At 40.5% G+C, this 139288-nt stretch overlaps 1 protein-coding gene across 2 annotated transcripts; it reads left to right on the top strand.

The window, feature by feature from the left end:
- Positions 1-15601: 15601 nt before the first annotated feature.
- On the top strand, positions 15602-121004 carry Wwc3 (WWC family member 3). Of its 2 annotated transcripts, none has more exons than XM_036174244.1 (23): positions 15602-16249; positions 57025-57134; positions 60755-60958; positions 71825-71901; positions 73593-73672; positions 85098-85227; positions 86091-86240; positions 88579-88652; positions 96525-96767; positions 101797-101886; positions 102586-103148; positions 108342-108459; positions 109438-109512; positions 110390-110476; positions 111421-111613; positions 111976-112143; positions 112494-112645; positions 114040-114205; positions 115245-115409; positions 117046-117138; positions 118523-118750; positions 119387-119514; positions 120855-121004. In XM_036174244.1, exons 1-23 carry the CDS (start codon positions 15963-15965, stop codon positions 120919-120921), a joined length of 3648 nt encoding a protein of 1215 aa, XP_036030137.1. In that variant the 5' UTR covers positions 15602-15962; the 3' UTR covers positions 120922-121004. The 2 variants fall into 2 exon arrangements, with proteins under 2 accessions (XP_036030137.1, XP_036030136.1); XM_036174243.1 differs by having other exon boundaries at positions 15603-16249; positions 108339-108459.
- Positions 121005-139288: the final 18284 nt, after the last annotated feature.

The following is a 139288-nucleotide window of genomic DNA, read 5'->3' on the forward strand; positions in this document are numbered from 1 at the left end:
CATGGATATAGCATGAATTACAGCTACACCCAATGAAACAAAGGAATTTCACAAACATAAAGTTGGTAAAAAAAATAATAATGAAGAAGAAGAAGCTAAATGCATATAAGTACAAGTAATATGCATCCTGTGGGTATAAGAACAGACAGACACTGAGTGTGGTAACACATACCTGTGATCTCAGTATTAGGGGAATTGAGGCAGGAAGATGTGGAGAGTTTGAAATCACCTTGGGCTACAGAATGAAATCTTGTTTCATTCCTCAATACCCACCAGGTATCAATGTCCTGTGCTGGCACTACATAGATAATCATTGGGGGAGCAGAGTAATGTGTAGAAAAAGTTATGGATAATTCCTAAAGTACACATGCTCATTCAAGAAGAGAGAAATAGACTCTACCTCAATAAAAGGAACCAAAAGGCATTTATGGCCTTCTTTAATTCACCTACTTTCTCTATAGTGACTGGGGAGTTAGCTGGAATCCCCAGGATGAAAGAACATCAGGGGACTGTGGCAGATTCTCTGCATCCCTATCTACAGCATGGAAGACTTCCACTGGACTGCTACATAGCTTGCTTATGTTCTCATCACAAACACGCATAATCCAATGATTTTGGGAGGCAATTTACTGAGGTAACTGATCTGTAGATTGTCAGCTTTTCATTTAAAACCAATGGACAGGGTTTGGAGAGATGGTTCTGCTGTTAAGAGCACTGGCTGCTCTTCCAGAGGACACAGGTTCCATTCTTAGCACCTACAGGGTGGCTCAAAACCATCTGCAAATCTAGACCCAAGGCTGACATTCTCTTGGCCTTCTCAGGCACAAGACATGCAAGTGATACATACATACATACATACATACATACATACATACATACATACATACATACGTGTATATATATATACAAAACACCTATACCCACAAAATAATAAATAAAATAAAAAAATCAAAACAAATAAATACTACCCCTTACTCTGTTGAACCTGAAACTCAAACAGCATGTCACTGGAACAGCAATGATGGTTACCTGCATTTGTCTAGATTGATATTTCTTAAACTGCAATGTGCACAGGAATCACTTGAGGATTTTGCTGAAAAGTAGATTCTGATTTGGAAGGACTGGAGTTTGAGCTGAGACACTCTGTTTCTAATGTTGCTGTTAATGGTGCTTCTTTGTAGACCACAGAGGGAAAGTGTCTCACACAGTTGTTGGGCACAATAGAACCACAATGGTATTCAGTGTTCTCTAAAATTCCAAGGCCCATACTGACTACAGAGAAAAGCTATTGGGATCCTCCATCACCACTTCCTAGGTAAATTGTCATAAAGTTAAGCTGGTCATGTATTCAGAGCATAATTTAATTGGTTAATAATAAAGACACCTTTCTTCGCTTAAGGTTCAACTTCCCCCACATATATACATGCATGCGCACATATACACATATACACCAGTTTGTAAGAGAGAGAGAACGTGACAAAGAAAGAAAATTGGATTCAGATTGTGCAAAAACAGAAACACAAGTACCTTGGGAGGAATGCAACTTGCCTCATACTAGATCTTATCAGCTCTAAGGAGGCTCTGGAGAGCTGAGTAAGATCCTACATTGGGGTGGAATTATCTAGCAAAGATATATTTGTGAAATTTTTAGGTAAACACATTAATTTGGATATTGCACAGTCCTTCAAAAGCATTTATTGTATCCCTAAAGAGTATTATGTGTTTCTGTGTATAAAAAGATTTGTTCAGTTTTACAAATTTAGTAATTTATTAAATTACAATTTCAATATGATATTTTTTCCTTAACATTATAAATTCAACCTGGAATTGAAATCAATCTCTCTCTCTCTCCCCCCTGCCTCCCTCGATCTTCATTTCCATTCTCCCCCTCTTCCTCTTCTTCCCTTTCTCTCTTTTCACATGTAGCCCAGGCTGCCCTCTAGCTTAATAAGTGGCTGAGGATGACCATGCCATGAACTGCTGCTAATCCTCTTGACACTGTCTCCAGAGTGCGGGGATCACAGGTATGTGTGCCCACGCATGACTTATCTATCAGGTGTTGGACATTGAATGTAGGGTTTTATGTATTCCAGGAAAGCATATGATCAAGTGAACTACATTCTCAAGCACTCAGTTCCCTTCTTAATCACTTTGGTTATCTCCATTAACAAATACATTCCCAAGTACATATATAACTCATTGAAATCTAATCAGATTTACACAGTGAATCTTTTTAATAAGATTTATCTATCTATTTCATGCATATGAGTAGTCTGTCTTCATGTACATCAGAAGAGGGAACCACACCCCATTACAGATGGTTGTGAGCCACCATGTGGGTGCTAGGAGTTGAAGTCAGGACCTCTGGAAAAGCAGCCAGTGCTCTTAACCACTGAGCCATCTCTCCAGCCTTACACAATGAGTCTTAAATTCTCTTAAAATGTTTAAACACTGTACAAAATTTCATTTTCTTCTAAATCACTAGTTTAATTAATTCATTCATTCGTATTGTTTTTAGAGACAGAATATCTCACTCTGTAGCTCAGGCTGGACTGGCACTCTGTAGCTCAGGCTGGCCTGGCACTGCTAGTCCAAGCTGGCTTCAAATTCACAATGATCCTTCCTTATCAGCTTCCAAAGGCTGGAAATACAAGTGTGAGTCACCATGTCTAGCTCTAAAATTACTAGTTAAGATCACTCAGTTATTTATGTCATTGTGATTTTCAAAATGCAAATATTCTTTTCAATTTTATAAATACATTGAATATCTCATACATTTGGCCCTCTGCATCCACATGTATTCAATTAACTATATTTAAAAACTGCATCTGTGCTGAATATATACTGACTTTGTTTTTGGTCACTGTGCTCCAAATAATGTAGTCCAACAACTCCTTATATAGCATTTATATTGTAGTAGATGTTATATTTCATCTAGAGATTAAAGTATATGAAATGATTTTTTGTAGACTGACTACATCCTTTTATTAAAAGGACTTGAGCATCCTCAGAGTTTGCTGCCATTTGGGATCCCAGAACTAATATCCTATGGATTTAGGGGAAAATTGTATGCACAAATGTCTTCCACATCCCAAATATATGTCCTACAGTTTTGACTCCTTTAATGGACACTGTATATTTTCCAAAGTCATTCTGGAGCTGAAAGATACACTTTTTTTGCACATGGCAGTTAACATTCTAGTAACTGAGACTGCATACACATTCAAGATTTAGGCTTGACTGTGACTAGATTCTTGTCAGTGCCCCTAATGGAATTCTTAACCCATTAATAATTGCAATGTCCATGACTCTATAACTCATGAAAGGTCATCTCAAGACCCCTGACCTTAAGTTTTAAATTATACACATTATTGATTCTCCCAGGCACATGTGGGCATTTGTAAGGCCCCCAGCATTGATCACCTGATTGGGTTCTGCATTCTTTTGGTTCTCAAGATACGTATTTTCCCTCTAGCTGTAAAGACCTTTGCACTTAAAGGAATCCTATGATAGATAAGTGTCCCTTCTATCTGCCCCTAAAGACCTTTGGAATCCATGGAATCTTTCTAAAGCTTTGATCAGATTTGAGTTGGGGGTGCAGGATTGCTTCATAGGCCATGGTGTTTGTTTTCTTCCCTGGAGGAACAGTATGCCTGGTGTCTCTGGCTTTGTGATGTTAGCAGAAACATATATTATTCTGGATTTTTTCAAGTAATAGTTTCAGCTGTCTTGCGTGGCTTTTTCTGAGCTGTGGTAACTGATTTTGAGGTAATTTTGAACAGATGTGATGTAAATGATTAACAAGTTCATACTTTATTCACCCAGAAAATATATCTTGATTTCCTGCTCCTTGTAGTTACATAGTGAAGGTAACACCTGCTCTTTGCTTTCTATTGCTACATATCCAGGCCTTCTCAATCTTGGTGCTGTTGACATTTGGAGTAGCTAAGGATTTACTTTCTAAAGTTACTATGAGGGTTAGCAGCTTCCAGTTGTGGCTTCTCTCTACCAGTGTTCCAGTAATGTTGCTTGCCTGTTCCAAGTTTCCTAAAATTGCCCAGTGTCTCTTATAGGCAAAATCACTGTTATAGTCTAGTTGAGGATAGTAAATATCAACAAATAAACAAAATATAAACAGAAAATTTGATAGGGGTTACCAAGGGAAATTTTATGGATGGTCAGTGATAGTCAACAGATATTAGCATCTTAGTCCATGTTTGCTGCTATAATGACAAATAATAAACTCAGAAGCTTACAAAACACACATGGATTTCTCACAGTTCCAGAAGCTGAAGTCTTAGATCACATGCAAAGGCCATGATTGTGGATCTGGTAAGGGCTCTTTCCCAGGTTGCAAACTTCCAACTTCTGATTGTATCCTTACATGATATAAAGGGAATCAACTAGTTCTCTGGTCTCTTATTGTAAGGGCAGCTCTAATCCCATTCATGAAGGCCTTGCTCCCATGACTTAGTTACTCCAAAAATTCGCACCTCCTGGCAGTATCACATTGGAGTTAAGTAATTCAGTGAGTGACTTCTGGGGAATATAAATAATACAGCTTATGACACTGATTAAGTAAAAGTGTCTTCAAGAAAATAGTATTCAAGTTCCGATCTAGCTCAGAATTGGCAAATATTTTCCACAAAGAATTGTCAGATAATCACTATTTTCAACATTAGGGTCCATAATTTCAATATTGCAACTTCTGAACTCTGCCACTGTATCCTGGAATCAAACTCAAACAATACACAAAATAATAGACATGGCCATATTCCAATAAAGCTTTATTTATAAAATAAGAAATTTGGTCTGTGGGCCATCTTGATCTATTCTAAAGGTTTAGTAGAAGTCATCCAGAGAAAAAGACATGAGATCCCTTGTGTTTATTGTCTTATAGACTCCAGAGCAATTTTTATATTTCTTATTGAATAGTCAGCTAAAATATACTTATTGTACATTCCCCTTTCTCTGGAAGTTGACAATCAGATCCAGGAACTCATTTGGGCTTTACATTTTGGCAATACCAAACAATATGTGACTACTATGTTCTTCCATAAAAATGTATCATGTCTTCTATTTTTTCTTTTCTTTTTTTCCTTTTTTTTTTGTTTTTCAACACAGGGTTTCTCTGTAGCTTTGGAGCCTGTCCTGGACTAGCTCTGTAGCCCGGGCTGGCCTCGAACTCACAGAGATCCACCTGCCTCTGCCTCCCGAATGCTGGGAATTCAGGCGTGCGCCACCACCGCCTGGCTTCTATTTCTTCTTGTAATATTAGCAGCATTGATGTTTGAAGTTGGGGTATGGTCAATGTGTGGAAGTTATAGCCTTTTATTCTAATTCTGTCACTCCTTTAGGATTTCTGGAATGTGTCCACAGAAAAACACTTTCCTCTTCTCCAGGTTGGATAGCCAGAGGTCCACAGTAAATCTGAACTTTGAGCAGCATGTGACAAGAGCATATGGCTTGCCTCTGTTCTCCACAGACTGTTGACTGATATAGCTTATGGAATGCTTTGTGGAGTCATGCATGCCATAGCTGGGGTACCTGGCTTTGGAATGATTTCTAGATATAATCATGGTGGGTTTCTGTTTCTTAGGATTTCCTGGCAATCTCTACTAAAGTAGCAGCAGGGACCTGGGGACAAATTTCTAGGTACATTCCTTTCCTAGGGCTATCATAATAAAGTCACACACTGGGCAATTTCAAATAGCAGGAATTTTTTTTCCTGTAGCTCTGGAGGCTAGAATTTTGCAGTCAAGGTTTGAGAAGGGCGGCATTTACTCTAAAGACACTTGAAAGAATATGTTCTGTGTCATTCTCTTAGCTTCTGGGCGCTTTCCTAAATAAATAAATAAACAAACAAACAAACAAATAAATAAATAAATAAAAACTGGTGTCCTTTTGCTTATGGCTGAATTATTCCAATTTATACTTCCATTTCTCATTAATCCTGGGGTGACCACCTCATCTCTCCTTTCTATAAATTTACTAGTCATATTGGGGTGAAGAGGGCTGGCCCACCCTACAGTATTATGCCTTCATCTTAATTGATTATATCTCAAAGATCTGATTTCCAAATAAAGCCACACCCTCAGGAACCAGTGAATGGGACCTAAATACATCTTTTTCATTAGCATATATTAATTATATATAATTGGTTTTTATTATGATATTTATGTCATTTTCATGTATGTATATAATGTATTTTATCACATTTACATTACTCCCCCATTACCCAGTCTTTTCTCTCTCTCATACGCACAGTCAATACATCATTTCTTAAGTGAAGGGATACAGTTCCAACTCTAGGGAACCCAGGAAATCAAAACCCTGGTAGTGCTTTCAGTCACTGGGGAGGTTAGTGGGTTGGTAGAGGAGGTCTGAGGGGAAAGGGATTTTATTTGCTGTAATAGGGTTGGTTTCTTCAAAGAATCTCCTCCACTATTACTGAAAATTGCTCTCTCTGTAATTTTGAAAGGACACAAAAATCAGATCTCAAAGGGACTGTTTCATGGACTGTTACCTGTGTGGTAATTCTGAATCCTGTGTCCTGAAACAGTGCTTATTTGGTTTTATTTTTGACATGGGGCATTGCTATATAGCTGGATGAAACTTGAACTCATGGTCCTCCTGTCTTCCTGAATGCTGGGGATACAGGTGTGGATGACTGTACCTGACCAGTGCTTATTGTAATGTTCTACTATTTCTATCATGAATTTTTTTTTCAGATTTTTTTGAACAAGGTGTTAAATGTGTTTTCATTTTACATTTCAAAATGGAAACCACAAATTACATAGCAGATCCTGGGTAGGGAGGGACATCAGGTCAGGGAGATACATGTGGGGGAAGGCACAAACCAAGCTTTGCTTATAGTCTGGTTGGCCAGCAGCTGACTTTTTTAATCCATTTCTACTTCCTGCCTGGGAAGCCAGACTGAATTTCACAGCGACATAACGTAAAGCTGAGTCACAAACAGATCCAGGCTCTTAAACCTGCTCATCAAGCTGAGCAAGTGTGAAAGTGGCTTGTGATTACACTTCGCTTAATGGCTGCTGTAGGGCCTGGCACCTCTTAAATGGTAAACAAACCCTTATTGATTATGGGGTGAAGTGAGGAAAACACTACCCAGATGGCTCTTTGAGTCAATATTGTAGTATAAATGTTATCAAGAATTGCGTGCATTTGTAAGTCTCTCAACTTTTGCAGATTGAGATCATTGATCATCATGGTGGCTTGTTGCTGTGAGCACTGCGAAATGTGTAGCAGTGTCTCTGGATTTCACCTCCTAGATGCCAATAGTACCTCCAAAATGGCTGTGACAAGTAAACTTGTCTTCATACATCACCTTGAGGGACCCAGTACCCCTTCTTCTTTGAGTGTCACTGTCATATAATTATCATCTTGAGCTATTGCTTCAGAATCCCACAGGTCCACAGACTCTTCCATTCATATTATAAAAGAAACTCATTTGTAACTCCACTGTTATGGATTGAAAAAGCAAAATGTTTGCTTTTTTCTGTGTGGGAGAAATTCCCCTTCTTGTATCTGTAGGCAGAAACCTTGGAGCTGTGCAGCTTGGCTCAGAGTGCAGAGGTCTGCAGTTTTTCCAGATACTCAGGGGACAAGTTCGGTAATCCTAAACAGAAAGGAATCCATCGAGGAGGAAGCTTCTTGTACAAGGCCGGCTCAGGGCAGCTTCATCTTTCTAAAATGATGGTTTGCCTGAAATAAATTTTAAATCAGCCTGCTAGCATTTGGTTAACCAGAACTCATGGGCTAAAAAGGAAAAGAAATAAAAATATAGTACTGAAAAGGGAGAGCTGGAGAGGAATGAAGTTAGTCCACCCGCCCCCTCCACTGCTACATTCCTGATGGTTTGACACAGGGTCTCTCTCTGTAGCCCAGGTTAGTTTCATAGCTCTCAGTTCTCTTGCCTCAGTTTCCTATATGTTGGCTTTTATATGTGTCATCACACTGAGCTCCAATTTTTCTTAAATTTTGGAGAGAAATTGGTCTAAGTTTTGTTTTTTTTTTTTAAATCTGTCTATCCTCATGGAAAGCCACAGAATAGCAAAAAGGGCCAACTTCATGCCATCTACTTTTCAATCCCTGAGTCTAGGGAGAAGGTTCCTCAGGAATCTTTGCCGTTCCCCTTCCTTCTCACCCCAGAAATTAAGGCAAGAATGAACAAAAGTAGCTTCTAATTGTTATCTCAGTGTAGGCTGGAGGGTTTGTTTCATTTAGATATATGAGAAGCACTCATAATTAATTATTTAAATCTAGCATCTACAGAATGTCAAACAATAAACCATTTCTCCTGCAGTACCAGTCCAGCACAATTTCCCTTGTTCTACTGGCACTATGTGTAGAATTACCTGAGTCATAACTTCCTAGAATACTGTCTTGTTTACAAAAGGTAGGAAAGATTTCTCTAGCGGTACTCTATTTCTTTTTCTTATTTTAGATGTGATGATTGCAACCTTCACGGACCTCAAATATTGCATTGCATTGATCCTATTTTGTACCTTCCCTTTAAAAATAAAATTTATTCTTTAGAGAAAAGAGTTGAGAGAGAAGGCAGAATCTAACTGAATAAAAGAAAAATCTCTGTCCATGTTTGGTTTACTCTGTAACAACCATTTTCAAGATAACATTTTCTGCATGTTATAAACCACTGGATTTCAGCAACTTTGAAAAGGGAACTTCCCAGAGGGCTTTTGGGTAGGAGAACAAAAGTATTTGTATGTCCTTTACCCAGAGCGTGAACGGATTTTTCTGATCTGTTTTTCCGTATAAAATCTTGGTGGGAGGATGGATCCCTACAATGCTCATACTTTTGTTGCTGGCATGGCCATTGGTTTTAATGTGGAGGAAATAAAGAATGCATAATTGTGCATTCAGTTAAGACTAAAGACTCCTTTACACAGCAGTATTGTGTATGTTCGTGTGCATGTGGTTTTTAGTTCAACATGGAAAGTCCCACTTGACTTCAAGAAAGGCAGGCCTTATTTTCCCTACACCTCCCTTATTTTGTGGGAAAGCTGCAAAATTAAGAGTTTTTGCACCCCTGTAATAGTTCTTTTTCTTTCTAACTCCATTTACAGGATTGTAGCACCAATCAGCAGATGTCTAGCACAAACGTGAAACAAAAGGAGTAATTAAGTAACAGAGGGATCTTGGTCATCCCAGTGATGGCTTCTTCCTCTATGGCTCAGCTCCTTTTAGAAACACAAATACAATAGTCCTACTTCACTTATTTAAGGCAGTGTTCTAGAGATGGTAATAGATGGGTTTGTGAATGAAACTATTAAGAGTTTCCCATTAGTCTTCCTTGGCATGCCACACTCTCCTTTCTCCTCTGTTATGAGGACAATGAATTATGTGCATATTTACTAAAATTTTAGACAAGGGCAAACTCTCTGAGACTGTCCTATGTCAGGCTCCCTTGAAGCAGTGGTCAAGAGGGGTTCTCATGTGAGTGACCGATCAAAGGCAGATTTACACAGATATGGTAGGTAAAATAGGGTGAAGGAGGCCATGGCAAAGTGTGGTTTTGGAAAAGTTTAGCCCAAGCCCCTAGGTATGGTACTGGAGTTGGTTCTACCAAGGCAAGGTGGATTGGCTGCTATTCTATGTAATCAGTTCCCAGTGGGGAGGCATAAAACCTCTCAAATTGCCTCTATAGCTCAGCTTCTTAAATATATGTGGGGTCATGAAAAAATTGGCAAGAATAAAAGGTTTCTGAATGTGCAATGACCAAAAAATTATTCAAAATCAAACAGATATTAGCTGGATGTGATGGGCACATGCCTGTCACCCTAGCACGTATGAGGATTAAGTAAAAGGATAAAAAGTTGAAGGCCAACCTCAGCTACATAGTAAGATCCTGGCCAGCTTGGGCTATATGACTCTCTGTCTCAAAACAACAAAATCAAATATATAATGAATCTGAGGTGTTTCTGCCAGCAATTGCCCTGGTTATATCATGCGACTTCACAGCAGCCTTGGTTCTCAACATACATCGTGCATCCTTTGTATTGCATGGTCACACTATGCAACACCAACAGACACTGTCTGAAACACTTGGACTCAGATTCAAGATTACTGAATGCTGTTGTAGCTGGAAGGTTTCTCCGGTCCTGCTCAGCCCTGAGGTCCCGCAGCTGCTAATAAAATAATCACTTGGAGGCTTAATATTAAATACCAATTGTATGGCCTACGGCAGGGTTCTTGCTAGCTATCTCTTGTAACTTAACCCATTTCTATTAGTCTACAAGTTGCCACATGTCTATGGCATTACCGGTCTGCTGGCATCTTGCTGCTCCATTGATGTCAACTGGTGTCTGCCCTGCCTCTTTCTTCTCTCTCTGTCTTGGATTTCCTGCCTGCCTTTAAGCTGCCTTGCCATAGGCCAAAACAGCCTTATTTATCAACCAATCAGAGCAACACATATTTACAGCATACAGAAAAACATCCCACAGCATGCGATGACTTGCAATGTTTTTACTGTACACAGTTTTTCCTGCTCTTATAGAAACATCATGTTTAGTTATAGAAAACAAAGACTTAGTATTTCCTTACCATTATTCTTCAGCATGAAAGCATACAGTTAGTATCTCCTTGGTTATATTGTTCTGCAATGTTTGGGTTTCAAAAAATGCTATTTGTGTTGATGTGTTGATACCATGGGGGAATAGGAGGAGACCTAAAGAGGGAGATAGGAGGACATAGGTGTTTTAAAGAGGGAAAGGGGAGGGCTGGAGAGATGGCTCAGAGGTTAAGAGCACTGGCTGCTCTTCCAGAGGTCCTGAGTTCAATTCCCAGCAACCACATGGTGCCTCACAACCACCTGTAATGAGATCTAGTGCCCTCTTCTGGCCTGCAGTCATACATGCTGTATACATAATAAATAAATAAAGCTTTAAAAAAAAGAAAAAAAAAGAGGGAAAGGGGAAAATGGAAGAGGGATTTAAGTGGGAAAGCAGAGGAGGGTAATACAGAGAGAGATGGAGGAACGAGAGATAAAGAACACTAAGGGTGTTATGAAAAAGCCATAAGGAGACATTGTTTTATAAGATTACTTAAAACACAAATATAACATATGTGTGCATATATATGTATAGTGGGATATTGTGCCACATGGGGTGATAATGCTCTTCCCAGGAGTCATAGGTTATGTAATAAGTACCCCAATGTGCCAGGCAAGGGAAATTTACATTTGAGTTTTTGGTCAAAGGGGTCCAAGAGATGCCCCAGAAGAATATAGTCTACTGCCTCTACCCTTGGTTGCCTCCCAGAACTTGAAGGTAAGGCCCTATTACTGATGACATGGCACACTTGAAGCACAGGACTTGGAGGAATTAAGATGGATATGACCTGAAAGTCTCCCCAGTGAGGAGTAGCTCTCATTGGAAGGAAGCCTCTGTGCAAGCTGCAAAGAGAAAAAAATAATCCATAGCTCTACCTAGGTGTAGATGCAAGCCTTCAAACCACAACAAGAATCAGTCTGAAAAAGGTATCCTCAACGGTGAAATAGTTACACTTATATCTTAGGGATAACCAACTAGCTGTCTAAAGGCCCTCTCAATGCCAGGAACTCATGCCTGGTATTATAAACCTAGCCAGTTGCTCATGGCTGGAGAGGTCATATACCCTATTGGAGAAACTATGACTACCATTTTCCTAAATCAATTTAGCTTCTAACTGTATTCTAAACAATTTTCTTTATACCCACACGTAAGTGTGGCTCTCACTCCTCATCAAAGAAGCTTCTTTTTGCAGCACACAGATACAACTAGAGAGATCCATAACTGGTCAAATGCAGCTCCTAAGTGACCATGCCCAGCCCCATTTGGTAAACCTACAACACGACCTCTACCTCTAAACCTCAGAGAACACTATGGGAAGGAGGCAGAAACATTGTAAAAAGTCAGAGGACCGGGGCATCTGTTGTGAGATAATATCATCTCGATATGACAGGTATGCTGCACCTGTGAAATCTCAACAATATGGTTGCCTAAACAAAGCCTGCATAATGACAGCAGTTGACTTACCAGTGGGGATGGGGGAAATTTCACAAAGTCCTACCCCTGGATGAAGAACTACAGGTAGTCAATGGCTTCTAAGAGACACATCAGTTTTTCTCAGGGACAAGACTCATGAGAGGTTATTCAATTCCAAGTAGTCAGTCCTAAAAAATTGTACATACAAGCAACACTAAATGGGCTCAGTAGTGTGTGTGTGTGTGTGTGTGTGTGTGTGTGTGTGTGTGTAAAACAATAATAATTAAGATAGAAGAGGTCAGGAATCTGAGAGTGAGTGAAGGAGAAGGGAGGAGTTAGAGGGGGAAGGATGTGAAAATGATATAAATACAATATACTCATTTATGAAGTTCCCCCAAAATAACTTTTCTGTTGTTTTTTACAAGACCGTGTTTCTCTATGTAACAGCCCTGGCTGTCCTGGAACCTTCTCTGTAGACCAGGCTGGCCTCGAACTCACAGAGATCCGCCTGCCTCTGCCTCCACAGTGCTGGGATTAAAGGTGTGAAGCACCACTGCCCAACTCCAACATTTTTTTACTTAAAAATCATTGAGTGAATTTTGGCTTGTGATAGGACAGATGTTCCATCAATTTCTAAAATGGCTATAAATATACTTCTACCACTTTTCAGTCTTCTAACATTCACAATTATAAAATCAAAATACTGACCAACTCTAAAAAACATTCACGATGCTTTATGGCCTACAGATTCAAACATTTAGCCAATAATTAATTTTTTTTGTAAAATAAACAAAGCAACCCACCTCATAGTGTACAAATTTGCTTTCATCTTTCATAAATTTGTAAAATTGTATGTCTATCAAAGTATTGTCTCATGGTTTATCAGCAGTAAATGTTTGATTTATTTACCTACTTTATATATTTACACCCTGGGTTATAAAAAAATTTCTCATGTGAAGAAGGGTCACAAGTAGAAAAAGTTTAAGGAGCCCTGCTCAGGAGAAGGAGTCAGTCTCAGAATGGCATTCTACAGAGCACCTTGTGCTTTGTAGCATGTGCTAAACAGTCAACGAGGATTTGATGACAGCAGTTTATGGACCAAATGGCAAGAACTCGAAACTCAGTAATCAAAAGGGCCATGCCTCAGTTTCCCCATCTAATGTAGCTCCCCTTCAGTTCCCACAAAAGCTTCCCTGAGGCTTCAAGTTGAGCCTGGAATCTAGGCTTCGTTAGTAGACAAATCATCATCATATTATAATTTTCTATTTCTTCCTTTGATCCCCAAGAGGTGAGGTTGAAGCACAGATCCTAAGCTGTATAGTGTGTCATCTCCCCCACCACAATTCTCAACCCCTAACCCCATGGAACATCTGCCCATGTGCGTTGTCAGCAGGGCAGGCAGAGAGTCTCTCACCACAGGGAAGGCAAATCAGTACTGGCCTTTTTGAGTTTCTGAGTGAATGCAGCCTAATCCTCACTTTTTATCTGCTCTTTTCTTCCTTCACCTGGCCTTCTCTGCCCTTTCTACTTTTCTCCAGGCTGATTTCACTCCCACATTCATTAGTATCCAGATATGTTGGATTCTGAAAAGACAACGTGCCTGGGAGGGTGGGAATGCAGCTTGTCAGAACAGCCAGACTTGTTGGGTTTAGATAAGCTGCCTGCAGAACGGGCAGGAAGAGAGAGAGAAAGAAGACAGCGGGATTCCACTGGTAATGAATGGCAGCAACCAGAAGCAAAAAAGTCAGGGTGGGGACACCCAACATATGGGGCATTCTGTGTAACACATGAGGCATCACAAAGTAGATGTCTCCATGTCTGCACAGAGTCCTTCTCCACAACTTAAATCCTTGAATTTCAAGTTTTACATAAAATTTAGTGGGGTTGGGGATTTAGCTCAGTGGTAGAGCGCTTGAAACGCAAGGCCCTGGGTTCGATCCTCAGCTTCCAAAAAAAAAATTAGTAATATTTGTCTACAATCTACCTGTTCCGCACTTCTAGGTTTCTTACGTCAAATGCTATGTCGATAGTTGTTTTGTTTCATTTTTTAGGGATAATTGCAAGAAAAGAATTCTGTATATGCTCAGTACAAATGTAACCACAGCAGGCTTGACTACACAGTGCACGCCAGCAACAGAGGGAAAAAAAAAACCAAATTTTTGTCTGCTTGGTTGGGCAAATTCACGAATTGGGGCTAGTGGGTGTGGAGGGTAGCCTGTATTTGCTTTTATGACCCTTCTCCCTTTTCCTTGGACACCCAATAATCATTCATTGGTCACTAAAATGATACGACTAGTGAAATTTCTAACACGGTTTTCTGGTAGAGCATACTTGAGGAGTAAAGAAATTTCGGTGTTCTACGGGTAGAAGGAAAAGAAAGATCTTTTTTGTACACCTTTGTTGGCAGTCTCTGTATCTTTCACATTCTTTTTAGACACAATTTTTCCTTTTATGTAAGCCCCATTTTACAAGAAAATCAGAAGGTAATTTAAAAAAAAAAAGAAAAAAAAATAAGCCCAAGGAATGAAAACTACTGTGAACATTTGTGAGTTGGGGGACGCGGGGAACAAATTTTCCTCAAGCGACTTCAACCTTGCATTGGATTTCAGCAGATGGTTAAGAGACGTAGTCATAAATGATTTAACATTATTGTGCTTAAAAAATGTGACATGTTCCTGTTTTTCGTGCTCTATGGGACTAGTGGATTATGGCCCTGGATCTATAGCTGGGAAATTTAGAGATAGACCCAGATTTCACTTTGGGGTCTCTTGTTTCTCCGCTGTGAGATGTGAGCAGAACAGAATTACCAATTAGGTTTCAAAAGTGACCTGGCTTCCTAGCCAGCACTAGCTTTCTAGGGTTTCCGCTCAAACTATGGGATCATGGAGCTGGGTTAAGAGCCCAGAGAAGATTCTGGAGTCCAGCATAAGGACCCTAGGTAGATCTCCTGAAGATCTCCTTGCTGGGCAGTGAGCTTGCCACCAACCTAGATGTCCTCTTATAAGTTGTGTCCCTTACTTCAACTGAGGAGACTGTTGGTGTTCCTCTGCCTGCTCACGCGGCTTTGCCTACTTTGTGGCTTGAGTTTGAGTAGTCAACAGACCAAAGGCTCAGCCTCCACCCCCAGGTGCGCAGAGGGGAGGACCCCAGGCGTCTAGGGTCTGAGGGCGGGTGAAGTGCGGTGACTGCCCTCTCCAGGAGTCAGTCCTGAGCAGGCTGCGTCCGGGTGCAGTTCGGTCCTCCAGGCCCTCCTTTCTCTCAGAGGTGGCCCGGGGGCGGATTGACGTGGCGGCGCCTGTCCAGGGCCGGGTGCGGATTCCCGAGGCCGGGGGAGGTGGTGTGAAGAGGGAGGGGAAGAAGGAGGAGCGCGTGGAACCTAAGAAGGCAGGCAGAGGAGGAGCCGCCTGAGGGGACGAAGGGCGGGCCGAGTTGCTGAGAACAGAGGTGGAGCTCGAGAGGGAAATGGAGGAGGAGCCGCGAGGGGAAGGGGGAGAAGGGAGAGGCGGAGTAAGGGGCGGGGGGGGGGGAAGCCGAGGCCGGGGGCAGAGGTGGAGCCTGGAAGGGAGATTGATAGAAGAGCAGCAAGGAGGGGCGGGGCGATCCTGGAAGGGGTGGGGCGTGGGAACGCCCCGCCCTTTCGACCCGGCTGTGTGGAGCGAAGATGGCCGGACTGGCCCCTGGAGTGGAGGAGCGGCCAATATCGGTGGCCGCGGCTTCGGTTTTGGGACTGTGACTCCGCGCGTGGCAGCGACCTGGGCCATCGCAGGGGAAGGGGCAGCGCAGCTAGCGGCTCACGAAGCTTGTTGGGTGCCGGTGCGAGGGCGCCCAGCAGAGGATGCGCCGGGTGCGGCGGGCGGCTCCCCGCAGCCGCCCCCGCGCCCCGGGCGCCCGGCCTTAGTGCTGGCGGAGGAGGCGGCGCGCGCGGGGCGGCCGGGCGGCGGCGGGCCCCGAGCCGTCATGCCTTGGTTGAGCGGCGGCCGGCGGCGACGGCGGGGACAGTCGCGGGAGGCCCAGCGAGAGCCACCGCCTCCTGCTCAACCCCAGCGGGAGCCGCCACCGCCAGCTCCCCCCGTCGTGGTCCCCGCACCCTCGGCGGTGCCCTCGGTACCGCCGCAGCCGCGGGCCCGTGAGAGCTCTGAGCTGCCGCTGCCCGCAGGCTGGGAGGAGGCGCGCGACTACGACGGCCGCGTCTTCTACATCGACCATAACACGCGCCAGACGTCGTGGATTGATCCCCGCGACCGGTAAGTGGGCCAACCCCGGGGCCGCGGAACTGGGTGAAGGTGCCACCACAGAGGATGTGCTGGCGATATGTCCAGCCTAATGTGGAACAGCCAGAAACGTTCTGGGTGCCCCTGTCCCTGGGTCCCCTGGATCAGGATAGGTGCTGAGATGGGGATTCGAGTGCCTCTATTCCCAGGACTGCCTCAGTCCTGGCTATGGTTGTAGCGATTCCAACCTTTGGGCCCAGAGACAGGATGGAGTACGGGAGGCCTCTAGGTCTGGGAGAAGTTCCTGTATCCGTGGTGTTGAGATGGGATTTGAGCTTCTCCAGCCACACATCCCTTCTCTCAGTACTCTGGCCGAGGATGAAGGTGACCGCTCTGGAGTCTCCAGAACGAGAAGCTCCTATCTCCTCCCAGCCCCTTGTCGCGGTGTGGACACAATCGATTCCCTCATGTCACCCGCTGTCTAGGGCATTGGAGCTGGGCCCCTGGAATTTCCTCTCTGGAGTCTGACGGATGGCCCTCTTTTCCTTTTTCTGCTGTGTGGCCTCACCCATCCATACCCCCGGCCTTTGGCGGCCCACCACCCCGGCTTTGGCGGAACAGGGATTCCCAACTCCTGGCAGATGTAAGATGCGCTGTCACCTTAGATCACAAACCTGTGCGCCAGTTTTGAGAATGAGGGAATGAGTGCCCTGCCTGGAGGGCTCAGCCTGGTTTTCATCCAAAGCCTGGTGCCAGACAGGCATTAAAAGTATTCCCAACCCTTCTGGAGTTAGGAGAGGCTGTTGCTAAACTTTTTTGGTGCTCTAGTGCCTTTAAAATCAAGTGAGTTAAAATTCTGTTTGAAATAGCCTTGTGTACTGTGGCCAGAATGGGATATGATTAGTCCCATATGCTTTTGGAATAAGTGAAAAACAAGAGTTGAATTTAAGTTTCCTTTTTGTGCATGATATGCACAGGGCACCAAGTTGTCCAGTTCATGTAAATAAATCTGATCAAGTAAAAACAGATTCTTCCAAAAGCACTACCAGATTTCATTTAATTAATGTCATGTAATAACGTTTCTCCTGCATCCATTGGGTCAGCTGCTTTTGGAGGAGTGTGTGTGTGTGTGTGTGTGTGTGTGTGTGTGTGTGTGTGTAAATGGGAATTCTGTTGAAACCAAGTGTTTCCACTAGTTATCTGATATCTTGTCCTCTCTGGAGCAAGTTCTCTCCACCCTGGCCTGAATGCCAAAAAGGAAATACTGTAGGCTTCCTAGTGATTTCAAGACTTGAAAAGGCCGGTGTGGTGACATTGTGCCTGCTTCCTCCCACCTACACAGGAAAGGCAGCCTGCATGGCACTGTCATTTGAAAATAAACTTTTGAGGAGGGAAACTGCTAGCTTTTTTGAAGATTTCTATGGGTTTAGATAGAGCAAAGCAAATCTAAACAATAGTGGTTCCTGAACATTCCCTCTAACCTTTGCAGACCTCTGGATACAGAAACCTACATAAGTCCAATTTCAGTTTTGTGGGTTCAAAAATGCTTATTTTGAAAATCGGATGACATATAATTTTAACCAAATGTGAGAACCACATCTGTTTAATCAAACCTTGGATGATTCTGAAATTGGTAGAACTGCTTGAAATGTGGTGATCTTTTGTGTTGTATTTCTGTTAAAATCCTAAACAACTGGAAAATGAACCAATTAAATAGTGTTTAAAGCAGAGCATGGTAGCACATGTCTGTAATCCCTTGGGAGGCTGAGGCAGGGGGATCAAGAGTTCAAGGCAAGTCTGGGGTGCATAGGAGGACTTGGTCTAAAAAAAAAGGTGTTTTGCTTAGAAAAAGCTAAACCCTACTTTATAAGGATATTATAACAATTGTGGCTGTTCTGCAAAAGAGATTTATAACAAAAACACTAAGTGTAAATATTTTATTTTAACGGTATAGCCAGCAACATAGATGCATAGGACCTACAGGAATCATCCTGTAGGATCTTCATCTCTGTAGAATTCTCTCTCCATAAATCTGTTTTGCTCCTGAATAACATTTTTTACCCTTTTTAAGACATTACTTAGGTTACAGGTTTTTAAAGTCCCCTTTCTAAGTGCTAAGTGCTGATTGAATGAACAAAAGTGGATATTTTACATTTTTTGTAAAGTAAAAACATGTGTGTACTTTTCTGAGACATTGTTTTTTTAGTGAGTGAAAATTCAGCTGGGGACAGCTTGAACTTCAGCTCCCATAATACCTTGCACGAAATATGTATGGAATGTTCAGCAAGCCACAAACATTTCAGTGGAGCCTGCTGAAGGGTGTGCTAGTCATTCTTCCTCTTTGAAAACACAAGGTTGCCAATTTTTATAGGTGGCTAGGAATCCTTTAAGGTTGTAATTAACTTTTATTATATGAACAAGACTGCATATCAGAACACCATGTTTTCTCCATGTACGTCTGACAGATTATGAATCTTGTTTCATTCAAAGGATGAGAAAATGGTGTTCAAGAAACTTTCTTCATATAGCTTCCAAACAGAAATGACAGGAGAGGCAAGGGAAAAACAAGCTTTTTAAAGACAATAAAGTTGTGGAGGAATAAATGAATGTGGTAGATGAAAATTGTTGTTGACTTTGAACATTATTTCATATGTAATTATTAAAATCCTTAATAGCATGAAGTATACTCTTCTAGAATGTTAAAGTAATTCCATTTAGTGTTATGTTTAATAACATTAGATATTTCCAGTTCAAATTATTGCTGAATTATTGGACCTCTAATTTTTCTAAAGTAATGAAGAGCATGCAATTGTAAAGAAACATCTTTATTGATTTGGCTACAAATGTCCATGAAAAAGTGTCTCTATTTTATCAACAGAACTTTTTAGTTAAACTGTGAACTATCCTTGGATTTAAATTCATTTTTTTCATAGATTGGTACTGTTTATATGATTTCCATAGTCAGCTTAATGTATCCATAAATGTGAAATCATTTTGCTGTTTCTATCACTTGAAGTTCACTTGAATAAATCATGTGTGACTTACATATATTCTGCATATATTATCTTAGTGTACACTAACCACCTAATAGAAAGTTCTTCCTTCTTTCTTTTCTTTTTTTTTCTTTCTTTTTTTTGAGACAGGGTTTCTCTGTGTAGCTGGCTGTCCTCGAACTCACTCTGTAGACCAGGCTGGATTCAAACTCACAGATATTTGCCTGCCTCACGAATGCTGGGATCAAAGGAATGCACCACCACGACCTGGCTAGAAACTTATTTCTTATAGAAAATAATTATAAATCTTATACTTAGAAAATATAGCACAAAATTAAAAAAAAATATTTAGTGCCTTTAACAGTTGTGTGTGCATGTGCTTCCTACACAGTTCTCTTGAATTACGCTGTTCAAAGATCCAGTAGTTGAAATTAGACGTTCTATTTCTTTTGCCTAGTGGTAGTTGTATATTACTGGAAATGAAGGACAGTGGGCAAAATCACATTTGAGTGCCACAAGACAGCTTAGTGGCTAAAGGTGTCTGATGCCAAACCTGATGACCTCAGCTACCTTCCCAGGACTCATGTGGTAGAAGGAGGGAATTGATTCCCCAGAGTTGTTCACTGACCTCCACATGCACATTTTGGCACATTCCTCTCTTCAAATTAAAAATAAAGCACCGTGAAATCATATTTGAGATCAGAATTGAGTGTAAATAATGGTTGACTGCTATGATTATGTCATGGCATGAGAGCTGAGGGCCATTTGTTTACTAGATGGGATTTGACCTGTTGCCATATGTAAGAATTCTGTGGTATATTAAAAGTCCCTTGAGCAGGCCTTTTCTTTTTCTTCTTCTTTCTTTTTTTGCACAGGAAAAGGACACACAAAATTTATTATATGCCCAAGACATGGAAGTATTTGACTCTAAACTTTTGCCTTAAGGAGAAAACAGTCTTGGCTCTGGTATTTGCTAAGTTGGAGCCTTCTATAACAGAGCCAGATAACACTGCTACCTTCTTGGAACCACTATTCAGTATTAATTAATAGGAGCTTGACTATATTTACCTCACAGAGTCTATTTCTGGGTTATGTGAACTGTCTAAGTTGAGCTTTCCGATAAACAACTTAATGATTTTTCCATTTTTCATTCTTTAAGATTATAGATAGTGTTTGTATGAACCTGAGGGAGTTTCTGGCTTTAAAAGCCATCAGGGGTCAGGCCCTGGGAAGAATCTTCCTTTTGTATCCATTTAGATGTCAACTACCACTTTTCAGTCTAATATCTTTCTTTTTCTTCCTTTCTTTCTTTTTTTTCTCCAAGAAAAGTAAATGGAAAAGCCATTGATTTCCAAAAATAGCTCTTGGATGTTTAGAAGTTTCCAAGTTTCCTTCTCCTTCCTTTCACTCTGATTTGGGAAGTAGAAATAATGTGTATCACAGTCCCTGTTAGGTTCACTTCAGGAAACGGAGGGTCAAGTGACATGACAGGGTCACCTGGTAAGCCTGAGATAGGACTTTTGGCTTCTTGCCCAGGGCCTTCTGCTGATGTTGTTTGACTTTCCAATAAATTTAATCTAATGGAATAAAAGTAAAGTTAAATTCTATAGAAATCAATTGTCTCCATCTAAATCTAATAAAACAAAGAAATATTTATGAAGATTCTTAACCTCTCTTGCTGGGACTGTACATGGAGACACGGGTTTTTGGGGGTCAGGAATAGATGACAAACATAAAACAAACAAAAGTGATAAAGGTCATGGGATATGCCATAATTAATTCAGTTCCTCGGGTGAAAATAACTTCCAAGAGAAGGAGGGAGGGGTTTCTTTTTTTTTAAACTTACACTATTATTTATCTTATATATTTTTGAGAATTTCATACATATATGTAATGTATTTAGACCAGATCTATCTTGATTCTTTCCTTCTAATTCCTCCCCTATTTTCCTCACCACTTTCCCCTTCCAATTTCATCTGTTCTCTCTATTTGAAACTCACTGAGTCTACTTAATGCTGCCTGTATTTGCATGAGTATAGGATCATCATCTCCCAGGGCATGGGTGACTATTCAGGGATTTTATTCCTGGAGAAAACATACTTTCTCTATAGCCATCAATTTCCAACAGGGGTGGGACATCAAGAGCTCCCCCCCAATCCATGCAAAGATTTTGGTTGGCTTGATCCTTGTGCAGGTCTTACATAGGCAGTCACAGCTGCCGTGAGTTCAGGTGTGCAATGGCCCTGTGGCCATGTCATGTCTAGGAGTCTCTTATTCTCTGTACGTTAACCAGTTGTGGGTCTCTGTACAAATTACTGTCTACTGCAAAAGAAAGTGTCTCTGATGACACATGAGAGATCTCTTAAGCTATAGGTATATAGATAAGAACTTAGGGGAAAGTTTAATGCTATGTCAATTCAACAGAGTAATAGTAATAGGTTCTCCCCTAAGGCCTATGATCTGGTAAGCCACAAGTTTTTGGTCGAGTTAACAGTATCAGACATGAGTTCCATTTTGTGGAATGGGCTTTAAATCCAACAAGAAGGTGATTGGTTACTTCCATAATATACCAGTGGGCATACTTTGCAGGGCTTACAGTTGAAACTAGGAAACTAGTAAGGGGTCATAGAGATTTCAGAGGAAGGGGATTGAACACAGGTGGTATGAAGAGGGAAAGGAAAATATGGAGTAGGAATGATTAAATGAATTGGGGGTTGGCAGTGCAGAGTAGAGGAGGGAGTATGGGGAGGGATAACAACATGAAAGCCCTTTGGAAGCCTACTACTGTAGAAACTTCCTAAAACAAACGGAGTTACCTTATAATGGGGATTGCAGGGTGCAAGGCCTCTCCTAGATACCATAGACTATCAAACAAATAGTCTAGTGCCAGGTATGGATCACCTCTTTTTAATTATTGGCCAGTGGATTTCCATACTCCCTCCCAAAAAACACTTTTGCAGTTTGATGCTACTGCTCTTGGTTACCCTCAAGAACTTCATGATACGAACTTATTGATGAAGATACTTCCCAGAATTTTATGATAAGATCATATTAATGATGTGTTTGAGTCATAGAACCTGGAGAAATCAGCCTGGTACTGACCTCTATTTCCACGACTGGAGGGAGAAAAATATTTAACAGTCTCACCCTGCTAGGAGAGCTTTCTTGAACATGGACTGGTTTTTATCCTTGTCTATCAATGTCTTGGGGCAAGATATTAAAATGCTTATAGAACCAAGCAAGATAAAGAGGCCCATGAGAAAAATGCTGGAGATGAGGAAGTGTTGAGTGTGTTCCAAACAAGTGAGAGAATGAGTTCATATGACTGGCCCAGAGATTGTATGTATGTAAAGGGCTGAAGATTGGGGCCAGACCATTCCTAGCTGAGATCACCACAGTCTTGGGGCCAGAAAAGCTAGGAACATATTGTTCAAACTTCTCTCTTCACAGTTGAGAGCCCAGCTAAGTGGTGTGTTCTGCCCATAGTTAAAAGGCCATGGGCTCTCCTGACCCTTGACCTATTGCTTTTTCTAGCATGCAATTCAGCCATCCAGTCCACACCCATTTTAAATATCCCACCTCTGTTCATTCAGTTGTTCATTTGTTCAACAGGGTATGTTGCACAGCCTCTCTCGCTTCAGCATTTTTCCAAGGTTTGGTACTCTAGTAAGTGATATCAGAAAGGACCCTGCCTTTGTGAGGCTGATACTGTCCTTGATGCACTCATGTCTGTTTCATTAAGACTTCATCATACGGTAAGGTTTCTCTCCATTGTGATTACATGCCTTTTTTTCTCACTGCTGGAGACAGATCTCAGGGCTTTGTCAGTGTCAGGCAAGCACCCTATCATTGAGTCAAACCCCAGCCCCTGGCTCTGTAGATAATGTAGACATATCATATATCTTGTATTATGTTCAAAGCATTTGCATGTATGATTTTATCAGAAGCCAATCATGGGGCATGAAGTGTAGATGGACACATGATAAAACTGAGGCCAATGGGTGGTTGACTCAGAGACCTCCTTCTCACAGCCAATGAGGGACCATGTATTTGACCATCCCCTGAGTAGGCTAAATTTTAGGCCCTTTGTACTGTTTTGGACCCACTGGTTCTTTTATCTCGAATTCATTGTTGTTTGATGTTTATTCCCCTCTGCAATATCATGGACCCTTAAAGAAAGACAGATATATTAATGTCTTATTCCCTGTTAATAAGTTACCCTCCATGGCAAGATAGGTTTTGCAGATACAATTAAGTTAAGGATTCTGTGATAGGGAAATGGTCCTGCCTTATCTGGGTGGGTCCAGTATCACAATGGGGCTTACTAGAGAGAGCAGGAAGATGAAGATGAGAGACAGAGATGAAGATATGGCAGTGGAAGCAAAGGTTGAAGTCACGTAGCCATGAACCAAGGAATGCAGATAGCCTTTAGAAACTGAAAAGGACAAATAGAAGGATGCTTTCCTGGAGCCTGCAAAAAGGGATTTAGCCCTGTAGACACCTTGACTTTAGTACAGTGAAACTGAGGCTGAACCTATGAGATATAATACATGTGTGTTGATTGAAGCCCTTTGGTTTTTGGCAGTTTATCTCACTATCAATAGACATAACTACCATACTCCCATGTATTGTGTCCTGGGAAGAATAGAAGCACCAGGTCAGCTTGCTGTCTTTATTAACAGCCTCTCATTTGTCACATGCCAATGAAGCAGGTGCTATGCATTTTCTTGCAGCTCTGCTCTAAGATCCACCTTTCTTGTGGCTTGAGTGTGGAGTCTTATGTTGAGACTTATAAGTACTATATCCTGTCCTCTGCTGAGCTGATCAAGTAGGAATGGTGGGAAAGTTGGAAACTGGCAGCAATAGAGACTTGGAGGTTTTCTCAGATTATGATGGGCCTGCACTAGAGAGATCTGGGACACTAGGGCTAGAAGGGGCAAGGTTTATGTTGGAGAATTTGGGAGGAAAACAAGAAGTGCAGAGGATTTTGATAATGCTTTAAGGTATAGCCAGTGAAATGATCAGCGATCTCAGTCTTCTTACTACAATCTTACTACTGCCAGAGCTGAGGCACTCTGAGCCAATATGAAGGACTTTTACCTATTATTGGAAGCCTTCATTCTTACCATTTTGTATATTCAATAATATAGATAGAAGAGAGAAGCCTGTTGGGTCATTCAAATGACTGTGCAGCTCAGTCCTTAAAGGTATCCAGACCATGAAAGTGTTACTAGACCAGGGTTTCTCTGCTATGACAGTCTTTGTATTTGGGGGCAGATAGTTTTTTGTTGGGAGTTGGTAGCATAGGATGGGTATTATTTCAGGTTTCTCTTCACTAGATCTAGATGCTAATTCAGATATCAGAAATGTTTTTAGACATTATTATTTGGCTTTGTCAGGAAGGCAGTATCCCTTGGTTACAAGGCCTTGGTGACTGCATTTTAATTCAAGCAGATTGGTAGTTCCTGTGGTACTATAGGTAATCAGGTAAGACTATTGAGGACTGGTTTCTATATTTTCTTTTTCTTCTTTTGGTTATTTGAGACAGGGTTTCTCTGTGTAGCTTTGCGCCTTTCCTGGAACTCTCTTTGTAGACCAGGCTGGCCTTGAACTCACAGAGATCCGCCTGCCTCTGCCTCCCAAGTGCTGGGATTAAAGGTGTGCGCCACCACCACCCGGCTGGTTTCTATATTTTCATGAAGAACAGAAGTTAACCACGAGCATCTGAGAAGCCTTGAACCAGCACGTGAAACTTTGGGAATATATGTTAGTCTGCATTCTGAGGGTAATCTCAACTGATAAGTATTTATGGTATATACATATATACAGTGGCACAAAGGAAAATGAATGTATTTACACTTCAATTGTTTGGAGCAACCTGGGGCCGTGATGGTTCCCTGTGTTGAATGTCTGAGTGTGTGTATGTACAGATGTGTGGTATCGGCTACTTAAGATGCTCTGAGCCATGGAGTCCCCCACTTCAGTGCACAGAAAAGCAGCCAGAGCATTGTTTCTTCCTCTGTTCAGGTCTGGAAATGCAGAGCAAGCATACACATCTCAAAAGCCTGCTTATGGGTCTGTGGGATCCCCAGTGTTTTTCATCTGGAAAATGCTCTATGTCTTTAAATGGAAGGGGCTCAGGGGATGAGTGGGAAGGAGATGAGAGGAATGTTAATGCAAAGAACTAGGAGTGCAGTCAGGCTATCTGTACCACCCCCAGGTGGCTAGTTGTGCAGTGTTAGTGGGTGGGCCACTGAGACAAACAGCACATCCTGAGCAGCACCAAAGTACCAGCCTCATTCCTATCAGGTGACAGAACTCCTACCTGGAGCTTGGCCATGTAACCTCGTGGATATTTCTGTGTTTTAAAACTCTTTGTCTTAGAGTGTGGAGTTGACTCAATTTGCCTTTTGATTAATATCTATTGCTTAATTTTAAAGCTTTGGGATTAAATTCACATACAATAAGATAATCCATTTTAAAGGGGTACAACTTAGTGGCTTTGGTATATTCATGAGGCTGTCAACCATCACCACTATTTAATTCTACATGTTCATTAGCAGTCACTCCCTATCTCCCCCAAAGCCAGTCAACAACTAATCAGTTTTTCATGTGTATCATCTCATAGATGTCTTATAGGGTTGTTCCTGGATAATTCTTTGTAATACTCCTATGGATTTTTTTCAAAATAAAAAGTTAGGAGAAGGAAATTGGGGATTGAAGGAACTAAGCAAAAATCTAGTTTTTAAAAATTCTCTTTTAACTCAAACATACTTTATTCTGAATTGTCTACACAGTACCTGACATATACATGTTTTCCATAAATGCTCAAAGTAATCATGTATATGGGGACAAGTTTTACTGACTTGTAATGGTAATTTTACATTTCTATATTTCATCGAGTTTTTCTCATATGTTCTAGTGTACTCAAGGAGAATTCCTCCTTATAAAGATGTCAGTGCCTATATTTTGTTAGAATAGCCTCTCCTTTTTGGGGGGGCGTTTCGAGACAGGGTTTTTCTGTGTAGCTTTGGAGCCTATCCTGGACTAGCTCTGTAGACCAGACTGGCCTCGAACTCACAGAGATCCACCTGCCTCTACCTCCCAAGTGCTGGGATTACAGGCGTGCACCACCACTGCTGGGTATTCTCCTTTTCTTGACCTGGGATGGGATCCATCTGTAGTTATTGATAAAATTCTAGTTGTTCTCACATACTAGGTCTCAAATGGGGAGGCTCTATCCTCCACAGGATATCTGACAGTATTTGGAGACATTTTAGCTGCTACAACAGGGGGAAGACATATATTAGGTAGAGGCCAAGGAGGGTGCTAGGTATTTCTACACAAAGGACTACCTACAATGTATAAGATAGTCTTCATAACAAAAGTGATCCATCCCTAAATATTAATAGTGCCTGACAGTGAATTAAGACATTTAGCATAGAAGTCTACAATTGGTTGATACAGGATTCCATGATCCAGATCTTTCCAGTTGAGCTGAGCTAGGAGGTATAGGGCAGGAATGGTTGAAGAGCAGGTCTTCACCCCCATAAGTTGATGTGGAGTTAAATAATGTCTTTTCGGGTATAAGCAGCTGTACTGCTGCCATTGTGCTAGGAAGGAGCTGGTTATGAGTTGGGGGAACAGAAAGACTATTCCCTTGCTAAGGTGTGTGGATAGATCAATTACACCTCTGGGCTATCTACCCTCAGTACTTTTTCTTACATAAAATTATACATGTCTCCTTCCCTTTTAAGTCAGTTAAACTTGAGTATCTGTTTTTATATTATACAAATGTATATTCATTTATGTTTTCTACCCAATGTCACCTGTAGTTTTCTTCATGGCATTTTTTTAAAAAATGGTTTTTCAGTGTAAGTTTTCTTTGCAGCCCTGGCTATCCTGGAACTAGCTCTGTATACCAGGCTGGCCTCTGTCTCCCAAGTGCTGGGATTAAAGGTGCATTCCTATTAGATCCATAGGCTGTCATTAAACACATACACGGACACTTATTTCCCTTATTTTTTTTTAGATTTATTTATTTATTATGTATACAATATTCTGCCTGTATGTATATATGTATGCATATATCCCTGCAGGCCAGAAGAGGGCACCAGATCTCATTATAGATGGTTGTGAGGCACCATGTGGTTGCTGGGAATTGAACTCAGGACCTCTGGAAGAGCAGCTAGTGTTATTAACCACTGAGCCATCTCTCCAGCCCCTTCCCTTATTTTTAACCATTTTGTTTGTCTGTGATACTTATGATGAAGTACTATAATTGTAATGCTCCTGTGTGCCTGCTCGCTCGCTCGCTCTCTCTCTCTCTCTCTCTCTCTCTCTCTCTCTCTCCCTCCCTCCCTCTCTCCCTCCCTCCCTCCCCTTTTTCTTTTTCTTTTTTGATTCATGTTTGCCTTAGAAGGGAGATGATGTTTTCTAAATGTAGGGTAAAAATAACGCCCTTTAGTTTATTTGTTTTAATGTACTTCTATTTAGCAATGTTTCAGAGTTATTGAAGAGTTGTAAAATTTGGGTAGCTCCCCCATTGTTAACTTCTAATATTATCATATTATCATCATAGCTTTGTTGAAACTGAGAAGCCAATCTTGATCCAGATTGCTGATAGGAAATTCTAGACATTTGGATTTCACCAGTATTTCTACCAGTGTTTTCTTTTCTATGTTAATGACTTTTTTAGAACCAAAGAGTCTTGCTTTGAGGTGTCATGGATTTTGAAATTATGGAGCTTGGGAAATCGGATGTGAACACTCTATGTTCAGATAAAGGTGTCAGCATGTGGAAGCTTGCATATACTTTTAGGAAGATCACAGACATCAGCAAGCCAAAATGCAGCTCCTAAAATAATGGAGATTTGGTTTAGAATGGGCAGATTGCCCTAGAATATTCCTGCCACCTACCCTGTTGCTAAATGAGTGTTTATGCTCCTATATTTAACCCTCATCAGCCTAGATATATCATAAAAGATTCATTCCACAGTGAGCCACAGAAAACTTCTGATGCTTTTCCAATACCGCTTGAAATAGTGGGGTATAGTTCCAAGTACAGGATAGTTTTTACATGAAAAGGGAAATTATTGAACAAACTTCAGAAACATGATTCTTAGTGAAACAATGAGGCAAAGACAACAGATAGTATGATCTGATTACTACCATGTCCAGAAAATATAAATCTATAAAGGTCGAAAATGGATTAGTGGTGCTGGGTCTAGAAGTGAGAAGAGATGGATTGGCAAAAGGCAAGAGCTATCTCATTGGATAATGTCCTAAAATTGAAATACGTGTTGTACAACTCACTAAATTTACTAAAATCATGGAATTTTACACATGAAATAGGAAGAGTCTATTTTCTGATGGCTATAGCTAATAAAGTTTTTACAAGCAATTTTTAAGGGTAAATCACTTTAAAATTCAGATAGCTACCTTGACTTTGTAGTTGGAGAGATAAGACTATGTAGATTAGACTTGGCAACCTCTGACCAAGCAAAAGGATTTGGGGGTTTCTCAGAATGTCCATAAAATTGTCAGGGCAAGTTGCCAAGAAGCCACATGTTACTATTGCTTAGGAGCTTTGCCAACTATAAGAGGAGAACAATACTATGCAACAACCTGGTAATCATTACTTAGGCAGCTAACTTTTTCACTCAGAGCCACTGATCTTGTAGGATGACTCACTCATATTTCTATTTGTTTTAGGAAAGTTGAAGTGCTGTCTGGTTATATGACAGGATTGGTAAGAAAAGAGAATTTTGTGAATAGAGGGCCAATTTGATATTTGGACCTTTAAAATATCAGCATTCTTTTTTAATGTTTTGGAGATGAGCCTATGAATATTATATTACACACTTTTTGTATTTTTTAATTAGCATTTGAATGGGTGGCCAGAAGCAGACTGAATACTAACCTTATATTGTATCACTAACTGTGTGGACTGATTGTAGACATTGGACAGCCTTGACATACTTCTGGCTCTCCTGTATGCTGTGGGCTTTCTGATACTGTTTCCTCTTCTATATTTGCTTTCTAGGAGCTTTTGAGGATTCAGTAAGAAGGTACAGATACTTAGGTCAATGTCTACTGTAGAACAGGTACTATACTTTGTTGCTTTTAATTGTTTTTCTTTTGTTTGTGTGTATGTGAGGTGTTCTCATGGATGTGTAAGTGCACATATGTGTATATGTATATGGAAAGTCAGAGAACAACCCTGGGGTGCCATTCCTCAGATACCGTCAACCATTGTTTATATCTATCTATCTGTCTGTCTGTCTCTGTGTGTGTGTGTGTGTGTGTGTGTATGTGTGTACGTATGTATGTATGTTAGAGACTTTCACTGGTCTTATGCTCACTAAGTGAGCTAGACTGACTGACTTGTAAGCCTTAGAAATCTATCTGTCTGATTACACGTGCAAGCATCTATATCTGGCTTTTTTTCTGGATTCTATGGATTGAAGTCAGGTTTTCTTGCTTGCAAAGTAAGCCTTTAACCAACTGAGCTATCACCCCAGCCAATTGCCATATCCACTTGTACCAGAAAGAATATGTCACTACTTTAGGTATATGCTTTGTTGTGCACACAGTAGACCTTACTTTTGGGGTGACATAAAGTTTCCCAAAATTCTGTGCTGTTGGATCTTTGAAGGAAACTGTCAAGAGTGTGGGCAGAGGAGGTAGAGGTACCTGGTCCATACTCATGTCTTAGAAAATCCTTGTTCATGTTGTGTTTAATGTGCCTGGTAGGAGAAGGAAAAGATAGGTTCAACAGGGTTAGAGAGAAGCAGTGGAAAGCAATGAAGAGTTAACTTCACTGTACGCTCAGGTATTTTCCTAGCAACATGTGTCCAAAGTTGTAAAATATCTTCACCCTTAGGTTCACAAATTCCAATGAAAGTGGTGGTTCTCAGCCAGGGATAATTTTTGCCTTCCAGGGGACATTTGGCAATGGCTGAAGACATTTTTGGCTGTCACAACATGGTGGTGGGTGGGGGTAGTGTGGCCTAAGGTCATGTAGTGGGTTGGAAGCCAGTAACATTGCTCAGCATCATACTAAGCCCAAGATGGCCTTTCATGACAAACAATTAACCATCTCTGATGTTTACAATTTGAGACCAAGTGGTCCTATCTTGTCCTATGGGATTTATAGTAGAGTGATGACAAAGAACAATAGTGAATATGTTAGTATCTTCTAAGGTGAAAATTCTGTTTGAGGGAGGTTGATCAAGTGTGATACATATAGGTAGCCATTTTGTGGAGAATATCAGGAGAAGCCTATCCAGATTCAGGTAGTGGCCTTTTAGGTAATCCTCGCAGAAGGTCAGAAGGAATTCTGTCATCTGGGTAAGGAGCCTTTTCCAGAGAGAAAAAAAAAAGCCACAGAGGCTGAAGTGATGAACAATGAGCCATTTGGAAGGTGATATTTGTAGTGAAGCATCTATTGACAGGAATTCTGGATACGATTCTAAATAGGCTAGGAAGTCATTCTACTTGAAAGAGTTAACATTTCACTGGGAGTTCTCTCACTGTTGTAGGAGACTAGGGCAGTGAGGCACGAGAACTAGTTAGGAGATAGTGGTTTTCTTTAGAGTCAGGCAGTGATGGCTGAGGGAATGCTCTCAGACATAGATGTATATAGTTTTTTAAGGCTCTGGATGCTGTGCTTTGGTCATGTGTATAATTCACCCTTTTTGAGACCCTCTCTCAGATTCCCTGTCAGCTTGGGCAATAGCATATCCTGCCAAAATGGACATTCAGTCAGCACAGTTGGATCAACACAGAGGAGCTGACTTTTCTGTGTTATCCCTAGCTCTGCTTCTGGGGCTGCAAGGAACTTTGTGTGACAGAAAATGAAGGGTAGTGTATACATCATGTTATTATAATTTTACTACATTTGTAACATGTAGTACATTAAAGATACATTACAGATGGTATCGACTGAGGAGAGCAATGCGCTTTTTTAAAGCCCATGTGTTGTTAGTAATTTTGCTTAGAAAGTTATTATTATTATTATTATTATTATTATTATTATTATTATTTAAAAGGGGTGATTGCTTGCTATTGGGTACAGTGATTAAGAAATTGAAATGACAGGGCTTGAATGTCTGGTGATCACCTCCACAGAGCATGTTATATTGACACTGACTTTTCTTTAGCACTATGGTCTTGTTTTATTTGCTATACATATTACTTATTCACAAGGCATTCGAGATAAATCATTCTGTGATTGACCTGATCCAGATTAACCGAAGATTGTCATCTTGTTAATCTCAGTATTAAAAGCCAAGACACCAGAAACCAACCTTCCCTCCTCCCCAGCCCATATCATAAACCTCCAAAATGTCACCATGTACATGGCATATTGACAAAAATGTCAAGGATTACCAAGAATAGCTTCTTGCATTCATATGCAGTTACAAGAGAAGGACAGAGTAGCTTTCGAATTTCAAGTGCCACTGCAGTGGCCTCAACCAGCAACTTTTGTCTGAACAAGTTCCAATGCTCAGCTCTACCTTGGGGTTTTAGAAATATGTCATACCTTGAATTTTAAAATATGAACACATGTACTTCTTATGCTTCCAGAGTTGCTAATAGAATTATTTTTGTTGTTATTTTCTTGTTCCATTTATCATACAGTTTCCCTTTAAAACATAGATGGCTATGTTTTACATAAGCTGGTGACTGATTTTTTTCCTGAGTCATTGTCAGTGAGTGTCTCAGTTCACAAGCTTGTGCCAGCTATGTCAATATTTGATGGAATACAAAGTCTGCATTTCCTTCAGATGTACTCATTTTCTCTTGTCACTTAGAGATTCATAGTGCTTTCTTCTCATCTGTTTAGGAATGGTTACTGTCCACTCTCTTACTGTTTGCAGGGGACCTTATCCCATTTGTGCACCAGTGAAAATAACAACTTATGGTCTCATTTCAGGGACCAGCATCCCTTTCTGTCTCATGTTCAAGTTCTAAAACCATGTAGATTAACCCCAGCCAAGTGGTGGGAAGCAGAAGTTAAACTTTTTTTTTCTTCTACCTTCATGTCCCATGAGACCAGTTTGGAGAAGAATCCTTGGCAAGCCTGTAGCTTGGATCTTCAGGTCTTCCGTCAATGGTGAGATCTTTACTGATCACTTTACAGAGGCAATGAATGTGTCTCTGTGCCTTTTATGTCTTTTTAGGGCTCACTGGTGTTGAGTTGCTTTTCCCTTCCACCTCAAGTTAATGAATCATAATCCAAGCTACTAAAATAAATGGGAATCAGGAAATTTTCCATGAAGCAAACCCATGACATAACAGCACCTCAAGTGTATGAGTTACTGAAATTGGTTTTGTTGAAGTTGTTTGCTAGCAATGTTTGCCAAAGTTTTTAAGAGAGAAAGAAAAAATATCTATCTATCTATCTATCTACCTACCTATCTACCTACCTACCTACCTACCAATGTCATATAGATAGGTAGATAGATAGATGACATAGATATAAATCTAGAGAGAATGGATGTGTGTGTGTGTCTGTATGCATGTTTTCTCTACAAAATGCTGGATCCACATTAAAGTTAAATTCTTCTATTAAGTTGTTTTTTTGATGAAACTAATGTTCTTAAGTTCTTTATTCCTCTCACACCACTTGCTGTAAAAATACAGATGAAATAGAACAGAAGCATAACATTTGATTCTGTGACATGCTGTCGTCATCTGCAGAGTTCATGCTTGAAAACTCTGCAGCCAGGTTATAAAGATTTTTTTTTTTTGAGCTGAGGATCGAACCCAGGGTCTTGCACTTGTTAGGCAAGCGCTCTACCACTGAGCTAAATCCTCAATCCAAGATTTTTTTTTTTAATCTATGGTTTCAGTAAGTTTTTGGTTTTGTGTTATGCATTCATAACTGCCCTTAGATTCATGTGCCCTGTGGGCTGTTAATTGGATAAACCTGGTATTAGACCATGATTCTTTTAGTAATTAGGTTTTATATTTACTGAAATGATAGGCCAAAAGGGCCAGTTCTTCAGAAGCAAGGAAAAGAAGATGCTAGAGAAAGGTGTCATTTATAGCCCTGTCAATAAAAGGACAAATGAATGAATCTAGTGATCCCTCATAGTAACTACTCCAGTTGAAGTTGTTTAATTAAATGTTATCACATTCATGGATCTCTGATTTAACATCCAATTTCTGAAATACCTGCAAGAACTATCCACAGTGAAACCAACTGCAACACAATAGACTTGAAGCCTAATTTTATGGTGGGCCCTGCTCATATTCCCTGTGGGAATCACAAACCCAAAGTGTTGGCCCACCAGCAGTCCTGTGGGCCTTCCTATCCAGTGACATATTTAACCACTGGTGTTTGGGGAAGCTCCTAGTTGCATCCATCTTTTTTTTTTTCCTATTGAGCTGGGCATAGTTGCAGCTGAAGCTTTTTTTTAAATTTAAATATATTTATTTATTAATTTCTTTTCATTTTATATATCAACCCTAGTTCCCCCTCCCTCCCCTTCTCTGGCCTCCTCACCCCCCTCACACTCTACCCCCATCCACTCCTCAGAGTGGGTAAGGCCTCCCATGGTAGTCAACAAAGTCTGGAATACCAAGTTGAAGAAGAGCCTAGCCCCTCTCCATTGTATCAAGGCTGAACAAGGTATCCCACCACAGGGAATGGGTTCCAAAAAGTCAGTTCATGCACCTGGGATAAGCCCTGGCCCTGCTTCCAGGGACCCCACAAACAGATCAAGCCACACAACTGTCACCCACTTTCAGCGGGCCTAGTTCAGTCCCATGCAGGTTCCCGAGTTGTCAGTCCAGGTCAGTGAGCTCCAACTAGCACTGGTCAGCTGTCTCTGTGGGTTTCCCCATCATGATCTTGATCCCTTCTTCTTCTTCTTCTCCTTCTCCTCCTCCTCCTCCTCCTCCTCCTCCTCCTCCTCCTCCTCCTCCTTTTTTTTGAATGCCGAATGTCGTTTATTGGAGGGAGGAGTTCTTAAATACAGACTTACAGCACAATGGGAAAACCCCAGAGGGCAGAATTGCAGCTGAAGCTTTAACTCTCCATTTCATCCTGGTTAGTTTGCCCTTGTTTAGCACTTATAGCAAGCAAGCTGATTCTTGACAAGGGCTCTCTAGTTCATTTGTAATGCACTCTGTCTTTGTGTCAGGTTATATGAACATCCAGCATCCTTATCTGCTACTTTTAAATCCTAGCTGCAAGTATGATTAATCTGGGGGGCTTTATAATGATTATATATTTGGACACCTCCCCCTCTTTCTTCCCTTTTCTCTCTTTCCTTGAGGCTGCACATGCCTCCATTTTCCTTTCCCTTCTTCTCTCTCTTTCTTTCCTTCTCTTTCTCTCTCTCTTTAATAAAACTTTCCACGTGGAAAAAATTATATATTTGTATTTACACACACACACACACACACACACACACACACACACACACCACAGCCCCTTTCCAGATTCTGATCAATAGGTCCTAGGACACCCCTGATAATCATTACCCCTTCCCACACATAAAATTATCCAGGCTAAAAATTAAAATAAAATTTAAACAAAATTAATCACTAACATTTTAAACTGTATAATTTAGTAACATCCGGTACATGTACAGTGTTGTGCAACTATCACCTTTATCTTGTTCCAAGACATTTTCATCAGCCTCAAAGAAAACCCTGTACCTATTAAGTAGTTACTCTTCATTCCTCCTCACCTCCAGCCCTAGGCAACTACTAATCTACTTCATGTATTTGTGAATTTGTCTATTCTGCACTTCTCATGTGAATAGAACAGAGTATGTGTCCCTTACTTTACTACGTTTACTTAGCATAATGATTTCAAGATTCATCTGTGTCAATGCTTCATTTGCTTTTATAACTGAATAATATTCCATTGTATGGATAGGTCATGTTTTATTTATCTATTCATCTATTGATGGACACTGGGGGTATTTCTACGTTCTGAATACTGCTGTCATGAAAATGCATGTGTAAGTGTTTGGATAGGGAAGACTTGACCTTGGAAACTGTAAATGTTGGCACTTATAAAGGAAGAACAACCTGAAACAGTTGTAAATGTCATTATATTATTTCTTTGGAGCAAAGGTGGGAAGTGAGGATCAGGATACAAGTTTGATGTCCTGCTGACCACAAAAATATTTATATTTATGTTGAACAGCTAGTTTCCTGCCCCTAGCTTCCTTCATGCTCTGTCTGAGTCCCTCCCACAGAGTGTGTTGGGCAATGGGGATTTGTTATTTGTTTGTTCCCCGGTAGAGCCGAATTCCTTGAGGTTAACTCCTGGCACTGAAGATCTCAAATAGCCTTTCTTCAGTGAATATTTAAGCAAATGCATAGCATTTTGCAGTCTTCATGGAGCTTTTGCTAGGGTGGGGTCCTCTAGTGCTCTCATCCTTAGCCAAGGTGACATGCCTGAGGCTTATGAGCATCATTTATCCCAAACTTCCTGCACGCCTCACCTGGCAAGTGCTCTTGGTACGTGCCATCTGGCTACCCAGGCTGTTCCCCAGGAAGGCTTTCTCATCTCTATGCAGGGGTCATTGCACATTAAAGTACCCACCTGGGTTGGCTCACAACCAGTTGGCCCGATGTAATATGTTACAGGGTGGTCGGGCAGTAAGTCAGGTAGTAATAGTAAGAGTGAATGGATGGCCCTAGTCATCATGCGTCTCTCTCTCTCTCTCTCTCTCTCTCTCTCTCTCTCTATATATATATATATATATATATATATATATATATATATATATATATATATATATAATTGTTATCCATGTGTACCACTATCATCCATGTGTACCAGCTCTTCATGTTTTTTAAGATTTTCAGGTTTTGAAATGAAATCTTCTGGTTTTAACTGCTGACAACCCACTGTAGCAATGGTAGAGCATCCCCAGGGCCAACCCAGAAAGCCAGACAGAACACGTTTATAGATGGAAGTGGCATGGGTACCTCTGGAGTCATGTGATTCTAGCTTTCACCATCTAGCTAAATGTGCTCATAGGCAGAGATAAAATAGAACTCAGAAAGAATTTGTCTATAGCCCATTTGCCTCAGGTCAGGGATTACAAGAACGGGAGGCCATGCTGGATTCTGGGTGAACTCTTTTAACAATTGATTTCTTTTATTTCCCTATGCACTCCAACAGCAACAGTTACAGCTAAATTTGGGGTCTTCTCTCAGTCCCCACCCCTGGAAACAAAGGAACCAAAACGTGATCATATATCAAGTAATTTCTCGCTAACAATCTCATAAAAGTACTCCTATGTTATTACAGTGTCTTGTTAAACACCCTTTAAAAGTTATTGCACTGGGGATGTAGCTCAGTATGTAGAGTACTTGTCTAGCATGCTAGTACAGCATAAAGCCAGGTGTGGTGATAATCCCAGTACTAAGGGAATGGAGACAGGATGATCAGAATTTAAAGGACATCATCAACTTGGTGGTGTATTTGAGATCAACTATTTGAGACTGTATCTCAAAAATGAAAATCCCAGGTAGGTTTACAAAGACCTGAATTATGTTTTGATTGTTTTCTATCTGTAGCAAACATGCTCCCACATGGAGCTAGTATTCAATTAATAACATTTTGTTTTTTGTTTTGTTTTGCTTTTTTCAAGACAAGTTTTCTCTGTTTAACAGCTCTGGCTGTCTTGGAACTTGCTTTGTAGACCAGACTGGTCTTGAAATTACAGAGATCCTCCTACCTCTGCCTCCCAAGTGCTGAGATTAAAGGCATGCGCCACCACCACCTAGCAACTTTTTTTTTTTAAAGAACAGGGTCTTGAGATCATCTAGCCCCAGCCTTTGGAGTACTGGAATTACAGTTGTGGACCACCAAGCCCATATAATGAATAATATGCAATAATTTTTTGGATCATATCCTTTGCATTGGGCATTTGGCAAAGTTCTTTATTTTTTCTTGCTGTTTTAAATAGAATTTTGGTGCAGCCTTTTTACACACACACACTCCTATATTTTTTTAAGACAGATTTTCTCTATGTAGCTATGGCTGCCCTGGTACTTGCTCTATAGACCAGGCTGATCACCAACTTACAGACATTCTCTTGCCTCTGCCCAGTTGTATATTTTTAAACTTATACATATTTTAGCTATTTTTGTAGATAATACTATAGTCATTTGGGGAAACAACATTGTGATGGAGAACATTCTATGCGTTGGGGTATGTTTAGCAGCCTTCATTGTCTCCACTCATAAGATACCAAGAACACTGCCCAATTCATTCTTATAGTAACTGAAAATTGTCAAGTGTCCCTTGAGAAGAATAGTGGCCCCTGGTTGAAATCACTGTACTAGTTTGATTAGTGAAGTAAAAGGTACCAATCACTGTTTTGTTTTGTTTTTTTAAATTTTAGACTTTAACCTGTTACTCACTGCCTTTGTTACCCCCTATTTGCTCCACCTTCTCTGAGCACTGGGGTCTTTCATTGTCCTTGGCTTCCACTGCAGAATGCCTCTGGATTAGAGCTTCCAACAGCAGGTGTTTCTTTTCTCATAATCCAGAAGATCATATTCTGGCATAGTTTGTTTCTGGTATGGACTCATTTTATTTCCTTGCAGACAGTCACCTTCTTACTATGTCCTAACAAAACAAATAAAGCAAACTCTGATTTCTCTTCATCTTCTTTTGAGACACTGTCTCACTATGTAGTCCAGGCTGGCTTTAATCTCAAGATCTTATTGGTACTGCCTGACGTCTCATCATAATCTTATAGGGACACCTGCTCTACAAGATTGGCTCCTGTGCCTTTATGAAAGGATTTCATTTTTATCACCTTTTCTGAGGTCCTGTTTCCAAATACTATCATTTTCCAGATTACGCCTTTAATATGAACTTTTTTAAATATTTATTTTCTAAGATTTATTTATTATGTATGCAGCATGTTTGACTGCAGGCTAGAAAAGGGCACCACATCTCATTACAGATGGTTATGAGCCACCATGTGGTTGCTGGGAATTGAACTCAGGACCTCTGGAAGAGCAGTCAGTGCTCTTAACCACTGAGCCATCTCTCCAGCCCTAATATGAACTTTTTGTGGTGCGTAATTTAGTTAATAGTATTCTACCCTTGGCCCCTCAAAATTCATGTCCTTCTTACATAAAAAATATTTTTTTTCCATTTTAGCAGCCCCCAAAGTCTGAATTCATTCGAGCATCACCTCGAACATCTGATGCCCCAAATTTCTTCTAAATAGTATCCAAATCAGATTTGCCTGAGACTCATGTGATTCACTGTGAGGCAAAATTCCTTTCCAACTCTGAACCTGTAGAACCAGACAAGCTATATGCTTCCCAAATACACCAGTGGAACAGGCATGGCAGAGAAAGAAGCAGGAAAGGAAGGAGGTAGCAGGTCCCAGGCAAGTCTCAAACCTGGCAAGGCTAATTCCATAAAAAACCTTAAGGCTGATGTCTAGTCTTTGGCTTGATGCCCCACTTTGCATTACCCACAGGACACTGCAAAGGCCTTGATCCTAAAACCCAGAAGGAAACTATCTAGTCCCTGGGCTTATGATAGGAGGGGCTGGGAGCGTTGGGATTCTCTGAGTTGTCTTCAGGGCAATTCTTTGCTTTTCTCGAAGATAAATGTATGTTCACTTTGGAGGATCTCTACAGTTTCATCATTTAGGTTCCAAGAAGTGTGTCACCATTCATTTTGTCCTGATTTCTGTATCCCTTGGAGTTCAAACTGGCAGTGTATTCACTAATTTGATGCCATGTCTATTCATGGCTACAGCTAAGATGGCTGATTAACATTGTAGGAAAATGTCTTTAGGCAGTGATTGTCCAGCACAGCTTTGGCATTCTTTTCACATCATTTCTATTTCCATGCCCCTCCTTTGCCCCTTTCCATCTTTAGGTCCATCCATCCATTTTCCTTCTGTCCTTACAGTCCTCCATCTATCTGGGCATAGAACACTCTGGGGTTCACACTAGGTCCTGGGGGGATAAGACTGCTTCATGATAGTGGGGACATCCGAAGACACTTGTTTCTGTAAAGACTCAGAGCAGAGTAGAGAACCTTGGGATCGAGACTGCCTGGGCAGATGGTAAGGCAGCCTCTCCTTGGAAAAGGTAATATGGATACATACAAGGGTAGGATATTTTGAGATTAAGTCATTTTTGGAATTAGAGTGCTGGGCTGTTGCTTTAGAAGACACATGGGAAAAAAGGCCTCCCTCCTTGTATTCTCATTCTCTGTGATGGAAATGCTAGGTCATCTCTCAAAACCATAGAAGCATGGACCTTTGACCTTCTTTGCTTTCTGGATCTCAAGATAACTGCTTAGTTCTTTCATGTTCCCTCTCCCACCATGAGGCAGACCTTGAGCACACAAGGTTTGTGCCAACAAAGGAACTCAGCATGCAGTTCAGATAAGCATTGTTCCAGTGATACAGGTGGCCAGCCAGTTGAGCTCATTAGCAGGTTCAGTTTACCTGACAGTTCCCTTTGATGATAATGCTGAACTCTTTTTGGGCAAGCCCCAGAACCATACCCACTGAGGGAAACAGGTTGAATCTTACGTTGCACAGCCAGGCTTGGTTGGTTGTGGCCTGATGCTTGCCAGGCTGAAGGCTTGCTAGGTTGCCTGGAATTCTGCACATATTTCACTGTCGCTTTTAGAGAGGTTCAGTATGGATGCTAATGACCTTCTGGATGCCATAGGGTCTGGAAGTTTTGCCAGAGTGCCTGTGGTATATGGTAGTATATACTGGCTTGGTTCCACATTGCTGCTGAGTTGGAGGTAGTTGGTGTAATACAAAGTATTAATTACACTCAAAAGAGTGTAGCCTTTTAGCTTCTTTACAGTTCTAAAGGGGAGTTTGCTATCAGGCCTCCTCAAAGAGCTGTTCATATGTCTGAGTCAGATGTTGTTGCCCATTGTCCTGCTCTGAGGATTTAAAAGAGGACACCCCTCCCCACAACAAAATACAATTCATATGACTTGATTTTGAACAAAATGACAGTCCCTGCATCAGTGCCTTTTATTTGGAGAAGAGAATCCTTTATTCTAGAGGATGTCCAATTCCAGCCTAGTAACAACTAGGCTGCTTCATTTATTCACTGTTTTGCACACCTGTGTTTTGGGCCTCTGCTGGGAATATTGGGGTACTGTCAAACAGGTACCAGCAACAATATTCCTGCCCCTTGTGAGTTTATATCAGAGAAAAGCTCACCCTCCATGTCTTTCTGAAATACTTGGGAGGAAAGCCACCAGGGTGGGTAAAATGATGAGAAATGTTCAGAGGAAGCATAAGTGTCCCCTTCCATTAATTTTGCCACAGAATACAGTGGAGATGTTATTCACCCCATTTGTGTCAGAGACCTGGTAATTGACTTCACAGTGGCATCAAACACACTAGCCCCGTCATCACTACTCCTGTTCCAGATCTAACTCAGGCCTTTTGGTTTTCTGTCATCCTTGCCAGATGACTCCCTCCTGCCCACACCTCCCTTCTCTCTCTGCTGTCCACTTTGCCAGGTTGGGGAATGGAGCTCTTTTGTGAAGTCAGTCTGCTGAGGACATATCCTGGTTCCCAGTACCCTGTGGTTTCATGCCTCCTGCAGAGCTTGAATTCTTTGTTGTTTGTTTGTAGACAGGGTTTCTCTGTGTAGTTTTGATGCCTGTCCTGGATCTCGCTCTGCAGACCAGGCTGGCCTTGAACTCACAGAGATCCACCTGGCTCTGCCTCCCAAGTGCTGGGATTAAAGGCATGCGCCACCACCGCCTGGCTCAGTTTGTATTCTTTATCAGCACACCCTAGGCTTTCTTCAGCAACTTACCTTATAGGATAGATCCCCAGTCTACAGTAGAACTGACTTGTCAAGGCTCAAGTGTCCTCTCCTCTTCCACTCCACTTTGCAGGCGATACCTTGGTACCTACCTAGGTTAAAACTAGCCTTCTACTTAGAGCTGCTGCTTGTTTATCCTCATGGCAGTGCCCTAGGCAGTGAGCTTTGAGAATAGGCTTCTTGAAACTGGAGTTCCAAGACTAGCAGCATTGTAAGTATCCTGAGTAGGCACATTTTTCTAGGAAGATTAATGCTTGTCTCTAATTCTCAAAGAGATCCACGTCCTGAAAAGAACCACCTCTGAGAGCTTATTATGCTGTATACCCATTCTTGGCATGCAGTTCTTATGTCATAAAAATTTAACATTCCCCACTCTGTGCCTTTAAAGTTCATAGATGCACCTGGTGATATAGGCAAAGAGGCATTTATTTATTCATTTTTGTTTCTTTTGTTTCAAGACAGGGTTTCTATGTGTAACAGCCCTGGCTGTCCTAGAGCTCTCTCTATAGACCAGGCTGGCCTTGAACTCACAGAGATCTATCTGCCTCTGCTTCTGAGTGCTGGGATTAAAGATGTGTGCTACCACTGCCAGTCTCAAAGATGCATTTATAAACAGTGATATTCTCACGCCTAAACAAACAAGCTACATGACTGCTGACAATGTGCTTTTGCAGGGAAAGGTGACCAGTGCAGAAAAGGGTGAGTGATAAAATCCTTTTAACTTTTTCCTCCTAGAAGTCTGGTGCAGGTTTCAACCAACACAAATGGAAGAACTCCATCGTTACAGAATTTGAAAAGTTTACAGTGAGATCCTAGTGCCCAAGGGACTGTGACATTGCTGCCTTGGGATGTCTGGGGATAGCCAAGAACCATCCTGGGTCGCCTCCCCTGTGATGCCATTTCTAAAGAATGTTATTGTTCAGCCTCTTCCCTCTCCTTTGGCCACTGTGGTTTTCCTTTCCCATTTCGGCTGAATTCACTTCTTCCGTTGATTGTTACTATTTGTTTCTTTTTTCCCTAAATCCTTCCTTAAAACCTCCCCTTTTAAATTTTAAACACTTCTTCCGGTTTCTTATCTTCAGGAGTAAATTACGGGACACATTATTATAATATTTTATTATATTTTTAAGAGATTGGGTCAAAATCCACTGTAGCATTTGGAAGTATGAAAAATAAAATAAGCTGGCTAGTAACTTGCCTCATGCTTTCACCAAAGTAATCATCATTAGAAATCCTCTTGTATATCATGTAAGAAACTTCTCAAAAGAATAAGGCTGATAAAACAGCCACTGAAAAGCTGTGTGTGGGTACATTCTGATTATTCTAAAGTGGTCTTAGAACCCTTCAATTTTGTTTAAAACAAGGTTGGTTTAGCATGCAAGCGTTGACTGGTCTCGTCTGTATCTCTTCTTAGTTTTGTGTCCCTGAGATCAGTGTCTACACAGATGAAGTGGGTATGGAGCCCAGGGCTTCCTGTGAGCCAGACAAAGTTCTACCATCTCTCAAAATTGGTGTGATAATGAGAGAAAAGTTCTCTTGTCTGGCTAAACACAGTGCTGGCCTCAGCAGTCTGGCTGTAGAGATGGTTGCAAACCTGGCAGGGTCATAGTTGTAGGTGATTCCATGCATTGAGTGCTTTAGCATTTTTATGACTGGGCACATCTATGCATATATCTGAGTGTTCTGAATCTATTAATTCAGTCACCTTTGGATTAAACACATTTTTTAAAAATTACATCTGGAGTCAGCATATACAGATCTCCCCTATTTATGCCCAGTAAACTATATATAGTATAACAACTATTTACATAGCATTTACATTGCATTAGATATTGTAAGCCACCTAGAAATGATTTAAATTAGAAAGGGGATGTGATTAGGTTGTATACAAATACTGCATGTACCATTTTGTTGTGAGGTACTTGAGTACACAGGTATTTTGGTACCCACAGGTATCTTGAAACCAATCCCCTGTGGATACCAAGAATGACTGTATAAATACATCCTTAAAGTATTGCTTTTCAACTATTGTTGTTACTGAAAGTAAGAGGACTATTTTACATCACATACACAAATGAAATACAAGCTTACAACACACTATGCACCATACAACCCTTATGAAATGTTATATGCTCTAATATTTTTAATGAGTGTGTGTGTGTGTGTGTGTGTGTGTGTGTGTGTACACGTGTGCGCGTACATGGCGGACGTGTGAGTGCAGGTGTCCCTGGAGGCTAGAATATGGCATTAGATCTCCTGAAGATGAAGTTATAGGCAGGTGTGAGCCACCCAACTTGGATGCTGGGCTGAGCACCAAACTTGAGTCCTCTCCAAGACCAGTATGTCCTCTTAATCACTGAGCCATCTCTCCCTGGGGACCCACTCACTGTAATTAATTGTTCCTTTGTGAGTTGTGACTATGGTGTGAGAACCCTGATAGAGTGAAGATGCTGAATGAATACATTGGATCAGAAGTCATGGACTGAGATAATGTTTACAGATATTTTGGAGATATTCTGCAACTTGATTCATCAGAGAATATAAGATAGATAGAATACTTCTTTAATATTGTAACTGTAATTCTTGCTTGATGATTGTTTTGTTATATGTAATTTTACTATGTAAAAGTTAAAACCTTCCTGAAAAAAAAAGAAAAGGGGAAGTGCTGTGGATATCGCTCTGTGTAAATAAAGTTCTGATTGGCCAGTGGCCAGGCAGGAAGTATAGGCGGGACAAGAGAGAAGAGAATTCTGGGAAGTAGAAGGCTGGGGAGACACTGCCAGCCGCCGCCATGAGAAGCAACATGTAAAGACACTGGTAAGCCACAAGCCATGTGGCAAAGTATAGATAAGCAGAAATGGGTTAATTTAAGATAGAAAAAGTAGATAACAAGAAGCCTGCCACGGCCATACAGTTTGTAAACAATGTAAGTTTCTGTGTGTTTACTTGGTTGGGTCCGAGCATCTATGGGCCTGGTGGGTGAGAGAGATTTGTCCTGACTCTGGGCCAGGCAGGAAAACTCTAACTACAGTTACAAGTCAAATAGCCAGAGCATATAATAGTTTAAAGAAAAAAGAGATGACCATGAATTTAGCTTCCTCTGATGTTTCTTTTTCCCTCGAGTGTTTCATAGGAGTTGGAGTCCTGAAATTGTTTCTAACCACTGCAAATTAGTATTCAATAGGAATCTCAATGTTTGTGTGTGTTTTGTAAAAATGGCTTTTAGTGAGAGTGAAGATTTCATTACGTTCACTTTTTTTTGCATGGTTTGCTGAGTTTTATTTGATTTTTACAGCTGTGACCATTGTCACAACTGAATTTTTGAACATACATGTGCTTCTCACTATCTCCATGTTGTTTTTCTTGCCTCTGTTTCCTTTTAGGTAAAGGTATGTTTCAGTAGCCTGACGTTCCTGAGTGTCATCATTTCTTCACCTTTCCTGATGAATGAAATGCAATGCCTGGGGATCTCTCTAGGGGCCAACTTCCTTGATCTGAGGCTCAGGAAAGAGGACTCATACATGGCCTCCAGAGGGTACTAGGGGCTCCTCTGAACATTTATAGATAGGCCTGGGGATTGAGAGGACCTTCAAGATGAGGGTGTAGAACTAATTTAGAGACTAACCTGTAGGCCTTTCTCCTTCTTGTCAACTCTGTATACCTGCTCATGAGTATATTCCCTTGAGACCAGCACCAACTAAATACAACCCCAAACCTGCTGTAGATGACACCTATTGGGTGGCAGGCTGTGTTCAGTGTTGATCAAGTCAAGTCTGACTCATTTTATATATGCAATGGAGCACCTGCTAGGCATGCTCTACAATTCCACTGGGGTTGAGTCAGAGTTGGAGGAGATGCTAGTCTAGCCCTGAAGGCACCAATACTAGGGGAGATGTGACATGTAAATAGGCACATCATAGAATCGACCAAATACTGAGGCCAGCCAAAGAAAGACACCTAGGCATATGAACAGGAAGTGGGTAAGTAGGAACTGTGGTAAAGAAAAAGAATGATTCAAATTGGGAGACAGTACTGCTGGGGAAGCAGATGGACAAATGGCCAAAAGGGAGCTAAGAGTTCTCTGCTTTTCGTTTTATGATTTCTGAAACCTGGTTCTTTTATAATTCCTACTAGGGGCTTACAGAGGATATCTTCTCTTTTCTAGTCAGACGTTTTTAGGAGCCCCAGCATCAGCCAGATAGTTTTCTGCTGCCATCAGTCATAGAAAAAAAATAACTGTAGAAGTTAGGTGACACCCTAGAGCTGAGGTCTCCAGAATAGTATGTATAAGCCATCTGAACCTGAACAGTTGCTTTTGGTAAGCTCAAAGGTGGGAAGAGCTCAGAGTGTAAAACACATGCTTGCTTTTAAAGAGTTCATACAAAAAAGAATGTAAAGTACCGCAGTTAGAGCTTTTATGGTAACTACATTTTAAAATGATGGTATTTTTCAGTGTATAAAGAATAAAACATTTAAGTATAGTGGGTTAAGTAAAATATGTCTTTACAATTAGTTGAACCTACTTTTTTAAAATTAAGTGTGTGGCTTTCAGTGTGTCACAGTTATGCCCTAGGGAAATAATTTTACCAACTAGGCTGAATTTTGCCTTTATTTCACCTCAGCTTTTATATCATTACAGCTTATGCATGGAGAGGAACAAAGCGTTTTTATGTCATCTGAGGAATGTGAACTTGATGGGCTTACTGAGAAATTCTTTTCCTTGCTCCTGCTGGGTGACTGTGATTGGATTGGTCAGGCCTCCTCTGGGTGTGGTTTCCTTTGGGTGGTACACTGGCAGGTTGGTCTGAGGTCAACTTGCCTTTAAACTATGTTCCACTCATACAATATTATGCTGCTAACTCAGAATAATAATGACATTCTTCTAGGTTTTACAGGAAAAAATAACACAGAAGTAAAATAAACCTTTATGGAGTGTGTAGTAAGTTCCAGAAGCCTTGATATGGGTTTCTGTCTTTCTACTCCATCACCCCACCCTAGAAAAGAGGAAGAAACTGAGGTAGAATGAGATCAAGTCATTTATCGAGGCTCAACAACATTACTATATAGTTGTTCACCTTTAATGTTTTAAAGAGTTATCATTGCCTATGCTTGTGATCCAATAAAATATATATTGAGGAACTTTACATTCAGCCACTTGTCAGTTGATGACATGTCTCAGATCTTCTCACTTCCATCATACTAGTGCCTGCACATATTTGAGAACCAGTTGAATAAGATGGCTGTGGGAGCTGAGCCTGGGAAGTTTGGACCTTTTCCTACATGCCTCCTCTATTGATTTGTCTTAGGACAGTTTATTCTTTGCTGGAGGATAGAACATCTTGCCAAGATCTTGCCTCTAGATTGTCTTCTCTTGGTACTTCCTTTCTTGTGGACAGGACTGCATTCAGGAAGCCATATAATGTGTCTGAAGTTGGATTAGTCAGTAGAGAATCAGAACAAAAGGATACAGGAAGTCTTCACTGATATTTCACCTGGCTCTGGTAGCCTTTCTTCCCACTATGGAACACATCAACCTAAAAACAGAGATATCTAAGGAATAATTGATCCTGGACTCTGGAGTCTCACTTTTCTTAGCATCTGGGTCTTTTGATCTCAATTGCTAATTTTTTCTTGAGTCTTCTAGTAGGCTGTTTTCTGTCTTGCTCCCCACCCCCATGGTTTGGTTTTCTGAAATCAGCTGGGTTAATTGATCAAACACTCCACATTGTTTTGCTGGGGACTCCAGCTTAGATGAGTCCCGAGGAATAGCATCCCTTCATTCAAGAAATTCATGAACTAATAGAGAAGGAAGGTAATGCTTGTATTAACAGTGATCTTTCTTAGTCATCTAACTATCTAGCAAACAACTCCAGAATTTCAATTGCTTAACAAAATAGAAATTTCTTGCTCATGTTATTTCAGTATGAATGGTGAAGGGGTTTCTAAGCCTGTGATCCACAGTCATCTGTGGACCCAGGCTTCTTTCATCGTGTGGCTCACTGATCTTTTGGGCATTTGCTGCCATCTACCTACTCCTTTGCTTTTAGCCAACAGAAAAAGGAAGAGAGATGATGGCATGGGGATCCTGACAGAAGCTTATGGGACATGCCCAGAAGCAGTATACATGAATTAACCTCATATTTCTTTGATTAAAGCCCAGTCATGTAACCCTACCCAAACAAGAGAGGCTGGGAAGTATGGCTTTTCTATGGACTCAACAAACACATATCATGGTTTCTTTTCCATTATTTGAGTAACAAGTACTCAGATACTCACAGCCTTTAAATATTAGCTCAATTGATGGAGCAGTACCATTTTATTGACTGTTGAAAAAAGCACTTGGCACACTTCTTAATGGGATTTTGTGACATGAGTGATACTGCTGCTAGGCTATTAGTAACACTGACCTTCAAACTTAGGTGAGTGGGCTGTGACTAGATTGCTGCACTGGGGAAATCTGTACCCTATTGAACATGACACTGTGTGGCTTTGCAGGTAGGGGGTGCAGCAAAACATACATACCTAATGGGAAATGCTCCTGGGAGGGATGTGGTCTCAGTATGTCTGTATGTCTCACCTACTTGAAGGCTTATAGACTAGTGTCACAGCTTCTTGCATCAAAACAGTGAAATATATCTAATGATGTGCCCTTTGTTTGTCAGAAGCCATTTAGGCTTGGGGGTCTCTTGCAAATGTGCTAGTGAATTGTATGTGCAGAAGAGCATGCTGCATCCAATTATCTGTTCTCATTTGTTTTTACTGGCCATTGTCATTTATGAAAAGCTGTGCACAGCTCTTTACCCTGAGGGAAGATCTAGGAGCCATTTGCTCTTCAGATTAGTCCATGAGTTTATCCACATACTCTGACAGTTTTGTGTTAGTGACAATGAAAAGATTAGCCAATGTTTACTTTTAAAAATTCTTATTCTCAAGACTTCATCTTTTTATGCAGGATTCACAATTTTTATTTAGGAGTGATCAGTTCTAAGGATCTGTAACTAACTGGGACCCTCACATCTCATTAAGGCATTGCATGTCAGTTGCAATGGTTAGACTGAATTCTGAGTAATATTACCCTAAATTCTAGAGTTGGAACTTGATAATACATGCCAGTTCCATTTTTATACATATTCTAAATAAACATTTGAGGCTAAAACATGCATTTAAACGAGTATTACAAATGGCTTTTCAGAACTAACATGGCAGATTTGGGACATGGTACCTGCTATTTAAAACTGATAGACGGGAATGGCAATACGTCTCAGCAGGTAAGGGTATATATATGCCACCAATTCTGACAAACTAACTTTGATCTGCCAAGTCCCACATGGCGGAAGGGGAGAACTCCTATAAACTGTCCTCTGACCTCCATGCATTCCCTGTGACACATGCATGCCCACGTATACATGTGCACAAATGCAATAAATAAATGTAATAAAAATTGGCAGATGTACAAAGAATCTAAAGAAGCACTGCAGCACCGGGAGGTGGTGGCACACACCTTTAATCCCAGCACTCGGGAGGCAGAGGCAGGCGGATCTCTGTGAGTTTGAGGCCAGCCTGGGCTAGAGAGCGAACTCCAGGACAGACACCAAAAACTACACAGAGAAACCCTGTCTCGAAAAACAACAACAACAATAAAGAAGCACTGCAGCTTCATTTTGGGAGCAAGCAATGTCCCCAGGAATCTGCTGCTTGCTTCTTGCTGATGAGTGAGAACCTTGGCTCTGGAGTATAAATGTCATGCCATCAAAAGCTTGGAGAAACAACTAGAACAGCACACACACAGTTGAATTCACCACATACGTAACCACAAGTAGACTGTGTCCAAGTTCTGGTGGACTTCGAAATATATTGGGAGCCAAGCATCTTAGAAAAGGTGAAGGAAGTCATTATAATTTCTTGAGGATTGGTTTGGCACTGAAATTGAGATTAATGGTGTCCTCTCCGAAGAGCATATTAAAAACAAGCATGCATAGGAAGCATGCATAAAGATGAGTTTGTTCCAGAAGACAGGAAAGTGTAGTTCAAGGGCAAGGGATTACTCTGGTCTCTTGATAACAAAAATGTGTATAGAATCTCTATCCCCACTTCCTGCTACTGGCTTCTACTTTTCTATAATTTGATATGGTTAGTGTGGAAAGGGATAGCCCCTTGAGCCCAGCCTGGCTGGAAAGGAGGGTATAGGCTTCTAGGCTCACCCCTTCAGGCTCTGCTGTGTTCCTAGTTGCTGCCTAGTTGCTGGGCAGAGAAATGGCTGTGAAGACATCCATATCCTAATACCTGTAGCCTGTGAGTATATTGTTTTATGTGGCCAAAGGGACTTTACAAATGTGACTCAGTGAGGGATATTTTGATGGGAAGATTGTCCTGATGAGTCCCATGTCATAACAAAGTTCTTTCTAAATGGAAAAGAAAAGCAGAAAAGAGAGCTGGCCTTCCTAGCAGTGTTTCTTTTCTTTGAAAATAGGAGCAGGGGGCCATAAGCTACAGCTCCAGGAGCTGGAAAAGGCAAGGCGGCAGTCCCCTCTCCGTTGCCAGGTGTGTCCAATCTGTGGCTTTGTAGACTACATATGGCTGAAGATAGCTATGAATGCAGCCCAATGCAAAATGATAGACTTAGGACATTATGAGACTTTTATGTTTTATTTATTCAGTCTTGTAATTTGATTTCATTGTTCATGAGCTTGAACTTTGTAGATGACAATTGCAGTATCAAAAGGCTGGACATGCTCTGGAGAGTTCAAAAAGTAAAGCAGGCCTGTGTGACCATGTTAGGTGTCTTCAGACCCTGCGAATGGTCTGAGAACAATGAGCCAACCAGCTGAGGCTGAGCCCTTCTGAACTGTGAGAGAAGAAACGTGACTGTTTGAAACCACCACTTTGGGTGTAGCAAAAAGAAAGCAATCCAGTCTGAAGCAAATGCTGGTGCAATGAGATGGCTGGAAGGGGACTAAGTGCCTGCTGGTCTTCAAGCTGCCACCAAAGAGGCCACAGTCAGCTAACATGACTCCATGAGGTTCATCTGGTTATCCTCAGTGTAAATATTAAGAAACATGGGCTAGGAATATAGCTGAGTAGCTTTGCCTGGCAGGTTTTAGGCTGTAGATTCAGAGCTCATACTGGAGAAGGGGGGAGGGTTAGGAAATTGAGGCTCGGGGCAAAATGGAGTGACTCACTCAAGGTTTAATTCATGGCAGTACACAGTCCTTTTTGAGCAGGCATTTAGACAGCCCAACAGGATGTGACAGACAAAGTGAAAAGAAATCAGAGTCTGGGCTTCCACCACTCTCTCAGTTCATACTGCCCTGCTCTTTAAGAGTGGCCAGCAGAACATATTCTCTCTCACTTAGCAGAGGCCAAGAAATATGATTTTCTCAGGGGAGAATCTGCAATGGCAAGATTTCTGAGTGATAGCTCAGGACAAAGAATATGGTTCCTGGTTTTACTTTCTCCTGTAATCTTCATTTCCCACATTCTGCAAATGCTGTTCAGCTCATGCCACTGTTGGGCCTTCTTGCCTGTTCCCTCAGGGTGAAGCATGCTCAGGCCAGATGGATTTATTCTGAGCTCTGGAGTACATGTATTAAAAACATCTCCAGAGGGTGCTAAAAGACTTTACTTCTTTGGCCGGTGGGAACCTAAGGTTATGGCTAAGCCCTTTGACAGTGTGTAACAACTGTTTAATATAAGTACATGTCCATTATTTATAATAAACAGCACACCATTGGGGCAGACCTTAACAGTATTCTGTTGAAGCCAGGTGAATAAATTGTGGTCTGCTGTATAAAATGAAAGATTCCAGATCTCAGAAAATAATGTTAAGAAAGCTAAAAGACATAAAAATATCCAACTTAAAAACAGCTTATGAAATTGTATGTAGTATGATATTATTTGTGTGAAAGGTAGGAAAAATAGGGAAGGGGAACAAGGTAAAATGTTAATCTAGGGCTTCTGGATCATGTGTGATTTTGTTCTTGGTCTTTAAATTTTACTATCAGGTTTTATGTACTGAATTTAAGATAAAGGGTAGAAAAAACTTCCCAAAGCCCACTATTATTCCACCATATAGATAGACCATGTTTTATCTATTCATTAGTTGAGGTCTGTTAGTTATTTCCGTCTTTGTGCTATTAAAAATAAATACGTTTTTGCTCGGGCTGTGTTGGTGCATGCTTTTGATCCTAGGAAGACGCAGACAAACCTCTGTGAGATTGAGGCCAGCCTGGTCTACAAAGCAAGTTCCAGGACAGTCTGGGCTGTTAAACAGAGAATAAAAACAAAAAAATGAAAAATAAAAAGAAGAAAGAATTAAATGTTACAAAATTAAGTGAAAACGGTAAGAGAAATTTATATGTAGTGTGTGATCATGACTATGTCTATGAATAGACTTTAAGTCTCTTTTCTAAACTTTCTGTAGTGGAAACCAAAGTATCCCCTTGTCTGTGCATGAGAACTGTGGGTGGAGTAGGTGGGACTAGTCTAGCATCCTGTTTTGGCGGAGGTGAAAACTGAAGAGACTTGACAGGCTCTCTGTGAGTAAAGATGGAACCTTGGGAAATAGTATGCTGTCTGCTAGACTTGATCCCCTCTTCCTCTCCTTCTCAGACATACTGACTCCTAGTTGATGTCCTTTGCCTGTTCGTGGCCTTACCCAGACACCAGCAATTGCCCTGCTGGGTAGTTAAATAGGGGGCTTTTAACTTTTTTCAGTGGGAAAAAAGCTCTTCAAAGTTAAAGCCTTAACCATGCTTTTGTAAGAAGACAAAATTGAATTGCTTATTTATTTGCTCAAAGAGCATTATCTAATCTTTTTCCATAGATTAGAAAGGATTCCAAGACCAGAGCTGAGAAACTGCCCAAACCAGCTAATCTACTGGCCTTGCTGATTCCAGAATGTTCTACTTGGGGCCTGCCTGAGTGCCTCCCTTACTAGCAAGCCCACTTATCTCCATTTTAAACATTTGGATCTGCCTGACCTGGGGAGGTGGGTGGGAGTGGTGAAAAGCACGGAGCCAGCATGATTTTACTTCTGTTCAAAGGGCAGCCAGAAGTGTCAGTGTGGGGGACTCCTACCAGGGTTGGGTGAAACACAGCACAGAAACCAGCCCTAGAACAAAAATGCCCTTTCTTTTGGTTTTGCCTTTTTTGTTAGTTTGTTTAATACTTTTTTATTTTCTGAGATTATAACATAAGTACATCATTTCCCCCTTCCCTTTCCTCTCTCTGGACTCTTCATTTGTCCCTTTCCCTTTACTCTCTTTCAGATTCAGGGCCTCTTTTTTTAATTGTTGTTATTGTTTGTTTGTTTGGTGGTGGTGGTGGTGGTGGTGGTGGTGGTGTGTATGTGAGTGTATTCATTCCTAAAAATAAAAATACAACCTGTTTGGTCTATATAATGTTACCTGTATGTATGTTTTCAGGGCTGACCATTTGGTATTGTGTTCTTGGTTCATTTTTCAGGCAGGGTCTTATTATGTACCTCAGCCTGGCCTCAAATTCATGATCTTCCTGCCTCAGTCTCCCCAGTGCTGGAATTATAGGCATGTGCCACCATGCTTTACTTTGTTCTCCCCTTCATTGATTCATTCAGAATCAAGTCAGTGAGTTTTATTGGATGATGTGTTTCAAAGAAAAAATGTAGGAAATGGGTCAGGGTTGTAAGAAAATAAAATGCTCTTTTTTATACATCATTATTTTATATATTTTAAATTGTGCACTCAGCATTTGGACTAGTAAAAGTAAATATAATGAAAATTAATAACATTTTCAAAATAGAAACGGTCCCCTTAGAGATAAAGTAATCACAGTGTTAGAAATCTTATCTCCTTGGTAGTATCAAAAAACAGCTTTTGTAGTAAACAATTAAGTATAAATAAATAAAGTAAAAGACAAATAGAATTAGGCATAAATAAACTCATGGTAGTCTTCATGGCTATACTTCACTGGACAGTACTGAAACATAGGAGGGTTTTGGAGAAATGCAGACATTTGGGCCTTTTGTTTGTTGGTTTTGTTTTATGAGAAAGGGTTCATTTGGGTCTTTTTTTTTAACCTTTTATTGAATGTCTTCAGATTTGATGGTTTTAATTTTGTTCTTTGTAATTTTTGTGTCTCCTTTCCCTTGCTGATAAGCCACACTGTTTTCTCTCTGTTTCTGATTCTTCTTTTTTCTTCCCTGCTGCTATATGGTATGTAAGTATGGGGAAGATGAAAGACTTTAGGGCCTTGTAGGAGGTTGGAAGGAAGGGTCTCCAATCCAGAAGAAGTGAAAAGGATGTAAACAAGTCAACTTCTGCCTTATCTTTTTCACAAAGTCTTTGACATATTTCTAACTTTTTATTCAGGTCCATTAAATCTGTCCTTTTCTCTTTGGATTTGGCTGAGTCCGGATGTTATTTAAAGGTTTAGCCTTTCCACATACTGAGCAATTTCCACTTTCCTTTTAACTGCATAAAGTTCGTACAAGCCATCTGCTAGCATTAGCAGTTTCGGGTTTTTTTCCATCTTTATATTTTGATAAATAACACAATCACAACAGATTTTTAAATGAAATTTTAGCCAAGTTTCTATGCATCCTCTTGGCTCCTCCTTCTGGTTCACACTGCCTTGTGCTGAGAACAGTTTCTGTGCTTCTTTCTACCCACAATAGCTTGAAAACAATATAGGAAAATGTAAAAAAAAAAATTGCACATATGGTGCCAGGCACACCCGAAGATATCTGAATTCTCCAAACCGAGCTTTTCCCATAAGAAGACATGCATCTTGGGTTCATTGGGAAAAAGAAGGAATATGACTGTGAAGGGTGATATAGGGCTTAGAGTAATTTAGACTAAAAGGACTCATTTTCTGATATTGGAGATATGGATATTATCATAGCTCAGATGCAGTGAGGATAGGAAGGACTATCACAGGGGAAAACAAATGTGCCTTGGGCTGCCTGCTGGTTTCAAAGGCCGCCTTCCTTTACAAGATTTCTGTTGGGCCCTGATTGAGTGAGGAGACTAAACAGTTAACCTCATGCCTGTGGAAGATGTACAGAAATGCAGTAAATATGGCTTGGAGTCCTGTTTCATGCCCACTGGGCCCAATGAGGCAAAAACGGAAGTTGCTTCCAAGGTGGAAGGGGTTTGGGAGTTGGACAAATTCTTGCTAATGATTTATGAGGGGGGAAGCTGACCTTTCAGGGCACTAAAGGAGAGTAGCTTTAATCATACGCCTAGGAAAGACTGAGGGAAAGATGGTAGACTGAAATGAGAATGATTTTTGCAGGGGTGGGTGTTGGGAATCAGGTAGACAGAGTCTACCTGGAGCAGAAGTTGTGTTTGTATAAAGGTTGAAAAGGTTAAAAAAGTTTGAAGAGGTTAAAAAGAGCTAGATGCTTTGTATGGGTTTGTTTGGGGTAGGACTATAACAGTAGCCCAGGGTCCTGGAAGACTCAATGCTGTGTCCTTTAATTTGTTTGTGTGTACAGCTGGGGATGGAACTCAGGTTCTTTTTTTTTTTTAACTTTATTAAGAATATTTTTATTCATTTTACATACCAACCACAGATCTCTTCCCTCCCCCCTGAAACTCAGGTTCTTACACTTGTTGGACAAGCACCCTATTGCTAAGGTATCTGAGACCAGTGTTTTGCATTTTTGTACATAGCCACTGCATTTGAGGGAGAATCTGTGTCTTTATACCAAGTGAGGGTTGATAGCTGGCAAGACAAGGGATCATGATATTTGTCCAGGAAAGAAACTAATACTTTGATGTTGGTGCTGGGTGTTTTCCAATCAAATCTAAGGTCTGTTGTGGATGGTTCTCAATCTCATGCTGACAGGTCAAGAAACAAGCTTTTTAGCCAACAACAGCCAAAAGAACATCACTTTTTCAAATCCTAGAGAGTGCCCAGCGGCAATATTCTCATGATATCTGTGATCAAAGGGATTCTGAAGCTGTACAACTCATGTGTCATGATATATTTATTCCTCATGTAGTGTTATCCACAAACACCTTTTTGGCAGAAAAACATCATTTTGATATTTGTACAGTAAAGACATGATGAAGTAGCTTAGGCATCTTTGGAATGTGGTTACTGGTTTTTCTTGAGGCCAGTGGTCTGGGAAATTGTGGTGGGTGCTGTGGTTTCTAAGACCACCTTCAAGAACTTCATCACTTTTCTGTGGTTGTAAATGCCTTTCTGTTGATATTAACTGAACTCCAAGAGGTGTAACTCTTCCTTGGCTTGCATTGAGACACTTGTACTGTGTGTGATTATAACAATTCATATTTGACATAGAAAGGAAGTGGAATCAGGAAACATGCCAAAATGAAATTCATCAAAATGGCAGAAGTACCACTCAGTTTCCTCCTGGAGCAGAGTATGGAATTGTTATTAGAACAACTTGATTTTCTTTATAAAAATAGAAAGGTAGTATCATAATTTTTCCAACAATTCTGGAGTCTAAAGTAAGTGGATTAGGCTCAGCCATGGTATAAAGATGTTTCCCACTTGCATATATTGATTGAATCATATCACATATGTAAATAAACTTCAGATTTACCTGTCTTTGTGTATGGTTCTCTAGGCTTAAATATGAGTATTTACTATGCTGGGATGGATATACTCAGGACTCAATTTGCAGTAAGGTAAAATTTTTTTTGCTATGATCTGTTCCCATAGTTCATAACAACCTGCCACTGCTGGCTTAACATGGAAGTATACCATCATACTTTTCCCTGGAAGTGAATACTGTTTCAGAAGTGTGTTGTGGGATGGAGCAGGGAAATGTGAAATAGGTTGGACTCTTGCTGTGTTTCTCCTCCTCTTTAATGTACCATGTTTGGGAGGCTTTCCGCAGACTATTTATCTTTTATACATTTCCAGTTTTTTATTGATCATAGCTTCTTGAAATAATATGTTTAAAATGAAGATTAAATGCAGTTCGGAGTCAGTGTTGTTTTTCTACCATCCTAGGAGCTTTGTTGTCCAACCAGTTTTGGGAAAATCTCATGGGGATTGGCTACAGTTTTGATGTCTTCAGTTTTCTGTAGCCAGGGACTTGAACAGAAGAAGTGGGAGGACTGAGCTTGTGAAATTTAGATTGTCAGATTCCCATGCATGCCAGTCAGTGTGCATTTATAGAGACAACCAAAGAGATAGCTGCCCAGACTCAGACAATTATAGGTGTGTCCTGTTTTATACAACAGCTGCTGCCCTCAAACTGGCTTGTCAATCAACATGATCATGAAAGTGGGGGAGGGAAGAGGCTCTGATTAAAGAAATTCATGGTACACCCTTTACTTTCTCTAACTCCTAGTAAGCCCAGGGGCCCTTAATCAGATTTCCTTCAATAAGAAATGTTTGTGGGCATTGTGCTTTGGTGGTTTTTCTCTAGAAAAAGAAAAAAAGACCCTTTGAAATCTTTGATCCCTACTGTACAAGGAATGGAGGAAGTATTCAGAAGGCATATCACTACATTGTTAGGTTTCCTGGCTTTTTACTTTTGTGCAGTGGTTGATGTTTGATTCATTAATGGGCAGGGTGACAATATTTCAAATACCTTGTACATAGACCTAAAGCAGTGTTCATGTGTATTGCATGGAACTGAAAGTTGTGAGGGAGGACATTTCTCAGGGAGTGAGAAGAGAGCCTGGTTCTCTCCTATTCTGGAAGAGTTACATTCCATTGCCATGGCCTCATTAATCACACTGTGTGGAAGAAGACACTTGTCTTACTTGTTTGGTTGGTCATCGTCAATATCTGTTTTCACTGGTGTTTAAAGTGTGCTTTGCAGCGGTATGCGTTTAATGGTGTGTGAACTTACGTGATTATTGATTGTTACTTAAATAAACCTGGTAAATTAATTTTCAACCAAGTAGTTGGGGCAAAAGCTGTCATTTAGATAATACAAGTTATAATTCTGTATGAAAAAATTTAGATCAGCAAAGTTATTCAAATCTGATCTGACTTTGAAATTTGTTTTCCCGATTTTATTTTTCAGGATAACAAAGCCACTAACCTTTGCCGATTGTGTTGGGGATGAACTTCCTTTAGGATGGGAAACTGTATATGATAAACAAATTGGAATTTATTATATGGACCACATAAATAGTAAGTAGAGTGCCACATTTTCATTGTTATATGTGAGGTTTGTTTGTTTTTTGAGTTGAGGATCAAACCCAGGGCCTTGTGCTTCCTAGGCAAGCGCTCTACCACTGAGGTAAATCTCCAATCCATTTTGTTTGTTTTGTTTTCAAGTTTTCACATATAATCTCAAAAATGCTAAACCCTTGTTTTGTAAAGCAAAATGATCATGGTGCCTAATGAAATATTGAGCTTTTGTAATATGGTATACTAAGTTTTCTCTAGCTGAATTCTGAATACACAAAGCAGGCATATAGTTGTGCCTTACTTCCAGTTTTGCTATTTACAATAAGGAATAAATTCCTCAGGCATCCAGGAAACAAAAAAACTTCTCATGTTGATTGCAAAATAGAACTTAAAAGTTCCTGGAAGCTGGCATGATTGTCCTCCCCTGATAGACAATGTGTGGAGACTTTTTTTTTAATAGCTAGGCCTGGGAGAAGTGCTGGTAGTAAGTTGTGAGTAGAGACTAGGGATACTTCTCAACTTGCTATAGTAATCAGGATGGCTCCACCATAGAGAATGAACATGCTCCAAATGTGAGTAGAGCTGAGATGTAGAAACTCAAATTCAGAGGCTGTACCTCATTCAAGATCTGTTCTCTATCTAGGCTTTGGTGGTCTGCCTCTTCGTGAGCCTTCTTTGAACAGATCTCAACTAAGGTTCCATTTTGATTCTCTTTGCATTTTCATTCTAGCTTCTCTCAGTACTTTTGTCATTGTCATTTTGCCACTGGGGCCATGAAGCATGGCTTTCCCTTGGCTTGCTTTGTAGGATTCCATTTATTATGTATGGGTCTGAAGATCCATGTTGTTCTTTACCTTAGTAACTTTGAAGTTTTTTCCCATGCTGGGCTTGTGGGGCTGACTCCAAAGTTTTTAGTTGCCTAGGTCTGAAGCTTTGTGTCTTAGATCTTGGAGCAGTGGAGCTTCCCATGTGGGACACTAAGCCTGGAGCAGTGGAACTGTCCCAAAGTCTAGTCAGTGATGATTGGAAAAGGGGAATAAGTAGTGTCCTGGACCTGTTGCCCTTCTAGGCAGGGATCCAAGTGTCAGGAAGCTTTAAGTTGGATCTACCACATACTGGAAAAGCCAGAAGAGAAGCTGAGAGACAGAAGCTGAAGGTAGCCCTTCCACTGACCCTTAGCATGCCCAGCATCTCATGACTTTGTGTGTTCAGCAGAAGGTGTCCATTTAGGGTTGTCTTCCCAACTAAGGTCTCCAGGGGAATCTTTGAATACATAGTACCAACTTGCTCTCCAGGTTCCCTGGACCATGAGTCTTGGCACTGTGGCTGTAGGATTTGTCCTTCTCAGGGCCAGGTGGTAGGGATGCTTATGCTTACCAGATGGCAAAGGCAAAGGGTCTATATAGCTTTCCTGGGAGGCCTGCCCACTACTGTGGGCCCAGGACCCTTTCTTGCCAGTCTTTCTCTCATAAACTAAACAGTCTCCTCTGGTATCCCCTTGTTTGACATTGCTGTTGCTTTCCTACTCACTAACTCTGACACAACAAACATTTCTAGAGTTCCTCTATACTTCCTGTTGTGTTCTAGCTCTGGGAACACAGGAGAGTGAGACAAGTTTTCAACTCTTAAGGGTTTCATACTCTCAAGAGTGGACATGAACCTTAAGAGCAAATAGAGACAAAGGACTTTCTTCCAGCCATCATAAAAGCATGGCCCACTACATAGGAGACAGTAGGTGAGGACAACAGTTGTAGTGTCACACCGCCTCTTTCCTGAAGACCTTCAGAGAATCCAATTTTAAAACTCTTTTTTTTTTTTGGAGCTGAGGATCGAACCCAGGGTCTTTCACTTGCTAGGCAAGCGCTCTACCACTGAGCTAAATCCCCAACCCCTAAAACTCTTTAAAGTGAAAATCTGAGGAGTCAGTATTAAAATAGGAACTGAACAAGTTGATGGTGAAGTAAGGGACAAAAAGGTCATAGACTGTCAGCCTATAACGTTCCCAAGACCCTCTGGGGCACTGGAATAGTGTGAATAATGCTGTTCACCTGGCTGGTTGCAGTGGGTCTTACAGCTGAATAAACATCAGTAACATCTGGGCAGTTATTAAAAAGCCCTGCCCATGTCCCACATTAGGCCAACTGTATCTGGAACTCTGGTGCTGGGGCAAGACTCTGACTTCTTGTGTTTTTTATTTTTATTTAAAATAGAGAAGTCTTAGAGAGCTTTCTAAGAGTCTGGGGTGACAGTGGTGACTGAATAGGGTCGAATAGGTGGGGAGAGTATTTCCAAGAAGGACTTAGTTTGGAACAATTACACTCACATTCTCTCTCTCTCTCTCTCTCTCTCTCTCTCTCTCTCTTTCTCTCTCTCTCTCGATCTCTCCCTCCCTTCCTGCTACCATCCTTCTCTCTATGTGTGTGTGTATGTGTGTGTGTGTGTGTGTGTGTGTGTTTATACACGTGTGTATGTGACAGACAACATATAATTTACTTTCTAGCCCTGTGAGGAAAAATTCATAGATCATAAAGGAAACATTTTAAAGTAAATAATCCAATAGCATTTGATATATCTGTGTAGCCACCTCTATCTAGTTGCAAAACACTCTCATTTAACCCAAAGGGAAACCTACCTCCTTAAGCAGTCACCCTGCATAGCCTTTCCATCTCTGTCTTCCCCCATCAATCTACTTCTTGTCCCTTCAGTTTTGCCTATTCTGGGCATTTCATATCAATGGGCCCAAACACTGTGAGTCCTATTGGGTCTGGCTTCCTTCATTTAGCATTGTGCTTTTGAGACTCCTCCATGTTGGAAGCTCTCCATGCTATTCCAGCATATCTTCATGACTCCTAGCATGTTATGGGAGGGGGAACTCAGAATGACAGTTCTTTGAGGATAGGAGTTAAGTTGATTCCCAGTGTGACTAAGCTGGTGAAGCTAGTTGATGTTACTTATGGTAAAAAGGAAAGCCTAGGATGAAGCAATGTGTGCTATGTATTGTCTGACTTGGTCTTGCTTTGGATAGTGAAAAGCCATTGTGTGAGAATGAGTTGTGCTTTGGAGACTAGCTTAGAGTTACTTTAAGTCTGTGTAGGAGTTGAAGTCAGGAAGCAGATGAGAATCACAGGCTGGAACTCAAGAGAAAGATCGGAACTGGAGATATGTCTGGGCCTTTCCCAGGCCTGTAGAGTAAGAAGGCAGAAATGAGAAATGTCACAATTCTGACTGTCAAGAGATAAAGAGGTCAAGATAGAATGAGAAGAAGAGAGGAACAAGCTGAGTTAGGGACAGTAGTGTGTATATTATCCCACATTAAAGAGGTCTGGAAGAATAATGCTATAAATACCCCCTAGCTATATAATTCTAAGCTCATTTAAGTTCATCTTCTCCAATGTTTATTTTGTTGTATTGCCTTTCCTTTTATCTCTGTAGCATTTTCTTCATGCCTGAGCTATGGATATCATAGTAGAAGGTGGGCCACTCTTCAGAAAGGTTCATGATGTAGAACTTAACATATTGTGCATCTTGGTAATTAATTAATTGACTGGTCACATAAACACCTGTCAGTCAACTTGCAGACATCACCCTGAGCTCACTTGTGATTTCCCTTTTCATTTCAGAGCTCACCCAGATTGAAGATCCAAGAGAGCAGTGGAGGCGAGAGCAGGAACGGATGCTGAAGGAGTATTTAGTTGTAGCCCAGGAGGCTCTCAATGCCAAGAAAGAAATCTACCAGATCAAGCAACAGCGATTTGAGCTAGCTCAGGAAGAATATCAACAGCTGCACAAACTGTGTGAGGATGATGGCCGCTCATATACTAGCTGTGAGTTGACTTGTCTCCCTCAGTGAACGTGTTTCTTTAAAGCCGCTGTCTTGGCTGAGTTCTCTGAACCATGGTCAGTTTTATTTGGGCAAGATAACTTTGTAAAGTCTCAGTCACCTACTAATTAGGAAATCCATATTTATTAAGTTGTCTATGTTGTACTCAGATTCTGGAGTATGGTGACTAACAAAGATCAGGTGTGAATGGTGTAAAGTAAACACCCATACAGTTTCAGGCAGCGATGTGAAACAATTTCCTATTTCATGATTGTCAAGTTTCACTTGGAGAGTTCCACTTAGAGATGGCTGCAGTTAACACTGCTTGTCTGAAATGATCTCTTGAAAAGCCACAGAGTGACTTTGTAAGTACTGAATGGGGAGATCCAGGAGTCTGCAGATACATCAATCTCCTGTCTGTGTAAAGGCTGTTCCTGGGCTTTAGACTTCATTAGGCTGTAGACTTGTTGGGCAGAACACTGAAGGAGGAAAATTCCAGTCTAATCCAGGTCTCTCTGATCCTCAAATAAGAGGCTGTCCTCCTCTAGTCTCAAAAGGGACCTTGCTTAGTTTAGAGACTGCCAGAGGTGGGCTTTCATTTTACCAACACTTAACATGCACCTAAGTGTGGAAGGAGCCAGGTTCAGTTTCAGAAGCCAGAGCCTTTTGTAACATGATCAGTCACTATTTGAACATGCTTGAGCCTTCCGAAAAGAATTGCCTATACAGATGTACTTAGCTACCATTGTTCTGGGTGCCAGTGATCTTGGAAAGAACATATAAACTTGGTTTTGTTCTTATCAATAAAATCTAGTTGAGACATGGGGGTGGGGCACCCACTAGTGACACTGCTGTATTACCAGGTATTTGATGCTGTTAACAGAGCTTTGACCACTAAAGATAGAATCCTAGCTTTTTTCTTTGTTGTAAATCAGAATGGAATTAAGAAAAGGGCTGTATGTCTTGTGCTCTTTTTTATTGCGACTACTGCTGAAGGTGAAAAGCTTAGAAGCTATGGACATTGGGAAGGGTTTGCTTCTGAAGCAGGAATTTAAGATATTTCTATTGCTGTTTCTTGAGAGAATGGAGGAAGCTCAGGTATAATGATGTGTTGCTTCCAAGTCATCTTATCTCTTGGTCATAAGACACTGGCTCATCCTAGTTTATTTTTTAAACTTTCCAGCACAAAGTGATAGGTCAACTCAGCACAAAGCTATAGAAGCTTTCTTTTTTCCACACTTTTCTTTTAAGGCTGTGCTCTAATTTCGGTAGCAGGGCAATGCTGGCTTCATAGAGTGCATTGACAAGTATATTCCCTCTCCTCCCTGAAAGAGTTCATGAGGATTTGGTATCTATGCTGCCTTAACTGTGATATCAGTCACCAAAAAAGTCCTGGAGTATAAAGTTCTTTGTGCAAATTTCTCAATTAGATAACAGACTATTTAATTTGTGCTTCTTTTTGGGTAAGTTTTTATATTTGTGTGTTTCTAAGAGTTTATCTACGCCATCTAGTCCCAAAGTCAGCAGTGAATCTTTTCTATGAAGTATCAGCAGTGAATATGTTACACTTTGTTGACCATTCCATCTCAGAGCTATCTACTCAACCCTGTTATTATTGTGTAAAAGCAGTCAGAGACAATACGTAAATGTGTGACTCTAGCTATGTTCCAGTGAAAGTATAAATACAGGTAGACAGTTAGTTACATTCAGCCCATGGAAAGATTGTTGGATTGTGATCTGAGCTGTAATGTTTGTAGGCTTATTTATGTCTTATTATTGTCTTCTTTTTGTGTTTATGCATGTGTATGTGTGCAAGTGCACATGCACATAGGAGCCAAAGATCAATTACTAGTTGTCTTGCTCCATTGCTCTCTCCATTATTTTTTTGAGACAGGATCTCTCACTGAACCTAGGGCTCCCTGAATAGGCTAGTATACCATGTGGGTCCCAGAAACCCAATTCAAAGTCCTTGAGCATGGCAGCAAGTGCTATTACCCACTAATCCATCTTGCTACCCCTTTCCTTTTCTAGTTTTCTTAAAGATGAACTGTAGGTTAGTGATTTTAAACTTTCTTACTTTTTACATACCTTTTAAAAATATAAATTCTTCTCCTTCAAATTTTAGTGCTGGTTTTTCTTTCATTTTTGTGTACTTCAAAATAATTTCTAAATTCTTTTATGAGTTAATTTTGACCCATTGGTTCTTTAGAACTAAGTTGCTGGGACTTAAAAAGATGTTCAGTTGCTGCTGCTGATTTATTGCTGTTCTACTTTGCTATTTATTGCTACTGATCTGTTACTCCCAGAAACTATACTAGGTAAGATTTCTGTCTTTTGAGATAATTTTTATGGCCCAACATGTATGGCTATCATGATATCAGAAGATCACAGATTTAGAACCTCAAGGTCATACCAAGCTGAAGAATTGGCTTATAACTGGGTCTCAGGTCCTGTATGTAGCAATTTTTAACCATCCAGAAAGCTACTTGGCAGAAACAAGGTTAATCCAATAGGATTAGCATTTTTGTAGCTAAAGAAGAGGCAAATATTGTCAGGGTTTTATTGTTTTTGTTTGTTTTTATGATTCACGCTAATGCTGCTTTTTTTTTTTTTTTTCAGACCAGAAACCCTTATGTACTTTATCTTACATGTTTTGGTGAGGTCCTCAAGAAAGGATCTCAATTCAGAACTTAGAAGAAGGGAATAGATGGGATGGAGAGATGGCTTAGCAGTTAAGAACACTTGTTCTTGCAGAGGACCTGGGTTTGGTTCCCAGCATCCACATGATGGCTCACAGTTCCAGTTCTAGGGGATCTCCATGCCCTATTTTAACCTCTGTGAACACAAGGCACACATGATACACAGACACAAATGTGAGCAGAGCAAAGTACTTGTTCACATAAAATAAAGTCAATAAATCTAAAAACAAATTTTGTTTTAAAAAGAAAGAGAAGGAATACATGTCAGAAAAACTGGAATGAAGCAATGTGTTGCTGCCCATACCTTTGATCTCTGAAGGCGGATTTCTTCTGGTTTAAGGCCAGCCTGGTTTACTAAGTGAGTTCCAGGACAGCTAGGGCTGTTACACAGAGAAACCCTATCTCAAAAAAAAAAAAAAAAAAAGGAAAAAGAAAAACTTAAACTTTCTTGCCAGTGAACAGCAAAGTAAAACTGAGTCAAGACAAAGTATGGGCCATGACCTGGAAACTACCAGTTTAGTTAGATATGAGCATGGAGTCTCAACAGTGTATGACATTGAAAATACAAATATCCTTAGAGTACTCACTCTGGGGAGGAGTGAGTATGTGGGACAGGACACCAGTGTAGTGCTGAGCCTATGGAGCAAGGTTATTTACCACTTAAGGTCCCATGGAGCTGAGATACTGACAAGATTATATTTTATATTTCCATGGATTTTTCATTCCCTTGATGTTTGGTCAAATTATATTCCATTACACTCCTTCCTCCAGTTAGAAAGACTCAAGATACTGCCTTTGAAAGGAACTCTGTGTCTCCAGTAGAGGTAGCTGATGACTCGGTGGTGGAGTGATGTTAGGACATGTTCAACAGGTTCCATCACCTGACCTGCCAGAAGTAACCATCTACACCCAGTGTCTTCTCCAGGAGTAGGCTATCTTGGAGGCCAGAGTTAGGTCTGCCAGTTTTCAGGAAAGGGCTGAAGATGCCAGTGGAGCTTCCTGGGGCCTATCAGCTCACCAGGGAAAAAGTCAGCTATGAATGGAATCTAGGAGTTCATCCAAGTGGTTTATCAAGTGGCTGCTGTCCCTAGGGTTTCTACCAGGCCTTTTTAGTGTTCTGTTTAACCCGAGCTACTGATTACAATGAGGAAAACCCTGCTAGTCATGACTCAACTGAATTCTTTCTAGCCAAAGGATAAAGTTCAGTATAGTGATCCTGTTGGCTTAAATGCCTGTGATCTAACAGATGGTTTATATGGCCACACCAGAGGGCCTGAGACCATGTTGGGAGCTGCTTCTGGCTGGATTCATGGCACACCTGGCTCCAATCAGCTGCATGGAATATCTCTAAATGCCAGCTAGTCAATTTGCAAGGAGGTAACTAGCTCCTTGCTGTGGTTCTGGGAAATAAGAGCTGTCTATCTAGACAGCTCTTTCTTCTTTCTATTAATTACTTCCTCCATTGATAATACCCTGAAGCAAAAGGAAAACAGAATTCAATAAGCTCATATTTTGTGTATGTTAGTATGATTGCCATCGATAATCACATGCTGTGATCTTCTTTTTTCTCTGAAGAAATTGAATATAAGGCTGGGGAGATACTTTGGTCATTAAAGTGCTTGTCTTGTAAACAGAAGGACCTGAGTTCAATCTCCAGAACCCATGAAAACAAGCTAGGTATCGTGGCACATACTTGTAATCCTAGCACTGAGGGAGGTAGAGACAGGTGGATTCCCTCAGGGGTCACTGATCAGCCAGCCTAGCCTACTTGGCAGTTCCAAGCCAGTTAGAGAGCCTGTCTCAAAAAAAGGGCGGGAGGTGGTACCTAAGAAACAAAATATAAAGCTATCTTTGCTCTCCTCATGCATACACACTTGTGCTCTGGCAAACATATGAGCATGTATACACAGGCACATGCCCCCACACAGAGAGAGGAGTGGGGATGGGAGGGGGCGTGGGAGTGCAAAACAATATCAGTTGGACTAAATTATTTCTTTAAGGTTATGGACCCAGGAGATCATAGAACTTAGATTGGAACCCAGATGTATTTGTGACCTTCAATTCTCTGTACTCTTTCTTAGACAAGAAAAAGGCATCTCAAAATTGCTGGCTGCAATTTTGAAACACACTCAGACCTACTTCATTTTCAAGTTATCTGAACATAATGACTGACTATAAGTTAATAAGGTGTCTAGAAATGTACGCAAAATACATGGGACAACTACAAGTGAGAGTACTTTATATTTCTTGACTTTCGGGGTGTGTGTGAGGGGTTTCAAAACAAGATTTCTCTGTGTAGCTTTGGAGCCTGTCCTGGATCTCGCTTTATAGACCAGGGTGGCTTTGAACTCACAGAGATCCGCCTGCCTCTGCTTCTCGAGTGCTAGTATTAAAGGTGTGCAACAGCAGCAGCAGCACCACCACCACCACCACCACCAGGCCTATTTTTTTATTTTCTTGTGGCCCACATAGGATCAGTAAACCCTCTGTTAATTTTTGCACAATTACTTAATGCCTGTTGTGGATATGAACTGGGGGACACAATTATCCTTAATGGCTGATTGTCAGAAAAATGAAGCAACAGTGATAAACATAGAAACAAACTAGAACAGCCATTTCTAATGCTGGAACAGAAGGGTGTAGAGAGGATTGGAAGAGTGGAAGTGAATTTTGCCCATACCCTTCACACATTTACCCCTGAGTTATAGAATCACCAGAATGAAACTCCATTCACTGGGGGAAAACTTTTGTGTCAATGTTGAGCCATCTGGTATCTAAGAATATCTGAACCATGAGACTTTTTATTCCTGACTAAAACAAATTCAGATTCTCTGCTGTATTAGGAGAAACATGTCTCCAGGAACAGAGATTGCAACCCTCCTTCATGTCTATGACTACCTGGGCGTATTACTGCCTGTTATACAGTCCTATTTTATGTTTTGTAGACCACCTGAGTTACAGTAGACACACCACTACTTTTTCCTACAGCTCCATTTTGCAGAATTCTCTCCTACATCTTTCATTGCAACATGTTCCTCTGTTTGCCTTCCTTTTACTGATTAATGCATTCTTTATCTCAGCAATTTTTTCTGTAGTTACTCCCTCATTCTTGTGAAACTCTAGCCTCTGCATGAATTCAGATGAACTATGTGACCATTTGCAGAAGCCTTTGGAAAAAAATTCTTGCCTGTGGTAGAATTGTAGTCTGAGCCACAGGTCTGCAAAATATGTTAGGCCTGCAGGCTGAATTCTATCCATGCAGGTGTTTGCAAAAGCATTTTCTTGGAACTGAGCCATGGCATTCACTCACTTACTGTCTATGGCAATTACAACAGCAGAATCAAGTATTTGAGACAGACTGTATAGCCCAGAGAACTAAACAAATATAATTAATATGTATCTCTTTATGGAAAAAATTTCTCACCCTCAGTCTACACCAGGAGTTGTCAACCTTGGGGAAAAGTCTCCTGGAGGGCCTTATCAACTGCTACTGCCTGTTAATTAGCTGTGGATAGAGTTGGACATTTTTATTATTTGTTCCTTTAAAGTCTCTCAGGTAATTCCTGAGTTGAGGTCTGGTGGCCTAGATTGACTGTGACTTGTCCCATCTAGCAGCAGGAATGTGACTTTATTATCATGGTTCCAAGAATGAGCTGAGGTGATGGAAGTGTCTCTGGGTGCCTGGGAAGGAGGTGGCCTTATCTCCGGTGAGAACATGCTGACTCATCCTGGATTCTTTGGTCAGGTGGTGGCAAAGCTTGACCTTATCAGCCATCAGTGCTGCCAACATTCTTTCTGAGGCTCCAAGCCTATCCCACTCACTATCTTCCATCGGCACTCTGCTAAAAGTTTTCTCATCTGCTTGTCTGGCTTAGGATGAGGGCTTTAGGCAATCCTGTCATCCTTTTGTTTCCCTTCCCACAAGCAGGTTGGAGCAGGCCAGAGAAAAATAGATCACACAGCATTTTTCTCACATGTTAGTCAGTAAGCCTCAGTTTTGAAGGCTACAGGAGGGCATACATGTTTACTGAAAGCTAATCCCCAGGAGCTCAAGTCCTAGCTGTGATTCCTCTTGTGGATGATGGCACAGTGCAGGTCAAGCCACTACAAACTCAGTGTTTTCCTGTATATAAGAGGAAAAATACTATTATTTTCCCTGCTTGACAAAGATTTTGTAAAAATAGGTAAAATACATGTGAAAGATACTATAATAATAAGGTATAATAATACTTTGTATTGTTGTGGTCCATCTAAAACTATAACATTATTATTATATTATCCAAAGTAATATTATATTCCTGAACAGACCCCTTGAGTTATTTAATGGTTTTCTACATTGAACTGTCAAAAAAGAGGTTATTGAGGCGCAAGTCTGGTCTTTATTATAAACCTTGGGGTTGGAGCTAGGTAGGCAGCTATCTTGCAATAAAAGTGACATGTGTGCTGTGAAAAGGGGTCAGGAGTCCAAACTAGTCCTTGGACTCTGAGAGTGGTTCTGATAGACTTACTGGAACTCAGCATTTTATTTATAAATTGAATTATACTATTAAAAGTTTTTCAGTGTTCACAACTATTCTTAGCATCTGGAGATTAAATATATTTGCAGTCTTGGGTACTTGGATTGCCTTTTCCTTCTTCTCCAACTTGGAATTCTTAATTTTAGGCAGTAACAGAAATGGTTTAAATGCAGTAAAAGCTGTCATTTCACATGGTTTTAGCTATAGATAATGAAGACTTAATCCCACATGCCTGGACACTAAGCAATTCATGAACAGTGGAGTTTTCCCAAGATTGGGTTGGGGGTTTTCATTGGTGGCTTTGGAGCCTCTGAGGTGGTAGTCTTGTTTCATCCAGCCCTCCGTCTATATCTCAAGTATGCCGAGTATGGCTACTGGTCAGTGTTATGGTTCTATAAGGAAGAAGCAAGAGGCAGGAGTTGGGAGAGGTTCCTGTGTGTAGATGTACAGTAGTGGACATCTCAGCTCTCATGTGTTTTTCAAGTCCCTGCTAATTTTTCCTATGAAATTTCAGAGGCAGGGACAGTTTTGTGGTGATGATTCCCAGTCTGTGTGTGTTTTCAAGTGTGCACCTACATGTGTGTGGATGAACGTGTGTGCATATGAGTGCACATGTATGTGTAGACCAGACCTTAGGTATTGTTCCTCAGGGGATTTGGCTTGTTGTTACTATTATTTACTTTTTGGAGACAGAGTCTATCACTGACTAGGCTAGGTTGTCTGGCCAGCAAGCCCCAGGGATTCAGCTATCTCTGTCTTCCCAGCACTGGGATTACAAGCACATACCACTGTGCCTAGCTTTTTACGTAGGTTCGGAAGATTGAACTCAGATCCTTATTCATCTGTGACAAGTACTTTATACACTGATATTTCTCCCAAGCTCTGCTGTTACTAGTTTTTAACATGGGATTTTGTTGTTGTTATTGTTATTTTGTTTTGTTTTTGTTTTTTGAGGCAGTGTTTCTCTGTGTAACAGCTCTGGCTGTCCTGGAATTTGCTGAATTTAATGTTGAATTTTGGTGGTGGGGTTAGTTTCTAGTCTCAGTGGGAAAGATCCCAGATATTAACAATTGGCATTATCTTTCTGATTTAAGTTGACAAGTTTAACTTGTGTGTAAGAGAGAAGATAGCAACTCTTAGTGTCATTTGCATATTACATTTAACCAGAGGCCTTTAAGCTTAGGTGTGCAGTGTGTGTGTGTGTGTGTGTGTGTGTGTGTGTGTGTGTGTAAAAATGTGCACGCACAGCATGTGTGTGGAGGTCAGAAGGCAACCTTAGATGTTGGTCTTTACACTCCACCTTGAGACACAACATCTTTTTTCATACCTGTGTATGCCCAAGAACCTCTGAAGATTCTCCTGTCTGCACCTCTCATCTTGTTGTAGGAACACTAGGATTACAGATGTGCACTACTACACCTGGCTTTACATGAGCTCTGGGGATTTAAACTTAGGTCTTGATGCTTGCATAGCAAGTACTTTGCCCACTGAGCCATTTTCCTAGTCCTGATGTGGAGATTTCTTGTAAATGATATTTGCCTGTTAAGAACGTTGTTTGAGCTGGGCGGTGGTGGTGCATGCCTTTAATCCCAACACTCGGGAAGGAAGCAGCAGCAGGCAGATCTTAGTGAGTTTGAGGCCAGCCTGGTTTACAGAGTGAGATCCAGGACAGGCACCAAAAGTACACAGAGAAACCCTGTCTCGAAAAACAAAACAAAACAAAAAAAAAGGAACATTGTTTGAGAAGCTAGAGAGATGGCTCAGCAATTAAGAGCACTGGCTGTTCTCCTGAAGACCCAGGTTTGACTCTCAGCACCCACATGGTGGCTCACAAGTATCTGTAACTCCAGTTCCAGGGGATCCAATATCCTCTTCTGGCTCCATGAGCGCCAGGAGTAAAAAACTCATACCCATACAATTTAAAAAATTTCTAAATAGCATGGTTTGAGCCATAACATTCATTGTTGATCTTAAATGAAAGCCACCAATTAGGTAATATTGAAAATTGTAGAATTTCAAAATAGACATTCTTATCTAAGATAGAATTCTGGTGTGGGGTGGGGCGAGGTGGGGGACTGGAGTTGGTTAAATACTGGGCTTTTTTCATGCTATGAAATTTTCTATGAATGATCTGTATTCTACGATCAATAGGCTACGAATTGTGGATTTTGTTGTTTGTGACAGTCTCACTCTGTAGCCCATGCTGGCCTTCAGTTTGAAGCAGTCCCCTTGCCTCAGATTCCCAAGTCCTGGATTACAGGTGTGAGCTACCACACCCAGCAAAGAATTGTGTTATAAAACAGTTTTCTTCCATGTCCTTGAGAGACCACAATTCTAAGTATAAGACAATTTGAGATAAAGCTGGCAGACATTACACTCTTTCAGATATTTATTTCCAGTAAATTCAGTTGTTTGAATTTCTGACTAAATGGGGCTTAAATAGTAGATTTTCCATAGAGCTGTTTTTAAAATAGGAGCTCTGAACTGCCCAAATTAACTTTGGATGTGGTTCTAATTGAAGTTTTAAATAATCTTGCTGTGTAAGCTCCTTGATGGTTTTAAGCTGTCCTTTCCAATATAAAGTGAGGAAAGGATCTTGAATCAAATTCTATTTGTGCGCATGTAAGTTAAACTATGAGAGGGTCAGTCATAGGTCCTCAAATTACAGGAGTGAACAAAAGGGACAACACCAGGAAGCTGATGATACTTGAGTAGGTTGGCTCACAGATGAAGACCATGGGAACTAAGGAAGAGAATAGAAATCAAGTTGCCATAGTACAAACCACCAAGCCTTCAGCCATGTAAACAAAAGTGATAGTAATAGAAGGAAAAAAAACAGTTTAATGAGGGGCACAGGGATAGGTACTGGCTGTCTCAGCCACTTGAATGTTAGAAAGGGTTTGCAGCTTTGTTGTGGATAGAAGCAGATCTGTGGGGTTTATTCTCCCCAGATATTGACTAGTCATGCTAGTGACGCTGTGTCTTTAAAAAGCACTAAATCACATGCATGACACTGTTTAAGAAACTATACGTTTATTTTAGCCAGATAGCCAAGCAGACTGAGAATCAAAGTATGAATATCTTACTTCAGTTTCTAGGGACCAAGTAACTTGGGAGCACACTGCCTTCCCTTCAGTCTTCAGACTGACAGTAACTAGATTTTGACAGAACTGGAAAACTAAGTGCCTTTTAATTTTATACGTTTTCAGTGTTTTTTTTTTCTTTCCCATGGCAACAATTATCCATCTGGAGACTATAGATGCAAAGACAATAAAGATAAATCCTTTGACATGCAGCTATGGAGAATGACAATAGTTATCTTTATAATTCTATCCTTTAGTCACTTCTGTGTGTTTATATGGGAAAGAAAGTAACTAAGAACAATTTTCCATACCATTATGTCTGTGTGGGCTTTACCCCTCATAGATTTCTAGTAAACGGTTTATTTCCCTGTAGCTTATCTTTTCTTATGTGGTCATGTAGTAAATCCTAATGCAAAAATCAAGCATCAAGATTTGAGGTTGTGAAATGTTAATTATTTGGGACCCATGTGTAAATTTCAGACTGAGAATTTAACATGATGAATCAGAAGTTCCTTTTGTCCATTTATTGTAAAGATTCTGTTATAAAATAAAACATTTTCTTTTTCCTTAGCCTTCTCTGGATATTCAACCAATACCAAGTATGATCCACACCAGATTAAAGCAGAAATAGCAAGTCGTCGGGATAGGGTAAGTCAAACCAGGGTTTTCATAGCTGGAAGCACTCTATGTATTTTTATGTAGCAATACAATTCATTGTGTGATCATCAGTATGTCTAACATCAAGATATTGGTAAGATTTTTATTTCCCAAATTATATTGCATTTTGCTTTATTTTTCACTTATTTTGCAATAGCAGAAAAAATACTTTATTTTAAAGCTGTTGCTTATCAGAAAAAAAAAAGTAGCCAGCATCCATTGCATGTTTTATAGGATAGACTGTCCAACCATTTGGGAAGATGGCAAGGTGTCAAGGCCCAGTGTTGCCGGGCTGCTTCTCTGTGCCAATAGGATACCACTTTTTTTTTTTTTTAAGATTTATTTATTTATTATGTATACAGTGTTCTGCCTGCATGTGTCCTTGCAGGCCAGAAGAGGGCACCAGATCTCATTACATATGGTTATGAGCCACCATGTGGTTGCTAGGAATTGAACTCAGGACCTCTGGAAGAACAACCAGAGCTCTTAACCGCTGAGCCATCTCTCCAGCCCAGGATACCACTTTTGACCCTTGGTAGCTGTTGTTCTTCTTGGGTTGCTAGTCCCAAAAAGCCAGCTCCTATAGCAGTGCTTCATGAGGATTCTGATTCTTTCTTGGTGACACCTACAGTCATTAAATGACACCTTGTCTCATCCCTTTAGGCCCTTATCCACCTGGTTGTCCAAGAAAGAACCCATGTATTATTTTGTGACAAAGCTCAGGGAACATCTTAGTAATGATGCCTCCTCTTTTACTGATGTGCCATTCCATAAACTAGGCTGTGTATTTTTAGTTCTCAAGTTTAAGCACAGCAAAGAACACCACCTGGGGAGCTTTTTAAACTTGCAGGCTTGTAAGCCCATTCTCCTGTGGTTTGGTGGAGACATGGATTAGGTTCCAGAATCTCTGTTTAAGGAATCATATCAGGGAATTAAGGTTCAGGTAGTCAGAGGCTGCAAATGTCCTTGGTAACATCTATGAGGAGTAAGTACAAATGAAGATTACAAAATTTTACATTTGCTATGTGATATGTACATTGTTATCCTCAAAAAACAAGTACTGTTCCCCACTTGCATAGGACCAGTTAGGATTGGGGGCTTTAAAAAATTATTTGTTGGAGAATTTTATACATGTGTACAATGAAATATGACCATATCTACTACCCATTTCCTCCCTCTAGCAACCTCCATATCCCCCCAAAACATCACTTTCCCAACTTAGTGTCTTTTCCTTTTTTTGATAACCTAAGTCCAATTAGTGTTTGACCATATGTGTGTGGGTCTGATAGTGTCTCCTGGAGGATGGGAATTCTACCAGTGGCCACATTCTGAAAAGAAGATGATTTTTTTTCCTTCCCCATCACCTATTAACTGCTAAGAACTCCACAGAAAGGGAGCCTCTTCCACATCTGTGCTAGAATTTTGCCTGGCTTGATTTTGTTTAAGTCTTGAAGCAGGTAACCAGAGTTGCTGTGAGTTCACAAATGCATACCGTGCTATAGCCAGAAGACAGTTTTTCATAACACTCCACAGGATTGGGGACCTTTTTGTCTAAGCAAGGCAGTTTTCTCAGAGTAGTGGAGACTGGATGATCCATGCAGTTGAAAGCTAAGGAATAATTTGGATGACTATTGTAGAAATAATTTATCACTGCTTGGATTTAAAAAAAAAATTGTTTTTAGCTTTCCAGATTAAAACGAGAGCTGACCCAGATGAAGCAGGAGCTACAGTATAAAGAAAAGGGTGTGGAGACCCTACAAGAGTGAGTCACTTGCATATGTATATGGGAGCGTTTTCTTATGATTTCCCTTTTTGCTGATACATTTGGTACCTGGACATGTCATGTTCAAATGCCTCAAGAATTTAACTTTTTTGCTTTTATTTATGCTCATTATTTTCTGATCTCAAATATCAGAATCTTTCTTTTCCTTGAAGATACCTTATTCCTTCAAATGGAAATACTTGGGAAACAAAACCTTTCTTTTTATATTTATGAATGCCTTTTGGTAGCTGTACTGCTTAAGACACACATGATTATTTACCTTTAAATTCAGGATTTTATTAGTTTCTCTTAAAATTTTTAATTCTAAAATTAATTAAAATAAAATTACAGTTCCTCAGTATCACTAGTCACATTTGAAATTCTCAGTGGTCACATGTGAGTAATACATATTTTCTCTACCATGACAATAGCGATATTGTGGGCTATATGAATCTTGGTGTAGAGCATCCTGCAGAACAGAGAAGTTGTGCAGCATCCTTGACCTCTGCCCACTAGCTGTCAGTAGCATCCAACTTCTATTGTAATAACTTGTAATGTGTCCAGACATTGTCAAATGCCTACAGTTGAGAAGCACAGGACTAGTGACTACACATTGACCATCATAAGCTGTAGATTCCCATCATCACAAATAGTACTGCTGGACTTCCTCCCTTTTTTGCCCTTGCAGTTAGAACCGTATTCCTATAAAGTTTGAGGAGGAATTTCTTATAGTTAGTAAGCTGTATTAAATCAGCATATCAAGTGAACAAGAGTCAGTTTATAGATGGTGATGGTGTTGGCCTGAAAGAGTTTTCTTAAAGGAAATAGTGTAGACTTATTGCCTGAGAGATCTTTCAGAGCCTGGTTCCACTGGCTAAACTTGGCATGTGCTTCCTACTTTCTGTGCCTGTGTTTCTCTTCTTTACGTGACTGTCTTAGCCATTCTGCCCACTACAACAGAATACCATCAGGTGGGTGGCTTGACGAATAGTCTTTCATTTCATAATTCTGCATGAAGTCTGGAAGTCTGAGTCCTTTCCTAGAAATGACCCAGTTCCAGACTTGCAGATAGTCACCTTTACACTGGCTGAGAGAGGCTGTGTAAGTTTTAGTCTCCCTTCCTTTTCTTTCAAGGACATTTGTGGGTATACTCATGACCTTGTCTAACTCCCAGCCCCATCCAAGTACTTTCACATTAGAGCATAAGGCTTCAGCTGAAGAGTGGGGAAGGGGTATAAATATGCAGTTGATTAACAGCACTGATCAAATTCAGTTGCCCAGAGTGTGAAATTACCTGCCTAGTATTGAGTTAATCTTTGACAAAGGTAGGAGGTTACTGCATGGTTACTGTAGTATGTAAAGATGAACAACATAGCGTGTTTTGTATCCTGGATTCACATTCAGTAACATTGTAACAAATATGAGGGCAGTGCTGATCTTATGGAGAGTTAATAGATAAGTGTGTTTAACAAGTGTAATTACCTTAACCTTGTGTGAGTGGTATGATCTAGTCATATCATACTCTATTTTTGAACACTAAATTGAGATTGACTATTTTTCTTTTTTCACGTGTATGTGTTTGTGGTGTGTTTGTATATGCTTGTTTGAGTGTGGACCTGTATGTCATGCATTTGGAGGCCTGAGACTGACATCTGGGAGTCTTCATCACTTTCCACCTTACTCATTAAGATTGGGTTTCTCACTGTAACCCAGAACAACTGTCTCCACCTTCTGAGTGCTGGAGTTATGTTGTCACACCTACCTGACAATTATATGGGTTCTGGTGATCCAAATTCTGGTCTTCATGTTTGCTGCTTATTCAGCAAGTACTTGAATTTGTGAACCACTTATCCAGCTAGAGACTGACTTTTGTAGTCAGTTGGATTGGGTTGGCTCAGGGCTGCTTTATGTGTACCTTATATTAAGGTCATCTGGGTACCAGGGAAGATACAAAACAAAGGATTTGTTGGATTTTGCCTGGGGGAACTTGGCTTCTCTGGCCCTGACTCCCAGGAATGTTAAAAACATGGCAGTTTATTCAGAAACACAGGCATGCCCCCTGCAGGTGGATTTTGATAAACCCATCAGCATAATGCCATCTGAGCTCTTTTAAAGTCATTATCCCTCTTTGTTCTTTACTAGCACTAAACAGTCTATTTGTGTGGTCTGCCTCGGTTTTGATTCTGCAATCTGAAATTCTTTTAACTAGCACTAGCCAGTTAGCACAGCTGTTTTTGTTCTGCTTTTTAAAAGTTTTGTCTTAAGCAAATCAAGCCTCTTCTCCAATGCTCGCTGCTCTGTAGGAAGCTGCATTGTCACTGTGTGCTTCCTGGCTACTGGCTTTGTTGCTCATTTGGTCTACTTGATGCAGTGCTTCCCAGTGTATTGGTGCAGGCTCTTTATCTTCCCACCCCTTCCCCAATCATTGAGAGAGCCTCCAGGTCTCCCAACACTTTCTAGGATGCTTCCCTGTATGTTGTGATTATTCCGTTAAAAGGGATGAATAAAGAATAAAAGCAAATTAATAATTGGACTTGATAGGTTATCAAAAGTTGCTTGAACTATGTAGTTGAATAGGGTGTTGATTTCCTTCTTTCAGTGCCCTTTGCTACTAGTAACTTTACTCTGTGGTACAGGATATTCTAACATTTTAATGGTGGGCTTTTTATATGTTGGAAGCTTCAGTTCATTTCATTTTTTTACTTGCAAATGTTCTGAAGAAGGTTACTAGGATTCAGAAAGAATCTAAGGGTGTCCAGCAGCCCCCAAGCTCATAGGGGAGCCATTTTCTACACTTTTCCCTGATGGCTGTGGCTTTTGCAGGGGATTAATGAGCTTGGTGCCCAGTGCTTCTCCTGACCCATTGTGGATAGCCCATTTCCCAGTTTGAATACAAAGTTTGTAATATCTGGTTAAGACTGAATAATCTAGAACATAAAATATTCTGGGAACTGGAAAATGGACTTCCCTTTGATCTTGCTAGGAAGCAGTCCATCCATCTGTTGTACTTGTAAGTGGCTCAAGGATAGGAGGTAGCCTCTGTTTCTCCTGCTATGTAGTATGAACTAGCACAGGGAGAGGCTTCATGCCTATAGCTGACATGGAATATGAATTGGGATCCTAGAAGAGAGAGGTATGGTGTTTTTAGTTAGTTTCTGCTTGCCTTAGCAAGACTCCATGCTTGGGGGCAGTTATTGTAAACTTGTGTCTTTCCAAGGGGAGGCTTCTCTTGCCTGATAGAGCTCATAGGAATACCCACCCTTACCTGTCAAAAAGTAGATGGGGAGATTCTGGACCTAGTCTTGGTCCCGAGGGGCTTACCTTCATTTCTGCGTCCTACCAGTGGGCCTGGCTTCAAACACCTTTCAGGAAGGAGCTCCCCAGAGAGAGCCCTACTTGAATAGCATGTTATTGCTCTGTTGGAAACTGCATTATCACTGTGTTTACTGCATTCTATGATACAGCCTCAAGAAAAAGAGAAAACATGGACACTTACATCACTCTTAATATTCTTTGCAAGTGAAAAACAAGCTAGTACCTTGCCCTGAGTACCACTGACTATGAGATTTTTACATCCTAATTAATTTTCTGCTATTGAAGATTGGACACTTATGTTTGGATCAAATCAGTTGTGAATATTTATATTATTCATGGGGAAATTTTGAGAAAAAAAATGACCATCTCACACTCACCGTGAAATCAAGACTCTAAGTCCAGATAACAAATGAGCTGTTGTACATGAACACGATGCTTATGATTTTTGTTTTGTTTTGTTTTTAACACTAACACAGTTTAAGGCAGCAGCCTTAGGTTTTCCTTCAGAAATTGTCTGCTGTTCTTGCTTCCCAGAAACTTCAGAGCACCTCAACAGGAGTTTGGCTGCTTATACCATTTTAAACTTGACTTGTTTATCTTGGTGAATTTCCTGGCTAGCAAGGAAATCCAACATTATGCTTGAGTCCAAGGGAGTAGAAAAGAACCTTTTGTATTTTTTTTTAAATCCATGTATGTTGTAAATATTTGTGGAAGGGAACTGGCCTTGGATATATTCTCTGGATTAATGATGAAGTTTGTGTGTGTGTGTGTGTGTGTGTGTGTGTGTGTGTGTGTGTGTGTGTGTGTATGTGTATATGTGTGTGTATACATATATAGATATAGATATATAGAGAGATGATAGGGAAAGAGAATATAACAAAAGCCTCCTATAGCCCTCTCCCTATTTTAACCCCACAGAGACTAGTCTTGGCAAATATGTAGCCCTGTCTCATTCCCTAAGTTCTTATTGGAATAAATCCCCAAATCACATTTAATCGATAAATCTTTTTTTTTTTAAAGCTGTAGACCCCTTTGTGAACATAATCTGAGTCCTAGTATCTCACTTACTAGGCACCCATCGGCAAAGCTTTCCCTTTTCCCCATTCTATTTGGCTCCAGATTCTAATGAGGTTCACACAGTGCATTTTTTTTTTTTTTTTGGTATATCTGTTAAATCTCTTCATCTGTGATTCTTCTCCTTTTTGTTTTCCCAATAACTGATTTGCTCATGAAAAGAATGTGTGTGTTCTGTATAGTTTCCCTGATTTTAGATTTCAGTTCTTGACTTTCCAGATTTTCAGTGAGTTTTGGCTTTGGTGGCTTGCTATAGCCATGCATAATATTTCCCATAAGTTTCCTGTCTCCTAAAAGATACTTTAAAACCTGAAAGTTAGTTTCACTGGTCACAGGATAAATGCATTTGTCATATATTGGACATTGCCAAATTTTCCTACAGCAGCTACATCATTTTCTCTTCCTACCGCTGGACATGAACGTTTCTGTTTTCCAAGGCTTTACCAACAGAATGTGTTGACAAGCTGTGGTATTTTTGCCTCTCTCATTGGTGAATGAGAGGATCTAAGTATATTTTTCACTTGCATTTCTCTCATGGATCTCTTTAAAAGTCTTCAGAAAATAGAAACATTATTATCTTGAAAAATGTCTTAAGTGAGCCATTTCAGTGAAAGATCACTGGACTGTGTTGCCCACAAATTTATGAAACCTAACTTGAAAATTACCTTAATGCGACTCATTGCTAGTTTCCAGAGGCAAATAGAAGGATGTAGAAACTAAAGAATATTTCTGGAATGAACAAAACACAAGAATGTGGTGGGCACGCTCACAGGTATGGGCAGAATCACCTTGGTGGTCCCCTATTTGGAGATCTGAAATGAACCTTGTGCTAATTCTGAGCTGTCCTGACTGAGAAGCCCATCTAACATGGCTTTACCCTAAGTTTCTCCCATTTATCTGCCTAGCACTATAATGTCCCTGACACTGGTATGATGACCAGAATGCTGTCCTAATTCCCTTGTTACCACATCTGTTTTTTATGGTATGGTATTTCCATACATGGCACCCAATCCCTCTCACAGATTCTACTCTGATCACTCTAAGCTGAGCCACTATTGTGATTCATGATTCTTGTGAGTAACCACAGAAATTTCTTTTAAATGTCTCCTCACCTTATGACTCTCATGTGGCCTTCTCTCTCCTAGAATACAAACTCGATGTTTGATGAGTTAGCCTACTAGACCAACTTCATTTCACCCTAGTTTCATTTCCAGTCTTCCGTGCCAGCTCCCTTGACCACCCTGCTAGCTCTCGGCCTACCTGGGACACTTGCTTTTAGAACTAGTACTTAATACCTAAATTCATCCTTCTTTTCTGTGGGACTTTGGGGCAAGTGACATCTTACTTAGATCCTTGATGAACCATCCAATTGAAAGAGGCAAACTCTCAATTTCACGCTGACCCTGAAGTGGATTCATTTTGTTTAAAACCATGGATACTGCAATATTTTCATCTTATTGGCTATCTTCATGATTCAAGTGTGACACTTTGCCTTGGTTCCTACACCATCAAGAGGACTCAGACAATTTCTGGAACAGGAACAGCTCAACATAATAAATGGACCCTAGTCTGAGTCATGTGGGAGTGACTGATATCATGGTCTCTGCTAGCTGTCATGTCATTTACTTTGTTCTTAAATACTGGGACCCTCTGAGCTGCCAGGGTCTTAAGGAGAACTGTTAATTGGCCTTCTTGCCTTCTTATTAACTGATCAAGTATTTCCTTCTCCTCTACATTTTTGATTATATTTCATTTGAGCCCTGAGTTTTAAGAAGTCCTTTTACTTATGTCTGCTATTTACATTACCGAAAGGAGTGTCCACTAAGTGGTCCAACAACCAATTTCTCATAGGTCCATTTCTTCCACTCTGTGAGCTTCTCAGCCTTACTGTTGATTAAGGAACTCCCAGTTGAGGTAGGATGGATAGATTTACACCTATTTGTCTCCTTAAATAAGAGTGACTACACACTTCTAAGTATTTGATATCACACTGAGGCATTACTAGATAAGAAAGTCAGAACTTTCTGTCTGAGGATTTATTGGTCCACAAAAGAATGGAATTGTTTACAGCTAGAGTAGGGTTCCATTAACAGCACCCTACTAACCTGCATATAAGGTACAACTTGTGTAGCCCCCTTCTGGCAGTACCACTCATATAGTAGTAAGACACACAGAAATGGGGTGGAAACAAAAGGAACATTGTTTCCAGTGATAGGACAGACCTAGCATTGCACACAAGACCTGCTGTTGATAGCAAGCTGCCAAAAGCTTCCTGATGTGCATTCAAGACCCTTTCTAGAACTTTTCATTTAAAACCTAGTGACTGTAACAAAACTATTCTTTTGTGTTTTAATCTGTGGTATTAACATGAAATGACTCTAGAGGACTGGCAGCTCTTTTCTCAAAGATGAGGGTTTAAGGTGTTAGGCTTTTTCCTTCTTCTGCTAGTAAATTCTACCAGCATCCTCAATTAATCACCAAAAATGGAAATCTTAGGGCAATATGATATGAGTTTGATGATAAACATCTCTTCATGGGTTCCTTGCTCTATTCCTGGGGATTTCTGTTACAGGGTATCCCTGAAACAGGGTCTACCAGCTACTCTGGCAAATTATATTCATTCTCATTCTCATTCTCTCTCTCTCTCTCTCTCTCTCTCTCTCTCTCTCTCTCTCTCTCTCTCTCTCTCTGTTCGTGTGTGATGTGTGAATGTAGCATAGCACATGTTGTGAAGGTCAGAGATCAACTTCAGAGAGTTGATTCTTGCCTTCTACGTTGTTGAGACAGGGTTTCTTATTTCTAAGGTGTTGCATATCAAGGTCATCTGACCCATAAGCTTCCAGCCAGTTTTCCTGTCTCCACCTTGCACTACTACTACATTTGACTTTTTTGTGTAGATTCTTTGGTCCAAACTCAGATCATTAGACTTGTATGGTGAGTGCAATTACACTCTGAGCCATCTTGCTAGCCCCTAATCTTCATTCCGTTTCACTGTCTCATGGATACTTAGGTAGAGCTGTGGCCAGAGCCCAGGTCCAGGTCTTGAAGTCCATTTTTATTCTCTGAAGGCTTCTGCAATGCCCACTGCTGGACTCTTTTCCATGATATGGCTGCTATTCCTGTTGTACAATCTGGTGCTACAACAGGCTGCTGGCTCCACTACTAGGTTTTAACAGTGGCCAAGCTTTGGTGCTGCAACTGCTGAAAGCTGCAATGTAGCCACCACATTCAGGTCTGATAGAGTAGCAGGTGTGGGGCCGCAGCCTTCATTGTGAATCATAGCTGTACAGCTAGGGATACTTTATTGACACCCATTCCCAGGCACTTGGAAAATTACATTTAATATGGGCAAGTTTCCCTTTGCTCTATGAGGGTTGATTGCAGGCCTTGCTCTAGTTTTCATTCTGAAACAGCAGGAAGGCCTAGTAGGAGAGACAGTGGCCATTGATGGTTGGAGAGCAATTGGACTTCCCTGGCTTTAGGATTTTGTTTGAAGATGACCTTCTTCTTTTCTATAGATCTCATCAGCCTACAGAGGTTTTGGTTCATGACATTAACAACAATATATGATAAAGCCTTTCATCAGAAGATTAGTACAGAACATATTATTTAAATAAGGCCTACAAGAAACATTTGGTGACTTTTTGGGCAGTTAGTGGTTTAAAATGTACAGCCCTTGAATTTTCCTTTGTGTTAGAGACTAGTGGCTCCTTCTAGAGTATGTAAAGTGGAAACATACATGGGATGCCCCTGCTTTATGTTTAACTGCATTGTGGGTCTTAATGCTGAGATGAATAGCTCTCAAGGGAATTTTTTTTCTGGTGTTGGTGATTGAACTCATGTCTTCACACATTTTATCCATGCTAGCCATGAGATACCCTCCAGCTCTAGGTGAACAGCTGGACCTAACTGCCAGCCTGTGCTCTTGAACTGGACATGAGCTAAAAAGAATCTCATCATTATTTGAGGGTAATGCTTTGTCCTTCAGTAATTTCATACCAAAAGCATTCTCTATCATAGAATTCTTTCTACTGTCAACTCCTGGATCTTTACATGTATAGAGGCCATGGACTTCACTTTAATTCGAATTACTATATGGTCAGTGAATGATAATTAGTGTAAGAAGAGGCTCCTCTAACCTTGTGGGAGCTAGTTGGGTAAACAAAATTCTCAGTCCTACCTGTAGGCATTCAGGAACAGCAGGGAACCAGGAGTTGATATTTGTTCTGGTGATTCTCTAATCTGTTTCCAGTCACCCTTTTCATCACATCATTTAGTTTAGCAACTAAATGTGAACAACTTCAGTCCATGATATTGATTATTTTTGTGAAACTATGATCAGTAATATAAGTATACAGTAGAAAATTTTGTGACTGTCACACTCAAATTACATGTCAGCATACTTGTAGTGAGTGAGAAAACCAGATATTCTGGCAGAAGGGGGACTGCTTTTGAGGACAAAAGAATTTAAAGAATATACAAGCGGTTTATATGCTGGATGCTGCCATTTTTGCTATTGACTTTCATTTTTTTTTTTAAGCATCCACCAAATAGCTAGTTGATACTATGCTGGGGAAATACACATGCATGTGCACAGACACACAGTCATTCACATATGTACATTTTGTTTTGTTTTGTTTTAAGACAGAATCTTCCTGTGTAGCTTAGTCTGGCCTCAAACTTATGATCCTCCTGCATCCACTGCTGACTACCGGCCTGCATACCACATTCAGCAGAACTTTTCATGTATTTATTTATTTATTTTAATTTTTTTATTTTTGTTTTTTTGGGTTTTTTTTTTTTTTTTGAGACAAGATTTCTCTGTGAAACAGTCCTGGATGTCCTGGAACTCACTCCGTAGACCAGACTGGCCTTGAACTCACAAGATCCACCTGGCTGTGTCTCTCAAGTGCTGGGATTAAAGGCGTGCGCCACCACCGCCCGGCCTTTTCATATTTTATTACTAAAGTTCATGACAACTATTAAGGTGCTATGGAGTTAAAACTAATTGCCTCAATCATTTGGATAAGGTGTTGTGAAGGAGCCTGAGTAGGGGTCTGTTAAGAACAAAAAACAATACCTACAGGCCAAACTTCAGTTCATGCTCATGTAATTTGACTTTTAGCATAGAACACTTTAGTTAAAAAATACATGCAACTAATTAAAATAATGTATAACTAAAGAATTTTGCTTTATAGAAATTTACATTTGAGAAACTTATAGGGTGTACCTGACCATTATGAGATTGTGCCTGTGGTTTCAGGCTGTGATTGGTTTGGAGTTGTCATCATGCAGTATGTGGTATCCCGTGGCTTATTTGTATCTGTTGTCTTAGGGAAAAGACTTAGTCTCCATCTTCATAAATGTCCATAGTAGTTGGTGGCTATCACAGAAATACTGGCTGGTTCTATTGCCGTGTTCCAACTCAGTTTCTTGCTTCTGTATTTGCCCTTCTGTTCCAAGGATGCCAGTAGGTCAGGTCAACTCTGGTGCAGAGCTTTGCTTTCTGTTGTTACACATATGACAAGGAATTTATTAATAATAATAAAATAGTAAAGTTGTCAACTTAATACCTTTTCTCCAATGAGTAAGAAGTTTCATTATCCTGATAATCATCATTTTTACAAACATTACATTCTAGGACTTCTGCCAGGTGAGTCCTTTCCTTACATATTCTCCTGAAATCTTACGCCTGTCCTGTGGGAATAGTGTTGTTAGTATTTCCATTTGAGACACAATGAAGTAGATCAAAAGATATGGATGATTTGCCTAGGGTCCCACAGCTAATGAATGAGTGGTGGAGCTGGAATTCTACTCCTACTCACAGAATACTAGATTTGTGTAGTGGAAAACCAGGCAGTTTGGGCTCACAATGATGATCCAGATCTTCAGGATAACCTGTGAGGGAAATTATTAGGTTCCGAACCTGTGTAATGGTGGGCCTGGAACCTATTGAATAAGGTAGCTGCTTTCCAGGGAAGGAATTCATTCTACATCTGGACCAATTTCTCCATTTCCTTAGCCTTGTAGGCTTCCCAGGCTTGAGACTTAGGAATGGGAGACATGACAGAGGACATGCTCCCAAGACTGCCTGCTATTGGAAGCTGAAGCTGAAGCCGAGTCTGGTTGTTTTGTGTTCTGTATCTACTACTACTAGCCAGGCTTATATGTGCATAGGTTGACTGAGTGGATGAACAGAAAGAAGCAGGAGAGAGAGGGAGGGAGGGAGGGAGGGAGGGAGGGAGGGAGGGAGGGAGAGAGAGAGAGAGAGAGAGAGAGAGAGAGAGAGAGAGAGAGAGAGAGAAAGAGAAAGAGAAGGAAGAAGAGGGAAGGAAGGAAGTTTTGCTGGATGGATGTTTGTACTGAAGCAAAGTATCAAGGAGGTAGATAGGATAAGTGATAGAGAGTGATAAGTGATAACATGAATGAAATGAATGAATAGAGAAGGCGTACGTTTCCAGTTTTTGAGCGCTGAGGATATAGTGCAGTGGTAGAATGCTGCCTAGCCTGGACAAGGTCCTGGGTTCAATTCCCAGTACCACAAAATGAGGTTCCAATTTTTGTTAAGTATATTATTGGAACATACTACTTCTTGCTGTTTTCCATATACTCTCCTGGCATACAAATCTCACCCATAAGTTTATTTAATAAACATATTTAACCACTGACTTTAATAATGCTGAGAATAAATGAAAAACTTTGGTTATTTGCCCCAAGAGGGAATATACAATCTCATGTATTAGTCAAGCCTACTGCTTGGTAGAGGATATGGGCCTCCTCTCCTACACAGGATGCTCCTGAAGCAAAGGTAGATATCCATCAACCAGGTCTCAGTTCTTCATATTTGCCACAAGGATGGAAGGTTTCATGGAGTCTTTGCTGTTTTGTGCCCAAACTCTGCTTTTAACTGTTTTCCACCTTTCTATGATACTTTTGAATATATATTGTTTTAAATATTGGAATGTTTGAATATTTATTGTTTAAAAGGATATTATAATCTCATGTGGAATGACTCTAATTTCTTATTTGTAAACAGGATTGACCGGAAGATGTCAAGTTCTCACACCAACTACAAACTGGATGAGGCTCAGGCTATAATGAGTGAACTCCGTACTATTAAGAAAGCCATTTGTACAGGCGAGAAGGAGCGGCGGGACCTGATGCAGGTAAAGCCAAGGCTGCCTCTTGAAAACTCTGCCTGCTGACCTTTCATTTATTTATTACATTTTTATATTATTATATACACAATTTATGAATGCTATATATGTGTATTTTGAGCATATGCACACCATGTTGAAGTAAGCATATTAATTCTGCCTGATCTCTTCCATCTTAAATAAACTCAGGATGACTGGCCCCTTCGAAAACACCTTCGTTTCACTTCTGCCTGAGTTCTGTTGCACTTGTATATTCTGGTTCTGGTGTCTTCAGCAATGCCAGAAGTGATTAAGTACCAAAGCCTAAAGAAATAGTAAACAATCTTACTTCTCTCGAATGTCCACACAAACAAGATTCATGTGCCAGAATTCATACTTACTGTAACTTTTAGCATGTTAACATCCACAGATTACTTTTTCCCATTTAGCACAGTGGATGAAAAAATCAGGTTATAAAAGTGTGGTCTGAGAGATGCTTTATCTCTGGTTTATCTCTAAAAAATCTGAGGTGGCATGCATGTTTGTCAGACCCAGTAACTATTTGGGCATTTGGGATAGCAATGTGTTTTGTTTTAATTAAGAAACACAAAACTTAAAAGAGCAAGAACGATGGTGCCATAACTATTCTCTATTTTATGTGTATGCTACCAGAAGGATTTAGTTTCTCTTTACTTAAATGACTAACAGTTTTCTCTAAAGTATGTGCATTGAAAAAGATGCTTTTGTTAAAAAAAAAAATCTAATGATAATGGAGATGGAACATCGCTCTAGTCTTAGGCTGTAGACCTCCTTGAACCAGAAAGAAACAGCTGCTTCTAAAGGAAGGAAACTATGCTGTCTCCACTCACAGAACTTGTTTTACTCTTTTCCAGAGCCTGGCCAAGCTTACTGACAGCTTCAAGAATAGTTGCTCCATTATGGACACTCTACAAGATTTCTCTCACAGCACAGGCACACTTGGTGACTCTGGTGTCCCTCAGCAGTTTTGTGATGCTGGCTCTCAGACTGATACTATAGGGGAGGTATGCTCATCCAGGACAGAGACATGAACATTCCCAAAGAGGAGTCACTGGCTTTGGTGGTGTTGTCACCCATTTGAACTACCTTTTAATTTCTACCTCAAAGATATTTTGGGCTTTGTGTCAATAAATTTGAAAGGAAAATCACATTTCTCACATTTAGCTGTAATGTTGCATTTTGAATGCATATTGTCTTGTGATTAAGTGTCTTAAAAATGGCAGCCGCCAGCATTAAACTTAAGTGTTTTCTTGAAATATCCATGACATTTCAGAGTGTGGCTTAGCAAATGATTTCTGCAAAGGATCAGGTAGTAAATATCTCAGGCTTTGAAAGCCTAGGTAGTCATTTCCTTAACTGGTCACCTGTCATTATAATGCAAAAAGGTGTTCTGGATGATACCTAAGAGAATAGGCTTATTGGTTGCCATTAAAACTTTATTTCCTAAACAAAAAACAGGCGGTGGACTGGACCTGGTTCCAGGATCAGATTGCTGATCTCTGGTTTAGGCTGTGATTTCCAAAGGTTTTGTGGCGCTGTCACTTAGGGTTATACTTTGTTGCCATTTCTTATTCTCCTAAGACACTGTCAGGAAATTGATTTTCTTTGAGACTTGGAACAATGAATGTAATGAATGAATTGTAATGAAGTTTGAAATTAATTTGCAACCAAATGAGAGCAGTTTGGAGGACTTCTTTTCCTTATGGGCTATTAAGTAAAGATAAAACATTAGTGGGAAACATGGTACTTCTCCCATTAAATAAAGGAAAACTTAAGAGAGAGGGGGTAAAACAATTTGTGAGAACGTCTGGGTTTTAGTTATTAGTAATGCTTTGAAAGTTTGAAAAATAGTGCCTTTCTGGGGGAAGTATAGTATAAATGATGAATTGTTTTGTTTTAGGTGTTCTGGAAATAATATTTTCAATTTTTGTCTTCATTATTGATGAAAGTATATTTAGACATTTTTGAAAAAGGATCTTTTATTTAAAGAACATGGTTAACACTGTAATATACAGGAAAAATCTGTGAGCCGAAACACTTGTCATTTTGCCCAGAGATTTTTGGAGTGAAGACTCATTTTTTCTTCTTATCCTAAAGTTGATTTAGGATTTATAGCTCTTAATTAGTTTGAGAGAAACAGATAAGATCAAAGCTCTCTAGTGATTTCAATAAGCCATTCTAAAAATGTCAGTTTGGGAGTAGTGGCTGGTTCTGCCATTCCAGCTGTAAATTGTCATGGCTTATAAGCCCCTGAAAGTTACTGGGTTGGCCCTGGGTTGGCAGCTTTACAGCTGTTATCTTGGTTTAACTAGTTTTTTGTTTTGTGTGGATTTTGTTACCTTCTATATAATTGGCATGAAAATATTTAAGCCTAACTACTGATAGTATTGTGAGCATTTAAAGCGTAACTTGTAGGTGATACTCCCCAGTCTAGACCTTGCCTTGTTTCCTTTTATCTTCATTTCCTTTTTTATGCCTTGAGCCTTAGAAAGTATCCTCTAGCACCTTCTTTAGGAAACTAGTGTATCTAATTTAGACTTTGGGATTTCTAAGTAGAATGTCTACTTTTCTCACTATGTCCATGTGGGATTGGTTCTCAAACACCATGAGACACCAGAATCCACAAATGATTATGTCCCATATGTCAGATGGCATGCTATTTGCACAGACCCCCACATACTTCCTCCTGTTCACTTCAGATCATCTCTAGGTAGTTATAATACCTGATGTTATGTGGGTAGTTATTATACTCTTACAGTTTAAGAACAATGACAGGAGAAAAATGTCTGTTCATATTCAGTACAGATGCAACCATTGTAGACTTAACTACATTTTTTAATCCATGGTTGGTTGAATCTACAGTGTGGAACTCACAAATATGGAGGGTTGGCCATATTTGTATTAAATGAGGAATTGGAGAATCTACAGTGCAAAGTAAGGGTAAATGTTTTGCCTTTGTGTCAGCTTACAGTAAGTAATTGCCTGTTAATTGAAATATAATTCATTTTTGTTATTTGCAGTGATTCAGTAGATGAGTGTGTTTGTATGTGTGTGTGTGAGTGTGTGTGTGTGTTTGTGTGTGTGTGTGTGTGTATCCATTGTTTTAAAAACAAAAATAATGCCAGTTTTCGGAAGCAGAAGTTCCCACAGCCTGCCTCTCAGCCCTCACCAGCCAGGGGTGGCAGCAGAGTATTACTTCTAGTGCTCCTTCTAGGCCTTTGAAAAATACATTGTAAATAATATTCTTAGGTTTTTTTCCCAAAAGTTAAATGAATTTTCTGCTTTGAAGACATGTTTTTAATATTCTTTTTCTTCCTTTTTTGTTCCTTGTGTTCTGGAAAGTTTCTCTTTGATGACAAAACAAGACTTGTAGGCCGTGTCAGACTTAACTGGCAGTATGAAGAAGCCCGCAAAAGGTAAGAAGCACACTTTTACAGTCTGGCCTTCTGCTTGCTTGCTTGCTTTCTTCTGCGGAAAAAGACTGAACATGTTTGTAGTGCCTGAGAGCCCATATTTTACTAGGAAGCAATGAATGAAATAGAGAAGAAAGGTCCCTTATTCTTTATATCTTCATAATACACCTGGTGAACTTTCAAGTGCTTAAAATGTGAAATTCTTAGTATTTAAAGTTAAGATGATGTGAATCCATAAGAGACTACTGCAACTTTCTCTGTTATACCAGATACTTGGGAATCCTTTCCTGCCCTTCCTCTCATCCTACCTACAGATAGCATCCATTCATCAGGCCAGTGGAAGCAAACTGTTTTGTCTTTCACACACATTAGCATTAATCACTTAAATTGATACAGAAGCCTATCCATCTTACCATCAAAAGTAGCTTGGTTAACAGGTGATAACAATTTCTATTAGAGTTCATTTGTTGGAGACAAGTGGCATCATTTGGGTTGACCTATATTGTAGCTTACCTGCCTTCTCCAAACAACGTTTATCACAGTCTGTGTCTTGGGTTTGTCTTTCCTCACTCCATCCCTTCCTCCAGTATTCACCATAAAACATTGGTCATATCCTTTCACAGAGCAATATTTTTGCCTCTGTGGTTTTAGTGTGTTGCCTCTCTCCTCAGGTGCTTAGGTTCTCAATTTTCAATATTTACATGGTTTATACCCCCTTTATTTAGAGACAGTGTCTCTATTGTGCCTTATAGAACTAGAGTTTGAAAACCAAATCATTTTAAAATATGTGTTTCAGAAAATCATGCAACATAGATTTGAATTTTTGTTTCACTTTTATATTCCATGCTGAGAATATAACCCAGAGCATCAAGTATGTTGAGCAGGTGGCCTAGCACTGAGCTATATCCCAGCAGCTTTTTGTTGTTGTTGTTGTTGTTTTTGTTTTTCAACACAGGGTTTCTCTATGTAGCTTTGTACCTTTCCTGGAACTCGCTTTGGAGACCAGGCTGGCCTTGAACTTACAAAGATTTGCCTGCCTCTGCCTCCCATGTGCTGGGATTACAGGCGTGTGCCACCACCGCCCAGTACAGGTGCTTTTTTATTTTGTATTTTCATACGGCGTCTCCCTAAGTTGGCTGGGCTGCCCTTGAACTCATGCTAGCCCAGGCAGGCCTTGAACCTGTGATCTTCTTGTGTCAGCCTTCTGAGGAGCTAGGATGATAGGCCTGTACACAAGGCCCAGATTGAAGAATAAAACATTCTATTTCGTTATGGATTACATATTGTCTTAATATCTTGGTGGGGGGGGAGAGCAGAATACTAGGCAGAGTGAGGGACTCCTTAGAAGCTTGACACTTGTACCAGTGTTCATTGAGATCTTGAAAATCACCTTTATGAAACTGTAACATTAATAGAAAAGCAAACCATCTGATTTCCTGCTGCAGCAGTAGCCTAAACCAAAACCTATTTCTTTTTACTGGGAAGCATCACACCAGCTCTCCCAGGACTTTTCAGGGTGGACTTGTGTTTGGCATTGAATTTCCTAAGTTCATTGGCTAGTCCTGGTTACCTCCCTGGTCATATGCTTCATTTTGTATGCATTCTTTTATGATAGCTTTGGGTGCTTGTGGGGGCGATTGTTTCTTCTGACCAAGTCCTCTGCTCTTTAGTGCCTGTTTCGAAGTAGAACAGCCAAGTGTGGGTGCTGGAATTTGCTGTGCTGTATTAAACACAGAAAATAGATTATTGCTACACTTACAACCATAATTGTTACATGTTGTTGTGACATTTACCAAATATAGCAAGTGAGTTCTTTGTTCTAGAAGTGGTCAGTATGTACAAAGTCACCTTTTAGATGTCAAAGTAAGACATTTGGGCAAAAAATTGAGGATTTAAGATTATTCAGTGGGTAGACACTGTATTTCATCATTACTTTTGCATCAAGGTATTCTTTCACAGTTGCTAGAACCCTGTTTATATTTACTGTAACTACTTAGAAGAATCTAGGCCCCAGCACTTCTACCTTAGCAGCATATTAGAGGCTTCTCAGAAATGAAAATAAACAGGATTCTGTAGGTATGATGAGTTTAAGCATCTCAAGATGGGGAGATATGCTCCTAAATGATCTGAGGATGCCCACTTCCAACCCAGGATCCTGTGAGAAAGACTCAGGAAGGTCAGAGTGAGAGAAGCCATGGTGGGGATCAATAGAGTCCAGCTACACACTGGAAGAGGCAACGAGATGTATTCTTTCTTAGAGGTTCTAGAAGGAACATAGCTCTGCTGACCTGTGGAACTATAGTCAGATAGCAGTGTTGTTTTAAGCCATTACAGTTGTGGTCAGGTTTGTTGTTGTTGTTTGTTTTGGTTTTTGTTTTTGTATTTTGTACCAGTAAATCCAATACTTAAATTCAGTCCATTGGATGTTGCTTGCTAACATTGATAAAAAGCAAGTCTTTTTACTTAGTCTTCTGATTCATGCTAATAATTTCCAGAATTTCTCTTACAGATACTGTCAGACATCATGTTTTACCACCTGTCTGGGCATCTCTTAGCTTAATCAAGTTCACACATACAAAGTAACCATTATACATACATATCCACTACAGAATCAGTTGTGTTTTGCCAGTTCTAAAAGGGGGAGGAAGTGATGCTTTTATACATTTTGAAGAAGTCTTTCTTGAGTGTCTAGAATTGAGGTTGTTTTAAATAAACACAAGGTTATCAAAACTGTGGAATTCTGGACCAAGAAGTGTTTTATGTGTACTCAGATTTAAAGGAAGTCCGTAGGAGTGGAACTTATAATTCTGGAGAATTATCTGACCAGACTACCACTGTCAAGATTAACCTGTTTAATATTTCAACTCTGGGTTGAAATGTCCCAAGAGGGCTGGGCTGCTTTTATTTTTCCCACCTGTAATGACTCTTTGGTTTCCCAAGGCAGTCCTTATGAGAGGAATATTTTCACATGTCTGGCTTAAAATTTTTGGAATTTTTTTTGAAATTGAAAGAACAAATCTTCTTCTTCTTCTTTTTTTGGTTTTTCGAGACAGGGTTTCTCTGTAGCTTTGGAGACTGTCCTGGACTAGCTCTGTAGACCAGGCTAGCCTCGAACTCACAGAGATCCACTTGCCTCTGCCTCCTGAGTGCTGGGATTATAGGCGTGCGCCACCACCGCCCGGCGAAAGAAGAAATCTTCTTGAAGCAATCCTGATGATGCAGATGGCTCCATATTTTTAACCTAAGAGCACTTGGTCCAGAGCTTTGCACAATTTGTAGCCATTTCCATGGAAACATTTGGCTCAGATAGGAACAAAACATATGGTGCATTCAGTTCCTGTGTCTTCAGTATTGTTGTCAGGACTGGTTCTGGTGTTCGTTGGTTGTCGGGATTCAGTGGTACTGTGATTTCAGTTGAATTTGATTAGTCACTTGGATTTACCCCTTCTTTTCTCAAGTGGGTTTGTAAATGAGCTTTGACAAGTAAATAAAAGTGTTTGCTATCGTGGTTCCATCTTTTCCATTTGGGTGAAGATAAGGAGTTGAAGACTTGCTGCTTTTCATTTTGGAAAGTTTCTCCCTAAATGTCTGTTCTTCGCAAGGGGAGAAAATGTTAGAAAGTGTAGCTGAGGGACATGGTAGACAGTAGTATATTGACAGATACTTCTTGTACTATGTGTTCTAAATGGAGACTTCCTGAAATTCCCAGGTAGTAGAATCCACACTGACCTGTCAGTATTCATTCATTCAGCTGGAGATGTTGTCATGGATCCAATTATATCTCAGCTGAGATTTTCTTTGACCTTTCTTTCATAAAATGTAAACATTCACAAAAAGAAAACTGAATGAAAGTGTATGAGATGCCAGATCTGTGCCTGGAATTGAAATCTGAAGATACAAGTTTCTAAGTTGGCACCATGACAGTAGGATCTGTCGTTTCTTGTCACCATCAAATGGAGTGACAGGTTTCCTGAAATTCTGTTTGCTATTCCAGAAAGCCACAGGATTTTAGAAACATGGGAAATTACACAACAGATTGAAAATTTTAGGTGGAATTTGGGATAATTCTTGATGTGCTTCAAATGTTTTTAATATTAAAAGTACATTATTCCTAGAAAATTCAAACAATTAAAGATTTCCCCACAAACTGTGAAAATCTGAGTAGTTTCTGCAGCCTAAACACAGGTTACTATTCATGGTTTAACATGCCTTGGTTGTGACAGAAAAAAACATATGGTCAGATATCAGAACTGAATAGTTCATATTTTATTTCTGTGTTAGATCTGCTCAGGGAACAGAATTTAGAAATCACGTAATAAATGTGAAAACTGAAGTGAAATTTTGCTTTTGTTTCTTCACTCAAGGTATAGGGAAACATATCTTTTAAAGTTCTTAAAGGCATTTGTGAAAGATTGTATGTAGGCCATAAGATGTTTTACCTATCAAAAAGAAAAAGAAAGATCAATAAAGTATATAATGGATTTGTACAAAAAATTAAGGAAGAAAATCCCTTCCCAATTTTATATAGCTTTTAGGGCTCTTTAAAAATGAACTTGGGAAAGGTTTTGTTTGTTTGTTTTTCTGGAAACCTTCATCAAGCACTTAATTTTGAACTAATACTTTAAAGAAAAGCCTTTCTGGAAATTGCTTTTCCTATAACACTCAGAATTGAAATGATGGCCCTCCCATGAATGGGCCTTCAAGCAGTAGATCAGCTTCTGGCATGGATATGTATTTTGCCTCAGGCAGGAAATCTGCTTCCTCATGGAAACCTCCAGTTGTTAGGATACTCCTTGCCTATGGCTCTGTTCCAGGACCTTAGCCCAACAGACAAGGCATGATACTGAAAGTCCAGGTAACTGTGCTAGTGGTCAGTTGTTGGGGGAATCCTTCCTTCTAGTGCTTTGAGCTTCTAGAAGAGACAGACCACAGGCAGGTGTGCCTCTTTTGGCTAAAGGGGGCTCAAAAGTCCACATTGAGAGTGAGGTCACAAAGAAGGGTATTGCCTTTTCCAACATGTCAATATTCTAGATTCTGAGGTAGCTTGAAAAGCAGCCTACAAGCATCTTCATTGTTGTGAACTTGGAATTAACAAAGCAGTGTGCTTAAGCATGGAAATGCTTGCCTAGTTTTCAGCATGACCCAAACAACTTTTCCAGATGGGTTGCAAGAAATCATGCTCATCCGGACCTTGTTTCTGCTGGAGAAGTTGGCCCTTCCTAGCACATATTTTTCCTGTAAGCTATGAAAAGTTATAGTACATGGTTTAACTTTGGCTGTTTTACTGGTTCATTATGCTTAAGGTGAGCAGGCTGAAAATTTCCCTCTATGTCTCCTCCCTCTAGTAATTAAACCTTTCTGCTCATTGATTTTTCTAGATAGTGTGAATCCCTTGAGATTTCCTGAGAAGGATAGAATTATCGGGAAATGGGTCTTTTGTCACCCTCAGCAAGTTGAATCCTTGTAGATACCAGCTAACATAGAGCTGCCAGTCTCAATGGAGTCTTCATCTCTTTGTATTTAAACCATAGGAAATTCAGAATGCTCTGGTGGGATGGCATATAGCTTAGTAATAAGTGTTTACTAAGCATGTATGCTGTCCAGGAGATGGCTCCAGTAACACAAACACACACACACACACACACACACACACACACACACACACACACACAGAGAGAGAGAGAGAGAGAGAGAGAGAGAGAGAGAGAGAGAGAGAGAGAGAGGAAGAGGGAGAGAGAGACAGAGACAGAGGGGGGAGAGAGGGGGAGGGAGAGGGAGGAAAGGAGAGAGAGATAGACACATACACATAGGACAAAAGTCACTCTAAGAACTCAAAAGGAGTGCTTTTGAGAATGTGTCTGTTTGTGTCATAAGTGTGACAGATGTAGATAGTTTTAGCTTAGCTTAAATAGGCTTTCCTAAGAATAAAAATCTGCTGTGAGGACATAGCCAGATTTTCTCATGTTGCCAAGTCTTATATATTTATTTATTTTTTACCTTTGTCTTAGGTTATAGTAGATTGATCTAGAAATTTTACTGGTTATAATGTCTAATTTGCCACTGGATTATTTATGGTTCTGCTCAGAGTCTGTTTTGTTTGGGCTTCAGTTATATATTACTGCCATAAATTTCTAATTCCACTAATTAGACATAGGTGGATACTTAAGCCCTGCTTAGTTGCCTCTGACATTACTTTTTTCCAGTGACATGATTTGGCCTCGTTTTCTAGTACATTTTCAGGATATTAGTTTTAAGTTAGAAAACAACTTATCTAATAAAGCTACTTATGCACAAGTAGATTTTTTTTTTTTTTACCTTCTGGAGAACTGGGCTCGAGTAAAATGCATAAATGTAAGCTTTAGCCTGCAGACCCTTTTCTTTCTGTGACCATAGGTTTTAGGTTGGTTCTGTACCTGGAGAGGAGTTCTGTCCAATTCTCCAGCCCTCCCAAGTCCCTGTGCACATATCTAGATCAGACAGAGCCTCATTTGGCACAGGGCTGGGCCACAGTTTATTTAATGCATGTGATAACTCCAGTCAATTGATGGCATCTAAGTGGAGCTCAGGTTTGAGAAAGATTCTGAGGACTGGACCCAGCAGGCAAGAAGCCAGACAACAGTTAATGCCATGTGTCCTGGGCACAGGAAGTAGGCAGTCTCGTGTGTGCTCCTGCCCTGCCTCTGCCATTCCCATTTTAGTGAAGAACAACATCCTGTGTAACTCCCTAAAGGTCAGTTAGCACCTTCCAGACTGGGCAGAGTTGCAGAGGAGGAAGCTCTGAGAGTCCTGGCTGTTCGACTTGAGTAAGCAGCAGAAGAGCCTAGAGGCCTTGCCAAGACCCCAACCTCATGGCATAGGAGTCAGTAGATCTGGGATTGGGCCTCATGGTTGCCTTTCTAACCTCTCCCAGGTGATCCTGAGGTGCTAGTCCTGAGGCTCCACTTTTTTATAATCACTGCCTTAAGGCTGTGTGGTGCCTGACACTTACATGTTCTCACAGATTTCTGTCATCTCATTGAAGTCTTTGGATTTTGTGTTTTAGGCATGAGTGCCAAACTTCGTACTCCACAGTACTGGATTCATTGTTGGGTCTGGCATTCCTAGTTTTTTTTTTTTTTTTAAAGAACCCTTATCTAAAACATACTGCTCACACTTTTAAGTATGTTTTCAAAACATGAGCAATGTCTATTTTATTTAATCTGAATTCAACACCACTTCAAGGCATGAGAGATGAAATATGTTTGCCAGGCAAGCACTTGGAAATTTAGGGCCAGGGAAGGGTTCAAGCACTCAGCTTTTGTCAAGTATTTGCCCCTCCTTAAGGCACTTTTCCATCCCACCTGGCCAAGGGCTCTGGGGCAGGAAGGAACAGATGTGGAGCCTATGGCCCCAGAGCTGTTCTTTTCTGAAACATTCCTGATGGATGCATTTTCCTCCTGTTATTTTCCCAATGTGTCTGTTAGTGCTTACCCCTGAACAAGGGGACAGAAAGGCAGAGGCATCTCTTGGATGAAAGTTTAGATACTTATGGTGGTGGGAAAAGGAGGCAGGAGCAGCTTTCTTCTTCTCTGGGATGACATTGAGTAGGAAACAGAGTGTGGACATGTTGAGGATTGTTACACTTTTTGTCAATTCTTTGAAAGAAGTACAATGTAATTATTGTCACCTCACAGCTCAGATGAGGAGCAATTACAAAGGACTTCTGCAGTGCTTTCATGACCCCTCATTTCCAAATGCTATTAAGTTGAAGGTTGGAGCAATTATCTCATCATTTCTTTAACCAACTGAGCTTATGGAGTCAGCAATGGTGAAGTAAATGTGTCCACATCAGGTTTTCTGTTCATTCCTATCTCTTCCTGCCCCTGTCTGTCTCAGAGTCTCCAATATTCAGCAGCAGCTGGCTCAGCTGGCTAACGAGTCATGGCCAGGCATGGCCGAGGCCGACAGAGACCGGCTGCAACTCATCAAAGAAAAGGAGGCCCTGTTGCAGGAGCTGCAGCTCATTATTCAGCAGCCGAGGTCGGCAGAAGATGTGGCCCGGCTGGAAGAAGAAAGGAGGCGCCTGGAGGAGGAGATCCAACGTGCTCGGGCCACATCTGCACAGGGAGCCACGGAAAGGTGTGTGGCTTTCCAGGATTTGGGGGTCAGAGGGTAACACTTGTAGAAATGAAACAACTCAAAACACTAAATAAATGGCTTGTATATGGTTTGAGGAGTTTCTTAATTGATACAGGTTGAACAGTCATTCTGTAAAATACTTGAGCCCAGAAATGATTCCAATTTTGGTATATTTTATTTTATTTAAAAACTTTTAATATATTTTATTTATTTTGTATATGTGTGTATATGAATGAATATGTATGTGTTCCACAGTACTAGTGTGACAGTCCCAGGACAACTGGCAGCAGTCAGTTCTTCTTTTATAATGTGGGTCCTGGTGATCAAACCCAGATCACCAGGCTTGGCAGCAGATTACCTGCTGAACTACCTCACTGGCCCTAGAGTATTTTATTTTTCTATTTAATTATTTTTACATGTTATGTTAACTCTTTAATCATCAAGCTACAGCCCCTAGAATCCTTTCTCCTTCTCTTTGTTCTTTTTTTCTCTCTCTTCATTCCTTTACTCTTCCCCCTCCCTTCATTTCTTCCTTCCTTTATTATTTGAGACAGGGTCTTATGTACTCACACTGGCTTCCAACTTGCTGTGTAGCTAACTTTAGCCTTGCATTACTGATCGTCCTGCCTCTACCACTCAGGTCCTGGATCACAGGCATGTGCCTCCTTGGGGCTGGAGGTTTTGGTTGTGTTTTTTTTTGTTGTTGTTGTTTTATTTGTGTGTGTGTGTGTGTGTGTGTGTGTGTGTTTAGTATTTTTGTAGATGTACTCCTATGAATTTCTAATCTAGAAATCTAAAATCTGAAATGCTCCAAAATCCTAAATCTACATCACACTTAGGTGATGTGGAATAATTGTCTTGAGTTTGAGACCTGCTTAGGGTACATAGTGAGTTTCAGAATTTGATAGTGGGCTACAGAGTGACATCTTCTCTCCAGAAAAAGAGAAACAGACATAAAGAAGTGGGTGGAGGACAGTGATAGAGAGGGAAGAAGGACAAGCACCATTTACACTGTTCCCTTTCTGGTGTGGGTGCTTGGGTTTCTGCCTGTGTTTGCAGAGCAGTGCCTGTGTAGGATCGGAGGTAACTGCAGGAAGATTGGGGAGGGGGGCAGGTGGTGTTCCAGCTCCCAAACAGGGAGCCTCTGTTGCCTGGGGGGCGGGGAGGAATTGCTCCCTGTAGCATTGTGGGTGTCTCCTATTGCTTTTATCTCCATCTTTGATTTCTAGCCAGGGGAGGCAGCTTTTTCTTTTGCAGTAGGAAGTCAGCAGCCTTTTGTGAGTCCATTTCTGAACGTGCCTCTCCTCAGTTACTCTTGAGACTCTTTCAAGCACAAGACACGTGAAGCCTGTGTCTTTTGTATTCTCTGATGCCAAGTTGTTCAGCCTTTCATCATGTGCCACGTCTCCTGGTTTCCATTTGCTGCCTGCGATTGTGGAGTGTGCCGAAGGCTGGGTCTGCTTTCCACATTTAACAGCTGTCAGTGTTTTATCTGTGGCTATCTGCCGAACTTTGGGGGGAACCCCCCCCTTTGTTAATACACTGTCTTGCTCTGATTCAGTATATTGACATGACCCTAAATTGTATCTTTCTGAGCATTGTCTACATGAAGTCATAGAGTTTAAGTAATAAGAATTACTTGACCTGTGCTGATACATATAGTGGCAATTTCATTATGACTTTTATTTTTTGTACGTCTGTTTGTTTTGAGACAGGGTCTTACTGTGTAGTTCTGGCTATATATACTCACTATGTAGAACAGGCTGATCTTAAACTCATAGAGATCCACTTTCCTCTGAATGCTGAGATTAAAGGCATGCACTGTTATACCCACCTTCTCTGTGACTTCTGACTGTTCTTTGTATTACCTAGCAATCTTGGTGTTTGGATGCTCGTTGTTAATCTTTATAGTAGATGAATGGTGGCCTGGAGGGACTTGGGGCTCAGCACTCATGGCAGCATTGGAAGGAAGAGGGTAGGGTTTGAAGAGTTCAGATTAGCCTAGTAAAGAGCAGAATGAATTTTAATTTGCCTGAGATAACAGTATGCCCTACTATCTCACTCCAAACCTAGAGCTGAGTCTGAATCTCAAACAGCACGGTGCTACTGAACTTTTCTTTTGTGCTTTTGAGCTTCTGTGCTTCCTTAGCTAAACATTACCTTCTCTTCAACCTTGGTATTCTCTTTTATATGTTCTGGATAGGAGGGCCTAGAGTTCCTGTTGGTCTCAGTTCAGCAGGGGGGATTTGGTCTACAAATGGAGCCTGCCTCCTCAGAACCACTACCTACACACTCTTGACTATGGTTTCTCTCCCCATGTAAAGTTCAACGCTTGCCAGTGCTGTGGGCCCAGGGTACACATCTGCAGAACTATATGGGGACAATGTTAGCTCCAATGCCTGGGACCAAGGGATGAGACAGCAAAGCTAGACTAGTTTTCATCCAGTTGGTGGTCTCTTGTGGGATGAGCTTGGGTAGTCAGTTCTGGGGCAAGAGCCCTCAATCAGAGTTCAATAGATCCAAGTGAATTCCCTAATCTGCTACAAAATGACCTTGGTTACAAGAGAACATACATGTATTATAAGTACCTCTCTACTTTGCATGTCATTTCAGCTGCTGAGTATAAGATGAAACCAAATGCCCCAAAGGGTATCTTCAGCTGTTGACAGGTTCTGCAAAGTGGATGCTGGCCACATTTCTTAGTTTTACTTCCTGCCAGTTTAAGTGTGGGATCACTTTAAGGGTAGGAGGTTTCTCGTAGCACAGTCTGTATGGTTAGACCCAGAATGGAGGTAGAACAGAGGGACTGAGGCTAGCTTCTTCTGGCTAAGTTGAGGTAGATAAATGATCAAGACCCAGTGTTTGCCTGTCTCAGCTTCAAAATCATTCATAAAGGGTTATGGTTAGAAAGTCCAGTGAGGGAACATAATTGATACTCACTTTCTTTTACTCTTTCTCCATTTTCTAGTAGAGAAACTACAGATGAGAGTTTGGTGCCTTTTATATGCTAAGCCTTGGGTAGGAATTTAAACATGATCCCAAATTTGGGAAATGTTTTATGACAAAAAGATGCTCCCTTTCTTGTCACATGTCAACAACAGAATAAGAATGCTGGGAAGTTGAAGCACTGGAATCTGATAAATTGCCCTGCCTTTAGGTTCAGGCCAAGCTTTGAACTTCCATAGCAAAGGCAAATTACTTTCATTCCATGAGTGTTTGTTTCCTCATCTGATAAATGGGATAGAATCAAGTGAGTTACAGGAAATGAGGTGTGGCATGATTCCAAGTGTTAAGGGCATTATCCTTTCTTAGAGACTAATATAAGACTTCTAAATATTGTATTAAAATAGTTCACCCAGGAGGACATTGTGTTGCTAAAATTTTCTTTGGACAGATAATGAAATGTTTTCCTTCAAAATTATAAGGAAGTAGAATCTTAAAACTATTACATTAAGCTGGGTGGTGGTGGCACATGCCTTTAATCCCAGCACTCTGGAGGCAGAGCCAGGCAGATCTCTGAGTTTGAGGCCAGCCTGGTCTACAGAGTGAGATCCAGGACAGGAACCAAAACTACACAGAGAAACCCTGTCTAGGAAAAAAAAAAACCTACTACATTTAAAAGAGTGTATTATAGCTCTTCTCAAGTTGTTGGATCCCAGAATGTCTTTCCACTGTTAAAATTACTAAGGACTCCCAAAGAGCTTGTACTGGTTTTTCTTTCCTTTTTTTTTTCTTTCTTTGTTTTTGTTTTTCTTTTTTTTTGGAGACAGGGTTTCTGTGTAGTTTTGTGCCTTTCCTGGAACTCAATTTGTAGACCAGGCTGGCCTCAAACTCAGAGATCTGCCTGGCTCTGCCTCCAGAGTGTTGGGTTTAAAGGCGTGTGCCACCACTGCCCCTGGCTTGTACTGATTTTTATCTGTCCATAATTAATGATTTAGAAATTAGTTTGACATTATTATTTGATAATAAAGCCTGATTAGAAATAAAAATTTTATGGCTGATGTTTTTCAAGTAAAAACAGAGAGAATGGTACTTTAACTTTTTTTATAATAAACTTTGTAAACATCTGGCTTTCTAGAAGGCAGCTGCTAGAGCATTTAGCCTGTTATTATGTTGTTTGTGGTGAACACATGAATATTTTTCTGCTCACAGATATGTCATGAAGAAGAGGAGATATTTTAGGACCTCTGACAGGATGTCAGGGACTCCCCCAGGGTCTGTGGACCATACTTTGAAAGTCATTGGTTTTAACGTATGTTATTCAGCTTTAAAATGTGTTGTGTAATGAGTGGCTCCAGTTATGAAGATGTTTGAATCAGTGGAAAATGTTTTACTATAATGTCAATGGAACTTTACATAGTTTTTGCTTAAGAGGGCCTAGGATGAAGGAGTTGGATTTGCTGTCAGGAATCCCAGCAAATCAATGCATGCTGTATGCACTTGAGCCAAGCTTGTAGTGTAGTATTCCATTGTTCTGTCTATTCTTTTATCCGTTTACCCTGTCATCCTAAACTCACCTTAACCATCCATTCATATGTCCATTCACACACTTGCCTGTCCATCCATCTGCCCTCCTACTTGTCCACTCATCTGTTCATCTCTTCATCCATCCATAGACTAACTTACTCTTTCTATCATCCACTTGCTCCAACCATGTATATATCAAGTATCTACAGTATTTCAGCCAACTTAGAGTTCCAGGGATGTATTTTCCAAATAAGACAAAACTTTTTTTATTATGTTGCCATTTATAATGTATGCCTTTGGAATTAACTTAATCATTCCAACCTGAATTATTTAGGGGGAATTTAGAGTTGAATTTCTCCTCTGCCCCCTTTCTCTTTTCTCTCACTCCTCTTTCCCTTCCTCCTCTCCTTTGCTGCTTCTCCTCCACATTGTGACAGGAATGGAATCTAGGTCCATAGGCATGCTGGGCAAATATATCGTTGAACTACATTCCTAACCCTTCCTTACAGCTAAATTTCTTATTATAAAAAGACCCACCAAATGACTATTTTTGTATCTATAGGATTCTACTTCAGGAAAAAAGAAATTGTCTGCTTATGCAGCTGGAAGAAGCTACACGTTTAACATCCTATCTCCAGTCCCAGTTAAAGAGGTAAGCTACTTTTGGAGGGAAATGTATACTTAATGATTTTATTATTAAATTGCAGAGACATGTATTGTATTACAGTAACATGTGCATGAACTTCATAGTTTGTTTTAGCTTTGATTTTCTACTACTAGTAATTGGAACCTGAAGTGGGGAATTAAACAGGATAGAAAAGTAGATATATTTTGTTTTTGTACATAACTTGCTAACATACAACTCAGATAAAATGAGGAGAACCATATTTGCTTTCAGAATAAGTAAGTATGTTTGCACACGCTTATAATTCTATCATGTGGAAGGTTGAGGCAGGAGGACATGGAGTTCAATTATGAAATCAAGTTTATTAAAACAATGTATAATTTACTTAGCAGCTTCAAAAGCACTCATCTGTGCACTTTTTTTTATTATGGGGCTTTTGTAAAAGCAACATCTGGATGCATAATGGCAGCTCCCCTTGTCAAGCATTTACTGTATTGTGAAGCAGGATGAATGACATTATCAGTTACTCCTCGAACTCAAGAAGGAGTCTGCTGTTGTGTGCTGAGTGTCATTCAAAGAAGATAGGAAGCAAACTCTGCTTAGATGTTCTTAAGCTTAGAACTGCATTCCTGTTGGCTCTGTTCTTCCTTGAGGCTACAGCCCATCTTCCATGTGGGTAGTGGGAGTAGCATGTGTTTTTCTGAAACCATGGCTCTTTCGTTTCAGCCTATCTGCCAGCACCCTGACTATGTCCTCTGGGAGCAGCCGTGGGTCCCTGGCCTCCAGCAGGGGCTCACTGGCCTCCAGCCGTGGCTCCCTCAGCTCCATCAGCTTCACAGACATCTACGGCCTCCCACAGTATGAGAAGGCTGATGCTGAGTGTGGCCAGCTTCTGCGCTTCGATCTGATCCCCTTTGATTCCCTGGGGCGCGATGTCCCCTTCACAGACCCACAGAGCCATTTGGGCTTCCACAAGCAGAGGAGGTCCCTAGATACACCCCAGTCTCTGGCCTCACTGTCCTCTCGCTCCTCTTTGTCCTCTCTATCACCCCCCAGCTCTCCCTTAGACACACCCTTCCTCCCAGCTTCGAGGGACTCCCCTCTGGCACAGATGACTGACAGCTTTGAGGTGCAAGGCCTAGGAACACTGGACAGACTGCGGTCACAGGCCTCTACTCTAGGAGATGAAGATTTGCAGGGAACTTCAACACTTCAGCCACATGGAATCCCTGTGGATGGGGAAGGACCCCGTGAGCGGGGACCTCAACTTGTGGCTCCCACTACTGGAAGTAAGTGGTAATGGGAAGAAAGGACTGAGTTTCTGGGGTGGGGTGGGGGGGGGGGAATGTGGGCTGTGGCTTTGAGGCTGGTTACTTTCAAGTTACTGGTGAGCTATTAGTTTCAGTATATTGATAGGACTAGGAAGAGTCCAGATCTTCATTAGTTTTTCCTGACTGTGTCAGGAAAGATTGACATTGATGACGTTGTATTCATCTCATTTATGGAATGTACTTAATTGTTGAAAAATAACGTTAAGATCTACATAATCTTTTTCATAGGCATTCATATTCAAAAGCAAATAGAGAGTTAGTAGGACCTCAGTGCACTCGGCAGTGCCTGTGCTAAGATGGAACTTTCTGTGTATACTCCCCTCAGACGAGCATGTAGACTTGAATCTGACTGCATCCTGGTAGAAATGTCTGCTTCCTCTGTCACAAAGTGGCCTGTACTTTGACTTCTTTCTTTAGCCACATGCCCTTGTTTCTAAGTACATAATTCTATCCAATGTGGAACTAATTCTGATTGTGCCATTTCAGAAGACACTCCAGTTAGCACCCAGTCATTTCTCTGTTGTTCTCCAGATGGAAGACCACCAGACTATATAGGACTCTTCATCTACTCAGTTGTGTTAGTTCAACCCATTATTGATACTGCAATGCTGTTTGAGAAACTGTTGACTACTGTAACGTAACACCAAGAACAAGGTTTCCTGTACCTGAAGTTCAGCTCATGTAGTCAACATTCATTTACACAACAAAATTATTCTAGATATTCAATTTAGGCTAATAGTGTGGTGGCTCTTTCCTCCCTGCCTGGAGGGAAATTTGGCAATGTCTGGGGAGACACTGGTCTCTCACAACTGGGCAGAAGGCATACTTTTAGTACCTAGTAGATTGAGGCTAAGGAGTTGCTAAGCCTCCTATAATATATAGTGCAGTCCCTACAATAGCAAAAATGGTTTAGCCCAAGATGTTAGTAATGTGGAGGCTGAGAATCCTGAGAAGCATTCTGTTGGCTGTATATCCAACAGAGGGTCACAAATAAAACTGGAATACAGAAGTAATATGGTATAGTGGAAACAGCTTCAAACAAGCAGTCTACAGGCCACATTTCTGTTCCCTGTCATGTTGACCTCTAGTTCTGTGACCTACCTTGAATTGTCCCACATTTCTTTCCCTCAAACAAGGTGACATTTATGGTTTCTTCCATTTGCCACTGTTTTGTTTTATCTAAGAGATAAAAGGATTGATAGATTGACATAAAGATCAATTGATCTTTACCTTATATAGCAGTCTGTAGCATTTACATGTTTACCTAGAGATCATTATGTTATGGGTTGCCTCTTGACTTTTGACTTCTCTGTTATTTTGTTGTCTTACCCTACATTTGCAAACATACTTGTGTGTCCTAGATACATTGTTTCTGTAACTCACACATGCAGGTAACCTTTACTCCCTTTGTTCTTCTTTACAATTACAGGTTCATCACTCCATACTTATTCCTTTCAACAGAAATGAAATAATGATAGAATTCTACATATGTCTTGATTAAACTCATCTTTCTACTCTTCCCCCCCTCTTACTAAGTTCTCTTTAAAGGTTGAATTTCAAGAATATTTGGTTATGCAGTCTACATGAGGGCCCTCTGGGACAGGGCAACGACAGGTTTGGAGGGAGAAGAGATGAATTTATTTCTGATCCTAGTTTCATTATTTTTTCCCCTCATTTAATTTCTCATTCTATGACATACATTGTTATGTTCCAACAATTTAGACTGGAAGGGTTTTGCTTCATCTTCATTTAGAGACTGCCACCTGGTGGTAGATTCCTAGATGACACTGTCATTTGACATGTGTCCCTAGGAATTTGAAATAATTAACAGAATCAGTTCCTGGGTCCTGCTAGATGCTCCCAGGATCCTAAGCAGGTAAACTAATTTCAAGACTGAACATATGGGGACTCCTTGCCTTCCTGTGTGATTCAGAAACTCTGCATTCTAGATTAGTCATAGGATTCAGGCATGCTTATCAGATTCCCCTCATCCCATCCTCTGGTGATGCTCAGGGTCATGCATTTCCCTCCAGTTTTCAGCCTTGCTCTATAAGTTTGCCTTCTGGCAAGTTTTAGTAACATAAAATTTTACTAAGATAAAAATCTAAATTGCCCAAGCTTGAAGGCAGTGATTTTCCTCTCTTTATACCTTAAGGCAGTCAGATGGGCAGGTGGCAAGACAGAAGAATAGACTGTAATTTGGGACATTTTTTTACATTTTTGCTGCAGTTCTGTCTTTCCTGGATTTTTAAAGTTAAATGTATCCTGATTTTTAAATACTTCCTGTTTTTACTTACTGGTTAGAATATGCTAACAAAATCCATGAAATTCTTTTGAGTTTGCTCATCTGTTTATTGATGATTTTATTATACATGCCCTGTTTAAAATTACTAGCTCGAATTTTACAGTTTTCACTCTGATTTTTTTTTAATCTCTTCTCATGCTGCTCCACAGAAACTTTTACTGTAAGTGGCCTTGGTATTCCCCCTTGTCTCCCTTTGTTGTTCAGGCTGCAGGCACAACTTTTTCAGTAACATCATGCATAGGATGGCTGGGGGTGGTAGCTTATTGATTGTCATTATAATTATTATTTCACTGTTATTAATAATAATCATGTAAGAACTTTTTAAAAAGCTTTCAGATTTATTTCCTATATGTATTTTTTCTCCAAAATCTAATAGCATTAATTATTTTAATATGCCAATGGGCAGCTTTGGCTATGATGTGATTTTCATTTGTTTTTACCACCTTTTTATCTAGCAGTGTTTATTATGTCCCTTGGTTTTAGTGTCTGTCTGTCTTTATTAAGGAAAGAGAAGCATGTATTTTTATGTTTGTTTGTTGGTTTTGTTTTTGTTTTTAAATGAATGGCTATTTGTGTGTGTGTGTGTGTGTGTGTGTGTGTGTGTGTGTGTGTGTGTGTGTGAGAGCCGAGGATCAAACCCAGGGCCTTGCAAGCGCTCTACCACTAAGCTAAATCCCCAACCCTAAATGAATGGCTAGAAGACTTCTTTCTATTCCCTGCTTCATTGGCACTACTTCCCAAGTCTTTCTTGAAGTCCTAGAGTTTTAAGTATGTAGTGTGGAAGTTGCTGTGTCTTTTTTTTTCCACTCAGGACACCTGGGGAAGTTACTCCCTGTTGCTTTGAGAATTCAGTGACTCACTCTAAGCTCCTAGTCTCCATCTTCTCTGAGCAGACTCCCATTGTAATGAGGAGAGAACTGTTTGTCTTAGAATCGTAGTTTGGGGTAGGACTGTGAAAGTGGGAAGATTGTTACCTAGTGCTATTTCCTCAAAGGGATTTCAAGGTGTATGGAGGAAGCATCTCTGATGGGTGTCAGAGTATGGATTAGAAACAGGCATTGGTTTCCCTTGCAGAGATCTGTAATGTAGAGACTCAGATACTAGAAGATCCCACATGCAGTCGGGGCTGGGGTCATTTCATGGGACTAGGATGAAGACTTCAGAGTTCTGGTTACAATTTGAGAGTTTTATACCTTCAGCTACTTCAGGATAGAGCTTGTTTCTGTCTAGCTGATCAGAGCTGAAGCAGCTTACCCTCAGGGTTGGCACTACAGACAATTGGAAGGCCAGCTTTTGTTTCCAGTTGACATTGAGAGACCAATGTGCTTGGGTTTAGTTGGTGTGGGTGATAATTTGGTTAAAAAGAAAGGCAACTGGGTTGTTACTGGATTCATCCTTTCCCTCAGTTCAGAGTGTCAAGTTTTCAGTTTATGGAACTAGGTTAATCAATGAGAAGCATAGAGACAACAGAGATACTGATGTTATTAGCAAGTGATAGCATAGCAGTGCTCAGCTTGGGACATCATATGTATTCTGTATTTTAACAAAGTATGTCCTCTGTAAAATATAGGCTCCTAATTTATATGTAACATGTAACATAAAAAGAGTTGAATATGTTTGTATAGGTTTTGTTTAAAGGAACCCATTTCAGTGAAAGAAAAAGGTAAAATAGATAAGAAAATGTTAATGACTATGTTTGGCTCGTAAAAGTAGATATGAAAGATAAAAATCAAATACTCAGGAATGGTAGCATTCTGACCCAGGAAAGCTACTCCAGTAGCTAGTGTGGCCCAGGGTAGCTGAAGAGGCTATGGCAGGGAGATCAATAGAGAGATGTGGTCCCTGTGCAAGCCACAGGTCTCCAAGACAGTGTTTTCAAAAGATGAATCAGTGTCTCTGTCTAGGAGATCATTGAATTCTGTTAGGATATATTTGGATAACTTTTAAAAAGTGATCATAAAAGTAGTATCAAATAGGTTTATAGTGTAAAATATGGAAAATAACCAAATGGTATAAAAAAGAAAAGTGAAAAATTACAACTCACTGTCACTGCTGTTTTGTTTGTTTGTTTTGGTTTTTCGAGACAGGGTTTCTCGAGACAAGGTTTCTCTGTGTAGCTTTGTGCCTTTCCTGGAACTCACAGAGCTCCGCCTGGCTCTGCCTCCTGAGTGCTGGGATTAAAGGCATACGCCACCACCGCCCAGCTTCACTGCTGTTCTTGTGTCTTTGTTCTTTTACAAAATATGTTTCCTTTTTAATTAATCAGCATTGAATCTATTATATACCATTATGATATATTTGAACAAAGTGTATTTTTGTGATTCTGTTTCTTCCCATCTCCTCTAACCCCTTGCAACCTCTATCCCCTCCTTGTAGCCTTTTCCTCCCAGACTCATTTAGGGGTTTCCAACCTCTGTCATCTTATATTCTATGTGCTCATCATCAAACTCTATGTGCTCATCATCAAAGAGAAAATATAAGATGTATGAGTCAATATGTATTTCTAGATAGTTAAGAGACTTTTTAAAGAAGATGCCAGTGCCAGCCATAATGGTGTATACTATAATCTCAGCATGCAAGAGGGTAAGAAATATCTCAAGTTTAAAGAGCCAGAGTTACATAGTGAGCCTCTGCCTTAAAAAAAATAAAAAAATTAAAAAAAAGCAGGAAGTCTGTTGCTTTGGTTTTGGTTTTGGTCTTCAATATTAAAGACAATCGTGCACAGTGTCTGTCTGCATGCACATGCCATGGCTTGTCTCTGGAGCACTTAGTGACTTTTCAGCACTCTGCTATAGATATCCTGTGCTATCACCTCCTGACCCAGGTGTGTCCCTTGTTTGCAGCAGTGACCCTCCGGGAAGACAGCGCCAAGAGGTTGGAGAGGAGAGCACGCCGTGTTTCTGCATGCCTGTCAGATTACTCCCTTGCCAGTGACAGTGGGGTGTTTGAACCTCTAACCAAAAGGTTAGGAGACTACCACCTTGTTCCTTCATCCTTAAGTACACTTGCAAGGGCATTACTGGTATGCACACAAAGGATCTATATGGAAATAGTTTAATTCTGAACTTTGTTTACAGCCCCATGCACATTTTTCTACCTCCTTTAGTCTTTGGGAGGTTGGGCCTTAGAACCCTGTGGGGAAAACGTCTCTGGCTTCTGTGTGCCATTTGGAGGCTGGCCCTTATTGTATTGGTCTAGAAAGGCTTTATTCCCTGGTCCTGTAGAGCTGAGAAAGAGCAAGTATGCACAATGCATACAAGGGAACTGCATTCCTAGTAATGAAGTTACTCCCTCTCTTCCTTCTTTAGTTCTTAGGTACAGAGAGCCCCCTTGTGGTCAAAACAAAACAAACACAAGAAACAAGACACCTATTGCTGCAGCTCATACCTATAATTTCAGTGTTCTAGAGATGAAGACAGGAAAAATTGCCACAAGTTTGAGGCAACTGTGGGCTATATAGTGAGTTCTGGGCCACCCTGGGCTGAGATAGCAAGACTTTGTCTAAAAACATAGAGGTAGGCTGGAGAGATAGCTCAGTGGTTAAGAGCACTTGATGCTCTTGTGGGAGACCAGTTCCCAGTACTCACATAGCAGCTCACAAACATGTTACTCCATTTCTAGGGTTCTAGTGCCCTCTTCTGGCCTCCATGGCCACTACACTCAGGAAAACACTTATTACATAAAAATAAATAATTCCTTTTTTAAACCAAAGGAGGAAGAAAGAGAGAAAGAAGTTTGTGGGCAGCTACCCATGAAATAACCCATGATGGACTCTGGGGATCATAGCCGTGATTGAGCCCCTTAATGAACATATGTACTTGAATCACAGTTTGATAAAGCTCTTCTCAGTATAGTACACCCTGAGCATGAAAGGGAGTATACACATCTGTAATGCTCAGTTCCTTTTGGAATAAACCTGATGAATTTGCCATTGTTGTTCAGAAATGAAGATGCTGAAGAGTCTGCTTTGGGAGACACACATGGAAACAACGAGCCCCAGATCTACGTGGGGTTTCTGTGAGTATAGAAGCCAATTTCCTGTTGTTCTTCAAGATGCCCTATGGAATGGGGCCCACATAGGTGGTGTTCCATCAGCTTTGATATTCCCAGTCACTTTTCAGCTTCGTTGTCATTCCCATTTCCGTAGACAGGTGAAGGGGTTTGGAGGAACCCCATGACCCAGGTGTTGCTTCCCCATTATTGATAGCTCTAGTCTTACTTCAGTCTCGAATGAGTTAACAAAGGTAGAAGGAAGGGGAGATAGAGAAAAGTGGCTGCATTACTGTCTTTCATCATTGATACCACAGCTGAGGACTGTTAGCTTAGAGTCGGGAGTCAGAAAGGTGGGATGCTCAAAGTTTCATCAAACTCGAGATCTTGGAGATATATTTTCCACATTTATGTTAGAAGCTGACAAGTGTTCACCAAAGCACAGATAGCAGGGTCCTTCCCTTATCTCCAGAGCAGGTTATTCAGTGGTCTATAAAAATGGCACTTATAGACGTCTAATTTACAGTTTCAGTAAAAGCAGGTGCCATGATATTTATGCCGGCAGAGCAGGATGTTCTGTAGTTTTGGATTGCCCATTCTTGTTATTCTGGTCCAGGTTTATTAGTTAGTGAGGACACTGTTGACATTTAGAATCAGGTCATTCTTTGCTATGGTGTCCCGTCTTATACAATGTAGGGTATTCAGTTGTGTCCTTGACATCCACCCACTTGATACTTCCTTTCCAGTTTTGATAATAAGAAATGTTTCCAGGTATCACCAATGTCCCTTGGGGGTAGGATAGGATAAAATGCCCCTCAGCCAGTGGCTACTGTTGCAATTGAATCACAGGATTGTTTCCTCCATGGGAAATTTGCAGTCTATGAATATGAGCTTTATATTCTAGGCATGACAGTACAAATGAATATCTCCTTGTGCATGTGCTGCAACTGAGGAACCTTGCTGGGCTGGTAATGAAGGAAGACTGCAAAATGTAAGTTCCTAGTATTAGAAACATGCAGGCTATGTACAGCTAGTGATGACACTCTTCTGCATGGAACAGCTCATTGCCTATTCTTCTTGGCAGACTGGGGGTGGTGGTGGTTTTGAAGCCTGAATTTCAGTGAATCAGTAGGGAATATCTATATAAAGTACAAAGGATTTTATATATATTAAAAGAACTTGGTTAATTAGTTGAGGCATTTGATGTACAGTATTGCTACCAAGGAAGGGCCTGTCACTGGTAATATTGAGGATTATCATGTTCTCAAAGGGTTGGGTGGTGATGGTGCAAGTCCATTCCACGCTGTGGTCCCATGATGTGTATCAAGAGGCCTGAGACTGGATTCAGGGAGTCCTTGACTAAGGAGAGGAACAGGAAATGGGAATTGGGACCATGTGGCAGTCTGCTAGTATCCTTGGCCTCAGTGGCAGAATTTCTGCCACTCTCTGCTCTGTGACCCTAGGTGGGTACTTGTGGAGAGTCTCACTAAGGTGGGGAACTGCCAGTAATGCTCCATTCAAATCTAACCAACCCCATCCATTCCTTGTGAAGTAGCTTTGTAAACATGGGGGTCCACATTGTGATTCATCTCACCTGGTGATACACACAGCAGTAGTCACAAATATTTCAGCCCTCTTATCTATGTGTCAAGTTCCAGGCTAGGGGTAAAAAGCACAGGAAATAGGTTCTACCTCTGTGGATGCTAGAACTGTCAGGGAAAGTCAGAAGATCTCTTGCTGAAACAAAGTGTCCAGCAGAACCTTACATCCCCCAGTTTTACCTTGGCTTATCTAGTCAGGCATGCTCCATCCAATCTACAGAGATGCATTAGTCCTTTGAATCTGAAGGGTGGGAACCACACCACTGATATCATACCAATAAGTGAGCATATTAGTCCATGCTGCTTACCAACGTTTCCTCCTCTCTGTTCCCAGCCACATCCGCGTCTACTTGCCCCCACTAGACTCTGGAACTCCCAACACCTACTGTTCCAAGTCTCTGGAATTCCAAGCTCCACTGGTGTTTAATGAAGTGTTCAGAATCCCTGTGCATTCCAGCATGTTGACTTTGAAATCATTGCAGTTATACGTGTGTTCAGTGAATCCTCAGCTACAGGAAGAATTGCTGGTCCGTGTAGCAGCAAGGCCTCTGCTGGCTCATATGGTGTTCTCCTTCCTCTCTTTTCTTTTCCCTTTCTCTCTGTTTTATGACTCTGTCTTCTCTCTCTCCTTCTCTTCGGTGTTCCTAATTTCATCTGCCATTTCTTGTTTATGCTTTCTGATTTATGTTTTGTATATACTTTGTATGGGGGTGAAGCAAGTAGGGTGAGGGTGTGCATGCTACAGTGCATATGTGGCGGTCAGAGGAAAATTGTCATTTTCCTTCTACCATGTGGGTTCTGGCAGTCAAATTTGATATTTTAAGGGGCTACAGTTATGGAATAAAACATCAAGGACTGGTTCTGGCTTTTATTTTTAACACCCGTGCAGGGCATTGCTCAGATAAGCTTGGCCGACTGTGACAATTCAAGCGACATGCAACTGCGCTGGTATCCTGTGCAGGTCTTTGCCAGCCCTGAGCCTCCTAAGCCAAAAGAGCCTGTGCGAGTTATGGAGAATACCACACAGGACACTGTGCATGCCAGCTCCGGAAAGACGGTAAATGGCCCTGGCTCAAGGAGCCAATCTTTCATGGCTGTTTTCTTGACTTTGAGACTGGTTTTGTTCCAAGTACTCATTTCTAAGAAGATTCCTTATAGACTACAAATCAGCATGTGCTTTCAGTGAAAAAGTTTCAAGGGAAGGAATCAGATGGGAACGTGGTAATATACAAGGCCACTTCCTGAAAATTATTTTTTAATGCAAATGTATTCATAATTACTACTTTTGTACAGATTTGTGGACACAGAGCTGTAGGCACAGGGTGAACAGTGTGTTGCTGTGAATGGTGGGGTTTGTTCTCCTGCATGGCCAAAGCTGGTTCTCAGAAGCATCCTTTCCTCCTTCAGGATGCAGTGACAGTGCTGCTGGCCAGAACCACAGCACAACTACGAGCTGTGGAGAGAGAGCTGGCAGAGGAACGTGTAAAGCTGGAATATACTGAGGAGGAGATCCTGGAGATGGAGCGTAAGGAAGAGCAGGGAGAGGCTGTATCTGAGAGGTGGGTGCCTAGTTCCCTGCCCTCCTAAGGCTACAGGAAGAGGCAGAACTTTGTACAGTACCTTAAGGAGGTGAAGTGAAGTGCAGACAGGCTAGCCTGCCCAGTGCCAGTTAGCATGGCTCTCAGGGGAGTGTTTCTGAATGCAAGTTGCTTTCCTCCTCTTTGCCTCTCTAGTATGTGCTGGGTGGTGATACCATACCATTGCTCAGGAGCCAGACCCTGGTGGGGAATTTCATGGTGATCTGAATAAGAAAAATACCCAGAGCTCTGTGCCCAGTCCTCTTCCTTTAACTTCAGAATTTCTTTCCAGGACTCCCCTCTGCTAAGACTAATGATAACAAAGTCCCTCCTCCTCTTGATTTTTGGAGATGGGTTCTTACTATTTAGCCCAAGGTGGCTTTGGAGTTCTCTTGCCTTCTGAGTGCTAAGATTATAGGCATATGCCACTATACCTGACTCAAAGTTCCTTTAAGTGTTGTGTTTGTGTGTTTCATTTCTTTTAGGGTACTGAGAATTAAACCTAAAGCTTTGTACATTCTGGGCAAGTATTATACCACTAAGCTACATTTCCACCATTGTTATTTTTATAACCCACCTTATTGAGATTTCATCTATCTGCCATTTACAGTGTGCAACTCACTAGTTGGGGATATAATTGCAGTATGCCATTTTTTTTTTACCACAGTCAGCTAAGGAGAAATTTCATGAAATGAAAATACCACCCATCACCCCCATTATCAGTCATTCCCAATTCTCCTTCCCACTGACCCTATTCTACTACAAGTGCACTTTGTCTTTGTGGACTTTCCTCTTCTGGACACAGTCCTCAGAAAAAGCATATAATCATATAACCAAGCAGCTTCTTTTTCTACTGCTGCTTGAAGTGGTCCATTAATGACTCCTTGACTATAAAGACCTGTGAGAAATGGATGAATAGTTCAGGTTAATGAGCACCTCTGGTTAAGTGGCTTGACTGATCCTCTGTGGAGGCATTTACATGTTGAATTCCTTCTACAGATTTCCATGAAGAATATTGTCTTTGTGAAGTTCACTGCTTCTTCACATGACTTTGCCTGAATTTAGTTTAGACAAAAATGTACTTTTGGAGCACCTAGCAGAGGAATACGGTATTCTGTTAATGGTCAGAGAGCAACTTTGGGTGCATTTTCTGGTAGAGTTTTTGCTACCTTAAGTGGCTCCAATTGGGTGATAGAGAAATACAAGTACTGTCTTCCTTAGAAAACAGAAATAGTCCTACTTTATGAGAACAGCAGCTATCTTTAGTCAAAGAAACAGGTTTTCTTTGCTTTTTCTGCTACTCTGCTCTGCAAACAGCAATGAAAGGCATCACCTCTGATGAGCTTTTCATGGGCTATTGCAATGTTTACCTTTAGGAGTTGGCAGGCTGACTCGGTTGATAGTGGCTGTAGTAACTGCACCCAGACCAGCCCCCACTATCCAGACTCCTGTTATACTGGTGTGGACTCCATTCATGGGCATGTGTTTGCTGGCCAGGTAGATTCTTACAACCCTGAGAAACTTCAACCCCTGTCTCTTAAGGTAAGTAAAAAGTGTCAAAAAGACCCTTGTATAGTATCTGGCCAGTCCCAGAAGGAGAGAGGGTATGTCCCCATACCTATTATGGAAAGTGAAGGACAGGGTAGAAGAGAGGCAGGTGCACTGCAGGATGCTAGGCTGACATGCTTACATGTAGGAGTAGAACATGTGCTCACTAATAGCCATGCTTTGTGGGTGTTAGGGGTTTGGAGATGTGTGGCATTTGAAGGTAATAGCTAAGCAAGGGCTCTATATTACTGAATGCTGAACAGTAGCATTGCCTGAGATCTGTAAGGCCTTAATGTGGGTGCAGTAGGTCCTACAGAAATGTCAATCACCCATAGATTACAAGGAAAGGACAACTGTAACTTAAAAAGGGAGCTTTTTACACCACTATGTGATGATCCCTTCCCCATCTTCAGGGACAACTATGTTCTGAGCAATGGACACTGTATCTATACCTCACTGAAACAATATTACCTTAACTATTTAGGTAAACATGCTAAACATGCTACCACCAAGGTCCCTGAAACAGCAAGTGTGATCCCTCCCCTTTGGCCACTTCTTAGTCTGCAGCTTGTACAGCAGATTAGAGTAGTTGTTTTAGACTAGACCTCCAGGAATCGCTGCTGCTATTCTACTGTTTATAACCTTGAAAAGTAGATTGATGTTTTACCCCTTTCTTTATATTTATATTTTGGAAAGGGTAAGGTTGTGAGATGATGTAATTGCTATGGAAAATAGCCTGACATTTCTTCAGTGCATTCTGGTGGCTCATTTTTCTCTTGTGGAGATAAAGCAGCAAGATTGCTGTAAGTTCAAGCCCAGCATGAACTGTGTAATGAGTTTCAGGCCAGCCTGGTCTACATAGACTCTGTCTTAAAAAATAGAAAAAGAGAGCTAATAGGAATAAGGAGTGAGAAAATGTATGTTCTTGCAATGCAGCTTTTGCATGGTAGGTTTTGCATGGTAGGTATACCAGCAGGAGGAAACGCTAAATGGATCACTTGTACTATAGAGTAACAAAAAGCCTACTACCTAGGTTGACAAGGAGACCACCACAGAAGACCTTTTCCTGGGGGATGCAGTAAATGTTCACAAGGAACGGCTTAGCCGCCGTGCCCGAGCTTCTCCCTTTGTCCGCAGCAGCACCATCGTGCGCTCACAGACCTTCTCACCAGGAGCAAGGAGCCAGTATGTTTGCAGGGTGAGTTGAAATTCCTTTACCCTTGTCAGTAACATTTTCTTCTTCATTCTCTTCGCCATTTTCTCATTTTTACTATTTCTGCTAAAAAAAATGCATATTCTCACAAGCCATACCAACAAATGAATGAACACCATGTATAAGTGGAGATAAAGATGAGTGCTAGGCACTTAGCTTGCCACCTGGCCATGGGCCTGTTGAATTCTGCATTTCCTCTGAATTCTGCCTTCCAAAGATTTTCACTACTGTGTGTTCCATCTCATGGAGGCAGTGTAAATGTTGTGATATCAGCCTCAGAAACAGCAAGTCAAAATGGGAGAGTTGGATAGAGATCTATAGATTGCACTAGCATGTTCCTTAGAAGTCCTGAAGCATGATTGAGTGGCTAAGCAGCAAGGTACAAGCCAATTTCAAGCCTATAGGCACTAAGGAGTGCATTCCAGTTCATCTACATGGAAATTTATGCCCTTTGTGGAATGATGGAGATACACAGTCAAATCACATTGGAATGCTTCACAAAATACTGACACCCAGGTCTCATTCCTAGAGACTTGTCAATGGACACAGGTAGGACATAAGAATTAGAACTTTTGGAAGTTCTTATGTGCACATGGATATGAGAACCTGCAGGTAGGAGGATAGGAGATGCAAGCCACTGTAGTCATTGAAGGGAGTACAGTGAATTTGAGCTGATTAGACAGACCAGGATGAAAACAACAACACTGACCTGGCTTTTAAGAGAAAATGGTCATGATGGGTCCTTGGACATACTCATCTGAATACCATCTTCATGATCCCTCTGTAATGTATACTCTGGCAGAACCACCAGGGAGCAGATTCAGATGCTTTTTGACAATAGGGTAGTAATGGGGCAGAGTTTACTGCTTAGAGGAAGACTAGCAGCTGCTGGGTTGAGCTCTGTGCCCTACATAAAACACTGCATTTATTGGTGATGGTGTTAGAAGCCTTGCTGTTTATATGCATATTGGTATGACCATAGAACAATAAGTGTCCATGCACTGTGTTTCCTGAATATCTCCTGTACAGAAAATAAAGCTGGGAAGGCAAGACTTGGGCACTCACACAGACAACCATTGATGTACATTAAGAAATGCTCTTCATTTTTCTCCTTTAAATCGCACCTTTCCCTTCACTGGCACAGTGGGACTTGGTGAATATTGGCTTGTCCTTCTACCAGGAATGAGTCTCTTTTTCCAGAAAGCCATTTTACTAAAACCAGAAATAAATAGCAAATGTGAATGATTACTAAATAGTAAAACATGCTGAAGACAGTACCTGCTTTTGTAAGTGTCTTACCTAATATCAAATTGTATTTGGTATGGATAGTACAGAAGTATAATTGATTTGATCAGGCTAGAAAGGCCTTGTGGTTAAGTTGATGAGCATGAGAAAAGACCAGGTTGGCAGTTTTGTTTGCTTTGTTTTGGTTTTGGTTTTGTCTTTTGTTTTCCCTTAAAACTCTTCTGTAGATCCAGAGACCTAGTAAAAGTATCAACAAAGGTCTTAAATATGTTTTAAATGTCCAGGAGAAGTAAAAAAGAATTTCACTCAGAATACACAGTGAGTGAATAAAAAATGTCTCAAAACTTGTTTCTGAATATCTTTCTTTTTGGTACAGCTTTATCGTAGTGACAGTGACAGTTCAACACTGCCCAGGAAGTCCTCCTTTGTTCGAAATACTTTGGAAAGACGAACCCTTCGCTACAAACAGGTGTGTGCCACAGAAACTAATATGGAATCTATATCTGCTCTGTGTTTTATTTGTATAATCCTCTTTATAAAGGTATTTGAGGAAATGGTTAAAGTCACATTAATTAAAAGATAATATTTTTTATTTCTTTGTAAACTTCTTTATAAACTGTAATAGTTTCATAATGCTATTAGTATTTATTGAGATGATTTTGTATCATTTGTGATTATTGTTTTCTTGGGTGTATCAAATGAATAATCATTTCTACATGATGTTATTTTTTTTTCCTTTTTGACAGGAGAGTATATATATAGACGGCAAATTTGGGCTTTTTTATGTTTTATTTTTACTTTTAATTATGTGTATGTGTGTGGGAATGTGTGCACGTGTGAATGCAGATGACTGTGGAATTCTGAAAAAAGTACCTGATCCCTGGGAGACTGAGTTACAGGCAGTTGTAAGCCACCTGGCATGGGTACTGGGAACCCAATTCAGGTTCTTTACAAGAGCAGTACATGGTGCTAAGCAGTTAGCATCTCTCCATCCTCTACATCTGAGTTTCTCAACATACAGCATGCTTCTACAAAGAACTATTCTATAGCTTCCATTGCCTCTACTAGCCAATTTTTTTCTTCTCCTTATACCATGCCAGCTTTCAAAGTCATAGATAAGTCCTTGTCTTTTCTGGGCAAGCATCCTTTGGAATAGATTTTTTTTTAAATCCAAGATTCCTGTGTGATGTTGGTATACAGATTAGTTGCAGACTTGGAAATCTAAGAAAACATTTGATTGGGCTGCAGAAGTTGTGTCTGAACAGGACCAGTATGAAGAGTGTGAACTGAGTCATTCTTTGTTACTGACCTGTGCTCTTTTTGTTGAGCACCATCTTTTACCTTGACCTATTGGAGGCTAGAAACACCAGACTTTCCTGCTTTTATATATTTGTTTTTTCCACTCTGTCTATAACTTTACTTAATTGGGTCACTTTTGTGTGTTGCTAGTTGTACTTTTCAGATGCAAGTAAAAAATGAAAAATAAAAGCCAAAGAAAATACACATTTTGCTGCTTTAGATGTATATTATCAAATGGCATTTCTAAAAGTGTGTTCATGTATTTTTCTTGTCAGCTACATGTATAAGGGTCTGTTGCTCTATACTTTTACAAACACAGTTGTAGGCTATTATTAAAGAAAAAAGGTTGTTGTTCCTTATTTTTATATTGAAGTAGAGATTTAATCTTGCCAGAATCTGGCTTTTTAAAATGTAGATATGGGATAGGTTGTACTTAGAGAAACTCTTGTACCATAGTCATCTCCTGTTAATTGTGGAAGAACCTTCTAGTTGAAGACTGCACCAGTCCGAGCTGGTGTGTCTGCTCACTGGTGCCCCCTGCCTACTTTCCACAGTCCTGCAGGTCGTCTCTGGCCGAGCTCATGGCCCGCACCTCCCTGGACCTGGAGCTGGACCTCCAGGCCTCGAGGACCCGGCAGCGGCTGCTGAATGAGGAGATTGGAACCCTCCGGGAGCTGAGGCAGCGTCTGGAAGATGCCCAGCTGCGGGGCCAGACTGACCTCCCACACTGGGTACTCCGAGATGAGCGGTTCCGTACCCTACTGAAGGAAGCAGAGAGACAGGTAAGAGGGCCAAGAGCCTACTCTGGACTCCCTCTAGAACCCCCTAACTGTTTCTTATCCATGGTTGCCACCTTGAGTCTAGTTGTGACTGTTCCTATAATGATGTAGGAATTGAAAAGATACTGACAATTTTTTTTTATCACATTCTCCCCTACTATGCACATTTATGGTGGCACCAGTGGACACCTAGAGGTTCTTCAAGGAGAAGGAAGGGCACCCAGCTCCTCCTTGCCTTGTGTGGAGAATGTCCTGGGGTCACATCCAGGCAAACCTGGCTCCAACCACTGCAACCACCCCCAGGCATGTCTGTGGATGCAGAAGGGGCTGACCTTTCTCCCGGATCCTTGTGGCTAGTGTTACATCTTCTGGACTCCAGGGATGGGAGTGAACTCATTCATTCTTTTTTGTTTGTTTGTTTGGTTGGTTTGGTTTGGTTTTCGAGACAGGGTTTCTCTGTGTCACTGCTCTGTAGAACAGACTGGCCCCAAACTCACAGAGAGCTGCCTGACTTGGCCTTTCCAAGTACTGGAATTAAAGACGTGTGCCATCAGTGCCTGGCCATTCTTTTTTTTTTTTTTTTTTTTTTGAAGTAGCAGTAGAATAGAAAGTCTTGCTCATCAAATGTTTCTGTTGCAGACAAGACAGACCAAACTTGACTACCATCAAGAACAAGTAGCTGAGAAGATGCTAAAGAAGGCTTCCAAAGAGATCTATCAGCTTCGAGGGCAGAACCACAAGGAGCCCATCCAAGTGCAGACCTTTAGGTAGGTGGGGAAGTAGATGTAGACCCTGTGCCCAACATTCTGCTTTCTTATCACCATGGCACCTGGGTTAATATAAAAGCACAGTCAATAGGAATCTACTATAAGCAGCATGTCCTGCCACTAGTAGCATTTTGATGTTTTCTTCTGATTTTTTTTATACTTTTATTTCATGCCACCTGTAATCATGTGGAAGTCTGTTGTTTAAAAATTAAAATATCTCAGGATGCTACATACTTTGTTAGTTTATTTGAACATAATGTTTTTTATCTAATTCACCCAGCTACTCTTTTTTATTAACTGGCTGCTATTTTCTAAACATTTGCTACCTTAGGTAACTAATTTACACACATCCTTGTCACCTTTCCTTTTTAATTAACTTTTGACTGAAACAAAATCTACAAACTGCAAAGCATGTAAATCATATAGTTCAGTGATCAAAGACTTGCTGTCACAGGAATCAAGCATTTGTCAGCATCTGCTACTTTTCTACATTAGAATCACGATTGCTTTGGATTTTAATTACATAGATTAGGTTTACCTGCGAAAGCAGGTAAAGTTCTTTTGGGAGAATTAATTGCATTGTTATATCTGTATTCTCTGTGGCTGTGAAAAGCTACAGTGAAATTCAGAAAGTATAAAATTAATACATTTAAAACAAACAAATCAATAGCATTTGCTCCATCAATAATGTCATGCTGCAACTCCCTCCATTTGGTTTTCAAACACTGTCATCAACCACAAAGGAAAGTGCCTCATACCTACTTGGTGGTCAAGCCTATCTCCCTCTCTGAGTCTTACCAACAAACAGTCTGTCCCTGTACACTTGCATCCTTTACCTATTTCCTATTAATGGGATCATAGAACATGTAGTTTTCTGTGTCTTCCTCATTACATTTAGCATCAGGCTTCTGAAGGTCATCCATATTGTAGCATCTGCCTGTGTCAATCCTTTTTATTGCTAAATACCATGTTTGGCTTTTAGCCTTAATGTTTTGAAATCTTTCATATTCATATCCTTGTCATAACTAGCATTTAGGAGTATAATTACAATTTAGAACTCATTCATGCAGTTTTCACTTTCTTGTTCATTTCTTAATAGAACAAATATTTTCTATGTACCTACCATATACTAATTAGTATTTTAACCACTAAAGATAAATACACCATAGGGCTTTATACATACCATTGTCACTGGAGATTTAAGTTCAGCCATCCTCTCCCCACCTTTGCTACTGTGGATTGATTCTAGGGCCTTGCATAAACTAGATGTGCACTCTGTCCCTGAGCTACAGCCAGTCTTTTAAGAACCACTTCTAACACATAATTCTTTCCAATCCTAGGGAGAAGATAGCATTTTTTACAAGACCAAGGATTAACATACCTCCTCTCCCAGCCGACGACGTTTGATGTAGTGCATTGTGCACATGAAGTATTTATCTGCCTGTTTTATTTTCATGAAGTTCTTAGATTAGCTAAATTTGTCTTTAAAATATTTGTGCAAAGCTATTAATATACACATTTTGTAAAAAAAAAACATATATCTATACATATATATTTTCTAATAGTGACGGCAACAGGGCTTGGTTTTTCCTTGTTGTGAAATCGACATCTCTGAAGACAGGTTATTTTATAAAAGATCAACTATCATGTTAAGAGTGTACAGTTTTTACACTGTTTTATTTGACCTAAAGGCTGGAAGACAGAAACGAAGTGAGTTCAGGCAAATTCACTGTATTGTAATTTATTTATAGTACTTTTTTCCTTGAAGGAAAATACTGACTTTAAGGTGTATTTTAAGACTGAAAATTTGTTCTTCAGTATTTGTCATGCGGTAGAATGGAACTTGGGCCGGTTTTGTTTCTGACACCTGAAACGCAAACACTATGTGCTGAATTTGTCACGTGTATCAATTTCTCATAGGTGCATTTACCATGTATATTCTACACTTTCACTCTCTGTGTGTTATGTTAAAATATCAACTGCAGGGGTTCAGTCCTACTCTGCAAGCTGTGTATGCGTTGTAGTGCCCAGTGTGCTGGGCACTGATGGCTCCTTGTTGCTGTGTTGTCATCTAATGCATATTTCTGTGCTTACCACAAGACTGAAGCTGGCAACCGAGCCTCCGGCATCCCAGGTTTCAGCCTGCCTGTCCTTTAATGACTGGTGGCTGCTCACATTGCTTACATTTGTCAAAGCATGTGCAGCTGTCTTTGCCACTTTGGCTGGTCTGACAGACAGCAGGGTGGGAATGCTTTCCTGCTACCTACCCTACTGTTTTGTGAAGGAAAGTGAAAAGAATGAGTACAACAGAGACTAAAGGCAGAGACATAATCTTTGAAGGTGCTTTTTGTGTGTGTAGAGAGAAGGACATGTGGGTAACATGGCTTACCCAGAAAGTCATTGCAGGAAAATACTTGAGTTACATCAGAAAGCTTCTCTCTTATTGGAGTGAACCAATATTCCTCATGGAATCTTAGAACTAGCTCATGAGGGAAAATTTAATGAAATAAAAATATACCATGATTCTTTTAAATGCCAAACAATTTAGTTTGCCTTGCACACATTTATTCTATGTAAATGTGTTTTCTTTCTGAGGCCTTGAATGAATAAATGAAGTAATCACAGGAAATGTCAAAGAAAAACAGAACTCTCTTCCTAGATCTTCCTTCCCCTCCTTGGAAATGACCCTTTTAATCAGGTCTCCTTTCTCATCATTTTATAAACCCTTCCCTTGTATAACCCACATTAATTTTGTCATTTATTAAAAATGAATTTGTAAAAGCATTTCATTGACATGCGACCAATCACAGACAATGGAATTTGTCAGTGGTGGTAAGACTGAAAACCTTGTTTTTTTTACAGTTGTCATCTCTTGCTATGCATTCCTGTTTCTAGCCTTGCTTTTTTGCCCCCCGCGACTCCCCCCAATTTCCTTTTTGTAAGAACCTACAATAGAGGTAGAGACCCAAGGCACCAATCTTAGAGCATTGCCAAGTAACAAGCAACATTACTCTGCAGGCTTGCCCCCTATGCCTGAAGAATATTGGGACCTTAAGCTCCAGCCAGAGCCAACTGTGGCTGATACTGCCTCCCAGAGACAGCTCTTCCCAGGCCACTCTCTACCTGGAATGAGGTAGCTTTTTGCCAGCCCAAATTAGGGAGCAACTGAGGAAAACCTACTATGCCAATACATAAAAACCCCAGACGTACTTTTCAGAAACATCACTGCCTACACCATTTTCTGTGGGGAGCATTGTTTTCCTACTCATACCCGACAGGAAACATATGCAGCCTAAAGAGGAGCACCTAGGTTTGACACCTTTCCATCATATCTCTCTCCCTGCCATTTGGCTTTGCAAAGGTGAATTGTGTGCAAGTGTATTACATGGGCTGTTTGCTGTCGTAGCAGATATGGTACCCAATACCCTCACTTGCTTCCTTTTGGCAGCTGCTAACATCTTAAAACTACCATGTCCAGAATATATTGCCCACTTCAGAAAAATGAAAGGCTATGGGCGTTAGGAGGATGGGGGAGGTTTCCATCTGCTGTGTGAGTTTGTATATATGCTTAGCCTGGTGAGAAAGAAAACTATGGTCTCTGGGCAGCTCTGGTCATGCAACAACCTGAATTCTGCCACCAGGATCTCTGAAACATCACCGAATATAAAAGGGAATTTGGTTTTTCTGCTTTATCTAATCATTGCATTGTCAGACTTTAATGATTATTACTGAAATAAGTAACCTTCTATTGTGGGAATAAGTTAGAATCAGTATTCATCTCTTTGTTTTGTCACTGTTTTCTATGATTGTGTCATTTGTATTATTTGAAAGTATTTCTTCTATAAAATTAAACTAACCTGCCTTAAGAACAAATGGAAATGAGTGTTTTGTTTTTTAAAGAATGTATAATTTAATGGAGACTTTTAAATAAATGAAAAATGGTGCTGGAAATTTAGATCAGTGGCAGAGTACATATTTCACACATATGAGGACTTGGGTTCAGTCTCAACACCAACAAATAAATGAAGACATATAGGAAAATAAAGACATTGTATTAGTCAGGGTATTCGAGAGAAATACAACTTATAAAATGAGCATGTGTGTGTGTGTGTGTAATGATATATATATCGATTAGAATGGCTTACAGTCTGGCTTACAGGCAGCAGTCCAGCTAGTCCAACAATGTCTTTCTACCAACAGAATGTCCAAGAATCCATTAGATGTTCAGTCCACAAGACTGAATGCCTTAGCTGGTATTACTCTGGAATCCTGAAGAAGTATGCTCTAATGGCAGTGAAGGAATGGACTTGCTAGCAAGAGTGAGATCAAGCTTCCTTCTTCCATGTCCTTTATATAGGCTGCCAGCAGAGGGTGTGGCCCAGATTAAAGATGGATCTTCCCACCTCAAAGATCTGGATTAAAAGTGGGTTTTTCCACTTCAAATAATTTAATTAAGAAAAAAAGTCCCTTGGGACTGGAGAGAAAGCTCCAAAATTAAGAGCACTGGCTGGCCAGTGGTGGTGGAGCACACCTTCAATCCCAGCACTCAGGAGACAGAGGCAGGTGGATCTCTGTGAGTTTGAGGCCAGCCTGGTTAACAGAGTGAATTCCAGGACAGCCAAGGCTACATAGATAAACCCTGTCTCAAAGCACTGGCTGCTCTTCCAGAGGACCTGGGTTCAATTCCCAGCACCCACATGGCAGCTCACAACTGTCTATAACTCCTGTTCCAGGGGATCAGACACCCTCACACAGAATATATACAGGCAATACACCAGTGCACATTAAATAGGTTTTTTTAAAGGGAAAAGAAAAAAATCCCTCACAGGTGTGCCCAACCATTTGAGTTTTAGTTAATTTCAGATGAAGTCAAGTTGACAACCAAGAATAGCTATCACAGACACATTTATTTTAACATATAAAATAGAAGAATAAAATCAGAGAGGAGTAAAATGATTGCACACATAATGCTCACCTGTCTTTCACACAAGCCATTAGTGTTGCCCCAACTCTCCATCTTGTGATTTGAAGCAAGTTCCATATACTTTTATTATTTTTAAATATTTCAGCATATATTGTTAGTGGGAAAAATCATGCATGATGACTTTATAATAACTTAGCATCTAGTAACTCCTTGATATTAAAATACCAAGGTCAACAGCCCTACTTTTCCTATTTTAAACTCTAAACAGAATCCAAATATAATCCATTTGTTAATTTCTAATGCATGTGACTTTTTTGTTAATGCCTTTCTTGAATAGAATTAAAATCCCATAGATTGTACTCATTTAAAGCACATGACTCAAGAGTTTCTTCATATATTTAGAATTATGCAAGTATTACCATAATTAATTTGGATATTTGATCACTCCCAAAGAAATCTACGTATCTATCAGCTGTCACCCTTCATTCTTCCCTCTCAGTCTACTTACTTTCCCAGTGGATTTGTGACATTTAGGACATTTCATCTAGAGGGACTCACATGATACACACCTTTTAAAAATGTGTCACTTTTCATTTGGCATAATGCTAGATTCAGCCACACTGTATCAGCATTTCATTTTTACCTCTGATTAATCTTCCGTTGTTTGGACAGACCATATCTTATCCATTAATTTGTCACTTGAACATTTAGGTTGCTACCATTTGGGGGTGATTTTATGTAGCTGTGAGCTTTCATGTTCAAGTTTTTATATTCACATGTTTTCATTTCTCATTGGTTTGTCCATGGAGTGTTTGCTGGGTCATGTGGTGACTCTGTGTCTCACATTCTGAGGAGCTGCCAAAATATTTTCCAAAGCATCTACACCATTTTACATCCCCAGCAGGCATGCACCAGGCCTTCAATATCTCTGGATTCTGGTCAATAGTTGTTTTGTCATTGTAGTGATAGCAAACCTTGAAGGTGCAAGGTGGTATCTCATTGTAGCTGTGCCTTTCAGGCTATAGTGCACAGATTCATACACAGTCTTGTGAGTCCTACAAATCTCCCAGTTTCTGGACTTATCTGCATTAATCTCTGTGGTATAGTGAAACATTCCTCACAGAATTTTATTATACATCTGTAGTGTGTGATTATATTCCTAGGGAGATGTGAATTAATGTCTACTCACCTCAGATAGGTAACCAATTACAGTGCAAAGTAAGGTTACCACCATATAGTACTTGGTGGACCAATGAGTTTACTGATGTTACTTATAGAAGTAAGGATAATTCAAAAATCTGACGACAGCATAGGTAGCAGGAAGCTACATGGGTTGGAAAGTATGCTCTGTTCAGTACAGTCCTTACTGCTTATATAACCTTGGGGAGAGGGGGGACCCTGTACACCTGGTAGGTTTCAGGAATTTACTGAGACTTTTGAGTTGTTTATTTCTTGAATCTATTTTCTTATTTTTTAAGTATTCTTTACTTTCATTTTTTTTGTAAGTTGAAAGCAGTTGTGAAGCACCATATGGGTGGTGAGAATAGAATCAGGATCCTAACCATTTAGCCATCTTTCTGCCTCCTCTTTTTTTTTATTTGATTTTAGATTAACTTATTCATAATAGTAGAGGGAAAAAGAGAGGGAGGAGAGAGAGAGCGAGCTTGAAGAAAACATAAGAAGGTGTTACTCTCCAGCCACACCACCTAACATGCCTTCTTTCTTTTCTTTCTTTACAAATAAGTATTTTTAAAATATTGTTCTTTATTTGCATTGCTTGTTGATACAAGCATATCTATGCACAAATAAATATATACAGATAAGTACACAAGACTATAAATACACAAATATATATACAGTTACATCTGAGTTTCTTCCCTTTCACAGTAATATTCTCCACTTGATTTTTTTCATATAAAAAGTTATCTGAGGGGCTGTAAGTGTAGCTCAGCAGTAAAGCAGCTGTGTTGAATGCACAAGGCTAACAGTTTGATCCCCAGCTCTGCAGACAGTGTGCACTCACACTGACACACACCCACATGCATTCAATTGCTTGGACACACACATGTACCTCTGTGGTGGTTATAACAGCTTCCCTCTAGTCACTGTCCCCATCCCCACATCCCTTAGTCTGTGTTTCTGTCTCCAGTAAGAACATGTGTCATTGTATTTCAGGCCACATGGCTAATCCATGATGATCCCAGATTGGGATTTTTATTTAATTATTTTTACAAAGACTCTAAGTAAGGTCACATTCTCGGGTTCTAAAATGAGATAACTTTTGTTTTGTTTTGTTTTGTTTTTTGGTTTTTCAAGACAGGGTTTCTCTGTGTAGCTTTGTGCCTTTCCTGGAACTCACTCTGTATCCCAGGCAGGCCTCAAACTCACAGAGACCCACCTGCCTCTACCTCCAAAGTGCTGGGATTAAAGATGTGCACCACCACCGCCCGACAATGAGATAACTTTGGGATCACCAGAAGAACCACCATTTAAACCAGTGTGCAGCCAGGTATAGTCATGAAGGCCTGTAATCCCAGCACTTGGGAGGCTGAGGCAGGAGGAGCCAGAACTTAAAACCAACTTGGTCTGCATAGCAAATCTGAGACTGATCTGAGCTGTATAAAGTGTGTCTCTAAAAAGAAAATAAGTCAACCCAGTACAGTCTGCTTTCTGGCCCTGCAAAATTTAAATCTATCCTACATGCAAAATATACTCTTTCAACTCCCATTTCTGTCAGAGTAGTGCATAGAGCATTTCAACCCTAGCCCTCCTTCCTTTCTTCTTTCCTAGCCTTTCTTGCTTGTCTGTTCCAAATGAACCTTATAATCAACTTATCTGGCTCCAAGAAAAACAATGAAGTCTTTGGATATTTCTTCTCTTTCCTATTTTGTTTTTGGTCTTGAAAGCAGAGAATAAAGATAAGATAAATACACATAGCCAGGTGGTAGTGGTACATGCCCTTAATCCCAGCATTCAGGAGGCAGAGGCAAGTGGAACTCTGTGAGTTCAAGGCCAGCCTGGCCTACAGAGTGAATTCCAGTATAGCTAGGGATGTTACACAGAGAAACTCTGTCTTAAAAAAAAAAATAAATAAATAAATAAAAAATAAAGGAAAAATACATATACACTAAAGTCAGTATTTTTTCAGTTGGGTTTTGTGGCATGCACTTACTTATAATCCCAGCATTTCAAAGACTAAGGCTAGACTGGAATTCATTATGTAGCCCAGATTTATCTTAAACTCCTAATAATTTTCCTTACCCAGCCTCCCAAGTGTTGGGATTACAGGCCTCAATCACTTCACCTAGCTTTCTGATGGTATAACAAAATACTTGATATCAGATGGCTTATAAAGAATATAGGTGTATTTAGTTGATGGGTCTGGAAGCCAATAATACCAAACGTATAGTGACAGTGTAAATGAATGCAATGTCTTCACATTTTGGTGAGTGCAAAGCCAAAACCAGCACTACCAGGAAATAATAATAAATCACTTATTACCTGCCAGATGGTGGCACACACATTTAATCCCAGCACTTGGGAGGCAGAAGCAGGCGGATCTCTGTGAGTTCAAGGCCAGCCTGGTCTATAGAGTGAGTTCCTGCACATCAGGGCTAAGTAGAGAAACCCTGTCTCAGAAAAAACAAAGCAAACAAACAAACAGACTCATTGCCTGCCACAAGAAAGGAGAGTACAGACATTTTCCCCCAAAACAATGCCCTCCTTGAACAAAAGAAACATAAATCAGAGTACATTAATGTAGGAGTTCACCATGGAAGACACAGCTTTACTTAAAAGCTAATAACAGCATCAGCTCAGTTTCTGGTGGGTACCTTGTGCTACATCATTGTAACATTGCAAATGATAAGGGCAAGCAGGCACATGTGGGGTAGACTAAATGTGGGAGTCTGGTTATGCACTCCCACTATCAATAATCTGCTCCCTTTAGAAAGACACTAATTTATCTCAGCAACTAATCATCTTGTAAGGACTCCACATACCAACACACACAAAAATTAAAAAAATTTCAAAATGAATTTTGAGAACTACAACTGTATCTGAATCCAACAGCTGGGTTCCCCCATTAAATTAAGATATTGCTGTGGTGCTAAATTACACCACACACATATTCTCACATACATGTTAATACAAATTCATAGTCTATTAAATAGTTTTACATTTCTCTTAGTTTTTAAAAATTATTTTATGCTTATGAGTATTTTGCCCATAAGCATGTGGTATACATGTCTGCATACCACACGCATATGGTACTCACAGAGGCCAGAAGAGGTTATCAGGCCCCTGGGACTGGATTTTCAGGTTACTATGAGCTATGATATAGATGCTGGAAATTGAACCTGGGTCTTTTGGAAGAGCAGCCAGTGCTCTTATTATCTGAGCCATTTCTCTAGCCCTCTTGGGTACCTTTCATCAGCACTGCTAGGGTCTGAATGCTGGGCCTCACATGAGCTGGTTATGTGTGCTACTATGGAGTTCAGCCCCTTTTTTGAGTGTTTTAAAAATGAAAAGTTGGATTTCTTTCACATTTTTCTTCTCCATCTGCTGAGACAAACATAAAATTTTCCTTCTTAACTCTGAAAACATGATTATGTTAATAATTCAACTGGTAGAGAAGTATCCTTGCTTTTGTAAAAAATAAACAACAGAGGATGAATATATTTTAAAATGCTTTGGAGAGGTGAGTGCCTGGGTTATAGTCAGAGAGGCAACTGTGCCTGGGTCCCACTGCTGGACACAGGCCACCCCAGGAGGACCTGACCAACTTGGCCACAGTTTCCTGCAAATCAGCGGGCCTTGTGGTAGGGCTCCCCTTTTCCAAGACTGCAGGCAGACACTGCAGTCTCCACACCCTGCCCCCACACCCATTTGCCCCAGACCCCAGCCACTTCCTGAGACTCAGAGACCAGCCCCGAGTTTCTCCCTGGCCAGGAACTCCCATCTGGACCAGAGGTGAGTGCCTGGGTTATAGTCAGAGAGGCAACTGCCCCTGGGTCCCACCGCTGGAAACAGGCCACCCCGGGAGGACCTGACCAACTTGGCCACAGTTTCCTGCAAATCAGCGGGCCCTGTGGGAAGGCTCCCCTTTTCTAAGACTGCAGGCAGACATTGCAGTCTCCACACCCTGCCCCCACACCCATTTGCAGGAGACCCCAGCCACTTCCTGAGAATCAGAGACCAGCCCCAAGTTTCCATCCTGCCCTGGAACTCCCATGTGGACCAGAGTCCAGAGGAACTCCCATCTGGACAAGAGGAGCTCCCATCTGGACAAAATAAGGAGACCCCAGGGACTTCCCGAGACTCAGAGTCCAGCCCCCCAGCTCCTATCCAGCCAGCACTCTCATCTGGACCAGCGCTCCAGTCTGGCCCAGAGCTTCCATCTGGACCAAAGAGAGTTCCCTAAATCTGTCAACTCTCTCTGGACCAAGTACACTGATAAGACCAAGAACTAACACAAGAAGAGATGGGCAGACGTCAAGGCAGAAGTACATACAACAAAATAAAGAGCAATACAACATCACCAGAACCTAGCCCTTCCCCAACAGCTAGACCTGAACATCACAGAATGGAAGAAGAAGAAGCAAACAACCTTATAAGTAACATCATGAAGAGGCTAGAGCCTTATATAGAAGAAATCAAAAATAAAGTAGAGGAACAGACAAACAAAAAATGGGAAGAACGCTATAAAAAACTAGAGGAAAGGACAAATAAAGCAGAAGAAAACAATAAATCCTTGAATGAAAATCATGAAAAAGCAAGGGAGACAATCCAAGACATGAAGAGGGAAATAGAAAAAATGAAGAAGACACTAGCAGAAGGAATGTTGGAAATAGAAAATCTGAGTAAAAAACAGGAACTTCAGAGGCAAGTATAACCAACAAAATGCAAGAGATGGAAGAGAGGATCTCTGGTGTTGAAGATACGGTAGAAGAAGTAGATTCATCAGTCAAAGAAAACACTAAAACCAACAAAGTCATGACCCAAAATGTCCAAGAAATTTGGGACACCATGAAAAGACCAAACCTACGAATAATAGGGATAGAGGAAGGAGAAGAATACCAACTCAAAGGCACAGAAAATGTATTTAACAAGATCATAGAAGAAAACTTTCCCAACTTAAAGAACGAAATGCCTATGAAGATACAAGAAGCCTATAGAACACCAAACAGACTAGACCCCCCAAAAAAGTCCCCTCGCCACATAATAATTAAACAACTAAATGTACAGAATAAAGAAAGAATATTAAGGGCAGCAAAGGAAAAAGGTCAAGTGACTTATAAAGGCAAACCCATCAGAATAACACCTGATTTCTTGATGGAGACTTTGAAAGCCAGAAGGACCTGGACAGATATAATGCAGACACTAAGAGACCATGGATGCCAGCCTAGACTAATATACCCAGCAAAACTTTCAATCATCATAGATGGAGTGAACAAGACCTTCCAAAACAAAACCAGATTTAAACAATACTTATCCACAAACCCAGCCCTACAGAAAGAACTAGAAGGAAAATTCCAACCTAAGGAAGGCAGATACACCCATGAAAACACAGGCAATAAATAACACCACAGCAGTAAACACCAAAGAAGAGAAGGACACACACACTACCACCAAAAAAATAAAAATAACAACAGGAATGAACAATCACTGGTCATTAATATCCCTTAATATCAATGGACTTAATTCACCTATAAAAAGACACAGACTAACAGAACAGATACAAAAACAGGACCCATCTTTCTGCTGCATACAAGAAACACACCTCAAATTCAAAGACAGACACCTCCTAAGAATAAAAGGCTGGGAAAAGACTTTACAATCAAATGGTCTTAAGAAGCAAGCTGGTGTAGCCATCCTAATATCCAGCAAAATAGACTTCAAACTAAAATCAATCAAAAGAGATGATGAAGGACATTACATACTCATCACAGGAAGGATCCACCAAGATGAAGTCTCAATTCTGAACATTTATGCCCCAAACACAAGGGCACCCACATATGTAAAAGAAACATTACTAAAGCTCAAATCACATATAAAATCCCACACATTAATAGTAGGAGACTTCAACACCCCACTTTCACCTCTGGACAGATCAGCCAAATTGAAACTTAACAGAGACATAATGGACTTAACTGATGTTATGGCTCAAATGGACTTAATTGATATCTACAGAACATTCCACCCAAACAAAAAAGAATATACCTTCTTCTCAGCACCCCATGGAACCTTCTCTAAAATCGACCACATACTTGGCCACAAAGCAAATCTCAACAGATACAAAACAATTGGAATAACCTCCTGTGTTCTATCAGACCACCATGGTTTAAAGTTAGATTTCAACAACAGAAAAAAACTACAGAAATCCTACAATCTCATGGAAACTGAATGATGCTCAACTGAATCACCAATGGGTGAAGGAAGAAATAAAGAAAGAAATTAAAGACTTCCTAGAGATCAATGAAAATGGATACACCACATACCCAAACTTATGGGACACTATGAAAGCAGTGCTAAGAGGGAAATTCATAGCGCTGAATGCCCACATAAAGAAGCTGGAGAAATCTCATGCTAGTGACTTGACAACACACCTGAAAGTCCTTGAACAGGAAGAAGCAAAGTCTCCCAGGAGGAACAGATGCCAGGAAATTATCAAATTGAGAGCTGAAATCAATATAATAGAAATAAAGAGAACAATACAAAGGATTAATGAAACAAAGAGTTGGTTCTTTGAGAAGATCAACAAGATAGACAAGCCGTTATGCAAACTAACCAAACGACAGAGAGAGAGCATCCAAATTAACAAAATCAGAAATGAAAAGGGGGCCATAACAACAGACATTGAGGAAATCCAGAGAATCATCAGGTCATACTTCAAAAACTTCTACTCCACAAAACTGGAAAATCTAAAAGAAATGGATAATTTTCTGGATAGGTACCACATACGTAAGTTAAATGAAGACCAGATAAACAATTTAAATAGTCCAATAACCCCTAAGTAAATAGAATCAGTCATTAGAAGTCTCCCAACCAAAAAAAAGCCCTGGACCTGATGGTTTCACTGCAGAATTCTACCAGATCTTCAAAGAAGACTTAATAACAATACTCTTTAAATTGTTCCACACAATAGAAGCAGAAGGAATATTACTAAACTCCTTCTATGAGGCTACAATTACTCTGATTCCTAAACCAAACAAAGATGCAACCAACAAAGAAAGAGAACTACAGACCGATCTCCCTCATGAACATTGATGCAAACATACCCAATAAAATTCTGGCAAACAGACACCAATAACACATCAAAACAATTATCCACCATGTTCAAGTAGGCTTCATCCCAGGGATGCAAGGGTGGTTCAACATACGAAAGTCCGTCAATGTAATACACCATATAAACAAACTCAAAGAAAAACAACACATGATCATCTCACTAGATGCAGAAAAGGCATTTGACAAAATCCAACACCCCTTCATGATAAAGGTCTTGGAGCGATCAGGAATACAGGGAACATACCTAAACATAATAAAGGCAATCTACAGCAAGCCAAAAGCCAACATCAAATTAAATGGAGAGAAACTCAAAGCAATACCAGTAAAATCAGGAACAAGGCAAGGCTGTCCCCTCTCCCCCTACTTATTCAATATAGTACTTGAAGTTCTAGCCAGATCTATAAGACAACACAAAGAGATTAAGGAGATACAAATTGGAAAGGAAGTAGTCAAGCTTTCCCTATTTGCAGATGACATGATAGTATACATGAGTGACCCCAAAAATTCAACCAAGGAACTGATACAGCTAATAAAAACCTTCAGCAACATTGCAGGATACAAGATCAACTCAAAGAAATCAGTAGCCCTTCTATATACAGTAGACAAACAGGCTGAGAAGGAAATCAGAGATACATCACCCTTTACAATAGCCATAAATGATATAAAATACCTTGGGGTTACTCTAACTAAGCATGTGAAGTACCTATATGACAAGAACTTTAAGTCCCTGAAAAAAGAAATTGAAGAAGATGTCAGAAAATGGAAAGATCTCCCATGCTCATGGATAGGCAGGATTAACATAGTAAAATGGCGATTTTTAAAAAAAGCAATCTACAGATTCAAGGCAATTCCCATCAAATTACCAACACAATTCTTCACAGATCTGGAAAGAATAATACTCAACTTCATATGGAAAAACAAAAAACCCAGGATAGCCAAAAGAATCCTGTACATTAAAACAACCTCTGGAGGCATCACAATCCCTGACCTCAACCTCTACTATAGAGCTACTGTAATAAAAACAGCTTGATACTGGCATAAAAACCAACATGTGGACCAACGGAATCGAATTGAAGACCCTGACATTAACCCGTACACCTATGAACATATAATTTTTGACAAAGAAGCCAAAAATGTACAATGGAAAAAAGAAAGCATCTTCAACAAATGGTGCTGGCATAACTGGATGTCAATGTGTAGAAGGCTGCAAATAGATCCATATCTGTCACTGTGCACAAAACTTAAATCCAAGTGTATCAAAGACCTTAACATAAATCCAGCTACTCTGAACCTGATAGTAGAGAAAGTAGGAAGTACTCTTGAATGCATTGGCACAGGAGATCACTTTCTAAATATAACACCAGTAGCACAGACACTGACAGAAACAATCAATCAATGGGACTTGTTGAAACTGAGAAGCTTTTGTGGAGCAAAGGACATGGTCAACAAGACAAAGCGACAGCCTACAGATTGGGAAAAGGTCTTCACCAACCCCACATCTGACAGAGGGCTGATATCCAGAATATATAAAGAACTCAAGAAATTAGACATCAAAATGCCCAACAGTCCAATTAAGAAATGGGCTATAGAACTAAACAGAGAATTCTCCACAGAGGAAGTTCAAATGGCTGAAAGACATTTAAGGAATTGCTCAACATCCCTAATTACCTGGGAAATGCAAATCAAAACGACTCTGAGATACCACCTTACACCTGTCAGAATGGCTAAGATCAAAAGCATAGAAGACAGCTTATGCTGGAGAGGATGTGGAGCAAGGGGAACTCTCCTCCACTGCTGGTGGCAATGCAACCTTGTACAGCCACTTTGGAAATCAATATGGTGCTTCCTTAGAAAATTGGGAATCCATCTCCCCCAAGACCCAGCTATAGCACTCTTGGGCATATAGCACTCTTGCCCTTCAACTGAAGAATGGATAAAGAAAATATGGTACATATACACAATGGAGTACTACTCAGCAGAGAAAAACAATGACATCATGAGGTTTGCAGGCAAATGGATGGATCTAGAGAAAATCATCCTGAGTGAGGTAACCCAGACTCAGAAGGACATACACGGTATGTACTCACTCATAGGAGGATACTAGATGTAAAACAAAGATGACTAGACTGCTACACAACTCCAAGGAGGCTACCTAGAAAATGGGACCCTAGGAAAGACCCAAGGATCACCCAATGACAGAGAAATGGATGAGATCTACATGAAGAACCTGGACGACAGTGGGAGTAATGAAGGGCAAGATTTGAAGGAAAGAAAGCTTAGGGGACCAGGAGATCCCAGCTGGATCAAGAACAAAAAGGGAGAATGAGGAATAACAGACCACGATAAATGAATACCACATGAGAACAGGAATAAGCAGAGTGCTCGAGAGGTCCCCAGAAATCCACAATTAAATATCCTCTGTAGTCTGCTGGCAATGGTCGAGAGAAAGCCTGATTTGACCTAGTCTGGTGATCATATGACTAAACACCCTAACAGTCGTCTTGGAACTCTCATCCAATAACTGATGGAAGTGGATGCAGAGATCCTCAGCCAGGCCCCAGGTGGAGCTCAACTGTCAAGAAAGAGGAGGGTCTGCAAGAGCATGAATTGTTGAATCCAAGATTGCAAAGAGCACAGGGACAAACAGCCAAATGAATGGAAGCACATGAATTATGAACCAAAGGCTGTGGAGCCCCCAGCTGGATCAGGCCCTCTGGATAAGTGAGACCATTGAATAGCTTGATCTGTTTGGGAGGCACCCGGTCTGTGGGACCAGGATCTGTCCTTAGTGCATGAGCTGGCTCTTTGAAACCTTGGGCTTACACAGGGACACTTTGCTCAGTCTGGAAGGAGGTGACAGGACCTGCCTGTACTGAATCCACCAGGTTTAAATGAATCCCCAGGGTGCCTTGATCCTGGAGGACATGGGAATGGAGGGGAGGGGCTGGGGGGAAGGTGGGGGTGGGTGCGGGAGGGGGGAGGACAGGGGAACCCATGGCTGATGTATAAAATTTAAAACACATAATAATAAAGAAAAAAAGAAAGAAAGTAACAAAAACAAACAAAAATAAAATAAAATAAAATAAAACGCTTTGAAGATTGTTTGCTAGCATTATTTTTGTATTGAAACAGTATAAAACACTTTTTTGAGACACAGTCTTGATTAAGTAGCCCCTAGGCTGACCTATAATTCACTATGTAGACTAAGCAAACCTCTAATTTGTACTAATCCTTCTGCTTCTTCCTCCCACATTTTGAGATGACAGGTATATGATATCATGTTGCCTTTGTAAAAAAAAATGAAATCTTTGATAAGGGAAGGGTCAATTACTATTCCATGAAAGAAACATGGAATAGTAATTGTTGGTCTCCCTCTTTTTCCCTTTCATCTTTCTATTTGACACAGAATCCATGTAGTTGCCTTGAACTCACTATGAAGCTAAGGATAACTTTGAGCTTTTGGTCCTTCTGCCTATACCTCCTGAGTGCTACTGTATAGACTGCTTATACTTTATATATGTTAGGCAAGCACTCTACCAACTAAGGTGTGTCCTCAGCTCCAAGTTTTTCTTCTTTTTCTTGGTTTGGAGCATATGAACTCACAGAATCAGTGGCAGCATACACAAGACCTGCACAGATTCAAGCCAGATGGGGTCCCAGCATTGAGAGAGAGAAGGGGACAAGAACTTCCATCCCTAACCAAAAAACTGTCTGCAATAGACATTCACTGCAAAGGAAAAAATAGTTTCTCCAATGGAGTCTTACTGCGTATAGAAACTACACTTAACGTTAGGCCCCATGCCTAGCAGTAGATAACCAACACAAAACAAACTCCGTGTTTTTTCTTCCGGTGTGTGAGGGGGTGGTTTCTTTAATTTTGTTTTGTTTTAGCATTTTTCTTTATTGGGTTTTGTTTCTTTGCATTTTTTTTAGAGATAGAAAGAACATGAAGTTGGGTGGATAGGGAAGTGGGGAGGGTCTGGGAAGAGTTGGGGAGGGGAACATGGTCATGATACAAAATATATTATATGAAAAAAATTCCCTTCTTTTTCTAGTTCCTTCCCCTATGATTTCCTGATTTCTGTGTTTGTGTTTTCTTCCATGTGTTTTCTTGATTCGTTTTGTTTTTAAATAAAAAACAAAACCCTTTTCTCCTGTTTTTAAAAGCCTGAAGGCCAAAAGAGCAGGTATGTCAGACTCATGCTCCCTCCATGGACTCCAAGGGAAGGTCATTTCTGTTTCTTCTAGATCCTAGGGGTTACAAGCATCCCCTGGCTTATGGCTCCATCCCTCCTGTCTCTGTCTCCATTTTCACAGGGCCTTCTCACCTGTGTTTCCTCAAATCTTCCCCTCCTTTCTTTTATGAAAACACTAACTATTGGATTTATGACCTACCCTAAGTTTCAGCTTGAGAATCCTTAGTTAATTACATCTGGCTGATGCTATTTCTAAACAGTCATGTTCTGACATTCTGAACAGACCTGAATTTGGGGAGCAGAACACATACACATTTCAACACTGCACACACTTACCCACACATATCCAAGCACTAGTGAGCTGCTTATTGGTCATACTACCTGGATGCTCTTCAGCTTTGCTCAGGTCCTGTCCATTTGAGTTGTCCTGGGTGTGTTGATACTTGTGGGTTAAAACTTCCATTTTTCCTCACACTGACTGTAATTCCTACTTTTGAAAGCTATTGCCTAATGACTCTTTAACTTTTCACTGGACAGCATCACCCACAGCACCATGAAGTGTCCTTCTTTGTTGTGTCCCATGCTTTTCAGCCCCAACTCCATCTTGTTAGACTCCAAGAGTGGCAAAGATGCTTTCATTTTGTTGTTTTCTCCCTTAAATACCTATGTACATGTTCTGTTTACTGTCTTTTTTTTTTGGTACCTGTGTTTCTCCATAGATTAATATTAAAATACATTGTGTTTGATATTTCTAGAAATGCTTTCTTTGAACAGATCATCTGGATGTGCACATTTATTAATGATGTTGCTTTATAAAAACGTTCTTGCTGCTGTTCTGGCAGACACTTTCCAGCTGATGCCTAGCTCTTCTGCTGGTAGTTGCAGGAACTTGTTCAAGGAGCTGGTCCTTCTTTTAGGCTTACATCTTAATGCTCAGGAAACCCTTTTATTTTATCTTTTGGTCTCAACAATGAATCCAACATAACAAATCATAACAATGTTAGGGTTTTTTTTGTTTGTTTTTTGTTTTGTTTTTCGAGACAGGGTTTCTCTGTGCAGCTTTGTGTCTTTCTTGGATCTCACTTGGTAGACCAGGCTGGCCTCGAACTCACAAAGATCCACCTGCCTCTGCCTCCCGAGTGCTGGGATTAAAGGCATGCACGACCACCGCACGGCCAATGTTAGGGTTTTAACAACACACATTTACACTCTTATACTTCTGGAGGTTGGAAGTTTATAATAGGCTACACTGAGCCCCAAATACTGTGTTTAGTCTTCAGGCACCAGGGAACAACATTTCTTTGCCTTTTCAACTTCTAGAAGCAGCTTCGATTTGTCTGCTCATGGTTCCATCCTCAAGGCTCATCATGATCTTAAGCTCTTTCTTTTTAATTGCTTATTTAATCTTCATGTTATTTTCTCTGATTTTGATCCTATCTCCTTCTTATTGATGTCATTGCAACCATGCACATGTTCTAGGGTGTGTTGGTTATTTTTTGTAAACTTGACACACACAAAAAAAATATCTAGGAAGAGGTCATTGTAATTTTAAAAATGCTTCCTTAAGATTGGCTTGTAGCAAAGTTTGTGATGCATTTCCATGATAGATGATTAATATAGGAGGCCGAGTCTACTGTGGAAGGTGCCACTCCTGAGAAGGTTTCCCTGGAGTGTATAAGAAAGCAGGCTGAGCAAGCCATGGGAAACAGGCAACATTCCTCCATGGTCTCTTCTTCAGCTCCTGCCTAAGATTCCTACTTTGAGTTCCTGCTATGATTTCCTTTGAAGATAGATTGGAATATGGAAGTGTAAGCCAAACAAACCATTTTCTTCCCAAGTTGCCTTTGGTCATGGTGTTTTTCACAGCAACAGAAACCTAACTGAGACACGGGGCAAACTCTCCATCAATCAAGACTCAGTAACTTAATCACATCTGTATACATCCTTTCCTTATCTAAACGGTCCTCATCTTTAGACGTCCTGCAGATAAGGGACTGAACACGTTTTTTGGGGAAACTGGTCTATATAGTGCAAAAGCACCCCCTTTGAAGGATGTGTTTCTGAGTTCCTATGTGGATATCCACTTGAAGCCATCTCTATCTTTGCTTTGGTACTGCTGTGTCTTCTTGAAGCAAGGTCTGGAGGCCCAAAGGCAGAAACTGCCCATTTTGTGGCATTTGGAAATGCCATGCCTGAGTTCTGTACTTAGAGGCACATAGACCTCTGGAATCTGTGCCTTTCTATCATTTCCACCAACATACTTTCCAGCCAGATTGCTTAACCTGCCCTGAAATTACAGGAAGCATGCCAAGGGCAATAAACACAAATGTTTTACCTCAGTCTAATTCTTTTAGTAGAAATACTTGGT

Source organism: Onychomys torridus, chromosome X (assembly GCF_903995425.1).
Source record: "Onychomys torridus chromosome X, mOncTor1.1, whole genome shotgun sequence".
NCBI lineage: Eukaryota > Metazoa > Chordata > Mammalia > Rodentia > Cricetidae > Onychomys > Onychomys torridus.

Excerpts from the sequence above, each read along its gene's own strand:
- Wwc3 (XM_036174243.1), top strand. The coding sequence starts at position 15,963 with ATGCCTTGGTTGAGCGGCGGCCGGCGGCGACGGCGGGGACAGTCGCGG. Across the intron at positions 60,959-71,824 it reads TGGCCGCTCATATACTAGCT|CCTTCTCTGGATATTCAACC; the intron begins GTGAGTTGACTT and ends CTTTTTCCTTAG. Across the intron at positions 71,902-73,592 it reads TAGCAAGTCGTCGGGATAGG|CTTTCCAGATTAAAACGAGA; the intron begins GTAAGTCAAACC and ends AATTGTTTTTAG.